The 144179-nt window shown below is 40.2% G+C and overlaps 2 protein-coding genes and 1 pseudogene across 3 annotated transcripts; 1 reads left to right on the top strand and 2 right to left on the bottom strand.

Moving 5' to 3' along the window:
- The first annotated feature begins 25819 nt into the window (after window positions 1–25819).
- Window positions 25820–26944, top strand: LOC143891776 (uncharacterized). The gene has a single exon (XM_077396306.1). It carries the CDS (start codon window positions 25820–25822, stop codon window positions 26942–26944), a length of 1125 nt encoding a protein of 374 aa, XP_077252421.1.
- Window positions 26945–58655: 31711 nt separating this feature from the next.
- LOC143891775 (uncharacterized) lies at window positions 58656–69488 on the bottom strand (annotated as a pseudogene).
- Window positions 69489–86940: 17452 nt separating this feature from the next.
- On the bottom strand, window positions 86941–137122 carry LOC143893140 (xanthine dehydrogenase 1-like). Of its 2 annotated transcripts, none has more exons than XM_077398132.1 (14): window positions 136773–137117; window positions 129107–129206; window positions 128274–128382; window positions 126108–127613; window positions 123440–123682; window positions 114223–114537; window positions 111064–111303; window positions 107339–107623; window positions 107027–107248; window positions 106504–106665; window positions 103487–103621; window positions 98942–99178; window positions 97729–97902; window positions 86941–87496 (listed from the first exon to the last, which is right to left on the bottom strand). In XM_077398132.1, exons 1-14 carry the CDS (start codon window positions 136906–136908, stop codon window positions 87254–87256), a joined length of 4107 nt encoding a protein of 1368 aa, XP_077254247.1. In that variant the 5' UTR covers window positions 136909–137117; the 3' UTR covers window positions 86941–87253. The 2 variants fall into 2 exon arrangements, 1 of the variants encoding a protein (XP_077254247.1); XR_013255727.1 differs by having other exon boundaries at window positions 87358–87496; window positions 98942–99114; window positions 136773–137122.
- Window positions 137123–144179: the final 7057 nt, after the last annotated feature.

Below are 144179 nucleotides of genomic sequence, written 5' to 3'. Positions count from 1 at the left end.
CATGGTTTGTAGTTGATGGGGCCTCTATGGGGACTTCTTCTACCCCATTTAAGGACCCATAGCACCTTATTCAATACCATGTAGAGCTCCCCTATATTGCCCTTCAAAACCCTCTTTAGGTACTAGTAACCCCACCTAGGTAGCTGAAAACCCTTTTCTGTGAACTTGGGGACCATGGTGGACAGTTGATGGGCCCTCTATGGGGACTTCTTCTACCCCATTTAAGGACCTATAACACCTCCTTCAATCCCATGTAGAGCTCCCCTATATTGCCCTTCAAAACCCTCTTTAGGTACTAGTAACTCCACCTAGGTAGCTGAAAACTTTTTTCTGTGAACTTGGGGACCATGGTGGGCGGTTGATGGGGCCTCTATGGGGACTTCTTCTACCCCATTTAAGGACCCATAACACCTTCTTCAATACCATGTAGAACTCCCCTATATTTTCCATGAGAAGCCCCCTTAGGTACTAGTAATCCCATTTATGTAGCTGAAAACCCTGAGTTTGAATGTGAGGACCATCTTCTGGATTCGATGGACTCTCCATGGATTCTTCTTGTACCCAATTTGAGGGCCCATAATCCCTTCTGTAATGCCATGCACAGCTCCCCTATATTGCCCATGAGAAGCCCCCCTTAGGTATAGTAACCCCATTTTTGTAGCTGAAAACCCCTGAGTTTGAATTTGAGGACCATCTTCTGGATTCGATGGACCCTTGTAGACACCCCCATTTTGCTACGCTTTAAAAAGTGAAAGATTCGGTAGTATCATCGAGTCTTGAGTCCGTATTCAGCATTAGATTAGGCATCTATGCATTTTAGGGTAGATTTCACCTCATTATGGGAGTTTTGAAGTTAATTCGCGATCCTGAAGGTCTCTAGGGGGTTCCTTTGGCCTCTGGAAGATGAAAGTTTAAGTTTCCAAGCAAATGAAAAAAACCTGCTATTTTTAGAATTTTCAGGGTTTCCCTCGCTTTTGCCTATTTTGAACTGCAGGGGTATGTTGGTCATTCCCGATGTGTCTCGTTTGACCTCCGAATTATATTTGAGAAATCTAGAGTGATTTTACAAATTTTGAAAAAGCTGCTATTTTTAGAAACTCATGGGGCTTCCACATTTTCATCATCTTATGAATATTTCAATCATTTCTCATATGTCCAAATCCATCTCGAGGGTACGACTGATGGATTATGAGTAATTTTGTAAGTTTTGGGAAACCTGCTAAATTTAGATCTCTCAAAATTTTCTCTTAGTCTTGCACTTCGGGGGTATTTTAGACATTTCCAAACATATCATATTTGGTCCCTAAGTTGTGTCTAAGAAATCTTGAGTCCGTTCATAAATTTTCAAAAATCTGCTATTTTTAGAATTTCTCAGGGTTTTCCCTAGTCTCGCCAAACTCTAGCACCTCGGGGTAATTTGGTCTTTTCCTGTGTATTTCCTTTGATCCCCGAAATATGTCTGAGAGATTATGAACGATTTCCTGAATTTTGGAAAACTTGCTAAATTTAGAATTTCTCAAGAGTTTCGCTTAATTTGAAAATTCTAAGTGTTGAGGGCATTTTGGGTATTTTCAGGGAGTACCAAGTGATCCTGTTTGATATTGCTCATCAAAAGGACCCAACTTTAAAAGTTTCTATTTTTGAAGTTTGATCACAAAGACTTTCCATTTTTAACATTTCCCTTTAAGGGTGAACCAATTTAAGGTTATTCTGGTCACATTTGGATATGTAATTGTCAAATAGGGGCATTTTGGTTCGAAAAATTATTTTCCTAAAAAATAATTTTTTTGTCAACGTAGTCATCATAAAATTATAGACATAGTTGAATTTATGTAAAAATCCAGGCCTAACAGCCCTGAAAGTGACCATGGGGAATGAACCAAAGAATGCGTTTTCTTAGCATTTTTCATGAATCAAAGCATTAGAGGCGCTCTAATCAAAGTTGTTTTTTCTGTATGTAGTCATCAGAAACAAAGAGATAACCATACCCACCGTATCTGACCTAACCGTGTGTTGGAAAATCAAATTCCTTTATTGCAAACAGAAAAAAAGTGGTTGCCGTATAGGGCACATTTAAGGTCGAATCCGGGGTTTTGTAAGTCAAGGAGGAATGTGCTTGGAGAACGACGTAAGTACTTTGACAATGGGTCATACAAATGTAGGCAGTTCCATAATTGACATATGAAAGAAGTTATGCTTTATTATCACCTCAGTTTCTAAACGTTAGATTAGGCTGATATCTCACCGTTGGATTCTTTTGGTGATAGATTAGGTAGTTGTTTCATTTAGGCAACTGAGTTTGATTAGAATTATATCCCAAAATCTTATCTAATCGGTTGCCGGGTTTTTTTTATTCTTGGGACTTTTTTTTTATCTTAGGGAATTTTTAATCAAAACAGTAAAGTCATTTATATAGGTTTTTTTTTTCCTACAATTCCTAAAATTTCCGCCAAAATTTAGAGGTGTTATTACCAAATATGGGAAGGGGGGAGAGAGAGGGAAGAAAGAGAAAGATAGAGGGCATCATTCCCTAGGAAAGAAAAAAAGGGGACAAGGAGTCCATGTCACCACGTAAGCAATCATTATAAGAGTGGGATTAAAAAAAATTCTAATGCTAAAAGGCAACCAAACATGGGATGGGACCAAATTTTTACTAGATTATTCCTAGGACAAAAATTTTAGTGGCAACCAAACAGATCTCCTTTTTGTTTACTGCGGGCTCCACCTGAATTGAATGATCCAAGCTTCTTGAACTATTAGGTCAAGAGAATATCATACGTCAAGGAATGTATCATTGAAGCCCATGAACTCAACGCTCCTAATACAAGAAAAAAAAAAGCTACCTGATCAGTGTTAAAATCAAACTATAAGCTTTCTTAATGTGAAATGCTAAAATGAAGGTGCGGTTGCTAAAACCCACCTGTAAGGGCGTCCCATAGGATGATGTGATCAATGGAGCCAAGATCCCTAGCTATTCCAGAAATTAAAAGGTCTTGGAAAGAAGCCACCGCTCGAAGAAACAACGGTTTATAGTAGAGGGACCTGGGACATGGTGCAAAGAACTCCAATGCGATCCAATCCCCCAACCACATTTATAACAGCACTGAAAAATGCAAAAGTAAAGGAATGATAAATGCATGCAAACATGCAGTTGTCGTATCCAATTGTTGGGAAGTTAGCCAGGCCATCTCCGTCTGTGTGTGAATCAAAGATCAAAGCAATCCACAAACATGTCTACGTTAGGGGTGTATCTTGGGTCGGGTCGGGTCGGATTGAGATTTTGCGAAAGAATGAATTGGAATCAACCTGAACCCCACCAAATTTTAAGGTAAAACCTCAACCCAAATTCCCCAAAATCGACCCGAGTTGCACCCCTAGTCTACGTATATGCCGGGAAAAATAAATCACACCACAAATAAAGTAATGCAAATTCGGAAAGCGGGAACAATAATAAGATGCAACCACAATCCAAACCACAACATTAGATTTACGGAGAAAACCCTCCAGTGTGAAGGGAAAAAGCCATGCAAAGTGAAACAAAAAATACCCACTTTCCGGGTATAAAACCTTGATGTCGGAGATGAAAACCTTATTTTAATCTGCCATTCTTCCGTTTCAAGACGCTTCAACATCGATTTAACTTTCAAACGAATAAAAAATCCTGGCCATGAAAAAACACCAAAGAAAAAAGAAAACCCAATTTTTGGTCCTTCTTCTGTCTCTTCTTACCATCCTTGATATTTGATCCAACAGCAGCCTTTTAAAAAATGGGCTGCTATTGGATCAAATATCAAGGGAGCTACCATTCACATGGTACTTGACGGTCGGGCACCATATTTAGTATTTTTTCTATTTTTTTGGGGGCTTTTCATGTCCCTCACTCACACCCAGGGCCGTTCTGATACATGGATTGTACAAGCTAAATCTTGGATTTTAGAAGCAAAAATCTAGTATTTTGCTTATAAAATCATGGTTATAGCTTGTAAAATTCAGATTTTAGCTTGTAAAATCCAGCATTATAAAATCTATATACCCAAAGTTTCTTCCTCCATGCCAATGACTTACAACTGGCCTCACTAGTATTCCATGGAATAAATTTTTCATAGTTGCCAAACATGGCCTCTCTAATATTGGTTAATGAAACGAGAGAAGAAAAATTGCAACGGTTTTGTTAAAATGTAAACAAGAAGACTTCGAGAACTGGGGGGCAACTGATGGGGTATAAAAATATAACTCACCACAGCGAGTACCCGAGTTTTAGCGAACTGGGTTTCCAAAGTACCCGAGTACAGGTTTCATAGGCCGGACAAACTCCCACCAATCAGAAATATAACTCACCACACTTCCCCAAGTCACCATAATGACTTGGAGAACTGGGGGGCAACTGATGGGGTATAAAAACAGCAGCCTATTAGCTGTCGACACGTGGCCCGAGGATGGCCCACCGCAGACCCCGCGTCAGCAGGGGTAGTTTGGTAATTACAGCAGAGTAGGTGAGCTCGAACCTATAGCTGGCCGACACCTGTCCTGGAGTAATAACTACCCCAGTTTTCCCTCTATAAAAGGGCTTCCAAAGCTCATAAAAAAGGTAAGGTAATAACTTCTCACCCACCACTCTTAAAACTCGCTCTGCACTCCTGCTCATACTGACTTGAGTGTCGAAGGGCCTGTGCGGAGTAACACTCCGGGTTGGTCATTCTGACCTTGTTTGATCTTTACGCAGGGCTCAGCTCCCTCACCTCGGTTTCTCGGGTCCTCCAGCTCGGCCCTTACATCACTGTCATATCTGTTACCGATTTTAGGCCTAACAAAAATGATAACTTGAACCAATTCTATTCAATTTTTACTTAGTGGGAAATTTCAATTTATGAAAATATCCCTCTAAATTAACCATAATCATATCATTTCCCTCAAAATTGAGGAAGGAGAAAAAACTTTCTATTAGAAATGTTTTTCTTGCAATCCAAACAGTCAACTAGGGTGTGCCAAATTTTGTCCTCAAAACAAGTCATTTAAAATCGGCCCACCAGTATAAGATTAATCTTTTTTTTTTCTTTTCGAATGGTAGCATAAGGTTAATCTTACAAATAGGAAACTACATGCATTTAAAACGTGTAGAAAGAAAAAGAAAAAAAAAAAGAGAACAAAAAATATAACGATAAAGTATTGACAACAGGGGTGGAATTTCCGCATGAAACCCACGTTTGGTTGGTGGGCCCAAAATAATCCAAGGAACCAAAATAACCCCGCACGAAACCCCAAGAAGGAAAAAATATACTCCTAGGAACCAAAATAATCCCAGGAACAAATAATAAGCTTGCAGAAGAATTTTTTTGCTTCCCAACAGTTCAAGCAACCAAACAAAGCAGTTCGGATGTAGGGAAAAAGTGTTATCTGACGTTTGGTATACTCATTTTTTCGGGTTTTTTTTTTCCGAAATTAAAAATTTCAATTCCTTTCAAGGAAAACAGCAAACATTCCATAGAATTTTACTCTCTATGGATGTAAAACAAAATTTATGCTCCTTTTATATCGTAAAAATGGGCCTAAAATTTGTTTTTACGCCCATTTTACATCTAAAGAAACGGAGCCAAAGGAAAATATTATTTTACATAATTTTTTTCCCATATAACCAAACACTTTTTTTCCCACCATAGTCTGGTCAACCAAACATGGGATTTTTATTTTACCGGGATACTTTCAGGGAGTTTTTTTTTCCCACCTATCTCCTAGGAAGTTTTTTGTTCCACAAAAATCCCAAGAACCAAAAAAAATCCGGCAACCAAACGGAGTTATGCATGCTATGCATGTCAAGAAATAAAATAAATATCCGTACGAATAAAATACAGAAAAGAATTTCTTGGAAAAGAATTGTCTCATTAATTTTCATTAGTCTGATCCCCAACCCACGTGTATTGACCCTGCAAGTGATTAGGTTCATTGATCTAGTTGGCTATTTGGGAGTTTAATCATTTGCCATAGGATTACGGTGATTCGATGATAATATACCATTGATCTAAAGGTATTGTTTGAGATTTTTGTCCCATCCCTAGGGGTGCAACTCTGGTCGGGTTGGGTCGGGTTGAGGCCAACCCGACCCAACCCGAGGAACCCATTTTCCCAACCTGACCCAACCCAACCCGATTTCTAACCCAACCCGACCCAACCCGATTTGCAATTGGGTCAACCCGACCCAACCCGATTTCCAATTCATGCACATGTTTTTTGTGGGCCCCACTGTTTTTTTTTTTTTGTCCACATTCCTACCCAGGCATCATATAAAAACTCTTTCTATCTAAACTAGAGGATAAATTTATGTTGAAATTTAAGCACATTTCTAGATTCAATGGAAATTGTGTTCAGTTAAATCGGGTTTTAAGCACATATCGGAATTGGAAATCGGGTTTCGGGTCGGGCCGGGTTGCCCGACACCCCAACCCTACCCAACCTGATTTCCAATTCGGGTTGATTTTTCCCAACCCAGCCCAACCCAATTTAAAAAAAAACCCAACCCAACCCAACCCAAAATCAGGTTCAACTCGTCGCGTTCGGGTTGAACCCAACCCAAGTTGCACCCCTACCCATCCCTGATCGGGTGGATGAGATCATTCAGGACGAGGCTTCGAACAAATCAAATTAAATTGTGATGCCCATCAAATCAACAATTTATATGGAACACGTAAGCCCCACTTGTACATTGAGCCATGTTTAGCAACCATGAATTTTTTTTCTATGAAATGTTAATTAGTTTATCAAGTATTATGAGGGGGTCACGAGTTTGGGTGAAGGAGAGATGCGAGGGCTTGAATGGGTCAAAATTTGGGGGAAAAGAAACTGAATCGTATTTTGAGTAGAGTAAATTTTTTTTTTCCTTTGTTTTTGGCCTTTGCTTGCCCTCATTTCACTTCCTCGCAGGTCTCTCTCTCTCTCTCTCTCTCTGCCGTCCTTCCTCACCCTTGTGAATATGCCATGGGAAAAAAAAATCATGGTCACTAAACACGGCCTTAATTATCCAAACTGTCCACTTAATAGCCACCCAAAAGTGAGGCCAATAATCCAATCCTAACATCCAATAATATGTACTGTTGATGAACTTATAGTACATAGTATTTTCGGTCTCCATAACATTTTCCATTATTGAATGTTATGATTACGCCGCATAACTTTTGGGCTTAAGATAATCCAAAGCAAGGGCTGCGGAAAGACGGTTCGGATCAATCAAATTTGGGACTACTATTCTGTAGTAGGTGCCGCATTATATTAAAATGAGGTAGTACATTCTTTAACCTATTTTGGCTGCACTAGGAGCTTTTTCCATGTGGAGAGGAAACAATGAAGAATGGTGTTAAGGTAAATTTGACTTGTTCCACCCGTTTTCTTTGATACCACTAAACTGTCACGACCTGAAACTAAGTGTCGCAGCCTGACGCGTGACAGCGTTTTCTTTGATACAACTAAACTGTCACGACCTGAAACTAAGTGTCACAGCCCGACGCGTGACAGCGTTTTCTTTGATACCACTAAACTGTCACGACTTGAAACTAAGTGTCACAGCCCGACGCGTGACAGCACTGTGTACCTAAAAATCCACCTCACGGCACACAAGGCTATTCAGTCAATCAAACACCTTTAACACTTATGTGCCGAGCGACTAAATTCTTCTATTAATTAAAGTATAAATTAATCTATGAAAAAATGGATAGTAAAAAATTACCACTAACCATGCTCACAATAAATAATTTAAAACCACAAATTTTCTTTATCCATGTCCACAAAAGAAAATGACAACTCAACCAAAGTCCTATCGGCCAACTCTTCACTCGCCCTTGGATCCCCTGATGCAGTCCATACCTATTCCTCGGGATCTGAAATACATAAGATAATAATAGAGTGAGCGTTAGTAGACAGGATTTCCACATTAGATGAATCAAGCATACTGCACAACATGAATAGAAGCATTTTGAAAGCAAAGGTCATGTTTATAAACATGCATCATGAAGAGTGTTTCAGCAATAACATTATCAGAATCCCATGATTCAACATGTAAACAACCATTTATGCCCATCAGTCAAAACTCGGTCATCGTCACATCCCCGGTGTAGGGTGATTTATTTCCAGTTTAACATCAACTATAGGAAGAGGTAGGCGATCAGTCATGGCCAGTTTCGCATCTCCCACTGGCGAAGTTATCCAGTTTCACATCACCTATTGAACGAGGTGATTTCCAGTTTCACATCACCTATTGGATGAGGTAGTGGACTGATGGGGTGTAAAAACTGCAGTCTCTCACAGGCCGCCACCTGTCCCAGAGTAGGTGAGCTGCAGCCTCTCACAGGCCGCCACCTGTCCCAGAGTAGGTGAGCTGCAGCCTCTCACAGGCCGCCACCTGTCCAGGACACCTCACCAGATTTTCCCTATAAATAGGGGATCAAAGCTCAGACCAATGGGTAATGCAAAAAACCCCTCTCCTCCCAAACTCTTAGACTTCTCCCCTTCACTCCTGCTCATACTGACTTGAGTGTCGAAGGGCCTGTCCGGAGTAAAACCCGGTCTGGTCTTCTGACCTCGCTTGCCTTGTGCAGGACTCAGCCCTCATAGCAGGACTCTTTCTCGACCACCTCACTCCTCGTTCACTCCGGTCCCCCAGGACTCAGCTCCCCTAGTCATCCAGCTCAGCTCTCACGCCACTGCTGTACCTGTTACCGATTTTAGGTCTAACAGATTGGCGCCATCCGTGGGACCCCAGAACTAAAAGCTGTCCTTACACATCCCACTCACAAAAATGGCAGGACGCAAGAGTACGCGGATGCCTACTGCGCGGGCGCGGACTACCCAAACCGCGCTACCCCGCAGGACCCGGAGCGAGCGAATTGCATCACTAGTAGTAGCAGCTTCTGCTACAGCAGAGCAAAGCCCGGCTCGCTCAGAACATCTGAATCCCTTGCCCACCCCGGAGCAGGTTCAAGCTCTATTTCAGCAGATGACAGCCCTCGTTGGGCAGTACCAGCAACTACTTCAACTGCCCCCTCAACCTCCCCCAGAGGCTCCGCGATCTGTCCAAGGAAGGCCAGACGTCCACAGGGGAGAGTCATCACACCATGGTGAGGGCCGAACTCATCATTCCACCGGACAAGTCCCTCACCCCGCGACGAGGCATGCCCAAACAGAGCCTCAGCACCGTGAAAGGTCGCGTTCCCCCTCCGCACAGAGGCGCCGAGCTCATGAAGATCGCGCGCCACCAGCGAAGCGCCGACCTCGTCGTATGAGTCGGGAGAGCCAATCCGGCTCTGCGGCGAGCCAATCTGTGGAAAGGATCAGGTCCTTGGACCACAGGACGGATCCGCTGCTACGGAGAATGGAGGAGATGGACCATCGGATAGGGGAACTGGCAAAGGACCAGAGCCGGCCCGTCTCCAGGGCGTTCTCAAGTAGGACGCCATTCACTGATGATGTTCTAGGTGCCCCAGCACCCAGAGGGTTTAAAATGCCCGCTGTCCCTCAGTATGACGGCACTACAGACCCCGTGGACCACTTGGAGACGTTCAGAACAATTATGCTCCTCCACGGAGCTTCCGATGGCTTTCTTTGCAGAGCGTTTCCAACGACGCTAACTGGCGCAGCAAGAGACTGGTATTCCAGGATCAAACCGAACTCCATCAACAATTTTGATGATTTTGGAGAGGATCTTGTCTGCCACTTCATGAGCAGCCGCAGGCCAAGGAAAACAACAGCTTCCCTGATGGCCTTGCGACAGGACGACAACGAGCCTCTGAAGGTGTTCGTCCGCCGATTCAACAGGGAGGCACTTCAAGTGCCAAATCTAGATCCCTCAGCAGCAATGAATGCGCTCCTCGCAGGCGCCAGGTCTAATGATTTCCGTCGAGCGGTGGCTCGACAAAATCCGCACTCACTAGCGGATCTTATGGCCGAGGCAGAAGAATACATAACGGTGGAAGAAACACTGGCAGCTCTTAATTCAAATCGGAGGATAACCTCTGAAGAGAAGAATCTCCCTAAGCAGCGCAGGGAGGATAAACCTCCCAGGAGAGAGAAGTCTCTGCCTCCTCAGAGAAGAGAAGAAAACTTCACGCCTCTCAACACCTCCAGAAAGCACATACTGGCGGCGATCAGCGAAGAGGAGTTCGTGAAGTGGCCTGCTAGAATGATCTCCAAGGGAAACAGGAGAGATCCTTCAAAGTACTGTCGGTTCCACAAGGACCACGGCCACGACACAGATGATTGTTGGCAACTCAAGGAGGAAATTGAGCAACTCATCAACCGGGGCTATTTGAAAAAGTATATCCGAACTGACAGCCGCAACCAAGAGCGCAGAGGAAAGAGCCCCCAGGGCCGCAGCCCTCGAAGATCACAGCAGCCCCCTGCTCGGGACAAAACCCCTCAGCCGGCCAATGCGCAGCCTGAGGCACCCCGATCTCAGCCAAGGGGGGTCATCGGTACAATTATGGGTGGGCCTGCCGCTGGGGGCACCTCCTCTACCGCTCGCAAAGCATATGCACGGCGAGTTAACGCCGTGCACACAACCAGCAAAAAGACGAGAACGGAGAATGAGATCTCCTTCTCAGATGCAGATATGGATAATCTTCTCCTGCCCCACGACGATGCACTGGTTCTAACCATGCTCGTTGCCAACTGGGAGGTGAAGAAAATCCTCGTAGACAATGGGAGTTCAGCGGACATTCTATACTACCACGCCTTTGAGAAAATGATGATAGGCGACGACCATCTGAAGCCGGCGAACTCAGATTTATTTGGCTTCTCCGGAGAGGTCGTGAAAGTGGTGGGGCAGATCGAGCTCCCTGTTCTTGTCGGAGACCCACCTTGTCAAGCTTTCGCCATGGTCAACTTTCTGGTAGTAAGGGCCACTTCGGTCTATAATGCTATATTAGGACGGCCTGGCCAGAAAATGATTCGTGCAGTGGCTTCGGCTTATCACCAAAAGATGAAGTTCATAACCCCCAACGGCGTGGGAGAAGTTCGAGGAGATCAACCTCAATCCAGGGAGTGCTACGCGATGGCACTCAAAGGCAAAAATGCACTGGAATCACTGCCAATTGAACTGCTTGATGTAAGGGACGAGCTCAGGGGGACTCAACCCACTGAAGACCTCATCTCCATCCCGCTATGCCCAGAAGATAGTGAGAAAGCCGCTCTGATCGGCTCCTCTTTCAGCAGCAGCACTCAGCACCAACTCACTAAGTCAAATCGTCCTGCATGAAAGGTGATTTTGTAAATTAAATTTATGTTAATATGAATAATATAATCTTTTTGCAGACTCAGTCTCCCTCTTGTATCTCGAAACCCAGTTCATAAAACTTGGGTACTCTCTGGAAACCCAGTTCATAAAACTTGGGTACTCTTTGGAAACCCAGTTCAATAAAACTCGGGTACTCTGGAAACCCAGTTCGCTAAAACTGGGTACTCGCTGCTTGGATTGCCACGGCTCGTCTCCGCAAAGATCGGGAGCTCACTCCTGGTCCGGAACCAGCCCGGACGCAAAAACCAACGCCGCTTGGAAACCCAGTTCACTAAAACTCGGGTACTCTGGAAACCCAGTTCGCTAAAACTAGGGTACTCTGAAAACCCAGTTCGCTAAAACTAGGGTACTCGCTACTTGGAAACCCAGTTCGCTAAAACTAGGGTACTCGCTGCCCGGAAACCCAAGTTCAATAAAACTTGGTCATCCTAAGCCGTTCAGAACATCTCAGGCCGAACTGGATATGACGAGTCTCCCTACAGGACAAAATTCAGTCCGGCCCCAGCCGGACTGGATATAACGCGTTTCAGCAAAACGACAAAAAGCAGTCCGGTCTGAACCGGACTGGGCGCAAGATGACAAAATTCAGTCCGGCCCCAGCCGGACTGGATATAACGTGTTTCAGCAAAACGACAAAAAGCAGTCCGGTCCGAACCGGACTGGGCGCAAGACGACAAAAATCAGTCCGGCCCCAGCCGGACTGGATATAACGCGTTTCAGCAAAACGACAAAAAGCAGTCCGGTCCGAACCGGACTGGGCGCAAGACGACAAAAATCAGTCCGGCCCCAGCCGGACTGGATATAACGCGTTTCAGCAAAACGACAAAAAGCAGTCCGGTCCGAACCGGACTGGGCGCAAGACGACAAAAATCAGTCCGGCCCCAGCCGGACTGGATATAACGCGTTTCAGCAAAACGACAAAAAGCAGTCCGGTCCGAACCGGACTAGGCGCAAGACGACAAAAAATCAGTCCTGTGCAAGCCGTACTCCGGACTCCGGACTGAATACGACGTGTCCTACAAAACGTCAGAATCAGTCCGGTCGAAGCCGAACTCCGGACTCCGAACTCCGGACTGAATACGACGCGTCCTACAAAATGTCAGAATCAGTCCGGTCGAAGCCGAACTCCGGACTGAATACGACGCGTCCTACAAAACGTCAGAATCAGTCCGGTCGAAGCCGAACTCCGGACTCCGAACTCCGTACTCCGAACTCCGGACTGAATACGACGCGTCCTACAAAACGTCAGAATCAGTCCGGTCGAAGCCGAACTCCGGACTCCGAACTCCGGACTGAACACGACGCGTCCTACAAAACGTCAGAATCAGTCCGGTAGAAGCCGAACTCCGAACTGCTCCAAGCTCCAGACTGACAAAATCCGGACTGATAAGCTCCGGACTGCTCCAAGCTCCGGACTGACAAAATCCGGACTGCTCCAAGCTCCGGACTGACAAAATCCGGACTGATAAGCTCCGGACTGCTCCAAAATCCGGACTGCTCTAAAATCCGGACTGATAAGCTCCGGACTGCTCCAAAATCCGGACTGCTCCAAGCTCCGGACTGACAAAATCCGAACTGCTCCAAGCTCCGGACTGACAAAATCCGGACTGATAAGCTCCGGACTGCTCCAAGCTCCGGACTGACAAAATCCGGACTGATAAGCTCCGGACTGCTCCAAAATCCGGACTGATAAGCTCCGGACTGCTCCAAAATCCGGACTGCTCCAAGCTCCGGACTGACAAAATCCGGACTGATAAGCTCCGAACTGCTCCAAAAGCCGTACTGACGAACTCCGGACTGGATCTCCGGACTCATCTCCAGCCGGACTGGCTCAAACTCCGGACTGGATCTCCGGACTCATTTCCAACCGGACTGCCGAACTGGATATAGCGCAAAGCGCTACAGGACAAAATCCAGTTCATCTCAAGCCGAACTGGATAGCGCTACAGGACAAAATCCAGTTCATCTCAAGCCGACCAGGACTCGGTGAGATTCGCTAGAAGACAAAATTCAATTTTGTCTTTTAGCTGATTGCGCTATATTCAGTTCATCTCAATTCGAACTGGATATAGCGCAAAGCGCTACAGGACAAAATCCAGTTCATCTCAAGCCGAACTGGATATAGCGCAAAGCGCTACAGGACAAAATCCAGTTCATCTCAAGATGAACTGGATAGCGTTACAGGACAAAATCCATTTCATCTCAAGTCGAACTGGATAGCGCTACAGGACAAAATCCAGTTCATCTCAAGCCGAACTGGATATGGCGCAAAGCGCTACAGGACAAAATCCAGTTCATCTCAAGCCGGACTGGATATGGCGCAAAGCGCTACAGGACAAAATCCAGTTCATCTCAAGCCGAACTGGATATAGCGCAAAGCGCTACAGGACAAAATCCAGTTCATCTCAAGCCGAACTGGATAGCGCTACAAGACAAAATCCAGTTCATCTCCAGCCGGACTGACGAACTCCGGACTGGATCTCCGGACTGGATTTCCGGACTCAACTTCCAGCCGGACTCCAGACTGGATTTCCGGACTCAACTTCCAGCCGGACTCCGGACTAGATCTCCGAACTGGATTTCCGAACTCAACTTCCAGCCGGACTCCGGACTGGATTTCCGGACTCAACTTCCAGCCGGACTCCGGACTGGATTTCCGGACTCAACTTCCAGCCGGACTCCGGACTGGATTTCCGGACTCAACTTCCAGCCGGACTCCGGACTGGATTTCCGAACTCAACTTCCAGCCCGACTCCGGATTGGATTTCCGGACTCAACTTCCAGCCGGACTCCGGACTGGATTTCCGAACTTAATTCTCTGACTCACTCCCAGACAATGCCTACCCATTCAGAGAAACGATTGACTACACTTTCCCAAGTCCCTCAATGACTTGGAAAACTGGGGGGCAACTGATGGGGTGTAAAAACTGCAGCCTCTCACAGGCCGCCACCTGTCCCAGAGTAGGTGAGCTGCAGCCTCTCACAGGCCGCCACCTGTCCCAGAGTAGGTGAGCTGCAGCCTCTCACAGGCCGCCACCTGTCCAGGACACCTCACCAGATTTTCCCTATAAATAGGGGATCAAAGCTCAGACCAATGGGTAATGCAAAAAACCCCTCTCCTCCCAAACTCTTAGACTTCTCCCCTTCACTCCTGCTCATACTGACTTGAGTGTCGAAGGGCCTGTCCGGAGTAAAACCCGGTCTGGTCTTCTGACCTCGCTTGCCTTGTGCAGGACTCAGCCCTCATAGCAGGACTCTTTCTCGACCACCTCACTCCTCGTTCACTCCGGTCCCCCAGGACTCAGCTCCCCTAGTCATCCAGCTCAGCTCTCACGCCACTGCTGTACCTGTTACCGATTTTAGGTCTAACATGGACCAATTTATCATGTGACCACATACCAACTTCACATTCCCTATTGGAAAAGGTAAAAGGGATACCATAGCATAGTTAGACTAAGGGCATTCGTGAGCAATTCACATAAGCACGATCCAAACGGACCTAAACTATTCCATGGAAACTTGGAGAAGTATGCCTTTCTCCAAAAGCTTGAGCTATTGGAGAAGTTGGTAAATTAACATGGTATCAAAGTATGGTTCAAACCTCCTTGATAGCAAAATCCACATGCAATGGCTAAACCCAAAAGTGGGGCCACATGTGCCACGTGTAGGCCAACCCTAGAAAGTGGGGCCACACGTGAGGGGGAGTGTTAAAGTATGCCTTTCTCCAAAAGCTTGAGCTATTGGAGAAGTTGGTAAGTTAACATTAACAACCATGCATAACAACGTGTCAATGCTTGATCCATGATTTTTCAAGAATTAGAAATGTAAAAACATGCCTGAAGATAATCATATGGGTTTTGAAACATTTTTACAACCTTCCAATTAAGGATAAATCCATAAACATGATCATCAAAACATAATTATGGGAAATGATATTTACGCCCCTTTTGATCACCAGGGACACCCAATGACAGTCAACGTTGCAATCAAAGCCCTTGAATTTTTCTGACATCAAGTACATCAGGCCTCCTTTTGTCATTGATACACTGACACAGGGTGTGCCTGGTGATCAAAAGGGGCGTAAATATCACTTCCCCATAATTATTATGAATGTGTATGAACATTTTAAAACACGAAGACAAGTTACTTGCGTCTTAGAACGTATTGATTTCACCCCATAAACGGGACCACCACCGAATAGTATATACCCCCAAAAGCAGAACCCGTATTTCTTCCAGAGAATCTCCTAATTGTTCCAGAGCAACTAGGATTTCTTCCACAAACCAAGCCTCTAATCACCCCCCTTCCTTTATCGTCTCCTAAAGATCAAGATTGTCTTAGGTTAGGGTTAATTCATTATAGGGTAATTAGGGACTAAAATAAACCCTAAAGGTCTCCCTCAGAACTCAAAATCCCACCCCGGAGAAGCCTCCCCGGATGGTCCAACCGTGCCCTGGAGGGTCAATGATACGACTCTACTTTTTAGATTCCACATGCCACTTGTAGTTAGTTTTTATTTGCCATTATCTAATTAGTATTAGGCATTATCCTATTGGTTGTTAGATAGGCTATCTTTATCTAGATAGGTTAGCTTTATTGTTATCTTATCTTTGATTGCTAATAAAAGAGAAACGGGTGTAAAGAGAAGTCAGTAAATGAATGAATGAATGAATTAAGGAGGTCCTAGCCCCTCTATTGGCTATTTCTCTTCCCCTTCTCTTCTTCAATTTTTATCTTTCTTCTACAATACGATCTAGGTCGTTTTATTTGGTATCAGAGCCGACACAATGCCCACCAACGCAGAATTGGCACAGGACATCGTCCAACTACGAGAGCAATTTGGTGAGATTCTCAAGCGATTTGATTAATTGGCAACATTCGTCCATGAAGAAATTGCTTCTTTAAAGAATCAATCACAACCGGCTTCCATGGAAGCATCCAATCATGATAACAACCCGCAATGTGGAGTTCACCAAAACGCCGATGAAATTGATGAACCACTTCGATGGCCTACATATCAACGGTCTGTTAAACTCGATTTTCCACAATTCGGTGAAACAGATCCATCTGGATGGGTTTTCAATGCCAAAAATTCAAAGATTTTAACAATACTCCAGATGATTATATGGTAGATCTAGCCACCATCTATCTTACTAGTGATGCCATCCCTTGGTATCAGTGGATGCGACGCACTATTAACGAGATGACATGGCAGCAGTTTACTCGTGCTTTATGCATACGGTTCAGGCCTAGTGAACAGGAAGATCCAAATGGAGCACTTGCGAAACTCAAGCAAACTTCGACGGTTCGAGCCTACCAATCATAGTTCGAACGAATAGCAAATTGCACCTTGCGTTTACCCGAATCATTTTCAGTAAGGTGTTTTATATCTAGTCTTCGAGAGGATATCCGTGCGGGTGTAAGAATTTCACAGCCGACTACTTTAATACAAATAATAAAAGCCTTCCAACTAGCCATGTTGCATGAAGAAGCCAACTCTACACAACATCTCTTTAATCCTTCAAGTGTACCAAAGTTTATTGGTAGCCCATCTAATTCTGCACCAAAAGAGGAGATCCCACCAGTTAAGCGAATGCCTGCTCTAACTGAGATGGACGAAAGCAAGAAAAAAAGGGCTTTGTTATAATTGCGACGAACGTTACAGGCCTGGTTACCAATGTAAGGCATATCTTGCCAGTATAGTCGGGCACGAACAAGAAGACAATGAGAGCAGTAACAATTCCGATCAAGCCATCCGGCCTCAAGATCTGGAGGTTGTCCAGCTTTTCTAACTTCAACTCTTGAGGACAAGGGTGTTTTTCAAGGACGGGGAATGATACGACTCTACTTTTTAGATTCTACATCCCACTTGTAGTTAGTTTTTATTTGTCATTATCCGATTAGTATTAAGCATTATCCTATCGGTTATTAGATAGGTTATCTTTATCTAGATAGGTTAGCTTTATCGTTGTCTTATTTTTGGTTGCTAATGAAAGAGACTCGGCTGTAGTGAAAGAATAAATGAATTAAGGAGGTCCTAGCCCCTCTATTGGCTATTTCTCTCCCCCTTCTCTTCTTCAATTTTTATCTTTTTTTTACAATATGATCTAGGGTCGTATTAGTCATCCATCTAAGGACACGGTCATCTGTCCAGTGCTCTCAACAGTCGTCCATGTTCATTCATGGTCAATTGGAGGCACGATTTGCATTTTGCCGATGCCTGATTTCTCTCGAAAAATTCCTTTTTCACATCACAAAACGTCCTAAATTACTTATTTCTAACTATATTCATATCCTTCCTTTGACGGAATGGCCCTAAACGAACTTCGTTGGAATTCGTTCGGTGAAAGGATCCCTACGAGTCAGAAAAGAGCCACCAAAACCTCACTGGGCGGTGGTTAACTAGCGGTGAGAATAGGGCCACTCTTCCGAATCAAGCCATAAGTCATCTATTCGATAAGAGATCATTAAGATTAAACTAATAGTAATGATCGGATTTGATTCCTTACCTTGAAGATCTATTTGAACGCTAGACTTCTCTTTCGGCCACTGTTCTCTCTTCCTCTAGGGTTTCCTCTGGAGAAATATGGCCACAAGGGGAAATTATGAATATTTATAGTAAACAGTTTGGGACAAAGGCTTAGTTGAGTTGAGTTAAGTTGAGTTTTAGTTTATATTAACAGGAATCCTAGGTACATATAAATTGATGAAACCAGCCCTCTATATTTCAAAATTTCCAATAGTGGCCATAGGTAAATTTGGACAAAAATACCCTTAGTTGGGATAATGTTATTGGGCGTTTCATTCTCTCCCCCTTAGCAAAATTTCATCCTCAAAATTTAATAAGGGGCCAATATATCATTTCCCTCTGTAATGTGGAAAGAACAAAAATTCGGGAATGATTTTATTCCAATCCAATCCAATCCGAGAAATAACAAAAAAAAAGAAGTCCCAATTCCCAAACCATTCGCTGTCACTTAATCTAGTGAATGGAATAGTAATCCTAATCTACTGATTTAAAAATTGGCGTTGGACCGAGTACACCGGACCAGATGAAGACTAAGACATCACGTGTAAGATGAGAATAGGCTTCTCAAACCCCAATTAATTAGAATGACAGTGCTTGTCTCCAGGCTCACAAATAATATTGGGCCGGCATCAGATGCAGTATTAAGAAAACGACATAAACTCCAGACAGAAAATGCATGTGAACCCAACAACCCCTCCATGAAAATACTTTTAAAAAACCCTATATAAGTTGGAGTGAAGAAACAATTCTCTCATTCGATCTAACAAAGATCAAGTTTACAGTCCTCCAAGAAGAAGCAATTAGAAAAAAAAAAAAAAAATGGGGAAAGATGAAAGAGAAGTGCTCAAAAATCAAGAATTGGATGATCTTGCTCTTGTTTGGAGCCACATAGTGGCATCAATGGACTCCCTAGTACTCAAATGGACACTTGATCTAAAAGTTGCAGACATAATCCACGGCCAAGGCGAACCCATGACGATTTCTCAACTGGGTTCTTCTCTTCCGGTCCAGTGTTGTAACTACGATAACCTTCGCCGGCTTTTGCGTTACTTAATACACATGGGACTCCTCGCCCGCGAAGAAAATGATATGTATAAGCTCACTTCTGCGTCTAAATTCATCCTTGTGGATGAAGAGAAGAGCTTAGTCCCATTTGCTAGGATGATACAACTAGGGGACGTCGGTCAATGGCACGCCCTCGGCTCTTTGCTAGAAGCAAAGGCATCTAAGTCGACCTTCGAGGCCGTGATTGGTGAAGATATGTGGAGCTATGCCTCTAAGCACGCCGAACATAACAAGCTCTTCAACGAGGCTATGGCTTGCGATGCCAGATTAGTGACACCCGCGTTGATAGAGGGTTGCAAGGAGATTTTCCAAGGTATCAAATCTTTGGTGGATGTAGGAGGAGGAACGGGCACGACCTCGAGGGGTATTGCCAAGGCATTACCACATATAAAGTGCAGTGTCCTAGATCTTCCTCATGTTGTCGAGACGATACCGGAGTACCCTGATGTGGAACGTGTGGCCGGCGACATGTTTTCTTTCATACCTCATAACGACGTTGTTATGATGATGGCAAGCATATTTTACTTTTCTTCATAGTCTCGGATCTTGATTTGATTTTTGAGTCCAAAACTGTTCAAAAATTCGATTCTCAAAGTCCAAAACAAGCAAAGCCTTATCCTTTTCTGTTTGGTTATTACCAAAGATACTCATAAAGTACATAGAAGTTAGAAGTTTGCAGTTCATTTTTAGTTATTTTTAGTAATGTATTTTGAATTTTAAATATGAGTAGCACTGCTACTGCCGAGAAGGGGACCAAACAAATAGATTATAGCGACAACATAAAAGTGACATAAGCCCAGCCCTTGGGAATGGGAAAATCTGCAAAAGTCAATTTTTTTTTTGCACACATGGCACATTCTCATTGTTGGGCTCTCCTATCGGTCGCACTCTCGGTGTCGTTATCATTTTCCTTTAACTATAGGTAGTTTTTGGTTGTTGTAGTAGGTTTTAGTTATTTTTAGTTACGTATTTTAAATTTCAAATATAAGTAGTTTTAGGTAATTAATTTTGCACATGCTTTTCATGACGTTCATGGAAATCAGTTAGAAAAGCCTCAATAAATAGAATGCAAAGACACCCAAAATTGCAAGAGGTTCTTATATTTTTCTTACATTTCTAAACTCTTTCATGGTACCAGAGTGTGATTCTCTTTCCAAACACCATGGGCTTTTCAACATTTCTAAACTCTTTCAAGCGCCAATTCTGAAAGCAACTTTTTTGCTAATATGTGTTGGTTGCAGAAAATACTACACGATTGGGATGACGAGGACTGTGTGAAGATTCTGAAGAGATGCAAGGAAGCCATACCAGAAGAGGGAGGCAAAGTGATTATAGTCGACATTGTAATGGATATTGATGAAGGTCATGAGATCACCCGCACCCGATATGCCTTCGATGTGATAATGATGATATCGACTGGAGGAAAGGAGAGGACGGAAAAGGAATGGAGAAAGCTTGTGTTGAATGCTGGGTTCAGTCAATGTGAGATTATTCCCATTAACGCTCTGCAATCTGCGATCGTGGCATCTCCTTAATCTCATGCCTTATTTTCTCTAATTGTGTTTTGTGTGTTTTTTTAATGGCAATGTGTTTTGTTTGTTTCTCCTGTAAGCTCTCCCAAATCATAAGAAAATGTGGTCCTTAAGCTTTCCCCAAATCATTGTAAATATTAGGTAGTAATAATATGGTGGAATTGTGTGCATGATTTGGCTTAGAGACGACCCGCATGTTATATTTTGAGAGAAATTATATGATGGAGGGCCGTATGAACACGTAAAGGTGGTACGATAAAGGTATCACTGTTGATATTTGATCCAACAACAGCTTTCTTTTTTAGGAGCTGGTGTTGGATCAAATATCAAGAGTGGGATGGTGAGTACGTGTTCATAAGGCCCTTCATCATATAATTTCTCATATTTTAAAAAATAGGTAGCCTTTTCATTGTCATTTTTTTGAAGAATGGTGAGCTAAAAAGGTAAAAATAGTTAAATAATTAAAGAAATAGAAGGTATTGAGATGGAAAAAGAGCATTCGAAGCGGTGGAAATGCAGTCATTTTTAGGAAAAGGCAAAGGGTGGTGGAATTGTGTGTGTGTGTGTGTGTGTGTGTGTGTGTGTGTGTGTGAGAGAGAGAGAGAGAGAGAGAGAGAGAGAGAGAGAGTCCTTGGATTTAGATTGTGATGGGTTCACAAATTATTAGGGTCCCGCTCTGTCTCATATCATCGGACGGCAAATATAGTGAGGATGATGCTCTTGCTCGTACTGTGGTGACTAGGCACAATCTGTAGGTGTTTGACTTCTTTCCCCCTCGAGACTGAGTGGTTATATTTTGATGTAGGAAATTTGATGTACGGGGGACAAATAATACACAAAATATCAGAGGGGTTTGTGTTTGTCGAAAATGACAGATGGGGGTCAAAACCCAGTTTACAAAAATTTGCATGACGAAATGCTCCTTTGGCAGAAACAGAGTGATTTGACTTTGACAATAAAAAATACATTTCAATTTTCCCTCTTCTCTGTTCCCTCTTCTCTTCTTTCGTCTCTGTTTTTTTTTCCTCCTCTCCTCCGGCAACAGCGATCTCGACGGTGAAGACGAAGGTGAAGCACGTATCAAACCTCCAAAACAGCAAACCCTACCTGGTATGTCGTTTCCTTCCCTTCCTTTATTCAATCTGTTTTTTATTTATTTTTTAAAAGGAAAATCAGGTTGAGAGAGATGCAAAAGGGGGGAGAAATCCTTTTTTATTCAATCTGTTTCTTATTTTTTTCATTTCATATACATGTCAGTTACTGCATTTCCTCCTACAGAGTAAAATAGTTGTAAATGCTTGTAAATGCTGTTTGTTGCTACTAGGGTTTTATGTTTTACATTAATTTGTGAAATGGAGAAATGTTATGCTGTTTTTTTATTCTAGGATTTTATTTTGTACATTAATTTGTGAAATGGAGAGATGGGATTTCATTTCATATATGCGTATGTTACTGCAAATCCACCTACAGAGTAAAATAGAGGTGCATGCTATTTGTTGATGCTAGGGTTTTATTTTTTACGTTAATTTGTGGAATGGAGAAATGCGATTTCATTTCATGTACATATCACTTACCGCATTTCCACCTACAGAGTAAAAAAAATGCAAATGCTCGTCTGAAGTAGATGTAAATGTTCATGTTAGAAGTCTCATGTGGCGATTTAAGAAGAGAAAAAGAGCAGATTCAATGTGTAGGAGAAAATCACGATTTGAAGTCTGACGGTAATTCAAGTCATTTGAGATTCAGGAAGCCAAGTCTATGGTCCGCTTTAGTCAAAATAGCCAAAGAAAATATCCAGGTGGCTCGTGGCAATGCTCCAATGAAAAATATCCAGGTCCCCCATTACTACTAGTAACCCAATGTAGGTAGTTGGAAACCCCTGAGTCTGAACTTCATGACCATGGTTTGTAGTTGATGGGCCCTCGATGGGGACTTCTTCTATCCCATTTAAGGGCCAATAATACCTTCTTCAATACCTTGTAGAGCTCCCCTATATTGCCCTTCAAAACCCTCTTTAGGTACTAGTAACCCCACCTAGGTAGCTGAAAACCCTTTTCTGTGAACTTGAGGATCATGGTGGGCAGTTGATGTGCCCTCTATGGGGACTTCTTCCACCCCATTTAAGGACCCATAACACCTTCTTCAATACCATGTGGAGACCCATGTAATGCCCTACAGAGTCCCCCTTTACCTACCAGTAACCCAATATAGGTAACTGGGAACCGTTGAGTGTGAACTTCATGACCATGGTTTGTAGTTGATGGGGCCTCTATGGGGACTTCTTCTACCCTATTTAAGGACTCATAACACCTTCTTCAATACCATGTAGAGCTCCCCTATATTGCCCTTCAAAACCCTCTTTAGGTACTAGTAACCCCACCTAGGTAGCTGAAAACTCTTTTCTGTGAACTTGGAGACCATAGTGGGCAGTTGATGGGCCCTCTATGGGGACTTCTTCTACGCCATTTAAGGACCCATAACACCTTCTTCAATACCATGTAGAGCTCCCCTATATTTTCCATGAGAAGCCCCCCTTAGGTACTAGTAACCCCATTTATGTAGCTGAAAACCCTGAGTTTGAATTTGAGGACCATCTTCTGGATTCGATGGACTCTCCATGGATTCTTCTTCTACCTAATTTGAGGGCCCATATTCCCTTCTGTAATACCATGCACAGCTCCCCTATATTGCCCATGAGAAGCCCCCCTTAGGTACTAGTAACCCCATTTTTGTAGCTGAAAAGCCCTGAGTTTGAATTTGAGGACCATCTTCTGGATTCGATGGACCCTCCATGGATTCTTCTTCTACCCCATTTGAGGGCTCATAATCGCTTCTGTAATACCATGCACAGCTCCCCTATATTGCCCATGAGAAGCCCCCCTTAGGTACTAGTAACCTCATTTTTGTAGCTGAAAACCCCTGAATTTGAATTTGAGAACCATCTTCTGGATTTGATGGACCCTCCAAGGGAACTTCTTCTACCCCATTTGAGGGCCCATAATCCCTTCTGTAATACCATGCACAGCTCCCCTCCATTTCCCATGAGAAGCCCCCCTTAGGTACTAGTAACCCCATTTATGTAGCTGAAAACTCCTGAGTTTGAATTTGAGGACCATCTTCTGGATTCGATGGACCCTCCATGGATTCTTCTTCTTCCCCATTTGAGGGCCCATAATCTCTTATGTAATACCATGCACAGCTCCCCTATATTGCCCATGAGAAGCCCCCCTTAGGTACTAGTAACCCCATTTATGTAGCTGAAAACCCCTGGGTTTGAATTTGAGGACCATCTTCTGGATTTGATGGACCCTCCAAGGGAACTTCTTCTACCCCATTTGAGGCCCCATAATCCCTTCTTTAATACCATGCACAGCTCCCCTCCATTTCCCATGAGAAGCCCCCCTTAGGTACTAGTAACCCCATTTATGAAGCTGAAAACCCCTGAATTTGAATTTGAGGACCATGTTCTGGATTTGATGGGCGCTCCTAGGGTACTTCTTCTACCCCATTTGAGGGCCCATAATCCCTTATGTAATACCATGCACAGCTCCCTTCCATTGCCCATGAGAAGCGCCCCTTAGGTACTAGTACCCCATTTATGAAGCTGAAAACTCCTGAGTTTGAATTTGAGGACCATGTTATGGATTTGATGGGCCCTCTAAGGGTACTTCTTTTACCCCATTTAAGGGCCCATAATCCCTTCTGGTGTCATTTAATTAAGAAAATATTGTATCCTTGCCAGATCTAACATGTTAAACTAATTTCTAGTAGATTTCATCTTTAAATTAGATTTGGTACTGTGACCTGTATACTTGAAATGCAATGTTCACTTATGTGCAATTATTTGCATGCTTTAGTCTGGTATTAAATGTACTCTAAATAAAAATGTTATCATCTTCTTCTCATGTTTAAGTCTTAACCATATCATATACTCCTTTTGCAGACAAGTTCTCAATCAGGAAGGTCATATTTTCTTCTTTCAGAACCACAGTTGTCTGGTTCACCTCCTCAACATGTGCCTCCCAAGGTTTTGGTTAAGCCGGCCTCTACTTATTCACCTTGAGAAGCCCCCTTTACGTAGTGGTTCTTATGATATCTTGTCCGCCCTTTGCAGGTCTTCGTAAACTGGCACGCACAATGCTTTCTCTACTGTTACACTATGATGGCATACTGAAGGATGAAGTTAATTGGGAATATGTTGGTGGGAGTAAGAAATTCTTATTGGTAAGTCCCCGAATGAATCTTAAAGAATTGGAGGCTCTAATCCACAGTCGAATTGGGAGTATTGGAAGACGGGTGTCACTATCCATCAAATGTCGATATGTTGTTGATCCATATATAAGCACTCTAATCGACGTCGATAGCGATGATATCTTCCAAACGTTGGTTAAGGTGCTTGAGAAAGATACTTTCAACTCTGTGATGCTATACATAACAAAAATTGACAATGGCCTAAACAATGTCATACCTTCTACTTCCTTTTCACCGCGAAATCCCTCTCATAACTTGGCCATACCTTTGACTTCTGTACCACCGATTCCCTCTCAAAATCCCTCTCATAATGCATGCATACCTCCTACTTCCGTTCCACCGATTCCACACCTAAGATATCCACCGGAACGAGTAACTGTCACTCCTGACTCTCATTTTGAAGTAGACTTACAAAGAGAATATGAAACATAATTGGGTAATACAAGCATAGGAGGTGACTCGGCACAATTTAGTTCAAGGTATGTCTTGTAGAATTTTATTTATATTCAAGTACTCAATCTACTATCCTGATTTTATATTGTTGAACTGTGTAGGGTTCGAGTTGACCTAAATGAAAACTTCTCGGACGATATGTATGAGAACCATATCTCCGAAGATATCATTGTCCCCGGGAAGGATGCAGATGTGCCATTGGAGCATATTAATATTTTCGAGGATGATTTTCATGTCTTCGGTTGTGATTTGGAAGAATTTAGAACTGAAGATGACAATGATGATGATCCTGCAGAGGATGATGACGAGGCTGAGGCTGAGGTTCAGGATGAGCAGGGTGATGAGGCCGTCCATGATCCTGAAAATTATAATGGAAATCAAAATCATGATGAAGATTCTGGTGAAAACCTTAGGCCAACAGAAGTGGCTCCCCCTACCGGCAATGGTCAGCCATTTCTACCTGCTGGCACAAGTCGGCCAGTCGAAGTAGACGACATGTATGTTGGGGCTGATGAGGTAGATGCAGATAATCTTGAGTTCGATGAGTTAACTGTTGGGGCTATGTATCCAAATATGAAGCAGTTCAAGAAGGCCGTTAAGGAGTATGCAATTCGGCAGCGATTCATGTTCAAGAAGTCACGGTAAACTCCCAAGAAGTATGCCGTTATATGCAAGGAACCAGGTTGCAAGTAAAGTATATGAGGCATTAACCGTATGACTTATGTGTTAGTGAAGAAGTTTGTCAGCGACCATACGTGTACATCTCACTTAAAGGGCAATGATAATCATCTAGCTACATCAGCATGGGTTGCCGAGACATGCTTACCCCTATTTGATCGTCCAGAAGATGTCGGGACAAGGATCATAAGACAGTACATCAAGTCACACTCGGGTATAACCATGACCTACCGTAGAGCACACCTTGCGATGAAGATCATCCTTGAAATAAAGTGTGGAAATGTGGAGGACTCGTACCACTTGCTACCTGCACTGATAGTTGAGATGATGAGAAGAAACCCGGGCACCTACATGCGTGTTTTTCGAGCGAGAGATCTACGTCCAGGGGGAGATGATAAATTTGCTCGCTTATTCTGGGCATTTGGTCCCAGCATACGTTCTTTCCAGCGAACACTCAGATCGATAGTTTTGGTCGATGGGACGCATCTACGTGGAAAGTATCTTGGAATCTTACTGATCGCAGTTGGGGTAGACGGGAACAATGAATTAGTTCAATTAGCTTTTGGAGTTGTCGAGACTGAGAACGAAGATAGCTGGTGCTGGTTCCTCTATTTGGTGAAGCGGCACGTATTGCCAGAGGGGATAGGCGCATTGACCCTATGCTCCGATCGACAAAAGAGGTTGATGCAAGCAGTGCCTAAAGTAATGCCTATTGCAAACCATAGCTACTGCATGCATCACCTCGCCGCCAATTTGTGCACCGACTTCAAAGACCCTTTACTTAAGAAATTGTTGTGGAGAGCTGCTAGGGCTTTGAGAGAGAGTGTTTTCATAGACACAATGGAAAAAATTAAGGCGAGGAGTGAAAATGCACACAACTGGATAGCTGCTATTCCCAAGGAAAAGTGGGCTAGTTTCTACTTCAAGGGGAATAGATATGATGTGTTGACCACCAATAGATCGAAGTGTTACAATGCAGTGCTAAAGGATGACAGAAAATTGCCGATTGCAGCTGCGGTGGAGCTGACTCGTTTTAAGAGCTCCGTTTACATACAGAAACGTCAAGTGATGGGCCATGAATGGGAAACAAAGTGCATGCATTATGCAGAAAAACATTTGGGTCTGGCCAGGGAACAGGGTCGCGGATATGATGCTTATTGAGTAGGTGTGCACGAATTTGAAATAAGGTCCCGTGATCATCATGATGTCGTAGACTTGCTGCAACAAACCTGTACATGTCGTGAGTTCCAAACGCTTGGGCTGTCGTGCGGACATGCCATGGCAGCCATTGTCATCACGGATTTTGATGAGTACGATTATTGCCATAAATGGTTTCGTATAGAGATGTATCGGGAAACGTACTCTGAGGTGCTTCACCCTACAGTAGATCACACTCAATGGGAACTGCCTCAAGAACCTATCAACACTGTATTACCTCCAATAGCAAAAAGACCACCTGGACCGTACGAGAAGATCTGACCGCGAATTGCAGAGTGGAGTGCATCGCAAATGTACGATTTGTGAAAAACTTGGCCACAACAAAAGGACTTGCAGAGAACCTCCCATGGAGAGACAACTGCCTGATGAATCTGCCATTGGACCCTCTGCCCCCGTTTTCAATAGGTACATGATACGTAATTTATGGAGATCAATAAGTAGTATAAAACATCCCCGATTCCATACTTATTCGGTGTGGTGGTGGTGTTTGTAGGTCGGGTGTACCTTGTGCAGCTCCTTTTTTCACGTAATTACTCCGCGGACAATGCATTGGAGGCTCCACTCGGATGAAGGAGGAGAAGTGGATTAATTGAAAGTGTGCACAGTAATTAGTTCCTATATTTAATTTTTTGTTACGGGAAACCCTTTTTTGGTATACTGTAATTAGTGGTGTGCATATATTTATCTTTTTTGTGTACTATAATTCAAAAAATGTACTTGAATCCTAGTTTATAATGGGTTTGAGTCTATTTGGCAGGGAAGAATCCTAAAACAAAATATTCGATGTCTTCAAACAGAGTATATACCCAGGATACCCCGTCGCTAACATATGCTTCAAGGTTTATGGGTATATCAGTATGTCACAGGCTGTCACATTTCTGCAAGACTTCAAGCTTGGTCATTACATGAAGATTCCTCGAATAACAATGTTCATGGGTCAGGTTTGTGCCTCTCCTCTTCCACATTTCCTCTTTACCCAATTGAACAAATTAATAACCAAATATGTCATCCTAACAATATCTTTTTCGTTCTAAATAATGACAATGAAGATGAATGGAATAAAAATTTTAGGTGGTGGGTACCCTGATAGCAGCACTGGTGTACTTGGGAACTGCATGGTGGCTGTTGGAGAATTTTAGCCTCAACCGGTGGGGAAATGACTTGGATGGGTGTTCCTTCGCTTCTTGTCCTACTGCGAAAGGCATCGTAGTTGAAGGCTGCCCAGTTTTATGAAGGTGGAATGAGTTTTCAAAGTTGAAGGTTACCTAGTTTTCTGAAGGTGGAATGAGTTCTCATAGTTGAAGGCTGCCCAATTTTATGAAGCTGGAATGAATTCTACCTTGCAAGCATTGTTAAAATAAGTTTTTCCCTGCTGCTAAGAAAATAGATCAACAACTGGAAAAGAAATTTGGTTGTATATATATATAATCCATTTCAACTGAATCAATTCACTTTTTAGTGTAAATAACTGAAACAATACCGTTTACTTGAAATTTTTTTGATGAGTTTCAAATGCTCTAAATTGTAGTTATGAATTCGATTTCGTTTTTCATTTTGGAGAATGGAACAAATCACAAAACAGAACTTTCTGCCAAAAATCTGGACGAATACAGAGAGAATGGGCCAAAAAAAGTTCATCATTTTGCAACATTTTTTTTGGGTTTTTCTTTTCCTTCTACCATATTTACTGACCTTTTTTCGTTCGTTTGAAGGGCATTGATGTCCCAAATAAATGGAGCATTAAAATGTATCAAATCAAAATCCTTCATTTTTACAACTGTACAAAACTTATTTCTTTCCTAAAATACGAACTCAAATACAAAAAATCAATAATCATAGTGTATATTTTTTCGAAACGGCTAGAGCATTAGAATGTTTCATTCAACTAAGCAAACGAAATACCCACGAAAATGGAATTAATAAGAAAGCTCCATATACAAGTGTAAAAAAGAATAGAGTTTGAACTCAACTTCCTCCTCTTAGATGAGACTTTCAGCTTTTGTCTGACCATCCAAAAGCACTTTTACCCTGCTCCGTTTGGATGCCAGAATACCGCAACCCAGGAGAAAACCCTACGGTGGGAAAACAACTCTTCCTATCTACTCAAATCAACTCGTCTCTCCTCAAATCAAAGAATAACCTGTCCCTTCCTATATTTTGGAAGTTTGCAGAGAATACCCTGCAAAAAATCCAAGACAAAAGGGTACCCTGCAAAAAACCTATATTGCAAAGAAAGAATGGAAGTTTGCAAAGAATAAAATCTTCTTGAAAATCCTGTGATGGTGGTAGGTGTAGGTAGGGAGGGTTCTATAAGAAGGAAGAAGAGTGCAAAGAAGGGTGGTGTATGGAAGGGAAAGGGAAGAAATCTGTGCGTGAATCTGAGGAGGAGAGCACAGCTTCTAGCCCATTCGTATCGAGGCAATCGACCCACCGAAGGGTAAAGCGAGCTCGACTAAATCTTCAACAGGTAGAACCCTTGCAAAATCGATTTGTGCTTATGTTTTATAAAATTAGGGTTTTTTTTTTTAAATAAAATGAATTTTGAAGTGGGTTTCTTCTATTCTACAAATGTATGTTGCTATATATTGCATAATGTTCCATGATGTTTCAAATCCTTCAGAAATCACAAGTAACAGATCTACAAATAATGAGTATGATCAGATTGGAGGATAATGAAATTGGTAAGGAGCTTATATTTGCCAATATCATGAGGCATATGTTTAAGGATGAGATAGTGCTCTAGGTAGTAGTGTCAAAATAGTGTTGTAGGTAGTTTTATAAAAATGAAATAGTGCACTTGTCCACTTAATTCAACAAAATGGCCCTACAATTTCGTGGAGAAGAACTCTTCCACCTGACCATACCTTCGAAGTCTTGTCTTCTTTCTGTTTTTTATAAAAAAAAATTTCAAAAATGAATCCATTAATAAAGAGAAAATATAATAGAAAAAGTGCTTCCAAGGCAGATCCCACAAAAGATGAACATGGCAGAACTTCAGTCTTTTGTCAAAGAAGTATATATTTTTTTCCCACAATCGACACATGTCTTTACTCCCCTGCTCTGTAGTGGCTTTCCAATTCAAGCAATAACCCTCCTTTCTTGCTCCACATAATACTTCTTATTCCAAAACCTTAATCCTGCCCTGGACACACATTTGTGCGTAAGTCACGTAATCAACAGTCGTTAAGACTGATTAAGTGAAACATAAGCACTGATTTTCAAAACTAGCAACTGCAGTTTTTTTTTCTCATATTTAACATATTTCCCCTTTTAGGTCCTACTCTCGGTTTCCCTAGCATTACTCTTGACAGTAATATGTAATGTACATTATCAAATAGAAGCCAGGCTCAACCCTCCAGCAATTAACCATCTCAAATCTGAGATACATAGTTTTGATAAACTACAAATCATCTTTATCAAATCATCTTTTTTGATGGATGGCTGATAGAACTTGTTAATTTTTATGAGTCAGATAAGGGACTAATATCCAATTGTGATGAATTGTTCCTGCAATTTCCATTCTTATGCAGTTGTCTTCACACGTATCTCTGTAATATTGCTTGCCTAGAATGTGAAGTCAATGTAATAATCCTTGACATTTGAATCTTCGAGTCCTAATACTTACCCATACTTCTATCCCTGTTTCTTGAATAGATACATTCATTTCCCATTTCTTCATTATAGTTATTCATTTGCAATGAGCGTACCACCAACTGAAGATGATGGTAATGGAGAAGATGATGGAATGAATATGGTTAGACAAGGGTGCGCTTTGGTTGCAGCCGGTTCCGCTTTAGCCTTGGCGGCAGTGATGGAAGAAGAGCAAGCATTCTTCGAATGTTCTCCTTATGAGAACACCTATCTCACCCCACGCACATTTCTCCCCTATGTTGTGCGAAGTGACGAGCGCTGTCATGATCTCCTTCGAATGAATGTAGACTATTTCACAAGGTTTGTCCATATTAAAGGGTACCGGGCGGCTAAATGATACGATCCACTGCTCAGTGGAAGAGCAGTTGGCGATTTTCTTACACATCATCTCACATGACCAGAGGAACCGCTGTATGAAGGCATATTTTAGAAGATCAGGGGAAACAGTTAGTCGATATTTCAGTAAGGTTCTTAATGCAATTATGAGTATGATAGACTTACTCATAAAACCTCCATCATCGGATACACCGCCACAGATTAGAGTGAATGAAAGATGGTACCCTTACTTCAAGGTATTGACTTTCTAGCCTTGTAATTATTCCTTTCTTATAAACAACGTCAGCAACATTTTTCCTTCCTATGATAGCATTGCATTGGGGCGGTCGATGGGACACATATTCAAGCTAAGGTGCCATTGCCTATGAAAGGTCGATTTCTATGTCGTAAGGGGTGGACTAGCCAGAATGTACTAGCTGCATATGATTTTAACTTAAAATTCACATTCGCCCAAGCTGGTTGGGAAGGATCTGCGTCTAACTCTAGACTATTGGGGGAACTGCTTGCTGATGAGAGGAGAATTATCTGCCACCCTGGGAAGTATTATCTTGTGGATGGTGGATTTCCCTTGCTGAGTCATTTCATCACCCCGTTCCGTAAGATGAGGTATCATCTGAATGAATTTCAAACTAACAGGCCACAAACCCATGAGGAACTATTCAATCATAGGCATTCTTCAGCTTGAAATATAATTGAACGTGCATTTGGTGTGCTTAAGAAAAGTTTCCCCATCCTCAATGGCGAACCAATGTACCCTTCCCCAAACAGGTTGATCTAGTCATAGCCTGTTGTTATATTCACAACTTCATTAGAGGCGTAATGCCTCGGGACCGGGTTGTTGCTGCTGTCGATCGTGAATTACCCTCGACAAGTACTGGAGGTGGAGACGATGATCAGGAGGAGGAAGTTGATGAGGAAGAAATGCAGAGGGAGCCATGGCCAAGTAGAGCTCAGGATGGGATAGAAGGGAATAGAATTAGGACTGAAATATGTTCAGCTATGTGGAGAGATTATAGACCCTCTGCTTGATATGGTTCTTGTTAATAATTTGTAAGCTTCATGTATGGTGCATTAGTATGGATTGTATGGCACATCTTTTCGTATCCCACTTATAAGGTATACTAATTTTGGAGTGTATGTCACTGGTGCTTTATATTAAGACCCTTCTATGTAACTTCTTTCACTTCTTTGAATTATATATCATTTCTATGTCATTCTTTTATTGTAGAATTAGAGGGCTCCTTGATGATTGTCATGTAATTTTCTCCTTGAAATTCCTATACTATTGGGTTATGGGAGAAATCATTGCTTTCATTATCTAGTATCATTCCTCTTGAGTGAACTTAGTCGTAAACCTCTTATGTGTGTGACTCTACGCAGCTTCTATTTGCAAGGTTTCAACCTTTCAGAAAACACAGAACCTCTGCATCACTGTCATCTCCCAACATCTCTACTGCTGTGTCACCCAACAGGGCAGCTAAACAATATTTTTGCTCACTGTCATCTGCCAACATCTCTTCTGCCATATGAATACAGTTCAATTTCACCATTCAAATTCATAATGTTATGATATTAAGCAAGGTTTCAAAGCTAATCTGAGATTATGGTAGTGGTAACTGTTTATAAACCCACGGATATTTGTTCTTGCATTTTTCCCAACTGAAATATTTTCAGGTGATGGATGACGACCCCGACACCAGGAAAGCTAAGAATGCGAAATGGTCTATGGACATGGATAGGGTATTAGTTGCATCATTGCGCCATCAATGTGCGGAGGGGCAGACATGCCTCAACGGATTCAAAGAGACTGCTTATGTGTACTGTACGACGGTCGTGAATGAGACTTTCAACCTCCAACTGAAACGCACACAAATCGAGAATCGTGTGAAGGGGATGAAGAAGGTATATAAGATCTTGCATGGGTTAGTTAACAAAAGTGGGTTCGGCTGGGACTGCGAGTTGAAGAGGCTCACGGTTACAAATGACGTTGGTGAAAATTTTGTTCAGGTAAGAAGTGGCTACCTACACTACTTAAAGAATTATTGTCCCACCAGTCAATATATTTTTTCACTGATATACTCTTCTTTATTGTGTAGGATAACCCCGATACAGGTAAATTCTTTAAGAAACGTTATGATTTCTATGATGATTGGGTTGAAATATTTGGGAAGGACATCGCAGATGGGGGATTTCGGAGAAGTAACAGGGATCCGCCACGACCAGTTGTAGAGGAATTCTATAGTCCCCAAATGCCATCTATCGAAGATGATTGCTTCACAAAGTTCCTCTCCCATGATGACTATATGGGTCAGGGTTCTCCCAATTTCAGTGCTCCCCAGATGCCGACCCCGATGACACACACTTCATCGACTATGCCAAATATTGGTAGGTCAATCCCGCTTCAGTCACCAAGTCCAATGGAAACGAGTTTGGGCGGTGAGGGAAGTAGGTCAGGTGGACGCAAGAGGCGAGGTTCTAGTGATTTGAAGTCAACTTTAAACACTTTCGCTGCCAGTGTCTTATAGATTGCGGTTGCTATTCAAGAGAATACGGTTGTTGTTAAAGAGAATAATCAGAAGGAGATTATTCTGTGTGACCAGATCATGGCCGCACTAGAAGAAATTGATGGTCTTGATCGTGCAGCGCTCGCTGACATATATGAGTATCTAAGCACACACCTGACAGAAGGGCGATCGCTTATTCGCCGTGCGAAGGACCTCCGAGAAATGTATGTCGCTTGATTCATTCAGAGCCGGTTAGTTGGGAGGGAGTGATAGATGGAGTTGCCTACTTCTAACGTCAGTGGTGTTTTGGTTGATTTGTTGTTGTGGTTGCTTCTATCTTCTTGTTGTATGCTTCTATCTTGTTGTTGTACGCTTCTCTGTGTTTGACTTCTACCTTGTTGTTGTACGCTTCTTTATGGTATGAGGACTACCCCTTCCCCCCTATTACTGATATTAATGTAATGCTTGGATGCTTTTTTTTTCAATGGTATAATGCCTGAATGATCTTCTTTCAATAATTGCTATAGGTCCACTATTTATTAGTTGATTAGTCTTGAATTGGAGAAGAGAATATATTGTGACAATTGGGTTTTCTGTTGGCTGAACTTCACTTTCAATAGCTCTTGGCTAAAAAATGCCTTATTCCAATTCGGTTTTATGTTTCTCTTTTCTGGGTCTTCTCTATATTGCATTCGCTTCCTTTTTATCCATATAGCTATCGTTTGGATTTGCGTTTGTGCAGGTGAATGGCAAAACAAAAGTTCTACGTGGTTTTTAAGGGAAGGCAGGTTGGCATATTTGACAATTGGCAGGACTGCCATCTTCAGGTGAACAAGTTTAGTGGAGCTTGTTACCAATCATATGGGACCAGGCAGGAGGCAGATGTTGCCCTTCATGCCTATTTACATGACAGTAGTGGGTGCATACAAAATGAGAAACAGGAGAGCAGCGTTCAAGGGTATTCACTAGCGTCAACAAGTTCTGCCTCGTCAACTTCCTCTTCTACTTAGATATGGTTGTTATGTTTGGTGCTATTCTTTTCATTTTACTGGACATCTGTAGTGGCTGTAAATATGCTTGGGATTGTAAATATGGATCAAAACCAATTCTTTTTTTCGCTTCACTCTATTTATATATAAACAACGTTCTTATGGCGTGATAAAATGTTTACCCTTTACATGTTGCAAATAATGCATAGCCAACGCTTTTTATTACGATATGCGAATGTTTTGTTCGAAGCAATCAGTGGCAGAATGTGAACCATATTTGGTATGAGGTTTAGATCGAAGTCACCACAAATAATGCATGGCCTACCAATTTAATTTTCCGTTCTTGCAATTGATCTCATGCTTCCAAAATGGACTAAAAATACCGCACGATAGGATGATCCACAACCGTCCATTGATGGACCACAATGTAAAGAGGTTGTGCCCAAACTATCATTTACGTGGGTTGATCCTAACCTGGGCACTCAATTTTTAGTTTTTTATTATGGAGTTCATCTACGGTGGAGGGCTAGGATCAATCTATGGAATTGTCTTTTGCCACACAACCTATTTAAATTGTGGCCATCAAATGGACGTTTTGGATCATCCTATGGTGTGGGGTGGACAGTCCATTTAGAAAGAAGGGGGTGGCTGTTGTCATAAATGGTGTTCAATTTATCAACAAGTTTGAAGAAGAATTTTTTTCTTCCCAACAGTTCAAGCAACCAAACAAAGCACCGGATTTTTTTTTTACCGGGATTTCTTTTTTCCCACCATAGTCCGCTCAACCAAACATGGGATTTTTATTTTACCAGGTTACTTCCAGGGAGTTTTTTTTGCCACCAATCTCCCAGGAAGATTTTGTTCCACAAAAGTCCCAAGAACCAACAAAATTCCACCAACCAAACGGAGCATGTTTTCAAAGACTTGGGGGCAATTTGGGGCTCTTTCAGACAAAGTCCTAACATTTTCACCTACAATAAAAATATAAATACCCGGAAAAGCACAAAAAACAGGGATCCCATTGCCAACTCTGAGGATGAAAATAAAAACTAGAGAGAATAACCACAATTAAATACAAATAAATCATATTTCCATCCAATAGAAATATAAATTCCCCCAAAACTTTTTGAACAAATATTTGATGATTTTCAAAGTCCTGTACCATATTTCGCAATGAACCCAATGCCACAGCCACCATCACTTGACAGAACTTGATTTTTAATTACAAATACATAATTGTCAGTATGCTGAGATACAAACAAACCCTCCCTCTGTGTCTCTACAGCCTGGTTTCTGTCCTATACATATGCGCCCAACAATTACAAATAAATTTACCCTATTTTACCCCATTTTGCTTACAAATACACACAAAACTTCACTGGAAAAACCATCAATGTCCATCCTGTTTACACCATCCATGAGAACTTGACATAATTTACCCAAGGTGGATGAATAAATATAAACCCAATATGCGAAAGACATAAGTCTCTCTGACCAAGAATCTTTCGCACAGCTGCAGCTGATAAGCGGGAATGTCACACTTGCTAAAAGTGAATGGATCCTTTGCATACAGATGCTCGATCGCTTTAAGCACGAACAAACCACAGTCGAACCTGCATAACAACGGTTGTATTGAGCGAATCAAATTCATACCCTAGAAAAATAAACATTTAAATATACTGACCCATTGGCCTGTTGTGGGAAATTGTCCATATGAGCATATTGAAAATGGTCTATATCACAGCCCCTTTCCTTGAAGTACTCCTTCAACAACGCTACCTGCAAGTGGTTAACATTGACAGGTTTAGGAAACATAAGTGTTATACGTATAGATTTATAAGTAGGAAAACATTGAAGATGCTAAGCCACTTACGGTCAATCCTGCTCGTTCCTGGAAGTCCATTCCTTTACACGAATTGCATTCGTGGAAGATTTTGGTCACCATATCGACAATGAGAAGAACCCAGTGGCTGTCTTCACATAATGGTAATAGTACCATTTTTACTGCTTCTAGCTGGTGGTCTATAAGTCTACCGTGCAGAGCGTCCTTCGCCGTCTTCCACTTTTCTACCCTCTGCTCCTCAGTCACTTCGCTCCCCACTGCAGTCAGAGTTCCCTATAAGAATTCAATGGGATACTACAGATATAATCTTATGTAAACTGAAATGTGGGATGATAGAAATTACACTTACATGTACCACCGAAGGAACGAAGACAATTCCACCCCTAGGATCTGCTAACCCATCCTCGTTGGAGGCCTGTACGTGCTTCCCATATATATCCACGATCTTCAAGGAAGAGAAGTAAATGTGAGATGTAGATTATTACCTATGGTAATGTAGAATTTATTGATAAAAAATGACACTTACAGTGCCAGTGAGGTATTGTCTGACATTCCAAAGGTGTTGTAAGTCTTTGGCTATTAGGTGTACATCATCCTTTTCCATGAGAATATCACTGCAAAATTGTATTAAATTGTTAGTTAATAATTTTCATTTATGATCACTTTAAATCATGGTCTAATATAATTCACATCTACTTGCCTTTTTTCATGCTTTAGAAGTCTCTCTATCAGAGCTGTTCTCCTTCCCTTAGGCAACTTCCCGTCATCCCCTTTCTTCTTGGGGGGTGGTTTAGGTATGTTGGGGTCCTCCCCCTCTTTCTTCCCTTCCTTCTGCCTCCTCTTTCGGATCTTCCCTGATAAGTAGGGGCTTTTTCTAGCTCTCCCAGGTTTCCTACTCCTTCCATCCATCTTCACAGCCCTTACAATGCTCCCTAATTCGGAATCCACCATCTCATCCCTTGGACCCCTCACTTTCAGCTCAACTTCAGTAGATGGTGCCACTTCCTTGCTCACCTCCATTTCGAACAATCGTTGCAAAGGTTTAACGATCACCCCGTGTGTGGTGCCGAATCTTTCTTCATGTGACTTAGGGTACTGAGACGATACATCTATTAGGGTGGCGGCTGCATCCATGTCACATCCAAGGTCAGCTAAATCCGTCCAATCCTCGTACAGCTGCGAAGATAATCGTGCACCTTGAGATTCATTTTCGCCCTTCCTCTCCTCCTCAACCCCCTCCATTCTTCCCTCTGTCCCTTCATTTGTTCTCCGCATACGCTCCCATCCTTTTTTCAATTCCTCCTCTATCTTTCCGACATCTTCCTCTCTTTTTCCAACATCTTCCTCTCTTTTTCTTATTTCTTCCCATGCTGCTCTAATCATCTGTCACTGTCTATCCACTACATCTATCTCTCTCGCCAAAATTTTTATATGCTTCCAGTCATCTTCACTACTTCCTTTCTTTAATTCAATTTCTACTCTCAAAACTATCCCCTCGGATTCCAACTGTTCCTTATCGGCTTCCATTGTCTCCTCAACATCCTAATGTTTAAACATGACAGTCAATGATCAAATTTAAAATATCAACAAGTACAATAAAATAACGTAGGCAACATAGTCCTGCTCGACTGCATTACCTCATCCTTTAGGTACTGTGACTTCTCTAACAGAGATACTTTCAATGTCACCAGCACCTGAATTTTTTGAAAAGATAGTCAGTTAACAAGATAGTAGTATTGATATATACGTTAACAAATTTTTAATATCTCACCTCCGATTTCTTTATCTTCTTCTGCTCCACTAATCGATATGTCTTTGATTCATTTGCTTTCCAGTCCCATTTAAGCACACGTGGACGAGCACTTGGTTTGGTGGGAATCCAAAATGTGGTATGCTCGTATAACCATACCCGCATACATATGAAACAACATGTTAATCATACTATAAACAGCGCAGTTAGAATATTAAATGTCATGAGTCCAAATTACCTGAATTACCAACGAGCAGCCACCAAGGTACCTGCCACCCTTGCTGACTCTGTCTAGGTAATCTACGAGCCAGTCATACACTCCCATCACCCAATTATACTTGCCAATCTTTCCTATGTCGTCGATGTAGGGCCAGAACAGCTCGTCAGCTCGATGTGCGCTTTTTGTGAAAAGGACAAACGTAAAAAGATACAGGAGAACATATTTGAGGGTGTTCTCTATCGAAGCTTGATTTCGTTCTCTAACTATTGCTGTAATCTCATTCTCGATAACCGATGCCTTCACGTTGGCCTCTGGAAATGGCCAGCCAGGCACTTTAGGTTGGAGTTTTGTCCTGTCGAATGACAGAACCCTCACCACCTCCATTCTCTCTCCACTAAGTGGCAGTCCTAATGCCAATGCAACATCTCTTGGAAGGAAGGGGACATTTATACTCCCTAACGTGAACGTCTTAGTGGCAGGAGTCCACTTATCGTGGATAGCTCTTATCAGAGGCTTGTGCATGATAATGTCCTCCATGCCAAACAGATGTCGAAAAGGAGTCTTTTCTATGGCATCAAAATGGACTGGCTTGAACTTTATCCTATCCATTGCCGATTTGAAAGAAGCTGGAGAACATCGTGCTGGGACGTATGGAGCCTGCAAAACAAATTACATCGCCAAAATATATGTGGTAAATGAATTAACTTACTATGATTGATACAATTAACAACATACACACTTACATGTGTTCGTCTCTTCTTCACAGCTCCCGTTTTCCTCTCCTCCCCTTTTAAACTCCTTTCTGACATTCTTGGAGGCTTTCTTACGTTCAGTCTATCACTCTTTCGCATCAACATCTTTTAAGGCTTTGCAATGGCTCCTGACCAGATAAAAACTGTATGGTAATGATCAACCAAATCAAAATCACCGAGATCAATTCATAACCCAAAAACTCAGTTATATTGACCATCATTAAAATTCTGATCATCATCATCTCTAAAAGAAATTACCAAGAAAATCAATAAAATCCAACCCATAGCATAAACTCATATTCCCAATCACTACTATTATGATGAAAAGCTAGCAAGCAAACCAACAATTATTACAATTCTCATACTAAGCTGAAAATATGTATCGTGTCTGTAACCTCTAAGGTCTGGCTTCTTAGATATCAAGCAAAGCAAACAAGAAACAAAAGAGCTGACCAATAAGTGCAAAGATCAGTGTTCTATATGAATTTTCTCAAAGCACAACAACAAGGACAAACCCCCAAAACAGATTAGGAGGTCTGTTAAAATTCTGATCCACATGGGCATCAGGCGAGTATTAGCTCACATGACTTTAAAAAAAAACTAATAGCATCAGACCTTTTGAGAAAGAAAGCAGATAAGCACTAGCTATTGGAATTCAATGACCACCATTGGACCAATAATTTAATAAATGAAATCCAAGATAAAACAAGTGAACCATGACTGCTTCAACAATGAACATGGGTCTCCACATGGTATTAAAGAAGGCCCATCAACTACAAACTGTGGTCTTGAAATTCACACTCAAGGGTTCCCAGCTACCTATATTGGGTTACTGGTAGGTAAAGGGGGACTCTGAAGGGAAATATAGGGGAGCTCTACATGGTATTGAATAAGGTGTTATGGGTCCTTAAATGGGGTAGAAGAAGTCCCCATAGAGGGCCCATCAACTACCCACCATGGTCCCCAAGTTCACAGAAAAGGGTTTTCCGCTACCTAGGTGGGGTTACTAGTACCTAAGGAGGGTTTTGAAGGGCAATATAGGGGACCTCTACATGGTATTGAAGAAGGTGTTATGGGTCCTTAAATGGGGTAGAAGAAGTCCCCATAGAGGGCCCATCAACAGCCCACCATGGTCCCCAAGTTCACAGAAAAGGGTTTTCAGCTACCTAAAAGGGTTTTCAGCTACCTAGGTGGGGTTACTAGTACCTAAAGAGGGTTTTGAAGGGCAATATAGGGGAGCTCTACATGGTATTGAAGAAGGTGTTATGGGTCCTTAAATGGGGTAGAAGAAGTCCCCATAGAGGGCCCATCAACTGCCCACCATGGTCCCCAAGTTCACAGAAAAGGATTTTCAGCTACCTAGGTGGGGTTACTAGTACCTAAGAGGGTTTTGAAGGGCAATATATGGGAGCTCTACATGGTATTGAAGAAGGTATGGGTCCTTAAATGGGGTAGAATAAGTCCCCATAGAGGCCCCATCAACTACAAACCATGGTCATGAAGTTCACACTCAACGGTTCCCAGCTACCTATATTGGGTTACTCGTAGGTAAAGGGGGACTCTGTAGGGCATTACATGGGTCTCCACATGGTATTGAAGAAGGTGTTATGGGTCCTTAAATGGGGTGGAAGAAGTCCTCATAGAGGGCACATCAACTGCCCACCATGGTCCTCAAGTTCACAGAAAAGGGTTTTCAGCTACCTAGGTGGGGTTACTAGTACCTAAAGAGGGTTTTGAAGGGCAATATAGAAGAGCTATACATGGTATTGAAGAAGGTGTTATGGGTCCTTAAATGGGGTGGAAGAAGTCCCCATAGAGGGCCCTTCAACTGCCCACCATGGTCCTCAAGTTCACAGAAATGGGTTTTCAGCTACATAAATGGGGTTACTAGTTCCTACGGGGGCTTCTCATGGGCAATATAGGAGAGCTCTACATGGTATTGAATTAGGTGTTATGGGTCCTTAAATGGGGTAGAAGAACTCCCCATAGAGGGCCCATCAACTGCCCACCATGGTCCCCAACTTCACAAAAAAGGGTTTTCAGCTACCTAGGTGGGGTTACTAGTACCTAAAGAGGGTTTTGAAGGGCAATATAGGGGAGCTCTATATGTTATTGAAGAAGGTGTTATGGATCCTTAAATGGGATGGAAGAAGTCCCCATAGAGGGCACATCAACTGCCAATGTAAATCCGATGTAGGGGGTCCCAAGTTATACTAGAATGGCAACACAATGAGGAGGGAGAATATGGTTGTTTTAAGAAATAGAATCTACCAATTTTAAAACCTTTAAACCTATTTTAAGATTAAGAGATCAAGAATCAATATTCAAGTTAAATCTAATGGTGCAATGCAAATAAAAGAGCAAAGAGATAGAAAGAGTGCACCCGAGATTTAAAGTGGTTCGGTCCTCAAATCCGAGGCCTACTCCACTCCACCAACCAAACCCGTTGATGGCTTCACTATTTGATCTTCTTAACCTTGGCGAAGATCGAATGCCAATTACAATAGCTTTAACTTTGGTGGCTATCCTCACCCCAATAGCTTTAACCTTGGTGGCTATCCTCACCACGGAGAATGGGCTCTGCTTCTCCGAATACTCGCCCGAATACAACACTCGAAGGTTGAAAGAAAGAAATGAAAAATCCCTCACAAGGGTTACAAAATGGATGTACAAATTTGAGCCTATGATCCAAATCCTAAAGATGGTGATGAGAGGCACAATTGAAGTTTGATTCACTCTTGGATATTCAAATGAAGTTTTAGAGTGTTAGGATTGATGGTTTGTATGTTTAGAAAACCCATATTTATAGGAAAACCAAAATATGACCGTTCAATGGCATTGAGGTAATTCCAGCAAAATTCCAAACGGCTCTTTTTCAGACCGTTGGAGTGTTCTCGGAGTTCCGAGAATAATTCTCGGAGTTCCGAGAATTCTCGGAGTTCCGAGAAAAAATCTCGGAGTTCCGAGAAGCCACACAGAAGTTGGAAAAAGTCTACTGGACCATTTCTCGGAGTTCCGAGAATTCTCGGAGTTCCGAGAAAAACTCTCGGAGTTCCGAGAAGCCTATGCAGAGCAGATTTTCAATTCTGTTTTGGGCTTCCAGTTCTCAACCAAGATGGGATTGCTATGAGGGTTCCAAGGTGTTGGAACTCCACAAATACAATCACTTGTTTATTTAGGGTGTGTGAGATTACCTTAATTGTGCCTCTAAAAAACCTAATCTAGGTTTGGATCAATTACATTCTAAAAGACAAAAAATGGTCTTCAATATGAATTTCTTCATGTCTTCAAGTCTTCATGACTTCTTGCTTGATGACTTTGGCCTTCCAATTAGTGGTCCAATGTGGGCTTCCTGGCCTTCAATCCAAGCATCCTTGATCTTACTTTATCATGATCTACAACTTTAGACAATCAAACACATTAGTGATAAATGATCACTTGTGTATTGGAATCATCAAAACAAGATGGGAATGCCAAGGTAAAAACCATTGGGCTTACAACTGCCCACCATGGTCCTCAAGTTCACAGAAAAGGGTTTTCAGCTATATAAATGGAGTTACTAGTACTTAAGGGGGGCTTCTCATGGGAAATATAGGGGATCTCTACATGGTATTAAAGAAGGTGTTATGGGTCCTTAAATGGGGTGGAATAAGTCCCCAAAGAGGGCCCATCAAATACCCACCATGGTCCCCAAGTTCACAGAAAAGGGTTTTTAGCTACCTAGGAGGGGTTACTAGTACCTAAAGAGGGTTTTGAAGGGAAATATAGGGGATCTCTACATGGTATTGAAGAAGGTGTTATGGGTCCTTAAATGGGGTAGAAGAAGTCCCCATAGAGGGCCCATCAACTGCCCACCATGGTCTCCAAGTTCACAGAAAAGGGTTTTCAGCTACCTAAGTGGGGTTACTAGTACCTAAAGAGGGTTTTGAAGGGCAATAGGGGAGCTCTACATGGTATTGAAGAAGGTATTATAGGTCCTTAAATGGGGTAGAAGAAGTCCACATAGAGGCCCCATCAACTACAAATCATGGTCATGAAGTTCACACTCAACGGTTCCCAGCTACCTATATTGGATTACTGGTAGGTAAAGGGGGACTCTGTACAGCATTACATGGGTCTCCACATGGTATTGAAGAAGGTGTTATGGGTCCTTAAATGGGGTTGAAGAAGTCCCCATAGAGGGCACATCAACTGCTCACCATGGTCGTCAAGTTCACAGAAAAGGGTTTTCAGCTACCTAGGTGGGGTTACTAGTACCTAAAGAGGGTTTTGAAGGGCAATAGGGGAGCTCTACATGGTATTGAAGAAGGTATTATAGGTCCTTAAATGGGGTAGAAGAAGTCCACATAGAGGCCCCATCAACTACAAATCATGGTCATGAAGTTCACACTCAACGGTTCCCAGCTACCTATATTGGGTTACTGGTAGGTAAGGGGGACTCTGTACGGCATTACATGGGTCTCCACATGGTATTGAAGAAGGTGTCATGGGTCCTTAAATGGGGTGGAAGAAGTCCCGATAGAGGGCACATCAACTGCCCACCATGGTCTTCAAGTTCACAGAAAAGGATTTTCAGCTACATAAATGGGGTTATTAGTACCTAAGGGGAGCTTCTCATGGACAATATAGGGGAGCTCTACATGGTATTGAAGAAGGTGTTATGGGTCCTTAAATGGGGTAGAAGAAATCCCCATAGAGGGCCCATCAACTTCCCACCATAGTCCCCAAGTACACAGAAAAGGGTTTTCAGCTATCTAGGTGGGGTTACTAGTGCCTAAAGAGGGTTTTGAAGGGAAATATAGGGGAGCTCTACATGGTATTGAAGAAGGTGTTTTGGGTTCTTAAATGGGGTGTAAGAAGTCCCCATAGAGGGCACATCAACTGCCCACCATGGTCCTCAAGTTCACAGAAAAGGGTTTTCAGCTACATAAATGGAGTTACTAGTACCTAAGGGGGCTTCTCATGGGCAATATAGGGGAGCTCTACATGGTATTGAAGAAGGTGTTATGGGTCCTTAAATGGGGTAGAAGAAGTCCCCATAGAGAGCCCATCAACTGCCCACCATGGTCCCGAAGTTCACAGAAAAGGATTTTCAGCTACCTAGGTGGGGTTACTAGTACCTAAAGAGGGTTTTGAAGGACAATATAGACGAGCTCTAGAAGGTATTGAAGAAGGTATCATTGGCCCTAAAATGGGGTAGAAGAAGTCCCCATAGAGGGCCCATCAACTTCAAACCATGGTCATGAAGTTCAGACTCAGGGGTTTCCAACTACCTACATTGGGTTACTAGTAGTAAAGGAGGACCTGGATATTTTTCATTGGAGCATTGCTACGAGCCACCTGGATATTTTCTTTGGCTATTTTGACTAAAGCGAACCATAGACTTGGCTTCCTGAATCTCAAATGACTTGAATTACCATCAGACTTTAAATCGTGATTTTCTCCTACACATTGAATCTGCTCTTTTTCTCTTTTTAAATCGCCACATGAGACTTCTAACATGAACATTTACATCTACTTCACGCCATTTATATAAATTACCATTCCTTCCAAAGCATACAAAAAAAAATAATAGCAAGATTTCTTCTGTCCACATCCTATATGAAATGAAATCCCATTTCTCCATTCCACAAATTGTAAAAATAAAACCCTAGCATAAACAAATAGCAAACGAGCATTTGTATTTATTTTACTCTGTAGGTGGAAATGCGATAAGTGATATGTACATGAAATGAAATCGCATTTCTCCATTCCACAAATTAACGTAAAAAATAAAATCCTAGCATCAACAAATAGTGTGCACCTCTATTTTACTCTGTATGTGGATTTGCAGTAACATACGCATATATAAAATGAAATCCCATCTCTCCATTTCACAAATTCATGTACAAAATAAAACCCTAGAATCAAAAAACAGCATAACATTTCTCCATTTCACAAATTAATGTGAAACATAAAATCCTAGCAGCAACAAACAGCATTTACAAGCATTTACAACTATTTTACTCTGTAGGAGGAAATACAGTAACTGACATGTATATGAAATGAAAAAAATAAAAAACAGATTGAATAAAAAAGGATTTCCCCCCCCCCCTTTTGCATCTCTCTTAACCTGATTTTCCTTTAAAAAAAAAAAGATTGAATAAAGGAAGGGAAGGAAACGACGTACCAGGTAGGGTTTGCTGTTTTGGAGGTTTGATACGTGCTTCACCTTCGTCCTCACCGTCGAGATCGCCGATGAGATCGCTGTTGCCGGAGGAGAGGAGGAAAAAAAACAGAGACGAAAGAAGAGAAGAGGGAAAACTGAAATGTATTTTTTATAGTCAAAGTCAAATCACTCTGTTTCTGCCAGAGGGGCATTTTCGTCATGCAAATTTTCGTAAACCGGGTTTTGACCCCCATCTGTCATTTTCGACAAACCCAGACCCCTCTGATATTTTGTGTATTATTTGTCCCCCGTACGTCAAATTTCCTTTGATGTATCTGGTCCTTCCTTTATCTGATTTCCACTCTTGATTTGACAATCTCGGTCATGGCGTATGCTTCTTTTCTTCTTAGGAAAAATTGCCAAGGGGGGACATCAAAATAGGAGAATTGCCAAGGGGGACAAACTTTTAAAAAAATGTTAAAGAGGGTTGATAACCCCCTTTTTGAGAGTTTGATAACCCAATTTAGAGGGTTGGTAATGTTAGAGATTTTCAAAATGGTATTCAAAATTAAAATGGTTTTTTTTTCACAAGTTTTGATTTTAACTATAAAAACAATTTTCAGACAGGGCCGGTTGCCCGGGAACCGCGGATTGGTTACTGGAAACTTGAATGATTTCCACAAAGGTATCGGAGGTCGACCGCAGAAGGTCCGGTCAACCACGGTTCTTTGTATTGAGAAAAATTAAAGAAACAGAAGAATGTCGGCGGGCGACCGTGAAGACTGTCGAGCGCGGATGTTTGAAAAACTATCCGTTGGGAGAAAATAGACATGGATTTTCACTTATGTTTTTCAACTTTTCTTTATGCCTTTTGCTTCCCAACAATCATGGACGTTTTTCAAACACAAGGGACACTTTGTGAATGATCCAAAACACTTAAATCACAAAGAGTTATGATTAAATGGTCATTATTCAAACCAATCCAAGGGATGCAATAAATAGAATTTTAAAAGGGACTATAGACTATGGGTTGTCTTATAGTGGGTATCCAGTTGTGTTACAAAGACACACAGATGTCAGTTGGTTAATTGAGCATGTTGATCATTCATCAACGAGTGGATGGATATTCACTCTTGGTGTGGGAGCTATCTCCTGGGCTTCAAAAAAGCAGACAAGCATAACAACTTCCACAATGGAAGCAGAGTTCATTGCATTGGCTTTTTGTTGTAAAAAAGAAGAGTGGCTGAGGAATTAGTTGATAGAAATTTCTATTTGGCATAAACCAATGCCGTCGATATATATACATTGTGATAGTCAGGCCACACTATCAAGAGCATATAACCATGTGTACAATGGTAAGTACAGGCATATTAGACTTAGGCATAGTGTTATTAGGCAGTTACTTATTGATGGAGTAGTAACTATAGATTATGTGAGATCAAGCTAGAATTTGGCTGATCCATTAACGAAAGGTCTTGTAAGAGATTTGGTGTTAAAAACATCATTGAGGATGGGTCTAAAGCCAATAACCAATGATCACCAATGATGGAAACTCAACTCAACGTTTGAAGAAACATCAAGTCTTTAGTTCAATGAGCCCAAGTACATCATATGGAGTGATTGCAAGCAGTATAATATATGTTATTTTCATCCCAAGGAAAAGTGCTTGGTACCTGTAATGAGTAACAGAGGAGGATGAGCAAATTGCTCTTAATAGGCTTGTAACAAGATGTTAGGGTGTTATAGTTACAGGGGCACTCGTAAGCCTACCTATGTGAGTGTGGAAGTGGTGTCGCTTCCTATGAGACCTGGCTAGTCTCTAGAGCACTTATGAAATCGAGATACAGACACAAGGCCAATACACGTGTCGGCTCTTAAAAACTACCTATAAAGACAAAATCTTATGTGTGAAGATGTGTCCGGTTAGCCTAATAGAATAGCTAATCCGAAGTTACGTCTACTAAGTAATTTTGGCTAGCTTTGACGTGGCTTCACTTAGTGAAGGTTCAAATCGTAAGATACATTCATTTATGTATAAAATTTCCAAGCCGATGAGAAAGCTATTTTCATTTTGAAAATGGTGGGGGATTGTTAGAGATTTTCAAAATGGTATTAAAACTTAAAATGGTTTTTTCACAAGTTTTGATTTTAACCATAAAAACAATTTTCAGACAGGGCTGGTCGACCGGGGTATCCCGGGTGACCGCAGATTGGTTACTGGAATCTTAATTAAATTCCAGGAAGGTGTCAGAGGTCGACCGCGGAAGGTCGGTCAACCGTGGTTCTTTGGATCAGATAAAATAAAATGGACAGAAGCATGCCGGCGGGCGACCGCGGTAGCCCGGTCGACCGCGGCTGTTCGAAAAACTATCCGTTGGGAGAAAATAGACATGGCTTTTCACTTTCGTTTTTCATCCTTTCTTCATGTCTTTTCTTTCCCAAGAGTCATGGATGTTTTTCAAACACAAAGGACACTTTGTGGGTGATCCAAGACACTTAAATCACAAAGAGTTGTGATTAAATGGTCATTATTCAAATCAATCCAAGGGAAGTCTTGAAGAGATGCTTCTCTTAGTGAATAGACATCTAGTGTTCTATAAAAAGAGCAAAAACATGTCTTTTCAGATAATGAGAAAACAGTTATTGCTGTACTTTCTTCTCTCTCTCTCTCTAGCAATCTCTCTCTCATTTGTTTTTCTAGTTATTTGTTCATAAAACAGTGCACTAAAAATTGTTTTCTGCAGAAACAGTTTTAGTGATTTTCTCTAAGGCTTGAAGTTCTAGAAAGGTGTTTTGGGTTTGATTCCGCTTGTGCAAAGCGTCATCAAACAATTGTAGGATTGTCCTACAAGGCTTCATTGTATCTTGGAGGCAATTCGCGGATCCCCTTTGTACACAACTCGTGGGGGCGAACATTCTCTTAAGGAAAGAGATTACGCGCCTTGAAGCATCTTATTCTTCTTTTTCTCATAACCACCACAGAGGAAATTTCTCCAACAATCTTAAGACAAACAGTGCCCTATTTTCTGCAGAAACAGTTTTAGTGATTTTCTCTAAGGCTTGAAGTTCTAGAAAGGTGTTTTGGGTTTTATTTCGCTTGTTCAAAGCATCATCAAACAATTGTAGGATTGTCCTACAAGGCTTCATTGTATCTTGGTGGCAATTCGCGGATCCCCTTTGCACACAACTGGTGGGGGCGAATATTGTCTTAAGGAAAGCGATTACATGCCTTGAAGCTTCTCATTCTTCTTACTCATATCCTTGACTGAAGGACATTCCCACCAACAATCTTAAGACAATATCCGAAAAGATCTTCATGGTGCAATCAATGAAAGCAAATGGCACAAGACTTTGTGAAGTTGGAACGATTCAACAAAGGAAACTTCAAAAGATGGCAGAAAAAGGTCTCAAAGTAGTATATGTACGTACTACACCAAAACCGAAGATTGTTGAAGATGAGACGACTGTTCAAGCACGTAAAAGAAGGAAGTGTGATCAAGATGACTACTTGTGTAAGGGCCACATCCTTAATGCCATGACCGATGAACTGTTTGACATTTACCAAAACATGGAGTCGGCGGGAGCACTTTGGACGGCTTTAGAAGCAAAGTATCTATCGGAAAATGCCGGAGCCAAAAAGTTTATAGTAAGTCATTTTTTTAAATTTTAAGATAACTGATGATAAGTTGGTAGTGGATCAAATCCATGAGATCCAACATATCATTAGTCAAGTTCACCAACAATGGGTAAATCTTGATGATACCGTCATCATACCTTCAATTATTGACAAGTTACCACCATCTTGGAAAGATTTTAGAAAAAGTCTTAAACATAAAAAAGATGAGATGTCTCTTGAAGATTTGATTCAAACCATCTAAGTTGAGGAAGAATCAAGGCTTCGAGATAATAGAGAAGATCTTGAACCAGTATCCTCAAAAGTTCATGTGGTGGAGAATGTCAATATGACGGATACAAACACACCTAATCAACCTTGGAAAGGAAATCAGAAGATAAAGCATCAAAATGGCAAGGGTTCTGATAAGAACAAGAAGCGCAAAGGCGCGTATTTCCAATGTAGCAAAATGGGCCACTATAAGGAGGAGTGTCGATCTAAAGAGTCGAACACTCAAGGAAACAAAGAAAAGTTTGTTGCTATGATATCCGAGGTTAATTTCCTTGAAGGAGAAGATGCTTGGTAGATCGATTCCGGCGCTACAAAACATGTTTGCAAAGACAGAAACACATTTTTTACTTATACACCAGTCAAAGATGGAAAAGTTCTATACATGGGGAACTCTTCAACAGCAGAAGTCAAAGGTAAAGGCAAAGTGGAACTTGAATTCACTTCTGGAAAGATCCTCACTCTTACTGATGTATACCATGTACTAGATGTTAGAAAAAATCTTATTTCTGGTAGCCTTCTTAATAAGAATGGCTTTAAACTTGTATTTGAATCTAACAAGTTTGAATTTTCCAAGGGTGGGTCATTTGTAGGAAAGGGTTATATGTATGAGGGCATGTTCAAGATGAATATCAATAAAGTTAATATTTTTGTTTACATGGTTGATTCTATTTCTTTATGGCATAATAGATTAGGACATGTAAATCTTAGAAAAATGCATGATATGGTAAAGTTGGAACTAATACCTAAATGTGATGAAAACATGCTAGATAAATGTAAGATATGCATGCAAACTAAGATAACTACAAAACCTTTTCCTAGTGTAGAAAGATCTACTTCTTTATTACAATTGATACATAGTGATGTATGTGATTTTAATGGCACTCCAATTAGAGGAGGCAAAAGGTATTTTGTGACATTTATTGATGATTACTCAAAATAATGTTATGTATATCTATTAGGCCATAAAGATGAAGTATTAGATAAGTTTAAAACTTATAAGATAGAAGTAGAAAACCAATGTGAATCAAAAATCAAATGTATTAGATCTGATAGAGGAGGGGAATACCAATTCCCTGAATTTTGTGAAAATGAGAGAATAATACATGAGTTTTCTGCGCCTTATACACCACAACAGAATGGTGTTGCAGAAAGAAAGAATATGGCTATAATGGAAATGGTTAATTCCATGTTAGTCAATTCTGGTTTAAATAAAGGGTTTTGGGGTGAAGCCTTACTAACGACTTGTCACATCCTAAACAGAATTCCTAATAAGAAAACTCATGTTACACCCTATGAACTTTAAAAAAAGAGAAAATCCAACTTAAATTATCTTAGAGTTTGGGGTTGTAGAGCCATAGTTCAAGTACTAAAACCTAAGAAAAGAAAGTTAGGTGAAAGAGGCATTGAATGCATATTCCTTGGATATGCAAATCATAGTAAAGCCTATAGGTTTTTAGTTATAGAACCTAATGATTTATTAGAAATGAATATTGTTGTTGAATCTAGGGATGCAACCTTCTTTGAAAACAGCTTATCTTCCATTCCTAGACTAATGGATTCAAACCCACCTATAGAATCTTCATTAGAACCTCAAGAAGAAACTAATGAGGTACCTAATGAGATCAGAAGAAGTAAAAGAGATAGAAGAGATAAAAGCTTTGATCCTGACTTTGTAGTCTTTCTTATAGAAGGCTCAAGAGATAAGGTCAAAACTTCTACTATGATAGATTTAAAAGTAGAACCTGATCCTAAGACCTATGAATAAGCCATTAAATCTCAAGATACAGCTTTTTGGAAAGAGGCAATCAATGATGAGATGGATTTTATTATGGGTAATAAAACATGGAAATTAGTTGATTTACCTCCTGGATCAAAACCCATAGGTTGTAAATGGATCTTCAAGAAAAAGATAAAAGTAGATGAGACCATAGAAAAGTTTAAAGCAAGATTAGTTGTTAAAGGCTTTACTCAAAAAGCCGAAATAAATTACTTTGATACATATGCTCCTGTTGCTAGGATCTCAACCATTAGAATCATAATTGCTCTTGCATCTATATATAGTCTTCACATTCACCAAATGGATGTTAAAACAACATTTTTGATTGGTGAACTTGATGACGAAGAGTATATGGATCAACCTGAAGGTTTTATTATACCTGGTCAAGAGCGTAAAGTATGTAAGTTAATTAAGTCATTGTATGGGCTTAAACAAGCCCCTAAACAATGGCATGAAAGATTTGACAAGGTTTTAGTGTCAAATGGTTTTAAGATACATGAATTAGACATATGTGTATATAACAAGTATAAAGGTAGAAAATGTGTCATCATATGTTTACACGTAGATGACATGTTGATCTTTGGTAGTGATATGGATAGTATCACAAGAACCAAAGAGTTTTTATCTTTAAACTTTGATATAAAAGACATGGGTGTGGTAGATGTGATACTGGGTATTATAATCATAAGGGAATGTAGTAATTTTATACTTACCCAATCTCATTATATTTAAAAAGTACGTAGAAAATTTGATCACTTTAATTGCACACCAGTTTCTACACCTTTTGATTCAAGTTTAAGGTTATATCCTAATACTGGTAGGTATATATCTCAACTAAAGTATGCTAGTGTCATAGGAAGTCTGATGTATGCCATGACATGTACTAGACCCGACATAGCATACGCAGTTGAAAAATTAAGTAAATTTACTAGTAATCCTAGTAATGCTCACTGGAATGCTATAAATAGGATATTAAAGTATCTAAAAGGCACTATATACTATGGATTGTCATATAGTGAGTATCTTTTAGTGTTAGAAGGATACACAGATGGGAGTCAGTTAACTGAGCGTGTTGATCATTCATCAACGAGTGGTTGGATATTCACTCTTGGTGGGTGAGCTATCTCCTGGGCTTCTAAGAAGTAGACATGTATAACTACTTCCACCATGGAAGCAGAATTTATAACGTTAGCTTCTTGTTGTAAAGAAGTGAACTGGCTGAGGAATTTGCTAATAGAAATTCATTTGGCCTAAACCTATGTCATCGATATATGTGCATTGTGATAGTCAGGCCACATTATCAAGAGCATATAACCATGTGTACAATGATAAGTCCAGGCATATTGGACGTAGGCATAGTGTTATTAGGCAGTTCCTTACTGAAGGAGTAGTAACTATAGATTATGTGAGATCAAGCCAGAATTTGGCTGATCCATTAACGAAAGGTCTTGCAAGAGATTTGGTGTTAAAACATCAATGGGGATGGGTCTAAAGCCAATAACCAGTGATCACCAATGCTAAAAACTCAACTCAACGCTTGAAGAGACATCAAGTCTTGAGTTCAACGAGCCCAAGTACATCATATGGACTGATTGCAAGCACTATAATATACATTATTTTCATCCCAATAGAAAGTGCTTGGTACCTATAATGTGTAACGGATGAGGATAAGCAATTGGCTCTTAATATGCTTATAACAGGATGTTAGCGTGCTATAGTTACATGGGCACTCTTAAGCCTATCTATGTGAGTGTGGAAGTGGTGCCGCTTCCTATGAGACTCGGCTAGTCTCTAGAGCACTCATGAAACTGAGATACAGACACAAGGTCAATACACGTGTCGGCTCTTAAAAACTACCTATAAAGACAAAATCTTATGTGTGAAGATGTGTCCGGTTAGCCAAATAGAATAAGCTAGTTCAAAGATACGTCTACTATGCAATTCTGGCTAACTTTGACGTGGCTTCACTAAGTGAAGGTTCAAATCGTAAGATACCTTCATTTATGCATAAATTTTTCATGCCAGATGAGAATGAAATTTTCATTTTGAAAATGGTGGGGGATTGTTAGAGATTTTTAAAATGGTATTGAAAATTAAAATGGATTTTTTTTTTCACAAGTTTTGATTTTAACTATAAAAATAATTTTCAGACATGGCCGGTCGACCAGGGTATCCCGGGCGACCACGGATTGGTTACTGGAAACTTAAATGATTTCCAGAAAGGTATCGAAGGTTGACCGAGGAAGCTCCGATTGACCGTTGTTCTTTGGATCGAGAAAAATTAAAGAAACATAAGCATGTTGGCGGGCGACGGCGAAGGCTCGGTCGACCGCGGATGTTCGAAAAACTATCCGTTGGGAGAAAATAGACATTGCTTTTCACTTACGTTTTCCAACTTTTCTTCATGTCTTTTGCTTCCCAACAGTCATGAACGTTTTTCAAACACAAGGGACACTTTGTAAATGATTCAAAACACTAATTAAATCACAAAGAGTTGTGATTGAATGGTCATTATTCAAACCAATCCAAGGGATGTCTTGAAGAGATGCTTCTCTTAGTGAATAGACATCTAGTGTTCTATAAAAAGAGCAAAAACCTGTCTTTTTAGATAATGAGAAAACAGTTATTGCTGTACTTTCTTCTCTCTCTAGCCATCTCTCTCTCACTTGTTTTCTAGTTATTTTATAAAACAGTGCACTAAAAACTGTTTTCTGCATAAACAGTTTTTGTGAATTTCTCTAAGGCTTGAAGTTCTAGAAAGGTGTTTTAGGTTTGATTCCGCTTGTGTAAAGCGACATCAAACAATTGTAGGATTGTCCTACAAGGCTTCATTGTATTTTGGAGGCAATTCGCGGATCCCCTTTGCACACAACTGATGGGGGCAAATATTGTCTTAAGGAAAGCGATCACACGCCTTGAAGCATCTTATTCTTCTTTTTCTCATGACCACCATAGAGGAAATTTCTCTAACAGATAATACCCTTTTAGAGACTTGATAACCTCCATTTCGCCCCTCTCTAACAATTTTTCAAAACTGTGTCCCCCCCCCCCCCCCGTTGGCAGTTATCGTATTTTTATGTCCCCCATTGGCAATTTTTCCTTCTTCTTAATAGAATTTCTTGATCATTCAATAAAAAAAATGCATAAGACACAATTTCAGTGGTTAATTATTTCAAGGACTCACATGAAAAAGTCTCTTTTCACTGAAAATTTTTTAATAAAAATAATGGGCCAAAGACACAATTTCATGGGTTAATTATTGATTTATTTCGACCACTCTTATAAAAAAAGCCGTTTAATAAAAATGATGGATCAAAACACAAAAGATAAAATTTTAATAGTTATTATTTTGAAACCCTTATTATTTGCAACCAAGAAAATCAAGAATCATCACTACATATTGAGGCCACCCTTTAGATTAGGCATGAGACTACCACATAATTTTGCACTATCTATAAGAAAAAATAAATTTAATAAAAAGCAATCATCTCAAATATACCTAATTTTATGGGTTTGAGTACCATGGAAATGCGAATTTCCAATATGGTAGTTTTGATATTCAATTTAGGAGACTTGCTAGGGACTTTCCCTGTTGGCATTTTGCATCCCGCCTTTTGCGTGACAGAATAACCGTGTCATCTATAGGCAATTTGGTGAGCGGCTAAGCCTTTAGGGAAGGTTATAATGTGATTTTAATAGGTATTAATTACTGTTGCCGTGAAGTGATAAAAGGTACTACTAATATTAGCAACGACTTTTAAGGCAAATAGAAAGCCTTTTTTGGGACTTGCTGGTACCAAATGCACTCTTATTTTAAAATTGGTCTCCTAATTGAGATTCAATTACTCCTAATCAAGAGGAAAACCTAGGATTCATGAGGAAACATAATTAAAGGTGGAGGTTAAATTTTACCCCGTTGAGCAATCCAAAATCATGAAATTTCTTAATTTGAGTTTACTGGTTAATTGTATACTTTTTTTAATTCTTCATAATAAGTGGGCTCAAACTTAGGCCATGTGTTGGCAACCTTGAATTTTTTTTTCATAGAATTTTAGATTATCAAGTGTTGTTAGAGGCGTAGGTGTTACGTGTCATGCAATCTAACAAGTGTTGGTCTCTTGAATAAATTACTTGGATTGGGATTATCCTGCTAGCAGATAGATTATACTTATCTATTGCTGTTGCAGCTCCCTATTTAATTAGTCTTGGAGTTTATTTGATTAGTCTTTGAGTCTTGGTAGCTATTTTATCTTGGTTGTTCTTATTTTCATGGTGCTATGAGGTACATGTAGATCTTTATTTAAACTATTGAATGAGAAGGAAAAATCAGGCTAATTTTATCGCAAACTTGCTATGCATTGAAGGCTTAAGTTCCCTCGAAGTAACTCTCTTTTTGCTTGTTTATCACCATTAGTTCGAAAGGGTAAGAACACCCTCGCCATACCGAAGTGGTATCAAAGCTCAGGCATGCACCAGCATGTGGAGCAATTAGAGCAAACTATGGAGTCGCTTTCTAGCAAGAGATGATGAACCGAATGGCAGATATGTTTGAAAAATTGAATAAATTGAATGCTCGTGTGGAGTAAGTCTCCAGTCAATCTGCTAAGGAGCTTGGAGAGAATTCTCATAAGTACTCCAGCTCGAGTTAATGGAGGGAGGAACACTAGCAGTAGTGTTTCTCATCCAATCGGCTCAACGGGTTTGTATACACAAGCTTGTGAAAGTTGGACTTCCCACATTTCAATAGGGGAGAAGACCAAACCAGTTGGCTTTGCATAGTCGAACAATTCTTTCTATTTCATGGGATCCTAGAAGAAGAACACATATCCCTAGCATCCTTCCACCTTGAGGACGACGCACAGTTATGGTACCAATTGCTAAAACAAGAGATGACTACAATCACTAGGGATGAAGTCAAAAATGGACTCTACTCACGATTTGGTCCAAGCTAATTTACGATTTTATGGAGAACTCACCAAGTTACAGCAAATTGGATCGGTTCAAGATTACCAAACCCAGTTCAAAAAATTACTTATGAAGGTCGGACACCTCCCCGAAACTCGTCAAGTCAGTTGTTTTGTTAGTGGATTGTGAGATTTTATTAGAACTGACATGCAGGCCAATAGACCTACAACCTTCTATGCTGCTTTCTGACTAGCCTGTCTGTATGGGACCAGCAATTTATCACAACGCACTATTCCAACATCAGACATGACCAACCTCATCACAACCAACAGTAGACCTACACTTGACACCCGCTGAGTTGCAAGAGAGACGAGCGCCAGGTAATCGGTCTTCTTGTTTATTTGAATAGTCTTGGTAGTTTTTTTTTTTGGCCTTGGAGTCTTGTTAGTCTAGGATGCTGATTTGGAGTATCTGGGTTGTTCCTATTTTTATGGTGTTATGCGGTACATGTAAATCTTTATTTTATTTAAACTATTGAATGAGAAGGAAAAGCCAGGCTGATTTTATCTGAAACTTGTCAAGTATTGGAGGCTTGAGTTCCCTCAAAATAACTCTACTTTTCTACTTTTTCTTGTTTATCACCACTGGAAAGGGTAAGAACACCCTGGCTGTGCTAGTAGGGAAGAGTGGGAGTGGGAGGCTTGAGATGGCAGGAGTGAGGAGATGGTGCTATCTGACTGAAAAATAAGAAAAAAAAAACTGTATTTTGATAGAGATTTTTTTTGCCCTTGTTTTTAAGCCAGTTCTTACCCTCTTTCCAATCATGCGCTCTATATTTTCTCCCCCTCCCACCCACCCACATTTCCCTTCTCCCACAGCGTGTGATAAACTTATATTCTATGGAAAAATAATTCATGGCACCCAAACATGGCTTAAGTGTATTGCTCCTCAGGAGTGAGGACAAAGACTTCTAAACTTTCAGTACAAAATACATTTTTTGTGGGGCAAAAAGTATTTTATTATGAAAATGAATGGTAACTTGGGGGGTGTTCAGATCTAGGGAAAAGGAAATTATGGAAAATAAAAAATTTCTTGAAAATAAAATTCCAGGTATTTTAGTAGTTTTGCAATTATCTTGAAAACAACGAAAATTTTTCAATTTTGGAAACAATCGATGGAAAATTAAATTTACCAAACACTAGAAAATTCATTTTCCATGGAAAAAATTTCTCTGCAGTAAAACAGCCCCTTGTAGAAAAGATTCACAGCTAAGCAAGGCTACAATTTTTTTAAGGAACGCAGAAAAAAAAAAATTCATCCTCAAAATCATTTCCGTGGAAAATACTTAAAAACTCATTTTTCGGGCAAATTTTTACTGCAGATCCGAAAGGACCCTAAGATATGAGCCACCCACCTTTTGGGGGGAAAAACAAGGACAAAAGATTCTAAGAATAAGAACAATATGAATTGACTCCATATGTACTAATGTTTCAACATGAGATAATAAGAATTTCTCGTACACAAACATGGCTTAATTATACATAGATCATTCCTTAGAATCATTTAGTTATTGAAAAGGATCCCATGGGATTGCAATGGCCTAGGCTTGGACCTTAATTTCTCAATGAATGAATGGGCCTGACCCTCCATTACAGGGTAAATATAAAGCCTGGTCAACGTATTGGAGTTCTTGTCCACGGGAATAACAAGCCGGGATAATTCTATCCTAGGATAAGCTTGCTATCCTCCATGGGGTAATGGGCCGGATCTACATGCCAATCCGATCCAACCATTGGGTGCTATTGTGCTAATCATTCCAAGAGTGATTGCCACTTCGAACATGCATTGCATCTCTTGATCATTGTTTTTCTTGGGGGCCCAACTAAAATGTAGGATGTAACTATGTAAGTGTTTGTGGTGTTTAGGCCCACTAATCTTTTGTGTTACAGAGCGAGACCGTGGAGAGCCCATGAGACCGTGAAGTGTTCATTGATCCCACGGCGGGGGAGGATTCTAACTGGTCGACCATGGCCTGCAAATGGAGCAGTCAAATCCCCATCTGATTAGGGGCCCAATTAAGGTCCTTTTCATTTTGGATTTTGAATCGATTTTGAGTCCAAAACTGATTAGTGCACTCAAAATTAAATAGAATCTTGAGTGCCATAATTGGTTTTGAACTCAAAATTAAACACAATTTTGGGTCCAATAATAGGCTTTGGACTCAAAATAGATTATCAAAATCCAAACAGTGAACTAGACTGTCCAAGAGTCTAGACCATAATACGGTATTACGGTGCAGAAGAGTCACATAGGATTGTTTCTTTTAGTTTGTGCCTTTGATTTTATTTCCAAATTCTCTTATTTACTTTCTATGCCCCCAAAAATTTTGAAAACCATTCTGTATAGACCCAGTCAAGGTTTCCATGACTGTATATACTATGATTTTGATCTGAAATTTTGTTAGTTTGCTACAATCAATGCAAGAAAAGAGAACCATCATCAAAATACAAAGATATCCAAGTCCTTTTCAATCTGCATTCGGCGCAAGACAAAAAAAATCATTTATACTTAGATATCAAACAAAAGAGTGTCCACGAGCACCCTTCTATATCATATCAAGTAGAAAATGCCTGTGAACTTGTACGAAGAAAGAACAGATACCAAAATAGGAAACAAGAGTGACCTAAATAGGTCGCTTTATTCACACAATGACAACCGGACAAATTATGTCCCAACAAATTAAACAAAACCAATTGCACCATGTATGTTACATATGGTAAGCAGCAGTAGAATCAATGCTTGAAGGAGAATCTCCTAACTCATGATTTTCCTTTATTTTTAAGGCCCTTCTATGTGCTGGGGGAGAAAGGACCTCTTATGGCCAATAGCCTTTGGGAGGTGGGGGAGAAGTGTAGTAGTAAGGGAGAGGTGGGGATGGAGATGGAGGGGGAGGAGACATGTAGTAGTATGGAGGAGGAGGAGATGGTGATGGGGGTGGGGGAGATTTGTAGTAGTATGGAGGGGGAGGTGATGGGGAAGGTGGAGGGGGTGATTTGTAGTAGTATGGAGGAGGTGGTGATGGTGAAGGTGGAGGTGGGGACTTGTAGTAGTAGGGAGGAGGAGGTGATGGTGATGGCGGTGGTGGTGATTTGTAGATGTATGGAGGTGGCGGTGATGGTGAAGGTGGAGGGGGTGATTTATAAATGTATGGAGGTGGTGGTGATGGTGAAGGGGGAGGTGGTGATTTGTAAATGTATGGGGGTGGTGGTGACGGCGAAGGGGGAGGTGGTGATTTATAAATGTAAGGAGGTGGTGGTGACGGTGAAGGAGGAGGTGGTGATTTGTAAATGTACGGAGGTGGTGGAGACGGAGAAGGAGGAGGTGGTGATTTGTAAATGTACGGAGGTGGTGGAGACGGAGATGGGGGAGGTGGGGACTTGTAGTAGTATGGAGGAGGAGGTGATGGCGATGGCGGTGGTGGTGATTTGTAGTAGTAGGGAGGTGGAGGTGATGGCGATGGGGGTGGAGGAGACTTATAGTAGTATGGAGGGGGAGGTGATGGGGATGGTGGAGGAGGCGATTTGTACATGTAAGGAGGTGGTGGAGATGGCGATGGAGGAGGTGGCGACTTGTAGTAGTAAGGAGGAGGAGGAGAGGGAGAGGGAGGAGGTGGTGATTTGTAAATGTATGGAGGAGGTGGTGATGGCGAAGGCGGAGGTGGTGATTTATAAATGTATGGAGGGGGCGGTGATGGTGAAGGAAGAGGTGGTGATTTGTACACGTAAGGAGGAGGTGGGGACGGAGATGGAGGTGGCGGCGACTTGTAGTAGTAAGGAGGAGGAGGTGAGGGAGAAGGTGGAGGTGGTGATTTGTACATGTATGGAGGTGGTGGTGATGGTGAAGGTGGAGGTGGTGATTTATAAATGTATGGAGTGGGCGGTGAGGGTGAAGGAGGAGGTGGTGATTTGTAAATGTAAGGAGGTGGTGGAGATGGCGATGGAGGAGGTGGGGACTTGTAGTAGTATGGAGGAGGAGGTGATGCCGATGGTGGTGGTGGTGATTTATAGTAGTAGGGAGGTGGTGGTGATGTTGATGGGGGTGGAGGAGACTTATAGTAGTATGGTGGGGGTGGAGATGGTGATGGGGGTGGTGGAGATTTATAGTAGTATGGAGGGGGAGGTGATGGGGAAGGTAGAGCTGGTGATTTATAGTAGTAAGGAGGCGGAGGTGATGGGGACGGCGGTGGAGGGGACTTGTAGTAGTATGGAGGAGGCGGTGAAGGAGAAGGTGGCGGTGGAGATTTGTAGACGTATGGAGGAGGAGGCGAAGGTGATGGTGGGGGTGGTGACTTGTAGTAGTAGGGAGGAGGGGGTGATGGTGATGGTGGTGGTGGTGATTTGTAAATGTATGGCGGTGGCGGTGATGGCGAAGGGGGCGGTGGTGGTGATGGGGAAGGGGGAGGTGGTGATTTGTAATAGTATGGAGGAGGAGGAGAAGGAGATGGTGGTGGCGGTGACTTATAAATGTATGGAGGTGGTGGTGACGGGGAAGGGGGAGGGGGTGACTTATAAATGTATGGAGGTGGCGGTGATGGGGAAGGAGGAGGTGGTTACTTATAAATGTATGGAGGTGGTGGTGACGGGGACGGGGGAGGTGGTGACTTATAAACATATGGAGGTGGGGGTGACGGGGAAGGGGGAGGTGGTGATTTGTAATAGTATGGAGGAGGAGGAGAAGGCGATGGTGGTGGCGGTGGCGGTGATTTGTAGTAGTACGGAGGAGGGGGTGACGATGATGGTGGTGGTGGTGATTTGTAAATGTATGGTGGTGGCGGTGATGGCGAAGGGGGCGGTGGTGATGGGGAAGGGGGAGGTGGTGATTTGTAATAGTATGGAGGAGGAGATGGAGATGGTGGTGGCGGTGACTTATAAACGTATGGAGGTGGTGGTGACGGGGAAGGGGGAGGTGGTGATTTGTAATAGTATGGAGGAGGAGGAGATGGAGATGGTGGTGGCGGTGACTTATAAATGTATGGAGGTGGTGGTGACGGGGAAGGGGGAGGGGGTGACTTATAAATGTATGGAGGTGGCGGTGATGGGGAAGGAGGAGGTGGTGACTTATAAATGTATGGAGGTGGTGGTGACGGGGACGGGGGAGGTGGTGACTTATAAACATATGGAGGTGGGGGTGACGGGGAAGGGGGAGGTGGTGATTTGTAATAATATGGAGGAGGAGAAGGCGATGGTGGTGGCGGTGATTTGTAGTAGTACGGAGGTGGCGGGGATGGGGATGGGGGTGGAGGAGACTTGTAGTAGTATGGAGGTGGCGGTGAAGGTGATGGTGGAGGTGGTGACTTATAGTAATATGGAGGGGGAGGGGATGGTGATGGTGGAGGCGGAGACTTATAGTAGTATGGAGATGGAGGCGGGGGTGATTTGTAGTAGTAGGGAGGGGGCGAAGATGGTGATGGTGGGGGTGGGGACGTGTAGTAATAAGGTTGCGGCCAAGAAGAGTAACCATAAGGCTTCTCTTGCGCTGCAGCACTAGTGGCTAGCAAGCACAATGCCACCACAAAAAGAAGGCGAGGCCCATGCCACACCTTCTCTATACTCGCCATGCCCGGCGCAATCAGAGATCCCCCGGCCAATTCGCTCCCAAATCTATTACAATTCAGGTACAATTAGTCCTCCTCGACTAAGAGATCCTATGGTGTTCTAGTTGATGAATAGCATTGTAAGGAGCTAACCCTTTATATAGTAAGTCCTTGAATCATTTAATACAAAAAAAAATACTTATATAATGAGGTCTACAACCTGTATAAAACCATATATTTTAATCTTGTGTTAGATGTTTGGCAAGATCTTTTATCGGGTTCCCACTAACTCTCTAGTTTTTTTTTTTTTTTTTTTTGTCTTTCTGTGATTGAGTTGGGGTAAGATAAGTCAAGAAGAGAAAGGAGAAAATAATAAGAGATTTGGAGACTAGAGAGTTGGTGGGGTGGCGTGGTTGGCAAAGCATTTTTGAATGTGAGCGGTGGGTCTCATCGGACCAACGCCTCCTTCAATTAATTGGGATATGGCCGTGGGTTTTTTTCTAAGTCAGTCCCCCTCAAACTTTTATTGTAACAACCTAATCTTAAGTTAAAACTTATAACTAAGCTCATATTTTTTACATGCAAATACAGTTGTTAGTGCCACCATTTACTTTGCCTTTTGCAACACAAACATCTTTGTTAAGGCACTGTTTGGATTACTGGAATTTTCAGAAATGTTTGGGAAGGAAAAATATTTCTAAAATTTCCTACTTTCTTGGCACACGACGAAAAAGATAAATTGAACAACTCTTTTCAATTTTTACTTGAGACCTTCAATTTATGATAATATCGCTCTAAATTAACCATAATCATATCCTTTCCCTCTAAATTGTAGAAAGAAAAAATTCTCGCAGGAAAATTTTTCATTCATAAATTTTTTTTGTTGCAATCCAAACAGGGCCTAAGGGTGTCAATGGATCCTGACAGTGAGCTATTTTCATGATCCGGTCCGATTAAAATAGAATTGGATATTAATTTTAGAGATGATATCCCCCCGGTACGCATGTGCCCCCCTTATAACGTGATTTGACGAGAACAATGGGCAACTTTAATGGTTTTTGACGTCAAATCATGTTATAAGGGGGGTGCATGCGTACTGCAAGGGGGTGAAAATATCATCGCCCTAATTTTAATGTATCAGATACTCTACATATGCATATCTCAGGATCCGATTAGGGTCCAAAATTATGGATTCATAATCAAGATTTATAGACATCCAGTTCTGGTTAGGGTTCAATGAACTAAAGAAAGTCCTTCATTTTTTGTAAGTTTTAGGATAAATTTTTAATAAAATTCCATCATTTCAAAATAAAATATTATATAGGTATTTAAATAGTTTTCTATAACATGGTTTGGTATAAATTATGCTTGTAGTTTAGTGATTTTTATAATAAATATGTAAATATTCACTCATTGCATTATAGGTAGTAACATGCTTTGAGAAATTATTGCAATGGTATTAAAAAAATTCTATTTTGGTGTTGCACTACAGACAATCGGTCGAACATTTGAATCTTAATGCACTTGAAGACAGGAATCAAGGAATTCTTCAATCAGGATCTGAGCATATCGTGACATGGGCATGGGTGGATCCGATCCAACTCTAGCCCGATGACCCCATAATTTTTGTAGATTAAGGGTTTAATTTCTTTCTTAAGTTAGTGATTCTCAAAATTAGGGATTTTATACAATTTTGAGGCCTAAAAAGATGTTTTTCCAATACAGAAGGTTCAAAGGGATACATCCTTATAAACACCCAAATACAAAATGCATGTAATATAGCAGGACCGATTGAGATAGAGGTCGACCTGAATGGAAAAGTATTGAATTATAAAATGATTAAATAATACCAACTCTAACTGGTTAAGCTTTCGTAGTAATTGATTGTTTCTGTAGTATCTAAGCTATTGTGGGCAGACTGGGTCCTGGGTTCAAAAACCAACAACTCCTTGATATTAAAAGTCCATGGTGCACAGCTAACCCCAAAAAAAAGGGGACACACTTGAGGAGGGATAGCTTAAGCTTTTGGGGTAATTGGTCTCCTCTACTCTTATATTTATCTTGTAATCAGCTCAAATTTTCTTTGAAAATTGATAGTGGCACCTCCATTTCAAAAAAGTAAAAAAAAAAAAAAAGAAAGAAAGAAAGAAAATATATAGTGGCACCTTTGGAGGCTAGGATCATCCATCACATTGGGACCAGCGACTATGGGTGGATATCTGGTCCTCTACCAGATCAGTGGACCAGATCACACACATGGAACAAGTGGGCCCATGGTTGATACCAATTTGACTAATGTACTCCACTCACTCACCATAGTCTCTCTCGTTTGTGTTTAAGATTAACATTTTTTCTAAGAGAAAAAGGATGAAAATAATTGATGTGATTTCACACGTAAATTTGCATTAATTACATGAAAATTAAGATATAATAAATTAATATCTTCGATATATCAACAATGTAGGATGATTTGATCGGCTATGAGTTCACAGCGGTGCAACACTCTTATCATGGCCCACGGAATAAATGACAACCATTACACTTATGTGTAGAGTGGGCTTGAGCTGGGGGAGGAGAAGGATAGTTGCAGGGCAAATGGTACTTAGAAAAACCTGTCTAAGTTTATACTAGATAATTAGTTAATAACCTCTATATCTTAATACAAAATCACCATCCGGACTATGGAGTTAAGACTAATTTAATAACCTAATAAGTTATTATTTAATAATATTTGACAAAGATTCGCTCGCTCCCTCCCTGTCTTTATATAATAGTAAAAAAATTTACTTAAAACATGTAGCTAGGAGGATTAATATTTCAAGAACCCATATGCAGTCGGTTAAAACGATCATTTTACCATAGTTCCTCTTTTGGATAAGTTAATAACCTGTATATTAAGTAAAATTATATGGTGCTCTCGCGTGCAATGGGGGTACGATATAGGTGCCGCTTTTCATATATATTTGATATATATTTGATCGAACAACGGCCACACTCTTCTAGTGTATTTGTGATTACTCTTTTGACACTACAATGGGGTGGCCCGGGAAATTGAGGGGCAAATATATCATTTCCCTATAAAAATTCCTATATTAATATCCTCCAACTGGTCTTTAAACTGTTATAAGTTATACCATTTCAAAAAAAAAAAAAAAGAGAGAATTTTATAACTTATTTGACCAATGATAGATAGATACAAGGGAGCTCTTGCATAAAGAGCCAAAAAGGGCTCTCGATTGGATCCACGTCATTTTCAGTTGCAATTTAAAATGGGAGCTGATATTTTTCCGTTCCAGTTATAGACTAATCCAATCCAACTTGGAGTGGATTGGTCTAAAAGTGGAGTGGAAATATCCAAAGCATAGGGGAGTTGATAGTTCCGCTCAGTTGGAGTGGATTGGTCTAAAGGGGAGCGGAAATATCAATTCCCTTTAAAATTGGTTGAAAAAGTAAAATCAGTTACATTTGATGACGTGGATCCAATCCAGAGCCCTTTTTTGGCTCTTTATGCAAGGGCTCCCTTGTATCTATCATTGCTCAACTTTTTATAAATGTACTCTCTTATAAGCACCTTAATAGAAAATTATAATAATGGCCTTAAATGCAATTTACAGAGAGCCAGAATTATTTTACAGGGAAAGGTAAGAAGAAGAAATTCAGGCCAATAGGTGGAAGTAGAAAACTTCCAAAACTTACTTATTAGCTGTTAATGTAGTTTTCACTTTTAATGAGTCAAAGAAGCGTTTCTTTAGGGCTTCTATACGTGTATATAAAATATAAAGTAATTGAGAATTTCAACGAGTTAGCAATGCATAATTATGAAAGATTATTATTTTCTAATTTTTAATGTTAGGTAACACTTCCAACAATATTGATAATCGTGGTGGGTCCCATGAATTTATATTTTTTTACTAAATAAATTCAAATTCATCTGATCTGTACTAGGAGGTCAATATGTTTTTTTTTTCCCACACGTTAAGCCCTTCTCTTTATTATTGTTTAACTTGATGTGGAGAATTCAAAACAAATTAATAAATTATCCTTCAAATTACTTTAAGTAAGCATGCTAATTGAATTTCCATGTTTTCAAGAGAACCCTCATATCTCACTAATGCAAATATAATTTTCACCCTATCAGAACCATCTTTATGGATTTTTTGGCCGGATACCTCTAAAAATTATTTACAATATATGATGTTGCATGCAAATGTGGTTTTAAAGTAAAATATTATTCTCTGTAAATAATGGTGATAATATCTTTAGAAATGAGATTAAATTAAAATAATCTTAGGGCAACTAGAAAGATTAAATTTGTATAGCAAATAAGGACCAATTAAGGCGACATTCAAAGCGGCTCTTAGTTTAGGCCTGTTCGTTTTAGATTTTGACAACCGGTTGTGAGTCCAAAACCGATCATTGGACTCAAAATCACATTTGGCCCTGTTCGTTTAAGATTATGACAACCGATTGTGAGTGCCAAAGCTATTATTGGACTCAAAATTACGTTTAAATCTGAGTCCAATAATAGCTTTGGCACTCACAATCCATTGGCATAATGTTAAACGAACAGGGCCTAAATCTTGAGTCCAATAATCGGTTTTGGATTCACAATCAGTTTTCAAAATATAAAACAGACAGAGCCTTATATTATTTAATTTTCATTACCCAATCCGATTGCAATCTTTTGTCGAAACCCAATTAAAATCTTATGTTGATATTCAAAAGAAAAATATTTGCTAGTGACATCCTTTCATTAACTAAAAAACCATATTAAGATTACTCTGATCATTTTCCTTCAAAAAAATCAGTAGCTGTATTATTTTCTTCTTTTGGATTATAAACAAGCATTCAGACCCTTATGCACCCCTTATCCTTTTGTATTTTTTTAATCTATTTTTCCAATTTTTTTGCCTGTACAAAAATACGACTTTAGTTCCTTCAAACCCCTTGTCATTTTCAAATTCCAACAAGGCTGCAGTCTAAAAAACTAAATCTTAGCTGCAAATTACTGGCAGAAGGATATGAAAAAACACCTAACCTGCATTTTTATTAGACAGAAATAAAGAACTCCTTTCTAAGAGAAGCTTCTGACAACACGACAAAGTTGGGAAATCATTTATATATAAAAAAATAAGGTCAACTGACAGTAGTCTTTTTCGGGCCTAACAAACCCATGATAAAATATTCCCAAATGCCAAAGAACAATATCTTCTTTCTCTATTGACAATAATACTTAATATCTAATGAGATATATAGATATACTCGCCGACACGAGTTCGAGTGCCCTCGGAGTCAAGGTGGCACGGCACGGCATGAAAATTCTAGGCCCAGCGTGGCCCGTGGGCCATGCCGGCACGGCACGATTTGGTCACGGGCCGTGCCGTGCCAGCACGCCAAAGGGTGGGGGTTAGGCACGGCACGGCCCGCAGCCTACTCGTGGCGTGCCTTGGCATGCCGGCTCATTTCGGCACGTAACGGTTATTTTTTTTCAAACAAGTACATTCTCGGAATTCCGAGAATATGTTTTTTTCTACTAGAATTTTTCTCGGAATTCCGATAATATGTTTTTTTCTACTGGAATTTTTTTCGGAGTTCCAAGAAAAGTTCTAGTAGAAAAAAACATATTCTCGGAATTCAAAGAATTTTCACGGAATTCCGAGAGACTTGTTGGAAAAATTTGCAAGTCATTTATGAAAAATTTGCAAGTCAAATTTGAAGTAATTTAAAAACAAAGATCGATTGTACCCGGAATATTTATCCAGGAACCCGGGCGGCCCCTTAAAATTTTGTTAATATAGAAAATTACTAGAGGAGGACATAGAACCTTGCCTCTAACCCACCAACATACAAGAAAAAAAGAAAAAAAAAAGGAAGTACGAATACATTGTGAAGTACAAGTAGAAATTTACGATTTAAAAATTCGAATCTTCATATTTCTGCAGGTGAGTCGGTTGAGTCATCTTCTCTTCTGTCTTGTACTCTATCAACTGCATCCAACCAGTCCTTGAGGCACAAGCATACCTCTACTGTTTTTGGTGACATTCTGCTCCGTGTGTCATCTAAGACCCTGTTACCTGCACTAAAGCAGACACCGATGCTTCTATGGACACCGGGGGGGGTTAGTAGATCACGTGCCATGGTGGATAGTACTTGATAACTTTTTTTCATGTTCTTTCCACCATGTCAAAACATCAAAACTCTTCCACTCATCAGGATTAAGGTAGCTTGAATAATCATTTTCCAGATATAATGATAGCTCATCAGAAGATGTACTAGCACTATTGCTGGGTCTTTTTTGGTTTATTAGTGACCAAAGTGGGTTATTTTTAGGTTGGTAGTTTTGTGAAGAACTCGGTCTTCCATGTCCATGTTCTGTCTCATACAATGCATACATAGAATGTAATAAATTTGTAATCTCATCTATACTATGCTCAGATCCAATACTTGCGTTTTCATTGCATGCATCTGTAGACACCCCATTTTGACCGGACCCTAAAGCCCCCAAAATCAAATAAGAACTTCAAAAATCGAATGAAATTCCCAAATTCCGAGTCCTAAAATATCCTGAAATTAATCTCAAAAATTCCTGAAGGACTGGGCCAAAAATGAGAAGAAGGCTTGAGTTTTGAGCATCTTCTTGTGCGTATTCCTGGGTACAACTTCCCTAGGAGATTGTTAGTATTCTCACGGATACCCCTGCAAAATTTCATGGCAATCAGGCGAAAAATGTAAAGAAAGACAGGCGAAGTTTGTGCAATAATCAAAACTGGGTTGTGGTAGGGTATGAATTATCAAAGCTTGGTTGTGTAGATATCGCCCTCCTTTTTTATAAAAGGCAAGATATTTTTTGTTTGGTAAAATGGTGATTTGCCATCTTTAGAAGGGTGATATTGTAATTCTGATATTACTTAAGGTGTAAGAAATCTCTAAGAGCCATTGGATCAAATCAAAATGCTAGGATTGAGTAGGGAGAAGAGAATCTTTCTCTTTATTTTTACCTTGTTTTCTACTCGGACCACCCCCCTGTTCACCAAATGAATAAACATAAATGCATTAGGAGGGGCTGTCCAAGTAAAGAAGAGTGAGGGCGAATTCATCATTTCCCTTTAAATAAGCCATCAGGCTAGGGCAAAAAAAAAAAAAAAAAAAAACAGAAAACAAAGGGAAGAGGGGGTCTTCATTTTCGTAGCAAGAGAGGAGCAGAGAGAGGGAGAGAGAGAGAGAGAGGAGAAAACCTTCCTTCTCCGACAAGTTGTGCCGGAATCCGGCACCAATCCCACCACCATCCGCCACCACAACCCTTATCTTCTCTTTCCATTTAACCTCTATCTTTCACCCCATCTTCTCCACCTCTGCAACTTCCACCCCATCTCTGCAACTTCCTACCTCCGACCCCATCTCCAGCCAGCCGCCCACCAGAATCCGAGCCACCATCTCCCCCCATTCTATCCCCTCTATTTTCCACCTCCAAACCCCTCTCCACCCCCATCCGAACCCCATCTCTACCCAAAACCCGTTTCAAGACCCACATCTGTGGAACCCTTTTTCAAAACCTCCGGCCACTCCTCCTGCCGGTCTTTGCCCTCCATTGTCGTTCGACCTAACCTTCATTCCACTCAAAACCACCACCATCAGCCACCGTAACCCATATTCACCTCGCCATCGTCATCTCCAACCTCCTCTGTTGCTATCACATTCAAACCCATCTCATCATCTCCCTACTTCATCCTCCCCAAAACCCACAAATCCACCCAATCAAACCCACTTCGAATCCTCATCGTCAGACCCTCTCCATTTCTTTTCCTAGCTGCTGTTAGAACCCATTTCTTTCTACGGCAACTCCGATTACCGTCGGCCACCGCATGCTTCTTCACCGGATGAGCCACCCCCAAACCCATTCCTCCATCTCCACTTAGATCCACCATTCAGACCCCTTTCTCTGCAACTTTTGATCTCAACCCTAACCTCCATTACATCCATCACAAAACCCACCACCACTACCTTCCCATTTTTCATCTCCATCTCCTCCGGCACATTTTGCCGGAATCCGGCACCCATTCCGGCCAAGCCTCCACCATAAACCCACTTCATCTCTTCTTTCAATTTCAAACCCATTTTCATCTACAGACCACCACCTCTGCAGATTTTCTTCACGCCCATACCTCCACAACCATCTTCCATCTCAATCTTCTTTGTCTCTCTACCGCCTAGATCCAGCACAACCAATCTCATCTGCGCGGTCCAAAAAGCAAAAAAAAAAATATCTGAAAGCTATTGGAGTGGAACTTGGCCATTTTCTTCGTCGATTTTATCAACATCAAGATCGGCTCTCTAATCATCTTCTCGGTAAATTCTGCTACTCGGGTAACATCTCTTACCCCTCTTATCTTGCTGAAATTCATATGGTTATTTGCCTAGCTTTCTGATTATAGAATTAATTCATGGGTTTTGGATGTTAATTCGATCCTTGAGTGCAAAGTGACAATCGAATTTTCTCTGACGAATGGATGGTGGAGTTGTGTATGTTTAACTGATGTAGGAAATCAGATGATTACTCTGCTCCATGTCGTGGGCACGAGTATCATCTGATTTCACAGGAGACCCCATGTCGAGGGTTTGATCGTGTGAATTGCTTGATCTCATTTCCTTTGAATATTTCCAAAGTACCTGTGGTTTTCTCAAAATTGGTGTTGCCATGTATCTATTGGTTATCTTCTTTGAAGGTTACTCATCGGTCTTCATTATTTTTCTTGAAAAATATGAGTTCATTGTCTCGATTTTGGAATGATATTGGTTTCCTATATTAAAAAAAATTGAGATGAGGGAGGTATGTTCATAAGAGATGGGATTTGACCCCCGCTTAGTTTTGGTTTTGGCTTGCCTTTGATCTTCAAGTTGTGTATGGGAACCATTGTTATTAACCCTTTTGCATTAGCTTTATGACTATGGTCAAGACAAAAATCAGAGATGGGACAATGATTGAAATCCTAATTTAATATCATTTTCTTCTAAGCTTTGGTTTGTATGTCCTGGTAGAACATTTTGTTTACTTTCAAAATATATCTCGGCGAAGGCAAATCTACAATCTAGGCTTACTTAGAAATTATCCCATTGTTCATAGTGAGACAAACTCTCAACTGAAAGACGAGACAGATTCTCGGCAGGATAATGAGACAGACTCTCAACTGAAAGACGAGACAGATTCTCGATAGGATAATGAGACAGACTCTCAAAATGATAGCGAGACAGACTCTCAACTGAAAGATGGGACAGATTCTCGGCAGGATAATGAGACAGACTCTCAAGGGATAGTGAGACAGACTCTCACAAATTGCAGAATGGAATGATTAGACAGCCTCTAGTTAAGCCACTCAGGGATTTAGAGGTTACAAAGTGGAATGATTAGACAATCTTAATCAAGCCACTCGAGGATCTGACAAGACACCTTCTGACAGATAACAAGCGGAATGATTAGACTATTATCAATGGGATAATTTCTAAGTAAGCCCTCGCTTAGTGAGTCTATCTCGGCGAAGGCAAATCTGAAGCTGAGGGTGACTCACGTTGAACACCTCCGCTTAGTTTTGGTCTAGGGTGACTCACGTTGAACAGTGCCAAGGCACGCTTCCGGTTTATCCTCATAGGACCAAGCGACACTTCCTTGAACCCTCTAAATAGGTTTATCGATTCTTTGCGCTCTTCGGGAGATTTTGCCAATCCTTATTTCCTGAGTTTCGGATTTGGATACCACTATCCACGGTATCGATTTCATCTTCAAGTGGCTTTGCTCGACGCTCTTCCTCTCGTTTGATCATCTTTCAAATCTCGAGGAGAATTTCATAGGCATCCCCGTCCGAGGAGGGTGTCTTAATTTGTTTATTAACATTAGATCCAAGAGTGAACATATACAAGAGTATTGACGACACTGGAATCAAATGTTCATTGCATTGAATGTTTGAAGTACATACAATGATTTTTGACGCGCCACGATAGGCTCTCCATCAAATTCAACAAAAGATTAGACATTGGCTCACAATGAGAGAGACCAATAAACACAACATACTTAGAATTGATATTGACATTGTTAGACTTACCAACTTTGACAGGAGGGTTGGTATACACACTTCAAAACAAATTTCAAAGATGAGACACTTCATCGGAGGCAACGGATTGGCGCTGAAAGTTCAAGGGCAATGTGCCTTCCTTAATGATGATAATGGTTGGAGAGATCGACCCTGGAGTTAGAATCTCAGAAGGGCCAATCCTATAATGTCCTATCAACTAGGCTCAAACTGATCCATTAGCATTGGTGGGATTTTCTCTGGGATGGTGATATCTCCTGAATTTCAAGCTCTGACATCTTTCCTTTTCCCTATGCAATCAATCTACTTCCTAGCCCCAGGGTGGTACAGGTAAAGGTGGTAAGATATATGAAGGGTTGAATGGGTGAAATGGTTCCCATGGTGGGTGAAAGAGGTGCAACACGGTTAGGTGTAGGGTTCTTGGAAGCACTTGAGTTCAAGAATAATGAGAGGATCTATGTCTATCAGGTCATGGATATCATCATCATCTCTCTCATTTCTGTCAAGACGAGATTTTCAGTATACTCAGTCAGCTGGGCAATGTGAGAGGAAATAGGTACAACGGACTAGCTAGACCAAGCGAGTTCAGAGATGAAAGCTCTTTTGGGGTTGATGGTAGACGAGTGACTAAGACTCCTGTCATGGACACCATAAACACTAGGCTCAATGAGGATTAATCGCATGACAATGTAATGTGCAAGTTGAAACAAAAGGTAGCACAAACACATCCTTCCCTTGGATAAAATCCAACAGCATAACAACTGTACATGAAGATGTGGTACGGCAAGTACATGGTTTGTCAACAAGCCTAAAAGGATGATGACCACACTCAAGGTATTTGGAGAAAATTCGGCAGCATAATGGCTATACTAGGAGATGTGGTAAGGTAAGCACATGGTTTGTCAACGAACCCAAAAGGATAATGATTACGCTCAAGGGTTCTGAAAAAAATCGACAGCATGACAACTATACTAGGAGGGTCTCAACAACTAAACATGAAGAGGATGACGTCATGGTCAAGATAAAACAGGGCTCTCAGCAAGAACACACACTCCGGTAATGATAATGGCAAGATAGACTCATAATCGACATGCGGAGTACATCTGATCAGGATCAATCAAATGATCAAGCTCATGGGAGATAGATCATGGCTAAAAGAGCCAAGCATCTGATGATAATCCACAGAATGGATAGAGAGGAATAATTGATTAGATTATAAAGGAAAACTTAACTAGGAAGTAAACCCTAATCTAATAACAAATATGTATACATATAAATATATAAATATATACATATATACAGATATACATAGATCCTAACCAAGGGCACCATCATCCCTAGTCTAACCTAGCGGAGTCAAGGATGTCTTGACTCAAAATTGTCTGTGAGTGTACTAGACAGCGCGGCGGGTAATCACGGTGTGATTTACCCTTCTACACTACAAGGGTAGACTGACTTCTATCCTTGGCTCACACATGCCAGTCGCACATGTTCGTCCTATATGAGTACATATATATAGTGTCCTAGCAAGCGTTCCTTAATTTTGGTTCTAAAGGGACAACTAATATATACATACATAATATAATGAAATGAAAGTAGGGCCCAGGCATATCTGTAGGGTACTATGCATATGACCATACCCTTGATGTATAACGCCAGCACACCCAGCATTATACAGAGTATGTTCACCGCTCATCGGCTGCTATAGAACACCAGCACACCCAGTGTCTACAGCTGCAGCTCCAACGCATAGCTTGGAAATAGATACAACGGTTCCCTCAAGGTCACAATTTCCCATTTGCTACGCGTCATATCTATTCCCTGGGGCCAATAATGAAAACAATGAAAGAAATAAAGCATATGACAATGTATGCTGTGCAGTGTGTGAATCCCTCATTTTATTTACGCACCTACTTGGTGCCCCTAGATTTCTAACGATAAAGTTCCCATTTAACTTGGTTTAGACCCAAATTTCTTCAAAATTAATTAAAATGGCATTTTTACAGAGTTAGGCAATGTTTCAAGAAATCCCCAGCAGAGTCGCCAGCCTGTGGACTCCGATCCGAGAGAGGCGGGGGGACGAGCCCCCAGAAAATCTCTAGATCATCCACGTGAAGGAGAGCTCCACCAAGGAACTCTCGAAAGAGTGCCCCTCACAGCATGAGTGGCGATGTAAAGTGAGATACCTCTCGATTCGGGGACTAGCCCGGATTCGAGGCGTACCTTAAACAAAGAAAGAGTCGTCATCCAAGGAAGTAGGCCATGGATCCCATGATGTGCTCTGTCGCAACAGATAACCAGAGATACAAAAGGTCCGTGCCTGATGACGAATGGGGAAGGGGTTAGGCGCCCCCAATTCGCCCAAGTGCAAGCACCTGGTCTCTTATGCCATTTATTATTAACTTTGAAGAGTTTTGGACGAAAATCATGTGAAATGGGAACGAATATCCCCGAGATAACGTCTAGCTAATCATGCATGTATCGGAGATGAATAAGAAGCACACACAAAAGAAAATGAAAGACATGCCACCTAAGAATAGCTAGGTTATGAGTGTCATGCCTAATTAGTGTCTAAGTTCCGATGGGCAAACACATGCACACTACAACTAAAGGTATAAGGTCTGCACAGGAAAGTGAGAAAACATAGCAAAACATACAATATGACAAACCCTAGACTCTAATGCGATACTTGACTCGGACCAAGATGGCCATCCATCCTGGCTGCACTATGTATTCCGGCCTCGGAAAGAATCAGAGTCATCGTATTTCGGTGACCTATGATAAACTACAATGCCTAACCATCTAGGACCGCTATCCTAGACTCGATCAACTAGACCTGACTAGTTTTTAAAGCCTCTTGCGCCATTACTTAAGTTCAAGTGAATGGTAATTTTTAGGACTCCCTATATGCCCTAACTAATGCAAGTGGACCCTACACCCTATGTGTGACTAAGCTGTGCGTCCTAAGGAAAACCATGGGCTATCTAAGTGCGTTCTAGTCTAGCCATCGGATCGACTAAGTGTCTAGCCGACCACGACTCGAGGCCTCCTAACTCTAGAGACACTCACATGACCAAACACGGCAAAGCAACATAATCAGGACAGACTCCTAACTCTATGACACCCCCAAACGTCTAGGACAGACTCCTAACTCTATGAGAAGATCTTTTGAAAATGATTTGCAAGATTATTTTTTGTATTTTTGTATTTTTGGAAGGTTTGAAAGGTTTTGAAGCTTATGGAAGTTTTTGAAGTTGTGACTGAACTCAGGATGCCAGCTGCTAGCCTGAGCTGCCTACGTACCCCTCAGCTAGGGATCAAGCCATCCGTAGTTCGGACCAGATTTTCCTAACTACACTCTTAATGACTCAAGACTTTTGAGTTTTTTTATGTTTTGAAGTATTTTTGTTATTTTTGACACAAGATGACAGAATCCTATCATCATAAGGGTAGGATAGACTCCTGATATCCCGTAAACGTTGGACAGCATCCTATGCTTTGCGGGGGAATTGGACAGAATCACGATTCTGTAAGGGTTGGACAACATCATATACCTTGCAAGAGCGGATAAGAATCACATGACTTGATGAGAGGATGGACAGAATCCTAACCCCTATGATGATAGGACAGACTCCTGAAAGATTGACTCTCTAAGCAAGGAATGACTCCTATGCTAAAGGACTGACTCTCAAACTGGTGACTCTAAGAGATGTGCTAATGAGACATGGCATGTCTCCTAGGGATGGGCTCACTAATGAGACAAAGCTTGTCTCTAAAGGATATAACTTTCTCTGCATAAGACATAGCCTGTCTCCTTGAGGGTAAGCTTTTCTACGAGACAAATCATGTCTCTCTAAAAGGGTGCGACTTTCTATGAGACAAAGCATGTCTCCTAACAGGGTAAGACATTTCTGCACGAGACATAGCTTGTCTCCTAATAGGGTAAGACATTCATGCTGAGACATGGCTTGTCTCCCTAAAAGGGCTCTAGATAACTCTTTCATTGCCCTTGCAATGAAGAACTAAAGGTTTCAGGGTATCTAAAAGACTGATGATTCTTTACCTAAATAAGAGGAAAGAAAAGGGAAGAGGGTACTACCATGATCCCATAAATCCCTCTTAGGATTGGCTTGGGCTATCGCCTTCATCGCCCTCTTTTTTAACATAAGCTTATTCGAATATGTGAAAGAAGTAGAAGAAGACCCCTAATTTACTTTATTTGCTAAGATGGTTTTCTAACAATTTAATGGCCAAAGTGTCTTCTCCAATGAAACAGTTGCCTAAGGACTAGGTGATCTTAAACTTTAAATTTTTCATATGCAAGATAAAGTTGACTCAAAATTCACCCAACAATTAAAGCCATGAAAAACCAGAACAACAACATGGTTCTCGAATCCTTAAGGATTAATCTAGGCTAAGCTCTCACATAAATAGAACCCCAAAGCCAAGGATAAATTCATGAATTATTTCAAAGCTTTAGAAAAATCGTTGACCAACATGGGGACAAATTGGCAAAATTTTCATCATGTTGAGACTGATAACAATGGGATAATTTCTAAGCAAGCCTAGATTGCAGATTTGCCTTCGCCGAGATATATTTTGAAAGTAAACAAAATGTTCTACCAGGACATACAAACCAAAGCTTAGAAGAAAATGATATTAAATTGGGATTTCAATCACTGTCCCATCTCTGATTTTTGTCTTGACCATAATCATAAAGCTAATGCAAAAGGGTTAATAACAATAGTTCCAGTACACAACTTGAAGATCAAAGGCAAGCCAAAATCAAAACTAAGCGGGGGTCAGATCCCATCTCTTATGAACATACCTCCCTCATCTCAATTTTTTTTAATATAGGAAACCAATATCATTCCAAAATCGAGACAATGAACTCATATTTTTCAAGAGAAATAATGAAGACTGATGAGTAACCTTCAAAGAAGATAACCAATAGATACATGGCAACACCAATTTTGAGAAAACTACAGGTACTTTGGAAATATTCAAAGGAAATGAGATCAAGCAATTCACACGATCAAACCCTCGACATGGGGTCTCCTGTGAAATCAGATGATACTCGTGCCCATGTCATGGAGCAGAGTAATCATCTGATTTCCTACATCAGTTAAACATACACAACTCCACCATCCATTCGTCAGAGAAAATTCGATCGCCACTTTGCACTCAAGGATCGAATTAACATCCAAAACCCATGAATTAATTCTACAATCAGAAAGCTAGGCAAATAACCATATGAATTTCAGCAAGATAAGAGGGGTCAGAGATGTTACCCGGGTAGCAGAATTTACCGAGAAGATGATTAGAGAGCCGATCTTGATGTTGATAAAATCGACGAAGAAAATGGCCAAGCTCCACTCCAATAGCTTTCAGATTTTTTTTTTGCTTTTTGGACCGCGCAGATGAGATTGGTTGTGCCGGATCTAGGCGGTAGAGAGACAAAGAAGATTGAGATGGAAGATGGTTGTGGAGGTATGGGGGTGAAGAAAATCTGCAGAGGTGGTGGTCTGTAGATGAAAATGGGTTTGAAATTGAAAGAAGAGATGAAGTGGGTTTATGGTGGAGGCTTGGCCGGAATGGGTGCCGGATTCCGGCAAAATCTGTCGGAGGAGATGGAGATGAAAAATGGGAAGGTAGTGGTGGTGGGTTTTGTGATGGATGTAATGGAGGTTAGGGTTGAGATCAAAAGTTGCAGAGAAAGGGGTCTGAATGGTGGATCTAAGTGGAGATGGAGGAATGGGTTTGGGGGTGGCTCATCCGGTGAAGAAGACTGCGGTGGCCGATGGTAATCGGAGTTGCCGTAGAAAGAGATGGGTTCTAACAGCAGCTAGGAAAAGAAATGGAGAGGGTCTGACGATGAGGATTCGAAGTGGGTTTGATTGGGTGGATTTGTGGGTTTTGGGGAGGATGAAGTAGGGAGATGATGAAATGGGTTTGAATGTGATAGCAGCAGAGGAGGTTGGAGATGACGGTGGCGAGGTGAATATGGGTTACGGTGGCTGATGGTGGTGGTTTTGAGTGGAATGAAGGTTAGGTCGAACGACAATGGAGGGCAAAGACCGGCAGGAGGAGGAGTGGCCGGAGGTTTTGAAAAAGGATTCCACAGATGTGGGTCTTGAAACGGGTTTTGGGTAGAGATGGGGTTCGGATGGGGGTGGAGAGGGATTTGGAGGTGGAAAATAGAGGGGATAGAATGGGGGAGATGGTGGATCGGATTCCGGTGGGCGGCTGGCCGGAGATGGGGTCGGAGGTAGGAAGTTGCAGAGATGGGGTGGAAGTTGCAGAGGTGGAGAAGATGGCAGTGTAGATGGGGTGAAAGATAGAGGTTAAATGGAAGGAGAAGATGAGGGTTGTGATGGCGGATGGTGGTGGGATAGGTGCCGGATTCCGGCACAACTTGCCGGAGAAGGAAGGTTTTCTCCTCTCTCTCTCTCTCTCTCTCTCTCTCTCTCTCTCTCTCTCTCTCTCTCTCTGCTCCTCTCTTGCTACAAAAATGAAGACCCCCTCTTCCCTTTGTTTTTTGTTTTTTTTTTTTTGCCCTAGCTCGATGGCTTATTTAAAGGAAAATGATGAATTCGCCCCCACTCTTCTTTACTTGGACAGCCCCTCCTAATGCATTTATGTTTATTCATTTGGTGAACAAGGGGGTGGTCCGAGTAGAAAACAAGGTAAAAATAAAGAGAAAGATTCTCTTCTCCCGACTCAATCCTAGCCTTTTGATTTGATCCAATGGCTCTTAGAGATTTCTTACACCTTAAGTAATATCAGAATTACAACATCACCCTTCTAAAGATGGCAAATCACCATTTAACCAAACAAAAAATATCTTGCCTTTTATAAAAAAAGGAGGGCGATATCTACACAACCAAGCTTTGATAATTCATACCCTATCACAACCCAATTTTGATTATTGCACAAACTTCGCCTGTCTTTCTTTAAATTTTTCGTCCGATTGCCATGAAATTTTGCAGTGGTATCCCTGAGAATACTAACAACCTCCTAGGGAATTTGTACCCAAGAATACGCACAATAAGATGCTCAAAACTCAAGCCTTCTTCTCATTTTGGGCCCAGTCCTTCAGGAATTTTTGAGATTAATTTCGGGATATTTTGGGACTTGGAATTTGGGAATTTCGTTCGATTTTTGAAGTTCTTATTTGATTTTGGGGGCTTTAGGGTCCGGTCAAAATGGGGTGTCTACAGCATCTAAAATGACCTCTGAACCTTGTAACTTGATCATTTGGTCTATTATTGTACTTAAAAAATATAGAGGAGGAATTTCTTAAAAATATTTTCTAAATTTATCCTCCATTCTATGAAGTAGACTTCCATTTCCCAATCTCGATCTATTTTTTTATCACAAATAGTAATTTTATATATTTTACCCAAAATTAATTGTGAAGTTGGATAGTAAACACCGGAAAGAAGATTAGTTGTATTTAAAAATACTTCTAATAAATCTGCAATAATTTCACAATTGTTCCAATATTCTAAAGATATAGTATGATTGCAAGGTAGAGGCATATGTTCTTGGCAAAATATTGTAATTACAGTTTTGAACTCAAATGATGCTTTTAACATTTTATAAGTTGAATTCCACCTAGTTTTAATATTTAAGGAGATTTTTTTGTAGTTTTTTCCAAAAAATTTACATAAAGCTTTAAATTCTTGTCTTCTATGCCCTGAAGACTGAATAAATTGAAGACAATTCTTAATAACCTCTATCTGTGGTGCAATTTCTGATAAACCATCTTGTACAGTTAAATTTAAAATATGGCATGCACATCTAATATGAAATAGTTGTCCATCTAAACTAGATTTCAATTGAGATTTTAATAATCCTATTGATGCAGTATTATTACTAGCATTATCGAAGCTAATATAAAAAAATTTATTTTGAATTTTAAGATCGTGAACAGTAGATAATATAGATTTTGATAAAGAATGACCATTATGCAGGAATTCTAATTGAGTAAAACTAAGTATTCTTTTTTCTAACATACAGTTCGAATTAATATAATGTCATGTTACACAAATATAGCCTTCATTTTGTTTGTTAGTCCAAATATCAGAAGTAAGTGCAATTTTTCCATTAAAATTTTCAGTACTTGAAATCAATTGTTCTTTGCTTTCAATAAATAATTTAAAGGAATCTAATTTTATAGTGTTTCTAGTAACTTTTTTAAAAGCAGGATTTAGAGCTTTTTGAATATATTTTTCAAATCTTTTACTTTCGGCCATAATAAATGGTTGCTCATCTTGTATGATGTATGATGCTAGTTCTCTCCTATTCCTATCTTGAGAATAAGAAAAAGTTCCTAACGAACTAGAAGTGAGGCTTAATTGGGTTTGTTTAGGGTCTAATGACCCATGCTTTGCACTACAAACAGTGGAATGCCTTGCCAAGTGCCCTGTTCCACCTTTACTCTTACAACTAAAATCTTTTTTACATAATTTACAAATAGCCCTTTCTTCTAAAACTCCCTTAGAATCCTTCTTTTCTTCAATGGTAAAGAACTTCCATACTTGTGAAATCCTACCTCTAGACATTTTAGTAGGAGCTTGACTCCCACTAGTCCTACAAGGTCCTTTGGTAGGTTCAGGAGCAATTGGATATTCGGATTCTGGAGTATATGTATCATCATTCCAAGGTTTTACACAAGCCTCCAGTAATTCATCATTTCTCATAATATCATTTGGTTGAAAATAGTGGTCACTTGAACCGGTCATTTTAAAAAAAATTACAAAGATGGGCTATAAGTAAATTTTAAAAAATAAATTCTAAATACCACAACTTTTCTTGAATCGCCCACGGAGTTGTTAAGCGCCTTCTTGAATACTAATTACCGCAAGTTGTTAAGTACCTCCATAATCCTCCATAATCCCTTCTTCTTAATCGCTAATCAAAGTGTGTAACGGAGAGAAGAATTAGAGAATTGGATGTAATAAGAGAATTTGATGTACTAAGAGAATTTGATGTAATTAGAGAGAAGATTAGAGAGAGTAATATGAAAGAGAGAGCAATAAGAGTGAAAGTAATAAGAGAGTAATTGAGGGTGAGAAATGAAGTGAGAGGAAGGGATATTTATAAGACTTGTAATATAATGAGTTACCAAAATACCCCCAAAATATAGTTGTTGGGGGGTTATTTTGGTAAAAACATGTGTAATCCCTAAAGTACCTCCAAATATAGTTGTTGGGGGGTTTTTTGGGTAAAAACAATCACTAATGTACCCCCCAAATATGTTGGGGGGGTTATTTTGGTAAAACAAGTGTAATCCCTAAAGTACGCCCAAATATAGTTGTTAGGGGGTTATTTTAGTAAAAACATGTCCAATCCCTAAAGTACCCATAAATATAGCTGGGAAGGGTATTTTTGGAACACAAGAAATTACACAATGTAATTTCCGAAATTACCCCCCTCACTAGCCGTTTTTTCTAACTTTAAGGGGTATTTTTGAGAAAACACAAAAAATTTCAAAATAACACAAGAAAACGAAGGCAAAATTGCCAGTGGGCCGTGACGTGTTGTGCCGCAGGCTGTGCCAGTTCGTGCCGGAGGGCCGGCAAGCCTAGCCCGGCACGGCCCACGCCTTCGTGCCGTGCCGACACGGCCCACGTCATTGTAGCAATCGTGCCGTGCCGGCACAGCCTACGACGTGCAGTGCCGGTCGTGCCGCGGGCCGGCACGGCCCAATTGCCACCTTGACCTCGGAGTTACCCAATGCACGTAGTTTACAGGTGATTGAGTGCATTCATAGTGATTAGTCACACTCTAAAATGGGGTGGGGATACCCTCTGTCATCAAACTATAGACTATCTATGAGGGTCTACTCTTAAAATAAAAATATTTAAAAAGAAAAAAAAGTCTTTTTTATTTTTTTTGCATTGCCTGCTCTAACTTATTGTTGACCTAGCCCACCTCAACTTGCCACGACGTGCCATGTGGCACATCATCTTTGCTGTATGTGTAGAAATATGCAAGAGGTAATCAAGACTATAGCTATTTATTTATGTACATTAATACCTGTTTATAAGAATAAAGGGGATATTGATAGTTGCACCAATTACCGAGGAATTAAGCTAATGAGTTACACCATAAAGCTTTTGGAGAGGGTAATTAAGCATATACTAAGAAAAGACACTAAAGTGTCAAAGAATCAGTTTCGCTTCATGCCCGGACGATCAATTATAGAAGCTATCTTCTTCATTAGGCGGTTAATGGAGAGATTTAGAGAAAATAAAAATGACCTTCTTATGGTTTTCATTGATTTGGAGAAAGCGTATGATAAGGTTCCCATGAGTGTTATGTGGTAGGTCCTTGAAAGGAAAAAGAGCCTACTAAATATGTTGATGTGATTAAGGATATGAATGATTGTGCAGTAACTTCTGTCAAAACCACGGATGGCACGTCTAGTGTGTTTCCAATTACAATAGGATTGCACAAAGGATCAGCTCTAAGCCCTTATCTTTTTATACTAGTTATGGATGAGCTTACAGAGGGTATCCAGGATGAGGTGCCGTGGTTAGTGTTTGTAATTTTGTCAAATACAAACTTATTTAAGTGAATGTGTTTGTTAGAATAGGATTTGGGTTTGGTTTTCAGTGCAATGACTTTTTTCAATTATTTTGAATTTTTCATGAGATATACAAATAATGCATGAGAATTTGATGAATTATTCATCAAATTGGTGCATAATTCAAATAAAAAACAAATCAAATTCCAAATTGTATTATTGGAAACTACAGGTTTGGTAATTACACGGTTGGCATATGCCAATATTGGAAACGCAAGTATTGGGAAGCTTTCTATTGAACCACGTGACATTGGCAGCAACATTGTGGAAAGTTCAACCACATTGGAAACAATCACAATGGAAGACTTTGGTATAAGAAAGTTGTCTTGTACCATATAAGAAAGATATCCTGTGTGCCATATATATTTAGAAGTTGATATATTTTCATTTATTTGTTTCTTTATTAATCCCATGATTTAGGGATTTGATTTACTCATGTAATTTGTATATATACACTTCTTATGTGAATGGAAAACACACACGTTTCATACTCCTTCTCTTCCTTACAGTAGTTTCAAGTCATACTTTTCTACATGGTATCAGAGCAATAGGAAGATCAACGATCCTTTTCTCTTAGCCCTTTGTGCTTCAAGTCTTCCTTGTTTCCCCCTTTTCTTCGTAGCATTCATCATGGCCGAAAACAACACTACTCTTTCAACCATCACCGAAGATCCCATGGTGGAAACTCTGATTCCATCGTTGACTCTGTTTCTACCATTAACTTTAATGATCCCTTCTACCTCCACCCCTCTGATAATCCTGGAAATGTTCTTGTTTCGAACCTTCTCAATGGTGAAAATTACTCTACTTGGCGCCGTGCCATGTCTATTGCACTTATGGCAAAGAACAAGATTGGTTTTGTCGATGGCACCTTTACAAAACCAACATCTTCAGATTCCTCCTTTACATCCTGGACACGATGCAACACCATGGTTCTCTCTTGGATTATCAATGCCATTACTCGTGATCTAGCTGATACCGAATTGTTGTAAAAAGTTGAGGATACTGTTGTTGATAGAAAACAGAAACTTGTTGCTTCAAGGCGTGATATCACTTTCCTTAAGACAAGATTCGCCCCCACTAGAAGTGTGCAAAGGGGATCCGCGAATTGCCTCCAAGATACAATGAAGCCTAGTAGGGAAGCCCTACTAATGTTTGATGACGCGTAGCACTAGCGGAATCAAACCCGAAATGCCCTTCCGAAATTTCAAGCCTTAGAGAAATTTCTAGATAATGTTTCTGCAGAAAAACAGTATCTAGAACAGTAAACAAAAGAAAAAAGTATGTAGAAATACTTGGGGTTTTGTAGGAGTGTAGAAGAGAGTGTAAAGTCTGTCAGAATTGCCAATTCGTTTTTCTATTTTGAAATGACTGAATTCTGCACATTTTGTAGACCACCTGGTGTCTTTTCAGTGTGAAAAACACCTCTACAGGGCACCTTTCCAGAATATTTGAAATCTGACCGTTAGATTGCACCCATTGATATTAAACGGTCCTGATCGATCATAGAGGTGACTGTTGGTTTGAGTAAAACCTCTCTCCAACCCAGTCATCGTTAGATCAACCATCTATAGTGTGGATCGCACCCCCTTGGCACTTGACCGTTGGGGGAAGGGACACAGCCCATTTGATCACACTCTTTGACCGTTGGAGTTATGGGCCCGTTGGGCCGACCATTAGGTCCGAACCGAATCCCAACCGCCCAACCCAACCGAACCATTCGGCTTGATGGGCCTACGAACCATTTGTCCCATCCATCCAACCGGTCCACCTTCATCTTGATCCAACGGTGCAGATCAAATCTGGAAAAATTAAAACCTCCAAGTGCAAAGTGCGCCTAAAAAAGCACCAATAAAGCGCCACTATGCGCCCTATTGCCCATTGGCCACGCCGCGCGCGCTCGTGCGCATGTGCGAACGGTGCGTTGCACCGTCCCGCGGGTCCAACCATGGGTTCAACCCAATGTGCAATCAAACAAGTAATAGAAAAGGGTAGTGCTTTATAAGCTCTTCTCTTTCTTTTCTCTCATCCGGTACGGGACTATCTTTTCAACTACACTTCTACATCCTTTTGTAAAAGCAAATCTTTCCAAGAAAACATTTTCTTTTTCCCAAACGCTTTTGATAAAACATTTTCCAAAACACTAAAACATGCAAAATACATGATTTTGAAAATCCAAAATCACTAACATTATCTACTCTGACGTCGCTTCCGACGTTTGGCAAGAACTCCATGACCGATTTTCTTAAGGAAATGCTGCGAAAATCTTCCAGCTGCGGCGCGCTCTCATTACCCTGCAGCAAGACCAACAATCCATTCTCTCATATTTTAACCAGCTGAAAGCCTTATGGGACGAGCTCTCCTCCTACACCACCCTTCCTACAAGTTCATGTGGTGCAATGAAAGTTATCACTGATCTATATCAACAAGAACGCCTTATGCAATTTCTGAAGGGATTAAATGATTCCTTTGCTTCCACAAGAAGTCAAATTCTCATGATGGATCCCCTCCCTACAGTTGCAAAGGCCTACTCTCTGCTCCTTCAAGAAGAGCACCGACGTGCTCTACTGATTCCTCCCCATCCTCACACTATTGCAGCTGCTATTGAACGTGTGCGGGTTGCGCCTCCTCCCAGTGTACCTGCTATTCGAGACCAGTCTCCCTCATTGCCACGCAATCCCCCACGCACAAGCACCACCACGAATGTACGCCGCAATCGTCCACATTGTCGCCACTGTGGTAAACTTGGCCACACGATTGACACATGTTATGGTTTACATGGATTTCCAGCACCAGCAGCCAATTCGTCATCCTCCACTCCTTTGGAAGCAGCATCGTCTTCTCTCATAAACAATGGTACCCACTCCGCAAACTTGGCTGGTAAGGCTTCCAGTTCGTCCTTTTTTTCACTTCCTTGGATTGTGGATACTGGAGCTACTGATCACATGACTTGCCTCCCACTGCTTTTTCCAAATCGCGTAGTTCTCCTTCTTTGAAACCCGTTCGTCTACCCAATGGTATTTTGTTACCCATTTCACATGTTGCTGATATTGATTTTCCTAATGGTTTTCATCTTCAAAATGTTCATAGTGTTCCCACTTTTACCCATAATTTATTATCTGTAAGTGCTCTCACATCTTCTCATAACTGCGATGTTATCTTCTCATCTGATCATTGTATTTTCCAGGACCGACACACGAAGTGGACGATTGGAGTGGCTAAACAGGCTGGGCATGATTGACATCCATGCACCACCTTGAGGGGGAGTATTATTGGAAACTACAGGTTTGGTAATTACACGGTTGGCATATGCCAATATTGGAAGCGCAAGTATTGGGAAGCTTTCTATTGAACCGTGTGACATTGGCAGCAACATTGTGGAAAGTTCAACCACATTGGAAACAATCACAATGGAAGGCTTTGGTATAAGATAGCTGTCTTGTACCAATTAAGAAAGATATCCTGTGTGCCATATATATTTAGAAGTTGATATATTTTCATTTATTTGTTTCTTTATTAATCCCACGATTTAGGGATTTGATTTACTCATGTAATTTGTATTTATACACTTCTTATGTGAAAGGAAAACACACAAGTTTCATACTCCTTCTCTTCCTTACAGTAGTTTCAATTCATAGTTTTCTACAAATTGCTAGAATTATTGAATTACTCGCTATATTTTTGAAGTTCAAAATGGGGGCATCTAAACTTTGGGATTTTGTCAAGAAATTTCTATTTGCAGGACCAACCAATGGCGTATTCGTCCCACTTGTACAATGGTTGAGATGGTAAGCCATAAATGGAGATTATTTGCATGATTTAATCCAAAGTGTTGAAAGCGTGGCCCACTGCCTCCATCTCAATGTGTGAAATCTTTATGGCCGAAAACACCATTGATCTACAGATCAATCACTTGGACGGGCCACCGTGAAAAGATCAAGAAATGATCGTATGGTCATGCTGATGCAATTGATGGGGTAGTTAATATTGTTTGGTTGGCAATGTGGAGCCCATCCACTTGCCTTTATAATGTACACCTCTCGAGCAGCTTACATATATTTCTCTTTCAGTAGATATGGTAAACAATTGAGAAAATTGAGAAAACCATCTTCTGACCCTGAATTCTTCAGTTTTTATTGTTTGTCAACAAACCCCTGTTCTCAACTTTGGAGGGTCGAGCTGATAAGTTATTTGATCGGTCCTCCAAAAAACAGTGGAGCCTTTTATTGTTTGGGTGATGCCAACCAGACATAGATAGAAAAAATCAGCTCCATAGGATCATCCCTCCACAATCACTTTCCCCTGTATGTATAATTCGGGGTTGCACTTTTGCAGCCCCTCTTTTGAAGAGAGAAATGCCACATCATAAGAATTAAATGAAGAAGACAAATTCAACTATGAGGTGGCTCTTCTCTCTTGAAAAGTTCAAGGGATTGCTAGGCCGTTAGCCCATTCGCAGATCGTTGTTGTACGACCACCTAGAATAGGACACTCCAGTGGACAGTCCGATTTGAAATAGATGTGACCTAAAAACCGAAAGTTGGACCCTAGGAATTCTCTAATTAGGATCCAAATAGATCGTGACCAGACAAGTGGATTCAATCCAAATTGGATCAAAGTCGCATGAAATAATCCCTAAAATTCCATGAAAATGAATATTTTTACCAACCTCTTGCAACTTCACTGTACAATCTGTAGTATAGTGTTGCAAGAAAAATCCAATTAAGAACAAGAGTATGCAATGTGTAATTATGCATGTATTCTCTAAACAATCAATGAAAACCTCTATATTGCTTTTCTGGATCAATTGCTGTTTAAACTTTCATAACATCATCCAATAAATTCCCACACCGAATAGGTTTTTTTTTTTTTAATGGCCCCACACAGAATAAGCTTTTGCTATCTTTTCCAAATTAAATATAAAAAATTTAAGTCTGTATTTCAATAATAGTCATAGCAGCATACATTTTTTTGTCACAGTTGGCATATGTTTATTGATATTCTGTCACAGTTGGCATATGTTTATTGATAGATAGGGAATGGGGGTCCCACCTACTGGATCACTTGATCATGAACACCCACTATCTTAGTCTTTACATTTGGGTGTTCTTATAAAGAAGAGCAGAGGCCATATCAGAGCCCAATGCATTTTATATTTATTATATACAAATACTTAAGAACAAGTAATGGTGGTAAATAATATCTTACACACTCAGCTTGGGGCGGAAATTCACACTGGCAAGTGGCTTGGTGAACTCATCTGCACAGGCCATCCGAATCCGTTCAGGAGTTGCAGGGTTATCAAGAGGAAACCATTCATTAAGGCCTGCGTCTTGTCTTGCAGCTAAGATGGCATCCTTGATGGCGAAAAATGCTGCAGAAGCAAGGAAAAATGGTGGCTCACCTACAGCTTTAGATGAGTGAATTGTCCTCGGATTTGGAACACCCTGTGGATAAACAAGAAACCCAAAAAAGGTCAGGGGGGTGAGCTAGTTCAAGTACTAGGGATGCAATTTGGGTCAGGTTGGGTTGAGACTTTGCTAAAAAAGTATATTGGAATCAACCCGAACCCAGCCCGATTTTAAGGTAAAGGATCAACCCGAATTCTAAAAAAAATGAGCCGAGTTGCACCACTAACAAGTACAACACCATGTAAATGGATTTGCTAGGCAATTTCGTGGAAAGCCATTTCGCAGGTCACTTTTGCAGGAGAGAACAACCACCTCAGATGAATTAAATGAATAAGACAAAATCTGCTTAAAAAGTGTGCTGTTCTCTCCTACAAAAAGTGAGAAACAAAATGGCGTTTCACAAAATTGCCCAGCAAAGCCCTAATGTAAATAAACAAAAAAATCGAAAAGAAGTATCTGATGTTCTAGAAGTTGGGACCCAGGTAGAACCCACCCTTAAGAGCTAGCTATTAAGGGGAGGGCGCCCATTCCCTTACAAGCCCATCCACACCCCTTTACATTTCCGACGTGGGATATTTGCTTTAGCGTGGACCCGGGTAGAACCCACGCCCTTAAAAGCTAGCTGTTAAGGGGAGGACGCCCATTCCCTCATAAGCCCATCCACATTCATTTACATTTCCGATGTGGGATATTTGCTTTAGCATGGAACCCCAACAATCTCCACCTCCACGCGAGAGCAACGTGGGTCTCCATCCCGAGGGATTTCTTCCGTCCTCGAGGCTACACAGGGGTTACCGAGATCTTCCCCGAGGGATTTTTCCGTCTTCGTAGGCACACAGGGTTACCACGCCCCGGCTGTGATACCACTTGCTGGGAACCGGGTGGAACTCACCCTTAAAAGCTAGCTAGAGGGTGCCCATTCCCTTATAAGCCCATCACATCCTTTTACATATCCGATGTGGGATATTTGCTTTAGCGTAGAACCCCAACACTAGAGTCCTCTGATTACTAGAACAAGTATCCTTTTATGGATTAAAGACTGTAGAAGTTCCTTGGGAATATGAAGAATAGTGGGGACGATGAGGAAAACCTCATTCATGAATATGGGTATTACATATCATATATAATAAGAGATCGACTAGTAGACCCGCGGAAAATGTGCTTGGTTATTGGGACAGTTGATCTGATGGGCCATGAGAAGAGACCCAGTTGGCTAGGTCAGATGCAGAATGGAGATTTGATTCGCAAGATTGAGGTGTGTAAAATTCAACGGATTAAAGACATCTTAAAGGACGTCTATTTCATCATGCATTAAGAATCAGCCAGATGAAGACCGAGGGCAACAGAGCAGACTTGTGGTGTCTAACAATATTCATGAACCAGATTACCGTACACTCGGCAATGGGTACATGCTGTGCAATCATTGTTTTCCTTAACTAAAACAAAGATGGTTCAAAAAGATTTTCACACACTAAAAATGACAATAAAGGAGTGGGAAAAGAAGTTTCCAAAGATTCAAAAAGATAGAAAAGGGAAAACTATAAGGCGACTAGATGACATTGATAAGATTTGTTACTTGATAGGAAACTCAACCAAAAGGTAAATCTAACGAATGAATACCAATATATCCTACAAAGGGAGGAGATACGTAGACATCAGAAATCTAGAGATATATGGCCTAAAGAATGGTGTAAGAACACAGTTCTTTCAGAGTTATTTCAGAGAATGGCCGGTGTCAAAAGAATAATCAACTGCATCAACTCCATTATTTATGATGGCAGAATGATAGATCATTATTTATGATGGCAGAATGATAGATCGAAGGAGGAAATTGAGGGAGTCATCACTCGGTATTGTAGAAACCTTTATTCAAAGCAAATGTCGAGGATCTAATTTCAAAACACTTTCATCAGGAACAAAGAATTGGTTAGAAAGAAGCTTTGAGGATGAAGAAGAAATAGAAGTGGCAGTTTTCGAGATGACAAAAGATAAAATCCCTGGCCCAAATTGCTTTCTATGGCATTTTAGCATAGCTTTTGGGATGAAATTAAAGAAGGCCTGCCAATAGTTTTTAAGGATTTTAGCCCAGATTGCCAGCACTTTTTCATTTGTCGATGGACATTATCCGATCATACAAGCCTTGGACCAAGATCCGGTCCTCCTTGGCCCCACCAAGAGTGTCAACATTCTTGTGGACAGATGTGAACAAAAAGATAAGTCTTGTGGATTCTGCTCCATTTCGGCCAGAACGGATGAAATATTTCGTTCCCGTACGGAAAATGGAACAAAATACATATATATTTCGTTTCCCCTCAGATACATTTTAGTTTTTTACTGTTTTACACTTATTTTATAACCTTTTTACCATTTTATAGCTGTTTGAATTACTATTTTGCCATCATTTTCTTCACTTTCTACAAACTATCTCTCCCTCTTAATTCCTTCTAAGTTCTACTCATCCCTACTCATCTCCCTCCTTATGCTCGAGTCCTTCTACTCATCTCTACTCATCTCAATGGGTATTTCAAAATCCAATGTTTCTAAGTGTACTTTCAACATCCAAAAGGAGACTTGGAAGTGGAGGAGTCCTTTCTTCACATCGGTATATAAACTATATAATATAAATGTACATATTCAAAAGAGGCACCCAGCATACTTTAGTTGCATCTATAATACATTTAGTTTTTACTTGTGTCCTATGTCACAAATATCTCCGATATTTTCAAAATATAGCGTTTTTATCGCGAGATTTTGATAAAACAACAAAATCCCGAATTAATCCTGAGATTTAAAAATATAGCGATATTTTCGTTTTTATCATAAAATATCCCGATATGTTTACGATATTTTTCTTTTATATTTTTTTTCTTAAATTTAATATTTTTATATATTTTTAAATAATTTTATTTTTACCGTTTATTTCCCAATACAAACCCGAAAAAAAAATTTAATATATCCCAAGATTTTCCCTTGCCGAGAAATTCCCGAGAACAACATTTGTGACATAGCTTGTGTCTTGTATTCTTGATTCTTTGAATTTCTTTTAGTTTTATACCAAGTTTATGATAAAAACGAAAATATCGCTATATTTTTATACTGAGATGGTCCACCAAAAAATACATTAGAAAAAAAAAATATACAAGGGATTAAAGCTAAACAAAATCAAGGTGGTAGATAATCAAACCACTCCAACTCCAATTTCCTACCCCATGCCTAGCTAATCTATCCACTTCACTATTAGCGGATCTTCTAATGTGCCTGAAGACAATGGAGGAGCCAAGAATGCGATCTGAAATCTCATAAAAAAAGGGGGCAAATCTCAATGGTGGAATCGCCGAACCAGAAAGCCACCTCACCACATTTTTTGAATCACCCTCTACAATCACCTTATCCATATGATCTTTGACTAAGTTCTTGATACCCTGGCAAGCAGCCCTAATCTCTGCCTCATTGGCATCAGAAGTCCCAATATGACAAGAAAAAGCCTACAGAATAGATCCAGAGGAGTCTCAACATAGTCCACCAATACCAGCAGGACCCGGGTTGCCCAAACTTGACCCATCAAAGTTAAGCTTAAGCAAACCACTAGGAGGGGCCTCCCAAACTTGAACGATCTGTGGACACCTCTCCACACTAGAGCAAATCTCCTTCCAGCCCTCCCAAAGATCGAAGGCCGACACAAAGCAGAATGCTGGGAGGCTTCTCACCCAGGCTATAGACAGCGCAATCACCTTAATAAATAAACAATACGGACATTTAGCTCGACCATCAAACACTTCCAGATGATCCACAAGGTAGCGAGAAGACAGAGCTTCCAAAGCAACTTACCTTGACTTTTCCATGGAACCGCCTCTCAACAAAGAAACAGATCGGGAAAAGTTGACGGAAATACCCAATGGATGCCAAACCTTGAGAGAATACATGAAATCCCAATGGGCAACACAAGAGGGGGTGAATTGGGTGTTTTTAAAAAATTTCTTAAACTACAAGTGATTGTTAAATTAATCTAAGTAGTTTTAAGTTCTAACCCTGGTTCAAAATATTTTGCAAGTAAAAGGAAAGAGATTACCAATACACCATGAGAGAGGAGAAGAAGAGTAAGGAGACTACACAACGGTGTATAGTGATTCGGTCACAAATGGAACTACTCCACTACCCAAGTACTTGGTCTTTCCTTGGGATTTTTCTCCATTATTGTGAGACTCCAACACGCCGTCTCTCCAAGCGTTACAAACAACATCACCTCCAAAGGGAACAAACTCTTGTTGTACAATCCGCCTCCGAGGACGTTATCCTTCGTTGCACACCGCCTTGAAGGATATAACTCCTCTTTGCAATACAATAAATGAAAAGGAAGAAGAAAAACTCTCAAGCCTCTTAAAGGCAAATATATAACTCTCAATGTTCAATAACTCTCCCAATGATTACAACTAAATGCTCTTTGGAGATCCTCTTGACAAGAAGTAAATGTACAAGTTAACGCTCAAGAGGTTGAAGAAGAATCCTTTTGATTTTGAATGTTTAAAGCTCTAGAGTTTCATAAATGATGTTTCAAAAGGTTGTTTTGAAAGCCTTTAATAGTATACTTATAGCCCTAGCAAGGATATTACCTTTTGGGGGCAAAACCGTAATAAACGGGCTAAGAAAAAGTAAGTCGTGCAAGCCCCAACGGCTATATTGCCAGACGGGGGCGGTCGACCAGGGTATGGCGGTCGCCCGCCCTTATCGGGCACTCATTTTTATTTTCAAATTTTGAACCGCCGCGGTCACCCGTCGTGAGCTTTCTCTTCAATTAAAAGTTTTGCTCAAAAACTATGAGTGGTCAACCGGGGTAGCCGCGGTCGCCCGCCGTGGGCTTTCTGTTCAATTAAATGTTTTGCTCAAAAACTACGTGCGGTCGACCGGGACATCCGCGGTCGCCCGCCAAGACCTTTCTGGATGACTTCTGGATTTCCAGAAGCCTATCCTCGGTCGACCGGCCCTGCTTTGAAACCTTGATTTTAAAAGTTTGATCATAGGGCTTTTGGGCCAAGGTCTTTGGGCTTTAGACTTATGTTTTCAAAAACCTTTTGGGGTTTATCAAAATGATTTTCAAGGAGTTTTGAAAACACGAAATCATGCAAATACTAAATGCCAAGAGGACTAATGCATTCTAAAACATAAGGGACCTTGAGTCTTCTCGAACTTTAATCTTCTTGGGCGCTTGCATGAGTTGTTTCTTGTCTTGGGATAGTCTTCACTCTTGCTCTTGCGCTTGTGGTTCCCTTGATTCTTTGATGGACTTTAAGATTTGTAGGAGGACCACCAAGTCTTGACTTTTTCCAAGATGAGCCCTTGTTCTTCTTGCTTCAAGTGTTGATATTGATGTATCCTGTCTAAATCACAACACTAGAGAAGCCATTAGCAAACTACCATCAATTTGGGTTTGTTGATCATCAAAACATTAGTGGGATGTACCCTTGGGCTTACAATACTGCACCAAATCTCCCTGGCTACCTTGCAATGAATGAACAAGTGATCAATGGACTCCCTAGCTTTAAGGCAAAGTGAACAATGATCCACTAGCCACATCCCACATTTGCGAAGAAAATTTATCGTTTGGATCCGCCCACGACAGGCTGCCCAACCGAAAAAGCAAACTCTAGGAGCAGTATGGAATTTCCACGCTTTAACTACAGACTGCAAATAGAGCGTACATCACAAGGCACAAGATGAGTGGAAGGATTTGACAAAAAATACTCCCGAAGAATCCCAAATCCATACCCTTTTGTCCTCCCCAGACAACTTAATGTAGCACCCTTCTAGCAGCTCCAGAAATCTGGACACCGAATCTAATTCCCTATCGAAAAAGTTTCTTCTAAAGACAGGCATCCAAATCACACAATCCCCACTTCGCACAAAGCAATCTTTCACAAGAGCCTCCATTTGAGAAGCAACAACAAATAAATTGGGGAAGAGATCCTTAAGGGAAGCTGAAGAGCACCATGCTTCACTCTAAAAACTAATACAATTCCCATAGTACATCCTCTATCTAATGCCTTGCTTGAATACATGGCGCAACCACATTATATCTTGCCACACTGTAACACCTTGCTTGGAGTAGATATCATCTGATTCCCAATGCCCCATTTTAGAACCATATTTACTCTCTATCACTTTAACCAAAAGTTGAGATTGCTCCTCACCAAATCTCCGAAGCAATTTTCCTAGGAGTGCACGACTAACCTCTCTCATTTTTCTGATACCCAATCTTCCATTATTCATAGGCAAACAAACCTTCTCCCATTTAACCAAAGGAATACCTTTTTTATCATCCGAGCCTTCCCATAGAAATCTGAGCTGAATTTGTTCAATGCGGCTGACAATCCTAATGGGTCATTTAAACAAAGAGATGAATGGATTTGGACGGGGGTACAGGTGCAACCTTTATTGCGTTGATTCCCAAGGTGAATGGTGCTTCCAAGGTTTCGGACTTCCGTCCTATTAGCCTTGTTGGGTGCCTTTACAAAATTCTGGCGAAGGTTTTGGCGGAACGGCTTAAACCGGTCCTCCCTTTTATTATCGCTGATTGCCAAAGTGCCTTTGATAGGCATAAACAGATTCTGGATTGTTCGTTGATTGCTAATAAAGCTGTTGAATCCTTTTGGAGAACCGGTAAGGGGGGTATTATGTGTAAATTAGATATGGAGAAGGCTTATGATAGAGTGGAGTGGGCTTGCCTTGATTGTTTGGTCAGAAGGATGGGATTCGACAACCGGTGGAGAGGGTGGATTAGAAGTTGTGTTTCATTGGCTTGGTTCTCAATCCTCATTAACAGATCTCCAAAGGGGTTTTTCAAATCTTCTCGGAGGTTTTCTTTCTCCTTTTTTTTATTTGTCGTTGTTGCTGAGACCATAAGTCGTATTTTGGTAAAAAGCAGAAAGTCCGGTTTGTTTGAAGGTTTTAAGTGGGTCTTAATGAGATTGAGGTGTCTCATCTTCAATTTGCAGACGATTCCCTTCTCTTTTTTGCTCCTCAGCTTACTCTGATTCTAAATTTGAAGGCTTCTCTTAGGTGCTATGAATTGATCACGGGTCAACGATCTAATTTCCACAAATCCAGGATGTATGCGTCAAATACTCCTCCTCATGTGGCCTCATGCTTAGTCAATATTATGGGGTGTCAGTTGGATCAATTACCCTCTTCCTGTTTAGGTCTTCCCTTGGGGGTGGGTAGACCTAAAAAACCCTCCTGGGATCTTATTGTGGAAAAAATTGAGAAAAGGCTATATACATGAAAAAGAAATCGAGTATCGAAGGGAGGAAGGCTTACTCTTGTTAAGGCTGTTTTGGCCAATGTTCCTATTTATTTCCTCTCTTTATTTCAAGTTTATTTCTATATTAATTAAATTTAAAAAAGAGATGATTTCGGGACCTTCCATATAGGAGCCTCATCTATTGGTTTTGCTACTGCTAGATCCAATGGCCAGGCATGGGCTTATGGTACAGTGGTGTCAAGTCAACAAAATAGAGAAATTTGCATCTTTTGTGATAAAGTTATATCAGGTGGAGGTATTACCCGATTCAAAGAACATCTAGCAGGTGTTCCGGGCAAATTGACGGCATGTAAGGTCTTGCCAAATGTAAAATAGAGAACAGAAAAACTTTTAGAAGAATGCAAAAGCAAAAACGGTAGAAAAATTGTAATTAGGGTGGAGGATGGTAATCCATATGAAACACCACAAGAAGAAGATGAAGATGAAGAGGACGATGACTAGGATGATGTTGGTATAAGTAGCACACGAGTAGCTACGTCAAGGCATAAAAGAAAAGAAGTTGCAGAAGAGAGTGAGAGTGGAAAGAGGAAAAAGAAAACTAGCATTGGGGAGTTGAAACAATTTTTTACACCACAAACGACTCTTGGAGCCCAGCCAAGCATAAAAAGTGCTTTGCCAATGAAAGAAACCATTGATCGGGGTGACATGGAAGTTGAAATTTATTGTTATGATGTCAACCTCCCATTCTTTGTCATGATGTCAACCTCCCTTTCAATGTTGCCAATTCCCCATATTATAAACCTATGTTTGACGCAGTAAGAGTTGTGGGATCAGGTTATAGGGCATTTTTTATGATGACTTAAGAGGGTCATTATTAAAGAAAATTGTGCATAAGATACCGCACCATTGAGTATGATGATCCAGCTTATGACAGACCCTAAAAGGAGATGACTTATGCTTGAGCGATGAGATCTAATTTGTAATATTCTTAGCATTTTATAAAATTAATTTTTCTTACTTTTATTGAAATATTGTAATAAATTTAGGGAAATGATATTTTCACCCCCTTTTCTTCCTCGGGCCACCCCCTTCTAGTGTATTTAGGAGTTAGGACTACTCTTTTTACACTAGAAGGGGGTGGCCCGGAGAAGAAAAGGGGGTGAATAAATCACTTCCCTAAATTTAATGTTTTTTTGTTAGATTTGGTTGATATAATGATTTCTTATATTATTCTAACAATTTTTTATTTTTTATTTTTTTAAGAAATATTTAATTATAAAAACAATTCTCCACTCACAGCATCATTTCCAAAACACCGAAACATTTTTTTCCATTGACCAAGACGAAACACGGAGCGAAACGAAATTAAAAACTAAGAGCTAAATACATGTAATTGTCTCAAGAAGCAAAAATTTTGTCTGTCCTACAAATGTATCCTCTACAAGAAGGCAGAGGAATCATTAAATCACCTTATAATTCATTGCCCTTTTTTCTGTCGAATATGGGGAGCTATTTTATCACAATTTCACATGACGTGAGCATTTTAAAAATCCATCGCATCCATCATATTTGATATTTTGATTGGGATCCCGGGGGCCCTTCGATCAGAATGGAAAGGCACTCTGGAGACTCATCCCTCATGCATTTTCGAGACATTTATGATCTGAGCGTAATAAGCACATCTTCAATGGCAGAAGCAAGTTAATAGGAAAGATTATCATGGAAATCAAAACTGATTTACTAGCTTGGAGAAAAATCAATATGACCATCAAGAGTGATTCCATTGTCCATTATGGTAAACAATTGGAACACAATCATAGGGGAGAAAAAACCAAAGCAAATAGCCTCCCCCATTTGACTACCCCTGCTGTGAATGTAATTAAATTCAACTTTGATGGCAGTTTCGAAGGTAACCCTAGCCCATTCGTAATTGGAGGTATCTTTTTCCTTTGAATGGCAGTGAAAATTATAGTAAAAGCTAAGAAAGGGGATGACCCCCAAAGACCAAGGTGGTCAAAGAACAATATAACTGAAGGAGCAAGGAAAATGGCACTAAGGAAAAGACCCAAGACAAGAATGATCCTATGTGTGGAGTATCTTTAGAAAATATAAAGCTTCAAACGAAGGCTATCGACTCCTGATCGGGCAAACCCGTCAGCGTCGCTATTGGCAGACCTCCACACATGCTGGAAGAGAACACTATGCCACATGATGCGCTCCTGAATTTCTTCAATCGCATTGGCAAATTTCCATGGATAAGGGGTTTTGTTGTTAATCAATCCGACTATGGAGTATCTTTAGAAACCATTCTAGAGAGGTCCTCAAATGCTTCACCGGACCGCGTGGAGTGACGGATTATAAATTTTTGAGGTTACTTTGGCGGCACATGCCAAATTGAAGGCGATTCAAACACGTGATTTTCTGGGCTCAAAACAAATCCTCAAAGGGCCCTCGGCGACTTGCACCAATTATTCTCGAAATTGTAGATATATGCAAGTCAATCAATTCTTCTCTGTGTCATTGATTGAGATTGGCAAATGGAGAGGCGGAGGATCTTCATATTGAACTGGTAAGGGATAATGATCTTGGTGTCCTAACTATCAGCCACTGTTTTCCTATTGTCTAAGTTTTCTTTCTATTTCTATTTATATCTTTTGTTTGTATTTTTTGGACATCTCGTCTTGCTTTTGTTTCGTTTTCTTGAATCCAAACTACCTTTATAAAAAAAACTCTAGTTATGAGACTTACAAGTATGCCACTAGAAGAGAATTAGTAATTACAAATATCCCATCCCGCACTTGAATATTTTAAGATCGACAAAAAGATGAATACAATCAACCAATTATTTCAAATATAAAACAGAGGAAAGAGATTTATTTCAAATATAGAAAAAAGGGATTTATTTCAAATATAAAACCGCAGTCAGAAAATCAGTAAGCAACAGGTATTCAACTACCAGAATTGAGAAGGAAATGCACACATTATTTGTGCAGAATTATTAACCATGATTTACCTTCAGAAGTGAAACCTTGAATTTCAGAGGGATATCATTCAATGAAGGAATTTTGTAGCTTCCAGGTCCACAGGTGTATAGAGAACCAGGTTTAATCCACTTATGATTGTCATCTCCCCATTTTAACTCTTCCAAGGCAACCCAACCCAGACCTTGTACAAAGGCTCCTTCAATCTGTGGACAAAAAGATCATGTCACTGTATCGTCAGAAGAAACTTCTCCCTATTTATTAAATATTCACCAAAGAAACAACCATCGTGCAATTGCAGGTCACTTGTGTTAATGTGTCTCTAATTTCAATTTCATTACATGCATTTGATTTGGATTTAATAGCTTAGACTTCTCTTTGGTTAAGAAATTGCAGCTTTCCAAATAGGAACCGGCCAATCCATAGGTATACCATGGAGTTACAAAAGTTGAGTGTGCATTCTGCTCAATATTTCAGACTACGAGGAGAGATGAAGCAACTGATGTACAAGATTGAAATAATATGCTTCTCCAGTTATATTAGGGCCAGACAAAATTATAGTGATATTTCTATTCATTCTTCACGGTGATTCAGTTATTCTCGGATGCCAACTTAAAATTGTTTTAACTCATGTTAATAATCAAGTAGGCCATGTTATGAGATGCAACTGAACTTTAACAGTCAAACGATTTTAAAAAATGAGAATGAAAAAAAAGTAAAATCAACAACTGCATACCAAGAGAATACATCTCTCTCTATGGGCTGTATTTATCTGGTCCTTTGGTCTGAAACACAGTGGGCCCACATTGTTTGGGTTATCCAAACCATTCATTGGATGAGCCCTAACATAGATAGGGCGTGCCCAAAAAATCAGCTTCATAGGATCATCCTAACCCTTCAATTTGTGGAGTTAAAAAATGGCAAGATTTGTGGAGGTTTATACCCGTCCATTTTAACCTCCACAAATCAAGGGTTAGGATGATTCTATAAAGGTAACTTTTTTGGCACACCCTATCTATGTCAGGGCCCATCAAATGAATGGTTTGCATCACCCAAACAGTGTGGGACCCACTTTGTTTCTAGTCGACAGACCGGATAAGTTATCCGGAACACTTTTCCCATATCATTCATTGTTAAAGTTGTGAAAAGATGCATAAGTCTGATGTCCTGTATGAAATTATTTAATACAAAATAGCTTCAATTATGGCACATTAAATCTGAGAATGATGATGTGAAAGGGACTACCTGCCCAACATCAATGGCTGGATTAAGGGAATGCCCAAGATCCAAGACAATATCGGCCACCCTAGTGTGAAAGTCTCCAGTAAGTGTATCGATTTCAACCTCAGAAAATGCAGCTCCATAAGTGTAGTAGCTGAATGGACTCCCAGTACCAGTTTCAAAATCAAAGTGAATATCTGGTGTTATGAAAAATCCATGAGCAGATAGGTCTATTCGCTCCATGTAGCATGCTAGTGCTAGCTGGTGATTGCAGAGAGCAGAGCAAAACTCAACACTATGAGAATTGAGAATCAAATACAGCTTCCCTTACAGGTCAAAAACATATAATAATCAAGTTTTCAACAATAAACATTATAAGAATTGAGAATCAAATACAGTTTCTCTTGCTGGTTGAAAACATAATTAAATGAGTTGTCATGGAACCATCAAAATCTTATTTTACATGAACATGGTAATTTGTAATTTTAATGAAAGCTGGATATGGATGTTACAAGTTAAAATATAAGAAAGTTGAAGTATTATAAATAGTCTTGGACAAAAAAAAAAGAACCATGGTTTCAGCCTCTTCAGTGGTAAAAGCCCACATAAAACATGAAGAGATAAAAGCTAGAAGAAATGATGCATGATTCCTCCCAGGATCAAGAGTAGGACCAGTCTTTGTAATGAGTGGCCTTTGCAAAAAGATCATGCTTTTTCTGGCAGTGAATCGAGAGCTATGGGTCACTTCTCAATTCGAAGTAGTTCTCTGAACCATTTATAGGTTCCGTTTCCAGCTCTCAAGGAACCCTGTCTGGTCATGGATTTACAGAGATCATTGATAGCAGTGGCTGTTCACTAAAGCCCGGTGTCTTGGGAACGATTTCTTAGCATCCAACTATACGATGGATACCAATGAATGGAACAATCAGATCATTAACCACTTACCAACGTCTCTTTCAGGTATTATCTGTTAGAGAGAATGCTATTATATGAATTAAACAGTAGTTGATGGTGCTTTCCAAGCTTACAACTAGGACAGACATGATGCACGGAAGCCTTATTACAACCAACAAAAATAAAAGACTGAAACCAAAAACTGAATCATATGATCCATTCGATGATGCCATATGCAAGGATTGAAATTTCTGGTTTTGGTTTCAATTTCGGCCGAAATGCAGTAAAAAATTCAGAAATTTCGGCAAAATTTTGGAATTTCAGGAAAAAAAATATTGGCCGAAATTACCGAAAATTCAGAATTTTGGCCGAAATTCGGAACTGACATCGAAAGTACCGACGCCGAATCAAGGTACTTTCAGTGTCGGTCCCGGCCGAAATTTCAAACCATGGTCATATGAACAATGATGGACTCAAAAAAAGTGAAAAATGCAACAACTTCATAATCTCTATTGAAGGATATGACACTAGGAGCAGCAAGAAAGTATAAATCACCATGGCATATTCCTCTAGTGAGGAGCTTCCCCAAGCACAGATCCTTCACAAGACGGCATTGTGGTAAATAAATCAAGTAGCAAGAAAATTAAGAACTTTAGACTTATCTAATAGTTTCACTGAAGACTAGGAACAAAAATACATCAGACATGGGAAATGGGAAATGGACCAAAAGAAGAGAAAATGGAGTATGAGTAGTGGGAACGAACAAGGCATCACCTAATGCAATGCTAGACAAAATAAGAATAAGGAACAAGGAAAGACATGTTACTTGAGAAATCAGAAAGGTTGTGTATAGCCCTTGAGTCAACCCCCCATGAAACTTCAAATGGAGACAAAAAAGTGAGATCCCTCATTTGATGTTCTAGAGCATTCGGAGGGAACTGTTGGCACTCAGAGTCGTAGCAATAGTAGTATGTGGGTATATTGCAGTTGTGACAGCCACATATGACATATCTAACAGCCCACAATAGTTGGTGCACTAGAGCAGTGAAGTAGTGGATCCCCGAGCACATGGATAATAGTGCGGCTGATGGGGATAGCTGCCGTGTGGCTTAGCCAAAGGACCACACTAAGGTGGGCCCTCAGAGGGTCGTGGATGAATGGACCCAGGAAAAGGATACTGAAATCCAGACTGATTTTTTGGGAAATCCCCTCTCTACCCTAATCATGACCTCATCCGGTGCCATGAGGGTTAGACAATCAAGCTAAATAGAATACCTCAAATTAGTGGTGAGGATGATGAGTTGGAGAATTTTTAGAGTTGGAGGATGGTGTCATATGTCCATAATATTGGAGGAGAAGCCTCAAGTTGGAAAAGGTAGCAAACTTCGCTCGAGTGAGAAGAGAAGCAGTGAATATCTTAGAATGTTCTTGTCACATTCATCATGTAGTTGACAGATGGCCGCAAAATGATCATGTGGAACATAGGGGACTTGCATATTTCATAACGTGATGTATATAAGTCACAAGGTGTGCATTAGATTTATAAATCTCGTAAGTGTACATAATTTAATAGGATTTTACTTTTATACCCTCCTTTATGCACCTCATACCTTATATTGTAATGGGGGTACTTTTGCAAATGTCATACATCACACTTATTATATAATACATCAAGAGACTTGGACTTGAATATTTCATTCATTCATCAAGTTCGTGGGGTTTTACCCTCCCTTCCATACCTTAAGCAAGGTTGCTAAATTTGTTATGGTACCAGGGCCAGGTATAAAAGTTGCCTATGTTCCACTAATCAAAGATATTTTTCATTTTCAAAAGATAATCATCTGTAGACACGGCTGTGTTTTAAAACGCAGAGTCAACTCAGTTGCTGTTTCTAGACCTGGGGAAGCTGAAAGATTATGTCCCGAGATGCTTGCAATTGAGAACATTGAAGCCGGGGAGTTCGATGCAAAGATGGCCAGGCTTATGCACTTCACTCGCTAGGGTCCCGTTCATGTTAATATAAATCCATAAATAGCCTCTCTTTTGTTATCCTACCTTCAGAGCAACCTACCCTATCTTCTCTCAAGAATTAGAAATTGCTAATTTGAAAGAACTCTTCGTTTTCGATTGATTGAACAAAAAAACTAGTCAGCCAAAGAGAGAGATGGGCTTCCATCGCGGTCGAATACTAGGGCTACGTGGCTGAGTACTCGGTTGATGCAATCAAAACTCGGGAGAGTCAATAGAATTTTGATGGACTTCGTAGGGCAAAATGTAGAATTAGGCAAGAACACGACCAAAGTAAAAGGGATTCGACTCGGGGGAGTCCACGATGACGCGAGGGAGTTTTGAAACTATGAGACACGTTCAAAGTGGTTGCCCTCTCAATCTCATGGGTGAAGATAGTGCCTTGCTTCAGATTTGTGTCTGCTTTGAGTTATGGCATGATTGGAGGGGGTTTTGTCTTTGTTCGGAAACAAATCCAAAGATAGTGCATGATTGGGCCCCACCAGATTCTGGATTCTTAGGGGTTTTGTCATTGTTCGGAAAAGAATCCAAAGATAGTGCATGATTGGGCCCCGCCAGATTCCGGATTCTTAAAACTCAATTTTGACAGATCGAGTTTTGGAAATCTCGGCCCCTCAGGTATTGGGGGTCTTCTTAGAGACGATATGGGGTCGGTAAGGTGGGCTTTTTCTGGTCATATAGAGGTGGCTGAAGCCAGTGAAGCTGATGTGCAAGCCGTCTTTCAAGGGATCAAGTTTTTGGATCAAGAAACCTTGGACAAGGTTGTTGTGGAAGACGACTCCCTTGATGTGATTCAATTGGCTTAATGGAGCATCTAAAATCCCTTGGAGAGTTGCTCCCTTTTTTGACGAGATCCAAGACATAGTAAGGGGCCACAATACTTCTTTTAGGCATGTGAGAAGGACCACTAATAGAGATGCTGACAAGCTTGCTAGGGAAGGTGTTTCCAAAGAGGGGCTGGAGATTTTTGATTTCCTATCGCCTTGATAGATTTTTCTTTAGAGTCGGCGATGTTATCTCTCATTTGTACTTTTATTTTTCTTCTTATGTATTTGTTTTGACTGTCTCGTTCTCTTATCAATGAAATTTTTAGTCATTCAATGAAAAAAAAGGTTATGCATATTCCTGTTTATTAAGGATTAACGACACTTGGCATTTTGGTGACTTGGTCAACCCTGAATAGAAGGGAATTGACAATCAGTGCCTTGTGAATTTATGTTCTTCATAGTTCTTACAGTCATAAAATTACTTTGCTATCTTGTGCATTACAAAATTACACCAAAAGTTTAACATATGGATTTCTTCACAATTGAGTTAGTTGTGAATATGATGGCAACATGAAAATTAGTCTTGTGAACCATGATGAAGCATATTCCTGTTTATTAAGGATTAATGACACTTTTGGCAGTTCGTTCAACCATGAATAGAAGGGACTAGAAAATCAGTGAAAATCAGTGCCTTGTGAATTTATGATCTTCGTAGTTCATGCAGTCATAAAAATACTTTGCTCCAATTCTTTCAGAAGATAAAAGAAAGTGATCTATCAAGAACTTGACATTTATTTGTATAAAACAAATAATTTTGATATTTGGGAGAATATCATGATAGCAAGAGATTATTTCTACATAAATATAATGGCAGAATTACCTCAGCAAAAGAATTGTGTACATGTTTCAAAGCAATTGGTTCCATACGTGACTTTATTTGAGTACACGCATCTAAAACAGCTGCTCCATACATATCTGAGCTCGCAGAAGCTGCTGTCGGTGATGAATTCGGAACCTATATTAGAAAAGAGGATGTTTAATACATAATAAGAGCGGTAAACATGAAAGAAGAAACAATAAACTCTCATATGAGTCAATTTCCTTATAATGAAATGTAACACCCCAAACCATTAATGAGGTCATTGTGGGCCCTATTGGAGATTAACTGAGCTCGGGATGGATGATTAGTGTACCACCTAGACCCATTTAGTAGACCATTTTGTTTATTACATTGCATTAGTAGGGTATTTCAATTAGTATGGTTTAGTTTTGGTAGGAGGTTATTTACAGTATATGCCACTGGGTGCAAGTTGTTTCCTTATTTGATGGAGATTATGGTAGGCAGTATGTTATTAGAGAAGTTTACGTAAAGTTGGTAGGGTTTAATTTGATGTTTTATTTAAATGCAAACACAAACCAAAATGATGAAAGCTTTTGATGAAATTTTCTATGGAATAAAATTTTGATTCCTGTAAAGAGAGGTAGTATCTCCTTTGATCATAGGTTGGGCACATCACATGGTTTTAAATTTCCACCGAAACCGACACGAAATGACCGAAATTTCCCATTTCCATCCCCCACCGAAACCGAAACCGAAACCGAAATGACCGAATGCATAAACCAAAGTCGTTAGTGTCAGTACTATGCTATATTACTATGTATTACATAATTATATGTATATGAATTACATGTGAAATTTTTTATGTACTGAATTACCAGACATGACATGCGCGGCACTGCATGTTACTAGGTGTTCGATATTGTTAAGCCATTATGGATGGTAGTTTTGCTTATGTGACGTTTGTGCTTATTCAACCATATGTCTCCTTGATTTTAAAGGCAAAATTTCCAGCCGAAACCGAAATGTTTCCATTTCCATAGTGACCAAAACTGAAATTTAAAACCTTGGTTGGGCAGAGAGTGCATTCCCTCAGACCTCCTTTGGCAGTGCCGCAATGTTGAGGTAATTCAAGCTCTATTAAGATTGTTTTGATAGACCTGCTTTATCGTAGTTTTCTTCATGATTATCTACTATTTATCTTGTTAGATCAATCTTTGGTTTAGATTTCTTTGAATTCTTCATTCTTAGAAGCCATTGCAAATGATCCCTCTTGGATATCATATTTTTCACGTGCATACCTCGTTTATACCCTACCACTGTTAAATATAGCAAGCAGCAGTTACAAGTGAAATTTCAGGTTTGTTTTGGGTTTTGATTCATGGCTATATTCTTAGCAATAGTTACATGATGGGAAGGATTGGATTTCCCTCTCTATTCGCATTCAAATCAAGAAGGAAAATAGAAAACATCAAGCCTTTCAATTGGTCGAGCAATAATTCGATCTACAGACATCTTGTTCAGTTTGGAATTCCATGTTCAAACGGGGGATCCACGATCAGCAAACAAACATGCATTTATGAGTTGTGTGATCTTGGACCTCATCAAATAGAACTCGATTTACAGGATGAGATTTGTAGATCTGTAGAAGTGTTTTTCCTGAGACTATCACCACAAATACAGAGCTTAGTTCCTGCTATCAACCATATTGAACGATTCTTTGATCTCAGGTTTAACAAGCAGCTGACTATTGTCGGTAACCTGGAATTTAACAAAACTTGGCCGTGACTGTCAACAAGATCGCGTCTTTGGGTCTTTGAATTGTGGGAGTTAGAGCAGGGTACAGTGAAAAACTAGTTGGAAACTTGCCTATCCTTGTGATCTCTGGCACTCCCTGGTAGAAGGAAGTTAGATTATGTCACTTGTTTTAGAAACATATTGGGTGAAAAGTTAAACTTGGACTAGTCGATTGTCATCTCCATCTGCACTTACTTCCTCTTAAATTTGGGTGGTTGATTACTACAACTTTGAACTTGTGGAAATTGGACTTAATCCTTGTTTAATGAGATAAGAAAAGGGAGACTCCCAGGAATTTTACAAAAAAGATGCTATCCCTATGTGCCAACCATGTCGATGAACTCCAACATAGTATGCTCCAGCAACATCATTATGAGAATGATAGTGTGCTACTCCTGACATGCAGAGCCAAAGTCTGGGTTTTAGGATTGGTCCCAAACTCCCAATCTCATCATTTGGATTTTCATCAGACTCAAATGAACCACAGATTGCTAAAGAAGGGAAGGATAATTTACAAATTTGTTTCCATGGAGCCACACCCTTGCCCTTCTCTCTTCTATAATTTCCAAAGTGTTTTCCAGATTTTCTTCTCTTCTCTGAGCAGAGTCGGGATCATATAACCGGTGACAAATATGCAAAGCCAAATTTAATAACTAGTTTGTCTCTCTACCAATTAAAGACCAAAGAAAATTACATTTTCCAACTGAACTTTCATGGTACAAATAGGAGGATAATGATTTCCAAAAATAAATAGCTTTGATTACTCTTTCATGATTACTCACGGAATGAAAACAACTCTGTTATTGGAACTGACCGATTATAACGTACTCTATTTTTCTTTGACAAATAAGCCAGAAGCTGTTGACGTTTTCCCAGAATTATTTAACTATAGGCATGTCATGGTTCGTTCTAGAAGGTTGTTTTGAGATAACTTTCATGATGTCTCACGGAATGAACAAATGTACTCTATTTTTCTTTGACAAATAAACCAGAAGTTGTTGACGTTTTCCCAGAATTATTTAACTATAGATTTGTCATGGTTTGTTCTAGAAGGTTGTTATGAGATAAATTATATAAGGTGTCATCCATTGTCAGTATAAACTACAGACTCAACTTGATTCAGTAACACATAGCCCACTTGTTCCAAGTTGTAATCTGCAACATATTTCTTTGACAATAATATTCATCATTTATTTAAAACCACAAAAAAAAATCCATATACTTCCAATGTCATACCATCTAGTTTGGGAGGAGAAACTCACCTTATCAGTACTAGTCTCTGATATAAACACAGAACTAAGAGGAATATTGAAGGCTGAGGCAGCAATCTGAGCAACCTTGGTGTGTAGGCCTTGGCCCATTTCCACGCCACCATGATTTACCAAAACTGTACCATCCGTGTAGACGTGCACAAGGGCACCTGCCTATAGAAAAATCATCAGTCATATGACTGCAATTAAAGGCAACAATATAATATCCATCAAATAACTGAAAACATAAAAGAAGCATTAGAATCTCATATTAACATGAAATAAATAGGTCATGGTAAAATGCAGTAGCATAAACCATGTTTGGGACTTCAAGCACTTCAGAAATACATCTTTGTTACCCAGCTACTAATCGCAACACACTTTCTTTTTTATCTCAAATTTTTCATTGCCAATAAAAAAGAATAGTTAAATTATAAAATTAATAATATGAGGCAGTACCATCTATAACTTCAAGATTTGAAAAAACCAGAAATAAAGTACCTCTTTTAGTACAGTGTATTCATCTTAAAAGTACCTGGTTCATGAACTTCGCCGTAAAGGAAATACCAAATTTCGTCGGGACCATAGCAACGCCACGCTTCCTCCACCGATTTTGCATATTAAACTTGTTTGCTTCCTCACGAGCCTTAAAGAAGTCACAAGATGCATTTAGTTCATCCCAGACTTGCCTCAGCGTACAGTGTTGAAGTTTATGGCCGTAATGGAGCACAGATCCATCACTTTGAAAATTAAATTCCTGGCAGTCAACTTTAGCATATGAGACAAAAAAAATGATGAGCACAATATTTACTTACTCCAGAAAATTTTGTGAATAAGAACAGTTTACCCTTATCTCTTCGGGGCTTTTACTAAGCTCCATTGCAACTCTTTGAATCCAATTCTCAGCAATAAGCATTCCCTGAGGCCCACCAAATCCCCTAAATGCTGTGTTGCTTGGGAAATTGGTATAGCAAACTCTTCCCCGGATCCTGACATTTGGTATCTCATAGACATTATCCGAATGAAACATTGCACGTTCAAGGATCGCAAGGGACAGGTCCAGTGAGTTGCCAGCATTATTGTAGAGTTCAAGATCCAAAGCCAGAAACTTCCCTTGATTATTGAATCCCAACTGGAACAAACCACAAATTTGATTGCAACAAAAAACTGTAGGATAGATAGGCAACGGAGCAACTAAACCATAGCATTGCACTAATTTGAACAGTTATTCTAATAGCATCAATGTGGATTGAAAGGTAACCTAGAAATAAATAGCACAGAGTGCCTACTTCCTGCACCAACAAAAAGGCATTTCAAGGATAGAGATATATTTCTGATGCCACATGGAGAGTAAATGCACACATAAACACATAGGTCTGCTACAAAAAATGCACCAGAAATAATGAGCATTAAAATAGACCCCTGGCCCCAAATGATACAAAATATCCCTGTTCTTATGAAAATACATGGCAAATTGAATGCGCAAGTTCACAACAAGAGAGTAGTTCAGTGATATGTAGGTAATTTTGCGAAGACGGAGATATCATGGTCCATTTAGCACTTCTCAAGACTGGTAGGTTTTCAGATTTGGAATGCTGGAGGGGGAGAAATTTGCAAAATAATGACTACAGTCCTAAATTTTCTGTAAAGATATTCCATATCCCACACTTATTTGTCATTTTTTAGAGTTGTTTAAATCATCTCAGCTACTTTCATGTTTTTTTATTACTCTTGGACAAATGCATACTTGTTGGGGATAAATATGCATCTTGCAAACAAGATTGCGCATAATATTGAGTTATCATGATAACCAATGTGATCATTCAGACACAATTCAGAGATGTCTTGGGTCCGCTACAGGTAATATGACGTAACATCTCCCCACAAGGTTTCTAAGTAAACGACATGGTTATTAATATCTTTTCGTTTTTCCCAGAATGGATGAAATGTTTCATTCCATTTTATAAAACTAAACTAAAACAGAAGTGAAACATTCTGTTCACAAATCATCCAGCTCCAGATATTTCATTGTGTTTCGTTCTGTTTCGTATGTATCAGATGAAAAGGCAAAACATCCTATTCTGAATGAAATAGCACGAAAATCTAGAAAAGTTTCAGATTCATAATTTCTAGGCAAATTTTTCATATTTTCTATTTTCAACTTAGTGAGTATTGAACCCACATTGTCAATGCAAATCTTTCCTCTCAAGGTGCAACTCATTCAGAAGATGTTGGATCCCAACCATGCCTCAACATCAATCATTTTGGGAGGGGTTCCAAGTTCCTTTTGTTAAGGTGTTGTGTTTCGTCAAGTTATCTCCCCATTATCAAACCCAAATGATTGTGCCGTCCAATGCAAAGATTTTACGCTAGAAAATATAGCCAAGGAGGAAGCATTTCCATCTATTGCAAACACGGTAGAGAGAGATCAAAAGGAAACTTGATTTGTCTATAACAATGGAGGTTTGTTGCACTTGATGAGGAATAATTTTACAAATGGGAAAGGTTTGTGTCGTCCTGCTTGGACGAGGCTTGCAATAAATTTATTGATCATACAGAGTTTTACGGTGCATAGGAAATCTCTGCAATAGACAAGCATCTGACAACTATTCCTCCAATAATTATGCCAGACATATGTTTATCTGACATTATTAGTATACTGCTGGACAATGCTTTCTGGTGGAGCTGCAGTTTCATTCTCAATGTTTGTGAGCCCTTGGTGAGATTACTTCGATTGCTAAATCTCTAAGAAAAACCTATCATGGGTTATTTTTATGAGGCCATCGATAAGGCCAATTAAGGAACAAGGAAAAGATTGAAGAATAGGTCAAAGATATGCCAATCTGGAGAGTTATTGATAGAAGATAGGAAAATCAGCTTCATAAATCACCTTCATGTAGTGGGTTACTTCCTTAACTCGATTTTATTTCTCAGACCTACCTTCTCCAGGTATAATGAGGTCAGCAAAGGCTTGGTGGATTGATTAGCAGATTGATACTTGATGAAGATAAGCAGGATATACTCACTGATTGGGTTGAGTAATTTAAAATTTAATGTCACTTCGTTATAGCTATGGGCTTATGGCAATTTGCATAAAAGCAAGAAGGGCCCAAGTAAAATAATTTATCTATATTTTGAAGTTCATTTCATTTGAAAATTTAATGGTGCAATGCTAACTATGAGAATCTTTTCATTACAATTGCATGGTGGCCGCAGTTCAGTAATGGCACAATAACTGCAAAGCTTTGCAACTCCGACAGAAGTTATTGGCAAGATCATGTGGGGCATGATGAGCGAAAAAGCAAAAAAGGGCTCCTTCCTGAAGCAACATTAGATGAAATCAAATTATACCGAAATTGGTTGAACCGCGCATTCAATGGTTAAAATTGGGATGGGATCGTCTGTCCTAAACCTCATGAGCGTTCAAAAACGGGCTTTTGTCCACCACAAGTTGAAGTTTCGAGAAAGGTATGTTTCTTTTAATTGATGTTCACTTCTCAAGACTCACACATTAATGTTGAACTAATTATAATTTCTAATATTTTGTAATGGGAATTTATTGAGGAAGACATTAACCATTAGTGACCCTATTAGCCCAGAAAACCTTGATCTCTTGATGGAATAGGTAGCAGAGGATGATCCAATTGCTTTCACCAAGCAGGATTTAGGTCGAAAAGTAAACAATCTCCTTCTGATGAGGAAGAGGGAGACGAGAACATCGATGCTAGTGGAGGTATTGGTGTTGATGACGAGGGGTACCAATTGAATGAGTGTAATGATCCAGCCTAAGAAAGCAACGAAAGCATTAGGAGATGAGACATGAAAAGAGAGATTTGAAAAAGTTCAAACATGAATTATATTTGTAAATAATACTGATAGTTGGCATTCAGTATGAAGAATGGTAAGTTTTATTGATGTTTTGCAGTGAATTTGAAATTAATTAAGCTCATCAAGAGCCAATTTCATGCATATGGTAGATGTTTTAAGTAGTAAACTTTGTATTTTTGTTAAATTTGGTTGATTTAATGGTTTCTTATATTTTAAATATTTGAATTTTTGAATGTTATAACTATTTAACAAAATACCAGTCATAGTGTCTTTTTCCAAAATGGAACATCGAAACGTAAGAAACATTTCCATTCCAGTGAGCAAAATAAAACGCTCACCGAAACGGAATTAAGAACTAAGGTACAGCCGTACAGGATCGCTTCTTAATGAAGAACAATTTTTGGACAATTCCATAGGTGGCTATCCAAAAGTTTAGGTTGCTCAGTACAAGTCCTGCTTAATGAAGACCAATTTTTGCACAGTTCCATAAAGTTTAATTTAAACATATAACAAACCTCCAACATTTTACGTCAAAAAATGATAAAGGTGGGTGCAATATGCCAGCACTCGCTGTTTTGGAAGTTCCCATCTTAGAGAAACCAAATCACCCATCGGTCTTGTTACTACCCCACATAGATGCCAAAGCAATAACTAAAAAAAAAAAACTGCCAAAGTAACAGGATGTTAACTACACATCACAATACAACATCCTCCAGTGATTACCAAAAGAACAAAACATGTTACCTTGTATCTTCCAAGAAAACTATGCCGTTGCCCAGATATCATCATGTCTATATCCCGGTCTAACGTGATTTTCACTGGTTGCTTCAAAAGATATGATGGTACACAAGCCGCAGCAGCAATGAAGGCTGACCTTGTCTCCTTTCCACCAAATCCACCACCAAGGCGCTTGGTCTTGCAAACAACTTTAGACAATGGAAGATCAAGAACATGAGCAACGTATTTCTGGTGCTTTTGTGGGGCCTACATTTCAAAAAGATAACAAGTATTAAGTAGCATCAGGCAAGAAATATACATACATGCACATACATAGCATGACGTATGTGTGTGAACATATCCACAGAGCATGCATGTTCACACACATTTATATAATAAATAATATTAGCATGCGGGCAAAATCACAGACAAGCTCATGCATGTGCACATGCACCAGCAAATGGATATTTTATCATTTGGAAGTTGAAATACCAGCACACTTGCAGGTATCGTACACTCATACATGGGTTTATGTATAAATATATGCATATCTTATATATGCAAATATCAATTCATTGGTACGTATAACTAACAAATACCAATAAATCTAATGGTATCTTATCAATTTTCAAAAATAGTTGACTGCAAAAAAATCGACAAATATGAGAAGAATAAACAAGTCTCGAAGCTACACATTCAACATTTAACATTTTTTGGCTGTTAAGCTAAACCCCCCAAAGAATGAGGGTTACATCCGTGGTTTCAATTACCAGATGATACAAAACGAATTGTTCAACACATACCGAATTTCATTTTTATTTTATTTTTTTTGGTAAGTTACTGAATTTCATATTGATAATATGCTAGAAGCACTTCTCCAATGGGCATAGGTGTTTTTGGTGTTTTTCTTCGTTGATCTTTAATTTATCAATAATCTCTTTTGCCACAGCATTGTCAAAGGTGCAACTCATTCGGAAGATGTTGGATCTCAACCATGCCTCAACATCAATCATTTTGGGAGGGGTTCCAAACTCCTTTTGTTAAGTTATCTCCCCGTTATCAAACCCAAATGAACTATCATCTTCACTCTCAAACTTGGGTTTTTCTTCATCCTCTCCATCCATCTCTTCATCATTTTGATCATTAGCCTCGGCTGAAGGAGTTGTAACTGACTATAGGCACTCGTTGATCGATGCTCAAGTTGATTATGACAGTAGCACACAATTGACTGATCGATGCAACTTGAACTTATTCCATTAACCTTTGATCTCATCCCCCTACCCCCCAAACCTCCCCCCCTCCCCCCCACCCCCCCCCCCCCCCCCCCCCCCCCCCGGTGTTACGGTTTGATTGGTTAGTGGGTTTCGCCGTGATTGGTGAAAGTGGATTCACTGTTTAGGTGTATCATATACACCCAATACGCTACGGTATGCCATTAAATGGACAAGATCTCTTGTTGTGTCTGAAAGAGAAAGCATGGGATTTATAAAATCCCTCCTGTCACAATTTTCGAACATTTACACCTCCTGGAGCCTCTCCGACCAATTCTGGGGACTCCTTTTACAGATTAACAGAAAAAATCAAGGACTGAAGCTTCGACCAACGAAGATAAGCATCAAAATCTCAAATTTAGGGGTTTCTTGCTTTCAGGTATGCATTTCAAATTTAAAAATTTTTATTTAGTTTTACACTGGCTACTAGTAAATACATGTAGATCTATGTTTCATGGTGTTTTTTAAGGCAGACCTATGCATGTATCTGCTAGGTCTATCACTTTTTCCATTTCTCTTTTTGGGAATTTTTTTATTTTATAATCATTTTCTGTTCTTTTCAAATGAGTTGGTTCATTGCTAGCAAGATACAACTATAGTAAGCTTTCTGATAAATTGGTAAATAAAACAGATAAAACATTTTTTAGATGAGAATAAAACCGATGCATAATACATAATTACATGTAGAAATTAAGATAAAGAGGTGATTTTTGAATAGTTGTTATTTTTTACTAATTTTAATGTTTCATTTTCTGAATTCTCTAATGATTTTCCCAATCATTTTTAATGGAAAATTGGGCGTATCATCTGATAGGTCATTTATAGGCAACATGTATCGAATTTCCACCTGTTCAATACATCATGGAAATTCGAGACTTCAAAAGTTGGTTACTTCGAGACTAACTACTTTTCTAAGAAGATTATAAATAATCAGGATGGTTCATAACTGCTTTCAAAGATATCTCCTCTTGTAATCCGAAACATTTTATCAGTGTTTTAAAAGGGTATTTTGATAATTCAAGCCGATGTTTAAAAACTCCCCAAGTCAATTTCGTACTCGTCCAAGTCCACAAAGTTTTACCATGGTCGAGTTCACTTCCAACCATGGTTTTAAATTTCAACCGAAATCGAAATATTGCTACCGAAACGAAATCCACTTGGATTCGGAAAAATACAAGATTTCGCAAAAAATCCCAGGATTTCATTAATTTTTCAGTTGAAATATGCGAAACATGCAACTTTTCAGATTAAAAAAACAAAGACATTTCGACAAAAACCCTGATAAAATAAACTCCGCTCTCAAAAAAAGAGAACCATGAGATTTCTTTAAAATATTGCTAAAAGAGGACAAAAATAAAAAGAAAAACCAGTGGTGAAGAATTTTGCTTGAATTTCGGCCGTGATTTCTTACTGAAATGTTCCCGTGATTTTACAAGATTTCGGCCAAAATTTCGTACTGAATGTTTCGGCTTCACTGATGACCGAACCCAAAACCGAAATTTAAAACCTTGCATCCAACTCCAAGTTGTTTGCCCTACCAATTCAAGCAAAAATTCATGATATATTGATATTCTAGTAGCAAGATATCATTGTGCAAAACAAGATGGTTAGATAGGCTGATGAAAGAAAATAATCATAAGTTATATTAACTACCAAAGATATAACAAAAACAACTTATTCAAAAGTAACCCGTGAGACCTGTAAATTTTATATCAGTAAGACGGTAGCAAGCTTTAATTTCAAATATCAGGTCCACAAATGCATAACTGTCATAGGCAAATTGAAAGGACAAACCCAACAATCATCCATAAATGAAAACCTTTGACACAAACAAGCTTAAAGAGGTCTAGGACACACCATATTGATATAAAACATGTACTAAATAAATGTCGAAGTCCAGGGAATTTTAACATACTTGAGTAGAGGAAATCATATGAACTTCATTGCCACCATCCATTGTCCAAACTAGAGTGCTATGAGGCTCTAAGTAGAAATGCTCTTGACCTCCAACCTGAACCTCCCCTTCTATAATTTTGTCACATGCACCTGATTGGAAACAGTACTCCACATCCCCCTTTCTCATAAATCTCTCCGTTTTGGGATGGAAACTGTTGAATTTAAGGGCATCCCTTATAGAAAGAACTGCAGGCAACTCTTCATACTCAACGTGTACTTTTAGGGCAGCTATCCTTGCATTTTCATGTGTATCAGCCACGACCACCCCTATTACCTGCATAAGAAGCAGGTAAAGTGCATTATTAAAAGGAACAAGCAAGTAAAGGATTGAAATTTCAATGGAAATTTTGGTTTCAGTGGAAATTTCAGGGAAAATCTTATAATTTCGGCCAAAATTTTTTAATTTCAGTCGAAATTTCGGTTTTTTGGCTGAAATTTAAAACCATGCAAACAACCAACACTTCATGAGTGATATTGTGCAAGACCTAGGTCGAGTCAAGCCTGGACATCCAGACCTTCTGGACTCTAGAGTGCATAACTTTGTGCACAAGTATCAGTTTTAAGTAATCTAAACTGCGTATTCTTAATCTATCTTAGACCTATAATTACTATTTCAATGGACATTTTTAGATTGTATGGTTTTGGCTCAAGTTTTAATTGGGGATTAATGGCAGAGAAAAGAAAAACTTGAGCTTTGGTTGTTTTAATTGCTATTTCTGATTTAGGAATCCCGAGTCATATGAGAACCCTGCCACACTTTTTGTTTTTGAAAATTGACTAATTGTATTTAGATTTCAAGCATATATACAACAAGACGTAGGGGTGGGCAGAACCGAACCAGAACTGAAGAACCAACCCATAACCGAATAAAAAACCCGAACCGAATTGCTTAGAAAAAAATTTGGGTTTGGGTCGGTTCCACTTATGAAGAACCGAACATTTTCGGTTCGGGTACATGTAAATTGTATTTGGTTCGGTTCTGGAACCGAAGAACCGAACTCTTCTGGAATTGTTTATGGTGGGCCCAACATAACTTATCAGTTATCACGAATTCACAATTCACGAATGAAAATTTTCAAAAACCCAAAACGCACTCTATTTTCTAGGGTTTTTTCACTTTTCTATTTTCGCCTCTTCGACTTCTCCTCTCAAAAAGACAAAAACCCAAAAACCTTTTCTAGGGTTTGTAACATTTGTTGGCTTCCCCCCTTCTCCGATCGTCCCAGCATCGCTCCGGCCCTCTTGCGCCCCCTATTGTGTGACTGCTTTATGCCTTTATCCATTCCAGGTAATATCTCTTCTTTCTTTCTGAGTTTATGATGTTCTTGTTTTTTTTTTTTTCCTTTGAATGCCTAAATGGTAAAGGGAACGCACGGCTGAGATTAAAAAAAAAAAAAACATGTGTTTTAGTAAGATAAATCAGAAAAGATTCGCTATTTACAATAGTTTTTTTATTTTTTCATGTTTTCCAGCCTCACATCTCATGTTCTCCTCCCTCACCGGCCCTTCAAATCTCTCCATCTGCTCCAATCTTACATTAGGAATCCAAACTATTCCATGAATTTTTTTAATGCTTGCCAAACGTGCCCTGAAAGAATAATAAATGAGATTGATTTCTAGATTAACAAATAATTAATCCTATAATTATCAAACATTTAATTTATTAATTAAGGGTCTCTTTTGATACCACTAATATTTGTTCTTATTTACAAATGAGATTGACTTACAAGATGTTCTCGTGTTAGAAATTAGAATATGTGAGATGGTTTCTAGATTTACCGTTGGATCATATGGTGTTAGATTAGGTAAGTTGGTCGATTGAGGTAAACCCACTAGATTAGGCAGCTAGATTGAATTAGTAAGTAGGGTAGATTAGAATATTCTATAGTTATATCTTTCCATTGTAATCTTGATTTCATTCTATGTAATCTGGGTATTTTACTGATTGAATTCTTTGTTATGGGTTTCTTGTTCTGATTTTGGTTTATTACTTTTTCTCTTTCTGGGTCTTTGCTCTGATTGAATATTCTTTATGGATCTTTCTTTTCTTTCTTTTTAATTTCAATTAGGGTTATTGTTCTATTTTGGGTCTTCCTCTGTTTCGAATGTTGAATGATTTTTTTTTCATTTGAATGATGGTTTTCTTTTTTCTTCTTCTTGGGTCTTGTTTTAATAATTTAATAGAATTCTTCCTTCTAGTTTCTGTCTTTTCCCTTTCTCTGTCTTTTCTATGACTGAATATATTCTTTTCCCTTTCCCAGGCCAGCTAAAGAATGTCAAGGAGTTCTTCTTTTAATACACTCCCATCGTTGGTGGTCGACGACATCAACAACAATGATGCTGATATTGACATCAACGATGAAGAAACTGAAAATGTAAGTGTCGCTACTACTACTTCAACAAAGAGAAGCAGAAAATTGCAGCAGCCGCCGAGATCCGCTATTTGGACTCATTTTCACCGAAAACTGAAGCCCAACGTAGATGATGTTGCTAGTGGTGGTGAATCTTCACTTTATGGTTTGGATATATGCAAGTGTAATTATTGTGAGAAGGAGTATAAGTGCAACAGTCGCGTTAACGGGACTACATCTTTGTGGAAGCACTTGAAGGTTTGTAAAAAGAATTGACCTTTTCCATGGATCAATCTGGTGAATCTTCACTAACGACATGGAAGTTTGATCACGCAGCTATTAAGAGGGAAATGGCTTTGATGATTATGGAAGGTTCGTATCCATTCAATTCAAGGTTATTTTTTAATTTAATTATGCTGATTGAATATTGACAATTGGTTGTTTGCTTTATTATGGATAGGTGAACTTCCATTCAAGTTTGTCGAACAACCGCGCTTCCGGAGCTTATGCAAATTACTACAACCGCGCTTCATCCCAATATCGAGGCAAACATGCAGGGGGGAGGTGATAAATTTATACGAGGGTGAGAAATGCAAGTTGAAAAGCTACTTGAGGAGTAGTAGCCAAGGCATTTGCATTACCACAGATACATGGACTAGTAATTGAGGTACGAGTTTCATGTCTATCACGGCGCATTTTGTTGATGATCAATGGAAGTTGAATAAAAAAATTCTCAACTTTTGTCCTATAATCGATCACAAGGGTGAAGCTATGGGGAGAGCCATAGAAAAGTGTTTGAAAGAATGGGGGATCCGAAAAATTTTGACTTGTACCGTGGATAATGCTAGTGCTAACGATAACCTTGTGAGGTGGTTGAAAAGTTCATTTTCTAGCATATTAGGAGAGTTTATGCAAATGAGATGTGTTGCGCATATTGTAAATCTTATTGTTTGTGACGGTTTGAAAGAGTATAATGTCTCAATTGCTAGAATTCGTGAGGCGATTAAATTTGTGAGAGGTTCATCTAGTAGTACACACAAATTCCGGGAATGTGTCCAAATGGAAGGAATACAAAGTAAGAATCTATTGTGTCTGGATGTGTGTACTAGGTGGAACTCCACTTATTTTATGTTGGATGCTGCAGAAAAGTTTAAACTTGCATTTGCTAGATTTGAGTGTATAGAGCCTCAGATTAAGATTGATTTAGAGGCGAATAATGGAGTAGGCACGCCTACTTCATCTGATTGGGTTGCAGTGAGAAGATTAATGGTTTTTCTACAACATTTTTATGAGCTCACAAACAATGTTTCGGGCACTAGTTGACTGTGTTGTTTGATTGGAAGAATGGAAATGACCGTGATATTTCTTCGATGGCAAGCAAAATGATAGAAAAATGTGACAAGTATTGGGGTGGGTATTCGAGTAAGATGAACAAGCTACTTTTTGTAGCTGTTGTAATTGATCCACGGTACAAGTTGAAATATGTTGAGCTTGCGATCAAAGAAATGTACCAAGAAGCAGTTGGAGAGGTAGTTGCAGAGGTAGTGAAGGGTTTGACATATAGATTGTTTGATGAATACAAAAATACTATCTCACCAGCTAGCAGTGTGGGTCAAAGTTCTAGTTTGCTTGAAAGAGTGGTTTCGGTTGAACTTTCAGCGAAAGATAGATCAAGAGCCAAGTTTAGAAGATTACAATCTCAGGTTGGAGGTGGTGCAAATTTAACCGACCTAGAAAAATATTTATCTGAAGGAATTGAAGAGGCGGATGAGAACTTCGATATACTGAGATGGTGGAGTTTTCACAGTGCTCGATTTCCTGTTTTATCGGTGATGGCTCGAGATCTCCTATCTATACCAGTTTCCACAGTGGCTTCTGAATCTGCTTTTAGCACTGGTGGACGAGTGCTAAACCCCTTTAGGAGTTCTCTAACTCCTAAGATAGCTGAGGCACTCATCTGTGGATCGGATTGGGTTCAACCTTCCTCTAGTTCGACCATGAACATGGAAGAGGAAGAGTTAGAAGAACAAGAAATGTTCGAAAAAGGTGAGATGATATGGACCTTGCTTTACTGCTTTGTTAATATATCTATCAATTGCTTGTTGTTGTCACTAGTGCTAACTAACAATTGCTTTATTAATTTCAAAAATTGCAAAGAATAACAAATTATGATCTTCTCTTTTCATTCTATGTTGCTGCTTGCCTGGAATAGGTACTTAATCATGTTTCTGTCCATTAATAACTCTTTATGATTTAACTTCTATTGTTTGATGTTGCTGCCTGCTTGAAACCTTACTTAGGAACTTTTTTACTGCAGGAGGAGGAGCTTGCTTTTTTGTGGTTTGGAACTTGGTTTGGAAGTTTGAATTTGATATCATGACTGTAATATTTTGGTTTGAGATGATTATTATGGATGCAATCATGCAATGCAATGAAGTAATTATAGATATATAAATGAAATTTTTTAGGATTAATTATATATGCAGGTACATGATCAGATCTTCTCTTTTGTTTTTTTGTTGTTGTTGTATTATCGAAGATATATGGTGTTGTATTATTGTTGGTGTTGTATTATTGAAGATATATGGTGTTGTATTATTGTTGGTGTTGTATTATTAATAATTGCACAAACCCTGCTTGACTTTCATTATTTAAACAGTTGTCAAAGGTTACTAGTCTACTACGGTTCCCAAAAATCTCTCATAAGCAATTTAAAGATAAAAGATAAGCAGAGTTAGTGCAATTTTCAAAATATAGTAGTGACAACATCAGTAGCCTTTTTAAAACATTATTCCAAACCGATTATGTTCGGTTCGGTCCTACTATGTAGTCCGATTCGGTTCGGTCTTACGGTTCACAGAACCAGGAACCGAGAACCGAACTAAAAGTTACCAAGGACCAAGAACCGAACCGGTTGGCCACCCCTAACAAGACAGACCAGAAGTCCCAGAAAATACAACATAAGATGACCTGGGAAGTGACACCAGGTTCCCAAAAAAATCCTCTATTCCATACCGATCCCCATTCCGACCACACCTTCTTCATTATCTACCCCTTACGCGATTCGTAAGGAGACCACTAAAAAGCTTCTTCATTCTAGAATATCCGGAAAGTTATCAAGGCCACCCTTCCACAAAAAATTCTAGGGAACACCTACAAGAAGTTTCTCCCCTAGGAGGAGCACTTCTCCAACTCCCCCAGAAGGTGCTAGATTTGATAGTCTGGCATGTCTGTGAGGGGGTCCTCCGGATTCATTTCCAAAAATTCAAGACTCTTTCTACTGCAATCCTTTCTTCCACCAGCCGGATACCCACCGCCTTGTTAGCTTCCCATCATCGCTTCCTTGAAATCCTTTCATCGTTCAGGATTAAATTGAAGAAAGGGTGTTTATGCAAAGGCGAATGGGTGTCCTTAACCATAGTTGACCCACACAGACTATGGAATGTCCAAGGACAGTCTTGGGCCTCCTTCTTAAATAATTTCCACTGCTTCCTAAGGAGGTCTCTCGAAACCTCTTTATGGGTCGGGTCATTTATAGAAGCCCTCTCTTCATCATATATCATCGATTTCATGAATACCTTTTTCAAGACCAAAATTTCCATGAATACCTTCCCCCGGAACATGAGGGAAGGGTAGGTGAGTGATGTTGCGTGTTGCTTTGTTTTTCCATTCCTGCTTATCTGAAGATGAGAGCAGATGATCAAAAGCAAGCCTAAATCCAAATCTCCAAAGGGATTCCAATGGTCTCCCCTAGCCCCTTTATATAAGGCTCACCGCCTAATTGTGGTGAATGACCAATGACCGATCTCCTTATCCACTGTCGCGTATGAAAACTTCCCTTCAAAATACAGTATTTATATAGCCATGAGTTCATACCCTCTAACCCAAAACCAAAATCTCTACAACTTCCCTCTCCTTGGTAATAGAGCTATAAAAAGTATTATACTCCACACGCAAAGGCAAATCGAGTTGTATTATCCTATTCCTGGCAGGATGCTACTTTTCCACACCAAAAGCGAATGATAGATATTTAATGATTACCGCGCCATCTCCCCAAAACTCAAAAAAACAATGATACCAAGGAAACTTCTGTGGTACGCTTAAAACATATTTAATCCGAATCCTACTTAGAATACTATCAATTGGGACCCCCGCTCCCCCAAACCCACTAGCGTCATCTTGGACAGAAGCTAGGGGGAGACCACTGATTACTTGTCTGTAGGCAGTACATAGTACATACCCTGGGCAGATGGGAAAATGGATTATGAAATTTTGAAATCGGGCCAAAAAGTTTCTCCTTCATCCCTACTGGAATAGATTCTATGGAATTCTCCAACTTCCTTTTAAAAAAGTTTCCTTTAGATCTAGACTTCCAGGCCTTGATTTTCAATCCAAAAGGGCCCAAACGAGAAGCCCTAGGTTTAAGAGTTTCCAGTATATTCCTAGATTTTGGAATATGACCAACTGAGGTCCTCTTCTTGGGAGGAGGATCCATCCGTCCAGGAATTCTTTTAGGAGCAAAAAGGTCATTCCTCTTAGAACCGGACCCAACAGGTAACGGGCAAGTTTGACAAAAACTCTTGTTCACAGATCCCAAAGCGCCTACCACAGGCCCAAATGAATTCTTGGGGAGTGCGCCTTTTGAATTTGGTTGGTCAAAATCAAAATTTGAATTCAGAAGAGTGGGCCCCAAGGGTTCACCGGAAAGACAGCCTTGAAACTCCAGGAGGCGTTCAACAGGTGGCACTGCCGAACTTCCCAAACCAGCGAGATCCGGAGTAGCTTCGACTGATGAAAGCAGCGGCCCCTTCTAACTTAAGGTAGTGGAGGGCTCGTAATTAGTTGAAGACTCCCCGATTTTCTCTTAAATTTCGATTCCGATGGTATAGTAACGGTCTGAGATCCGGATTTTAACAGAATTGCCAGATAATTTCCATCAGGGGGCTAGGATTTTGGGCGATACAAAACTCATACAGTGTTGGTGGCTGCCTTCCATCTTCGTCTCCAGGACCTTACCAAAGAGGCTCCCTAAAGCTTCCACTGTTGAAATGGCCCATGCATGTAATGGAATACCATAGAAGTTGACCCAGAGGGCTTCCGCACCTTGAATAAAATCCCTACTCCAAGTAGAGAGAGGGAGAGAGAGAGCAATTGATTTCCCCACGCCTCGGGTCCCTTGGTGAGGATCTTTAAGGCCTGCTTCTCTGATTCGAACATAAAGAGGAACTCGTTCTTCGCCATGATGCAGGGGCAATGGAGGGATGGGATGTCCCAGAATTTTTGTGCCCAAAGCCAAAGGTCCTCTAGGGTCCCATTGTTATCTCTCTTTATCCCTATCAGCCAAGCCTTTAGGGTATCCATTCGCACTTCCATTTCCTTACCCGAGATAGATAGTGTTGAAAACCCTCCCTCCAAATGTGAAGAGATTTCCCCGGAGTCAGGCCATCGGTCGCCCTCACTACTATCAAACGCCAGTGAGGTTGTTGGATTAACAAGGGTTACCATATTTGGGGAATTTTTGTCATGCCGACACCAACGGCATTTATCCCGCCACTTGAAATTGAGGTGATCACAGGAGGGGCAAAACCAGTCCCCAAGTCGCCTTCCTATTCCTTTCTTAGCTCTCCATTTAAGATCTCTCCCTCCCTCCCCCCCCCACATATGGTTCTGAATGGCTTCTATCATGTAAGGAACTGGTTGGAGGGGGTGGTTTCATTTTCTTTTGCTGGCACCGTCAGCATCTATTCCGCCATTTGCAGCTACAGTAATTGCAGAAAAGGCAAAACCTGTCCCCCGACCACCTTTTCGTTTTAGCCCCTACCATTCCCTCTCGATCGAGAACCTTGTCACACTTTTTAACTGCAAGAATGCTGGAAAGAAGGATTTATCCATTTTCTACATGAATCCAAGAAAGAAATTTGTAACTTGATGTTAAATTGATGCCCTATCTCAGAGAATTTCAACACCTGTGATTTTTATTTCTACAGGTCATACAACAATTTTCAACTTTGGGCATCAAGACATGCCTTAATGTTCATTAATGGGATAGTGACGAATATTTGGTGAAAATTAGTGTTTTCATTATTTAGTTACTGTTTAGCTTTTAGTAGTCCTAAGTCATTGGAAAGTCTTTTAGGATAGTTCCTAAGGGCTAAGATCAGTTTAGGATGGATGGGAATCTAAAGCAGCCTTAAGAGTTGTTTCCAGAGTATTTATTATGTTTCTACAGATTTCGGCTATTCGATTGATATGTTTTGAGAATCAAGGAACTGAGTTGTTGCTCCATAAAAGTAATTGTGCTATAGCTTGTTTAGTCTTTTCTGCTGCTATAGAAACAGAAGAAATGAATACAAATTGAATAAATTAATATAATCAAAGGTTCGGGGATAAGGCCTTTTCTGCTGCATTAGAAACTAGAGGTGCAACTTGGGTCGGGTTGAGGTCAACCCGAACCCGACCCGAGGAACCATTTACTCAACCCGACCCAGCCCGAGTTCCAATCTGATTAGGTTCAACACGACCTAACCTGAGGAACCATTTTTTTTAACCCGAACCCGACCCAACCAGAGTTCAACCCGACCCGACCAGAGTTTTTAAGCTTACAAACAAAACAAAAAATGATAAAAAATTTAAAAAAGAATGCCAGGTTTCACTTGGGTCAGGTTGCCCAAGCCCTCAACCCGAACCCGACCCGAACTCAACACAACCCGACCCTACTTTTTTTTGGGTTGAACCCGACCCGAAATGCACCCCAATTAGAAACATAGAATAATAACACATTACATTAATTAATATAATCAAAGCTTCAGGGATAAGGCCCCATACCTGACCCACACAAGTTACAGTTGTTGAAGCAAAAACCTCTTCATCATAAATGATGGCTCCAATACTATTACTACCAGGCACATCTTTAGACAGAAATATTCCTTTGAACCCAGGGAAAGACCTGGCAGCTGAATCATCTATTGAGAGTATACGAGCATGAGCCTTCCTACTCAATATTAAGCCAGCATGTAAAGTATTTAGAGGTGTGGGTGTGTCATCAGTATATTCTGCCTCCCCGGTAACCTGGATATAGTTACTATATCAAGAAATAAGCCAAGAAAATACGAACTAAATGATACCTTATTATAAAAATTATGATAGCCAAGATGAACCAAGAAAAGAACAAGGGACTTCGGGTACAACATACACTAATGTCTATCAATAATTAGTACAGTGGAATAAGTGGTTACTGTACTCACATATTTCATATTAAAATCAAGTTAAAGACCATTGAACCCAGCATATATCCATGTTACGAATGTTGAAGGTGCATCATGCAATGAAATAATTCCAAAGGACAAGTTTCAGTCCAGTGTTTAGTAGCCATTGCTTATCTGAAGAAAGTAATATTTATTTGCGCAGCAGAGATGATACTACACGGAAAGCAATGGACTAAACACTTAAAAGTTACCGAACTATATTGAATGACAAACTATGTGGTCTTTGTGAAACTACTCCAAAAGCTTAAGCTGTTCAAGATGGCGTTATTTAATCTTTTACACTTTGATACTCCCCCTCACATGTGGCCCCTCTTTTTTAGGTTGTCCTACACGTGGCACATGTGGCCCCTCTTTTGTGTTGGTTATTACATGTGGTTATTACATGTGGTTTTTTAATATCAAGAAGTTTTGAAACCAGGAGCTTTGCTCTGATACCATGTGAAACTACCAATTACTCCAAAATCTTGAGCTGTTCGAGATGGCGTTATTTTTTTTTATTTTTATTTTTAGGACATAGGGTATACCCACCCCATTTTAGGGCAGGACTAATCCCTATGGATGAATGCAATCACCCGTAAACCACGTGCATCGGGTGACTCCGAGGGGACTCGAACTCACGTCTATGGGGAGCAACCCCACAACGCTAGCCAACGTGCCAACCCCGTCCGGGTTCGAGATGGTGTTATTAAATCTTTTATACTTTAATAGTCTTCAAAGAAAATCATGAGAAAGAGGTATTTCCTGGCTCAATACTGGTATTGAGAAAGAAACTTATAAATCATTCATTCAAATTCACGAAGCAGAGCATGATGCCTTTCACACAGAAATAACATAATTAAAAAAACAAAGAAAAATAAGTGACAGAGCAACAATATGCTACAAACATGATCAGTAATCTCTAATACCACTGAAGTAAAAAAGTTACAATGGTTACAGGATGCATCACACATAAAAAAAATCAATTATATCGTGCCAAAATTAAATATATTGATGTCGATTTCTGTGAAATGTTTCTGACAAAAGAAACAAACCGTTCCGACTCTTCCACAGAACCGATGATACATAATTTTCATTACAGGACTCTTTAGAGATCTTTATGCTAAATACTAATCCATGACAAGGCTGTGATGCACTTCAGTCCCACCTTGATGGGAAAGTATCAGAGATAGGTTAATAAATTCAATACATATTATATAAGTTAATACTTTATTCGTTTGCTAAGTAAATTAATGGAAATACAATTGCCTTCACTCTCGTGAATTTATTAATTTCAACCACTTCCCTTCACACTAGACCACAATCCAGCCAAACTCTCTCAAAGAAAAAAAGAGCGCAATGAAGAAGCAATACATCTCTTAATAGCCAAAATGAAAACCAATGGTCGTTTTCCAGCATTGAATGTATAATCCAATCAAATTGATTGTCCCTAGGAAAAGACTGCCGGAGAATATGGGAAAACACTAGTGGGCATTGGGCGCAATAACTGGACACACCATCACTACGAATACAGAAATATTAATCTCAAAATGTTTTTACACCCATACTCCAATTTTAAATGGTTATTGAGTAAACTCAAACCCAGGTCCCATTTTTAGCATTTGAAGAATAATCCAAGCTAATACAGTGAACCAAGGCAAGTACTGTATAGAACCCAAAGAGAAACGAAAACAGGTGGGGCAATAAATTGGATACACTACCACTCATACAGAAAATAACAAATTTAATATGCTTTTACTCATTTTTTAGGAAATTAACTAAGTATCGGTATTGGCAAGGAACAGCATGGTCATAAAAATAAAAGAAAGCATACGTATTTTAATGAATTATCTGTTCGGCAAGAAAAAAATCCCGCTTGTGTTTTGCGTTTCACCCTACTTTGATTGGGTTTTGATCAAATTTATTCTTGTTTCATCTTTTTCTATAGCATAATTTGTGAAGATCTTTTTTGTGTGGGTGTTCAATTTCCTAATAAGTTTTCTACATCTGCTGGATTCCTTGTAGTTTACATGCATCATTTTCATGTATGTGCGCATTTATAATGCACATATGCATCCATGAATTGCACATGCATGCTTGCTCATTTACAAGATGACCCATTACCAGATCTATTTTTAAGTCAAAGTTTATTTATGTTATCTTAAGCGAACCTCAGGAAAAATACATATAAATCAATGCATGAGAAATAGAAAATTGGTGGATCCCGGAAATGATCAAGGATGGAAAGATGCCTGAAGTCTTGATGAAAGATGAACCGCAGGAATCCCCACAGCTGTCCCACTTTTTTCCACTTCATAATTCTGACTTCCACTGGAGGGCGGCCTGTGGTAAGACTGTGTGGCTGACAGATGGGACAATGGAAGGCCTTTGAGAAGAGATACTTTCCCCTCCATCTGATGAGCAACCCACATGAAAAATTTGAAAAAGAAACTTAGTGTCAAAGATGTGCGGAATTCCACCATCCCACCTGGTGCATCTTCTCGAAGAGATATATCCTTTCTTAGTGTCTCCAAAGCCCCCTCCAACAGTTCTTGATCCCAACTTTTTCCAATAAGAAAACGTTCAGTTCCTGGTGCAGAAAGAGAAACAGGAGCCACTCCACCATAAACAATAGATGCATCAGAAACTGCCCACTCCCCTCCTTTTTCTTCAAGAAAAATGCGCATTCCAGCATTTACAATTGCAATATCATCCTCCCTCCGGTGAGCCTGCTTGAATTCTTTTACAAACTCAAAAGGCCTAGTCCATGGTAAGAAAATAGAGAGTAAAATTTCATTATGTCCCAGATCCACCTTGCGGTAACCCAAAAAGAAATCCTTCGCCAAAGTAGTTCTGAGGTTCCCTTTGCAATCCACAATACAAAATTTTGCTCCTGAGGCCATCCAAAGAGGATTTAAGTCTGATATTGGACTGGCAGTACAAATATTTCCACCAACAGAAGCAACATTTCTTATCTGTTTCCCAGCAAACCATTTTAGCTGTTCAACAAACGCCTTACAGGATGAAATCGCATGAGAATCACACTCTGCTACAACCTTCTTAAGAACTTGTAGGAGCACTGTAAGTCTTACACCAGCACCAATCTCCAGCCCGTTGTCCTTCACACTTAAAGCATTAAGTTCAGGTACATTTGTAATGCAAATTAGGACCCGATATTGAAGATTTTTCAGTTTCATTTCAATCCCTACCTCAGTATTACCAATCACTAATTTTGCATCTGGATATCTTAATTTAAGATCCAACACATGTTGAAGTCTAAGAGGGCGATACCACTTAAGTCCACCAAATCCACTCAAACTCAAAGGCACAATCTTTCTCAACAAAAGCTCTGGAGGAAAAATAAGCTCCTTTTCACTATATGAGCTTCCATCTATGTCACTGTAAGAAACACGTTGGTAAATGTTGGAACAGGTTACAAGTTCAGTGGATGTTCCATTATGGTTTACAGCATTTTCTCCACAGGAACATGGTTTCCCAGTTGAGGGGCAAACAAAACCACCACCCGAAATGCTAGCAGAAGATTTAGTATACATGGCATCATCTGTTTTAGCAAAAACACGGAATGCATCAATAATTGGTCTGTATCCTGTGCAACGACACAAATTTCCACCAAGGCTTTCTTCTATTTGCTCTTCACTAGGTGGCATTTCACTTGATCTCAATAATGCATACATGGACATGATAAACCCAGGAGTACAAAATCCACATTGTGAGCCGTGAGCTTCGGCCAAAGATTCCTGTATAGTAATTCAAAATGCCAAGTATAAGCACTACAAAAATCAGAAACTGGTTACGAAAATCAAATCAAGAAAAATGGAAACTAATCTAATGGGATGTTCCAACAAAACAGCTACATCATAAAAGAATAACCTTCGTTAGGTTTACTAAATATGAACAAAAATATGCCAATAGAGAAACTGAGTGATTAGAGTATGTGCAAGTAGAAACTAGACACATTGTACCGCATCCAACAAGAGAACGGCCGCTTTTTCCAAGTGTGGGTTAGAGAACAAAAAGGTGAAAAATTCAATCCTGAAAAGAAATTAACAGATTGGTTGATGTTTAAGCTTTAAAGCACTTTACTGTCCCATAGAAAAACTACCCACATCACAAGTTTTCCTTGCAAAAACCATTACAAGTACACTGTTGAAAATCTAAGCGCATGTCGTAGTCATGGAAGTTGCTGGAAATTCTAGCAGAGGTAATAGCCTACTCAAAACTCAGTTTATATTATTGGGTACATAATAACCTATTGTGCTGAGAACCAGAAACAATACTAAGTCAAAGAAGCACATAGAGTGAGAGAAAGGGAGAGAGAAAGATATCCCTCATAATAATTCCAGGTTAGTTGACAATAATCATTAAGTGAAGCAAACACGACAAGTAGTTTATGGTACCTGGACTGGGTGCAAGCCATGGCGCCGATTCCCAATGCCCTCCACTGTTATTATGTGCATCCCTTCTACAGAATACAATGGAGCCAAGCATGCATTGATTGCATAATGCCTGCACCATATTTTCATCGTTACAATAATTGTAAGTTGTAACATTGGAAAAATGCCCCAATTAATTGACATTGCACGGTTTCAAGTATCTTAAAGCACAGACCTGAATCCCATATAATATATACAAGATAAAATATAAAGCATAGCATCACAACACACATGGAAACAATGGAACTTCAGTCTGTGGTGGTGAGGGAAGAAAACGAATGCAACTAGTACATGAAGAATTAAGAATGCTTATGAAGATCCCTAGTTCCAGTCCTAATCATATTTGCTCATGAAGGAAAATGCGTAAAATTTTGACTAAAGAAAACTTAATAAAACGGCTCCGTGGGGACGTTGGAAGACTGCAATTAGATACAGATCAATGACTGAAGCTTCGCTGCATTTGATAAGCAACATTCTCCATTTAGAAGGTAATTTTGGCCGAAAAAAAATGAATTTCATTTTTAATCCGAAATTTCGGCCAAAATTACCAAAATTCCGGATTAAAAGTACAATTTTTAAAAAAAAAAAATTTCCAAAATTTCGGCCGAAATTTCAACAAAATCTGAAATTTCAAGTTTTGTGCATTTCGGTTTCAATCCCAACCGAAATCCAAAATTTCTTTATTTCGGCTGAAATTTCAAACCATGCTCCAGGATAATGTATCGAATCTATGGATGGATAATACATTTCAAAATTAAAAGTCTTTTAAAAAATAAATGGAGGAATGAGAAACTCACGCAGTTTTCTTCAAATGTGGATCATAATAAGAAACCATAACAGTGCAAGCCCCACAACCACCTTCACCGCAGCCTAGTTTTGTTCCTGTGAGACCTATATCTGTGTTCCCAAGTGAAGAGCACTGTTAGCACCTTTTTTGACAATGGCAAACAACTTGAAATCAAGAACATCAGTTTCATACTACTGTGTGAGTGAAGTAGCATCATGAAAAAGCACTACAAACAATAGAACCTGAGGAAGGAACAATGCATTTAAAACAGAAAACATAAACTGGAAATGCGTAACAAAAGAAAGTTTAGAGACTAGATGTATCTAAGAAAATAAATATAATAGTGAATGTGTTACCATCAGCTTAATCATCAAATTTAGACTAAAAGAAATGTCCTCTACCTACTAAAGATGCAGAGTTCGGCAAAAACAATACGATGAGCATTGATACAAGTATTCAAGCAATTCCCACAATACTACGGGCATATGGCCTTGCTTTGCCATTTGAGTTCTCTTCACTTGTAAATAGGAATGCCCAGTGACAACCTCTCAATTGTCACCATCTGGCCTCTATTGCTACCATAGTAGCACCTAGTGTGGTCAACACCTAGTATGTTCAGGCAACGAAGCTGGCACTCAATCACACTTTCATCCTACAAGCAGTAAAAGGATTAGCCTATCATGTTGGATCATGGAATATCCATCTTGATAAGAGATTCTCTCGATGTTAATATATCCAAGACAAGAGCTATAGCTCAGAGCCATTTGGGAAAAAAAAAGAGCTATAGCTCATACACCTAGTTAACAAGTGCGTCAATGCTTTTTCAGGGGACTGCATCATGCAATCAACAGAGTTGATCTTATTGGAAAAGATTTACAGGCCTCATAGGATTCTTCACTCACATCCTCATAGAATATTTTTCATCTTTTAATGGATCTAGAATAAGTGGAATGACTTGATTGCGCAGAACTTGAGCACATGCAGTGTTGAGTTGTGTGAAGCCGTGTTTCAAAATGCGGGTGGGGGTCGACGACCAAGGCAAATCTTAGTCAACTTGGCGCAGCACAGTCGAGTACTCGGTAGACGCAGTTGAGTACTTGGTTGACGTGGCCGAGTGCTCAGTGGACACAGTTCTGATTGACTTTGCGAGGCAAAACACGGACACGATCAAGAATGCGGCCAAGGTAAAAGGGAGTTGACTCGGGTGAGTCGCCGACGATGCAGGTGAGTATTGAAACTAAGGTGTGAAGTGCTCCCTTATCTCTTTCATCTCTGGATCATGCTTCACCCCTTGTTGTTGAAGTAATACTCCAACCTCCACAAGATTCTTTCTTTCTTGCGCATCTTCACTGGAATCAGGATCGGAAGCCTTTTCATGAGGGATCTTGGTTCTTATACTAAATTATGTAGGACCAGTAAGGAAGGAAATCTAACTCTTGGTAGAAATTAATATCCAATATTGATTATCGTTGCTCTGATATCAATTGATGATGCAACTAACAAAAATATGAACCGAAAGTCAATAGGTAGCTCTTAATTATAACTATTAAAAATATACGTCAAATCTGAAAGCAACTAGAAAAAAAATTAATGCATAAATTTTTAGCAACTAAACTTCAATTGATAAATAATCACAAAGATTGAAAATGCTACAAAAATCTAATCCAGGTTGATTACCACTGTGGGTCACATCCCACAAAAATACTACAAAGATCATTGCAACCTGGAAGTTTTTTCTCCAAGAAAATCCCACAAACAGGAAACAGGTAGCAAAACCTTAACTCCTTTCTTATTCCAAAAGATGCAAAAAATGATCTCAATAACCCAAAACAAATACATACATAAATTCATAAAAAGAGAGAGGGGGAGACAGAAAAGATAAAAACCAAGAAAGCTCAAAAACCTTAAACTAAAAGCTCTCCACTTTTCACAAAAATACCCTTAATTAAAGCTCCCTGTACAACCATGGAATAATGACATGATTAGTGTTGTAAACAATGACGCGAATAGTGCCATAACAGTGACATGAATAGTGTTGTCAATAGAACATGAATTTTGCCGTGAAGAGTAGCTTTTCCCTTCTTTGGCACATGCCATTGGTTCAATCAGGATCACAAATAATCCCTATCTCGGCATTACATACATAGGTTTTAGCAACCCTTGGATATTCCATCCTTCGCCAAAGATTTAAATTTTGGTCACTACAGAAATGGAAATGTTCCGGTTTCGGTCGGAAATTTCAGTAAAAATCCTGTAAAATCAAAGAAATGTGTGAAAACATATGCAAATGATGGAATTTAAAAATGAAACTTTAGGAAATGCTAGAATAAGCACAAAATACACACTAACAAACCATCACATAAGCAAGACAATTATCCATAATGGTTTAAAAACAACGACGCCGGGTGACATGCGCGATACGCCGGGTGACATGCACTATCGCGCATGTCTGGTAATTCATATTGTTACTGTATGTATATGCCTATGGACATATCCGTCTTTTCTACATTTCTCATTATATATAAATACATAAGTGAGGGGGAGACTCCCTAACTCACAATTTCTTTCTCATTCTCTTCCTCAACATGGTATCAGAGCCATAGGGTTTTGATTCCCTAGGGACCCCCATAGCAGCCACTCACCCTCCCTCTTCTTTTCTCCCTTCTCCTCTAACCCTAACCCTAACCCAACATCCCCGCCCCCCCCCCCCCCCCCACCCTCTTCCTTTCCCTTCCCTTCCCTTCTCCTCCTCCTCCCACTGCCCCTCTTCCCTTTCCCCTAACTCCTCCACTCTCTGCTACAGTAACCTGCCCCACCGCCTCCCGTCCCCGCTACAGTACCCTAAAAAAAACCATTTCTATACCCTAGAAATCTGCTCCCGCAGCCTCACTTTCTCTGTCTTTCTTCTCCTAATGGCTTAAATCTCTTTTACCTACTTTCGTCTTCTTTTCGCGGCTCCGATCTTATATCCCTAGATCTGTGTGTCTTCATCATGTCAGCAAGGGTTTCTTTCATGCCCTATTCATCATTTGTCTCTCTTCGGAGCCGCGAACTCCATTATTGATTTCTCTGCTCTCCGCCCCGGCATCGTTTCTTCTCTTCAGTTGATTTTCTCTTTGATCATTTACTCATGGATAGCCCCGTTATTGAGGATCCCTCTCTCGGGGGGGGGCGCCTTGTGGCTATTGTTCCTACGGCTTGCCCATCCTCCTCCTCTTATAACCCTCCGTCTTCTTCGATGGATGGTTCTTTTCCTCCCATGACCACAATCAGGCTTGATGGTTCCAATTACTTGAATTGGAAAGTGGTTGTGGAGACCTATCTCATTGCTAGGGGGAAGATTTCTATTCTTCGTTGTGACCCCCCTTCTTCTAGTGATCCCACTTATGATAAGTGAAAGCAGGATGATGCCCTTATCCGTACACTCATCTGGCAGACTATGTCCCCTAAGATTTCCGAGACCATGATACACCTTCCCACTGCTCGCAAGGTTTGGGATCATACTGCTACTACCTTCTCCGGGAAAGGCAACCTCTCTCGAATCTGTTCCACATATTCTCAGTGGATGAACCTTCGCCGCGGAGACACTCCTCTCTCGACCTACTACAGTCAGTTTGTTTCTCATTGCCAGCAGTTAGATGTTCTTATGCCTCTTACCACTGATTTGACTACGGCCGCGCAGCAGCATGATCAGATACTTGTCGTTCAGTTTTTCGAGACTTTGGGTCCTGAGTAGATGGATCTCCGTCAGCAAATATTTGGATATGGCGCGATGTCCTCTCTTCAGGAGGTTTACTTGCGTGCCCAGCAGTGTACTCTTGGTGACTCTGTGTCGGCTCCTTCGTTGATATTACTGCCACTGCTGCCTATGGCGTAGGTGACCGTGCTAATCGAGGTGGAGGCACCTTTGGTCGTGGCCGTGGCCGTGGCCGTGACTCTGGCCGTGATGGTCGTGGTCGTTGCCGTGACTCTGACCGTGGTGGTCGTGGCGGTGGACGTGATCTTCCTGCAGGGCGTGGTGGCCGACCGCGTCCATATTGCTCGCATTGTCGTCGTGAGGGACACTATATGGAGGCTTGCTATGTTTTGCACCCTGAGCTTCGTCCTTCCTCTGAGGCTCGTTTTGGCCGCTCCGCACACCTCGCTGCACCAGATTCTTCTGAGCCCTCCTCTGCTTCCGTTCCGCCCAGCACTGGGCCTCAGGCTGATGGTGCTTTTATGTCTCGTGCTGACTATAATGAGTTACAGCGTCTCAGGTCTTCCAGCCAACCCCCGACTGTGACTTTTACTCAGCCAGATAGCTCCCCTGCATCTCTTCTTACTAGCTCCAGCTCCTGGATCATTGATTCTAGAGCCTCCAATCATATGACAGGTACTTCTTCCACACTTCGTTCATTTCGTCCACTTTCTTATCAGTCCATCACACTAGCTGATGGGAGCTCCACTCCTATCTCTAGTGTTGGTGATGTTTCTCCTCGTGTTGGACTTACGTTGTCCTCTGTTCTATGTGTACCTAAGTCACCCTTTAATTTACTCTCAGTTAGTCAGCTCACTAAAAATCTCAACTGTTATGTCTCATTGTATCCCTCTTACTGCTTGTTTCAGGATCTCTTGACTGGGAGGACAATTAGCTCCGGCCGTGAGATAGATGGGCTTTATCGTCTAGACTGTAGCCCTTCTCGTACCATTTTGCACAGCTCCAACGACGCATATCAGTGGCACTGCCATCTTGGACATCCCAGCCTTGATCGTTTGCGACGGACATCTAAAGTTTCTTCTTCTACTACCCCATTTACGTGCGAGACCTGTGAACTTGGGAAACACCATAGTGTCCTTCCCGTCTAGGCCTGTTAGTCGGGCCTCGCACTCTTTTGACTTAGTGCATTCCGATGTATGGGGTCCCGCACGAACTACCTCTGTTTTTGGACATCGTTATTTTGTCATTTGTATTAATGATTATTCAAGTATGTGTTGGCTTTATTTACTGAAAGATCGCTCAGAAGTATTCTCTGTTTTTCGTACTTTTCATTCAGAAATTACTAACCAATTTAATTGCACTCTCAAATGCCTTCGCACTGATAATGCCAGGTAATATTTCTCAAAGTCCAATGGTTTTGAGGGATTTCTTTCCACTCGTGGTATACTACATCAATCTTCATGTGCTCACACCTCTCAACAGAATGGTGTCGATGAACGGAAAATGCGATCATTATTGGATGGAACTCGCACTCTTCTCTGCCAGATGCGAGTTCCCAAATCTTATTGGGGCGATGCAGTTCTCACTGCTAACTATCTGGCCAATCGGCTTCCATCCTCGGTTCTAGGCGGCTCATCCCCTTTCTCAATTTTACATCCTCATCATGAGTCATTTTCTCTTCCTCCTCGGGTATTCGGGTGTGTTTGATTTGTCCACAATCTTGGACCTGGTTTGGATAGATTAGATCTTAAATCTGAAGGATGCATTTTCCTCGGCTACTCACGCACCCAGAAAGGTTATCGTTGTTATAGCCCTCGGTTGCGTCGATCCTATGCATCGGCGGATGTTTCATTCTTCGAGACTGAGCTCTTCTTTCTGAGCTCTCCGGATACAACCCCCCTCTCTCTCTCTCTCTCATTCTTCAGATCTTCCTCTACCGATTCCCGTTCTTCCTGATCCGGTAGTCTGTCCATCTCCATCGTCTCTCTTACCTTCTCCTTCTGTGGTTCCTATTCCAGATACCTCTCCACCCTTACAGATACCTTCTCAGCCCCCGGCTCCATTAATTAAGAAGACCTATCAGCACCGCCGTACCTCTGCAGCTCATCCATCTCCGGCAGCGCCATCGCCAGCCCATCAGGAGCTCCCTCCTTCCACATCTGAGGTATCTATCGATTCTCCTATTGCCTCCCGCACTCGGTCTCATAGTACTCTACATCATATTTCGTCTTTTGTTTCATATGATGCTCTCACGCCTGTTTTCCGCAGCTTTGTGTCCTCTCTATCTTCTATTTCTTTGCCAGAGTCCTTGGTTGCAGCACTTGATCACCCAGGGTGGCGCGCTGCTATGGACCTTAAGATGGATGCCCTTCAGGCAAATCAGACTCGGGATTTAGTTCCACTGCCTCCTTGTACATGCCCCGTTGGGTGTCGTTGGGTATATACTGTGAAATATTTGCCTGATGGCTCTGTTGAGCGCCTTAAGGCGCGCTTGGTTGCCAAAGGGTACACTCAGACGTTTGGGGTGGACTATGGCAAGACATTTTCTGCTGTGGCGGAGATTCCTTCAGTGTGTGTTCTACTTTCTCTTGGGTTTTTTTTTTAGGTTTTCTTGGGATACTCTCTTGTACGGTCTTGGGTTGAAAAGCAAGGAAAGGGTCTTCTCGTTGGGTATATACTGTGAAATATTTGCCTGATGGCTCTGTTGAGCGCCTTAAGGCGCGCTTGGTTGCCAAAGGGTACACTCAGACGTTTGGGGTGGACTATGGCAAGACATTTTCTGCTGTGGCGGAGATTCCTTCAGTGCGTGTTCTACTTTCTCTTGGGTTTTTTTTTTTGGGTTTTCTTGGGATACTCTCTTGTACGGTCTTGGGTTGAAAAGCAAGGAAAAGGCTTTCTCTTGGGTTTTCTTTTTGGGATTTTCTTAGGATACTCTCTTCTACGGTCTTGGGTTGAGAAGCAAAGAAAGGGTTGCGGGTCTTGGGTTTAATTCATTGTAATCTATTGGTTTTTCTCATAGTGAAAGATCGTGTTTCTCGCCCTTGGACGTTGGCTTTGCCGAACCACGTAAAATATTTGTGTTCATGTCATGCCTTGTTTTATTGTTTTGCTTTTCCGTTTAATTTGTGCACAATCGGATCGGATTAGCCCTGTGGATTTTCTGAACAAAGTGATGATCCACTCAACGATGAATTAAAATCTAGTCAATATTGCAAGAAAAGAGAAGTCTTGGCACATCCAAGCATTCAAGGTTCCAAAAGGACACTAATTCAAAAAAAAAAAAGCATCATAACTCTCCCATATTATTATTCACACCAATACTTCACAGTCCTTCAAAGGGTCATAATGCAACAATTACAATGCAAGTAGTGTCCATCTGAAACTATTTGAGTCAAAATGAAAATGTGTCATGATCACTTGTTCTCTCTAGTTCCAAATTATGAAATTACAATTCATTCAAATTAAAATGAAAGTGGAATAGAGTCAATAGACTAACAATTAGGAATTAAAAAACTCAAACTCTAAAATCTCCATTTCTGTCTACTTTCACTCAACAGAATCAGTGGGCGCAAAATTAAAATTAAAATATTACGTATTTTACTAATCAAAATAAAAATCGTTAAAGATTATTAGAGCAGATGAGATTGGGTGAGATCTGACCGTTGGATCGACAAGTATTAGATGAGAGATTGTTAGAGAAGATTAGGCAGATAATTTAGATTAGGTTTATCACATTGCATGTGTATCTGTAAGTGCTTATATAAGCACATGTTACTGATTAATGAAATCTTTTGAGATTAGTGGAAAATCAAAACTGTTCAAAGATTATTGCTATTTCCATCAATTTTCATCCAACGATTATCATGATTTTAAACCACATAACCTAGAACAGAGAAAAAAGAATTCAAATCAAGTGTTTGATAGATTCAAACACGAGAAAAAAGAAATGAAAAGAACAAACAAAGTAATGAAAAATTACCTCGAAGATATTGAAGAAGAGTCAAGTGAGCCAATCCATCTGGTAAAACGCGACGAACGCCATTAACATACAAAATGATTTCAGTCGATTTCCAATCATCGACGCTGAATTCCTGCTCACTTTGAATCGATCCCATCTCTCGAAAAACCCTAACACGAATTTTTCCAGGACAACAAAACGCTAAGTCCTATGCAGATATAGATTTGAAAGATTTAAGAGAGAGATCTTCGCGGAAAGATAACATGCAGAACTTGCCAAAATAAGACAAGTGTTCGTAGTCAAGGAACAGAGTTACTGTTTGGATTGTCATGACTCATAAGTATAAGCTAGATACCAAGTTTCCCAACTTTTTACCTCTCTCTCTCCGACCGGAACCGTTGGTAGGTCCATCTTTTGAACCCTACCCATACTTTTTTAAATTAACGCAACACCATAGGATGATCCAAACCGTCCATTTGATGGGGCGACAAAGGTTGCATCCCAAACTATCATTTCCACCGGTGGGCCTACAATTGGGCCTTAATGTTACTGTACGACCCCTCACCATAGGATGATCCAAATCATCCATTTGTTGGGCCACAATGTAAATAGGTTGCGCTCTAAAATATCATTTTCATAGGATGATCGCACCCCCCAAATCTATAGAGGTTTCCATAATATGCAGTTCCTCTTTAGAACGGAGGGTTAGGATCATCCTATGGAAATGATATTTTGGGGCACAGCCTATTTACATTGGGCCCATCAAATGCACGGTTTGGAACTTTGGATCATTCTACGTTGTGGCCCACCGTACGACTCAGAATTTACAAAATAAATTGGTATTTATAAAACTGGGGACTAGATAACAGCTCTCTCTCTCTCTCTCTCTCTCTCTCTCTCTCTCTCTCTCTCTCTCTCTCTCTCTCTCTCTCTCTCTCTCTCTCTCTCTCTCTCCAGTTTTTTCAAAATGAACTATGGCCCACACCATAGGATGATCCAAGCCGTCCATTTGATAGGCCACATCATAAATAGGTTGTGTCCCAAAAAGCCATTTCCATGTTATGATCCTAACCCTCTAATATAAAGGGAAACTGCTTAATATGGAATCCTCGATAGATTGGAGGGTTGCGATCATCCTATGCAAATGATATTTTGGGGCGCAATCTATTTACATTGTGGCCCATCAAATGGATGGTTTGGATCATCCTATGGTCTGGACCATACACTTCATTTTCAAAAATATGGGTGGGGCCTACAATTGGGCCTTAATGTTACTGTACGAACCACACTATAGGATGATCCAAACCATGGACGGGTTGAATCATCCAATGGTGTAAACATACACTTCGTTTTGAAAAATATGGGTGGGGCCTACGATTGGGTCGTAATGTTACTGTACGACCAACTCCATAGGATGATCCAAACCATTCATTTGATGGGCCACAATGTAAATAGGTTGTGCCCCAAAAATCATTTCCATAGGATGATTGCAACCCTCCAATCTATAGAGGTTACATAATATGTAGTTTCTATTTAGATCGGAGGGCTAGAATCAGCCTATGGAAACTATATCTTGGGACGCAACCTATTTACGGTGTAGCCTTGATGGGCCACAATGTAAATAGGTTGTGCCCCAAAAATCATTTCCATAGGATGATCGCAACCCTCCAATCTATAGAGGTTGCATAATATGTAGTTTCTATTTAGATCGGAGGGCTAGAATCAGCCTATGGAAACTATATCTTGGGACGCAACCTATTTACGGTGTAGCCCATCAAATGGACGGTTTGGATCATCCTATGGTGTGGCGTCCATGTTGAAAAGTATGGGGGTTCTTGTTGGGCCCACCAACTGTTCCTGTTGGTGAGAAAGAGAGACCGGTCAAAGGTTGGGAAACACGCTAGATACGTTAAGTCTAACGTTTAGCCTTCAAGAGGAGGAGGGGTGGGGGGAATATCAGCTCCGCATAATTTCCATGAAGTTTTCCAAAGGGCAGTGGTAAATTCAGTCCCCTTCTAGGATATATTCACCCCTTTAACGGCCCCTTTGAAGGAAAAACATCAAAGTTGATAAATTCTAGAGATTTTACTAAACTTGGATGCATTTACAAGAGGATCAATGTGTGCTTATATAGAGCACTTACATGATAAACATGGAATGGAATCAAGATAATTCTAGAAGGAAATAATCATAATCAAATCTACTTTCCTAATCTCTATTGCTTGCCTCTTCTAATCCACTTGCCTAATTTATCTAGTTGTCTCATTTACCCAACTTACCTAATCTACCTCCAAGATGATCCAACGGTGAGATCTTAACCCAATCTAACCGTTGGATCCCACATATTCTAACATGCCTCCTCAAACGTATATGGATTGAAAATCGATATACGTTTGACAACAATTAAAAAAAAAATCCCAATACAATAGAATTCCCCAAATTACAAATGTAATCAAAATCAACCGATTTGATGCACACTTCCAAAAGTTTATGATGAAGATCCTCTAATGAAAACTGATGTTGCCGCCAATGAACATTGATGGTTGCGAAGAAGATGCCGCTTGTTGATATGTCACGAAGAGGGCATAAAAGCCAATAGATCATAGCCTCAATGGGCTAGATGATACTCAAGCCGCAATGGGCGAGTAGAAATGTGACCTATGGACCAATGCCGAAATGGGTCACAATGGACCAATGCCAGAATGGGCAAAAATGAGCCTCGATGGGTCGGATTTGAATACCGACCCTCATGGAATTAAAAATCCTCCTTCAGGCACGCACTTCAAAATGAATGAAGCACCTCAACTGAAATGAGTCAATGTTTCAAGCACACACCTAAAGAAAGGTACCTCAACTAAAATAGGAGAAGATTTGAGAGATAAGGGTTTGAAAGAAAAAGAAAATAAGATGAGCGACAACGAACAATAGATGATGGCGGCAAAAATTAGTACCATTCTAACAAGCCTGGGAATGTTACGGATTTAGAAACTGCGGGTGTAAGCATCAAATCTAGGGGTCTTAGATAAGGCGAGGTGGTGGTTTCCAAGAGAATAATGGGGTGATAATATCAAATATGGGAGTGTTTTTTAGGCATGAATGAAAATGTGTGCCGTTATCAAATTTGAGGCATAAGAAAAGACACAGATAAAGGCAAGGAATAAGACTACCCTGCTTTTCTATTCTCAACAACAATTCACCAAAGAAGACCTTTGCATTAAAGAGGCAAGAAATATGACTAAAATCTCTCATTGGATGTGATGATAACTGGCAGAAAAAGGTGTAAGAAAGAAGGGCATAGACAAGCATGGTGAATGGCAAATAGTGATAGACCATCCATCAGTACAGACGGATTTGGCCGGATTCATGGGTAGGCTTGCCGAGGTTATCGTGACGGGGAGTGATGGCCGTCGGCGGACGGTTAGAACACCCGCCCGCCGGAGAACGGGGACTCATGTATGTTGTGCTCAGGCCCTAGTAGGATCTAATGCTCTGATACCATGATAAATTCTAGAGATTTCACTAAACTTGGATGCATTTACAAGAGGATCAATGTGTGCTTATATAGAGCACTTACATGATAAACATGGAATGGAATCAAGATAATTCTAGAAGGAAATAATCCTAATCAAATCTACTTTCCTAATCTCTATTGCTTGTCTCTTCTAATCCACTTGCCAAATTTATCTAGTTGCCTCGTTTACCCAACTTACCTAATCAACCTCCAAGATGATCCAACGGTGAGATCTTAACCCAATCTAACCGTTGGATCCTACATATTCTAACAAAAGTAACTGTCTCTCTCATTAAAGTTACCTTCTCTCTCTCTCCTCTCTCAGCTCAAAATGAGCTTGAGACATGAACTCGAATCGAAAGCCCTCTTCCTCTTCTACTTCCTCTTTTTCTTCCTCTTCTTCTTCAACAGAAGTTGGTTCGCAAAATGATCCTTCTCTATGGAACCAATTGCTTAATGAGGTGCATAGCAGCCTCATTGGAGGCCATTTATGTGTCCACAAAATTATTCACCAAATGCGGCGTTCATTCTATTGGAAGGGTCTAAGGAAGGATGTGCAAAATTTCATTGCGGAGTGTGACACTTGTCAGCACAATAAGACTGAAAATGTGGTGTATTCGGGCCTATTAGAGCCTCTCCCTGTTCCTACAAGACTTTGAATGATATCTCAATTGATTTCATTGAGGGGCTGCTGCCATCACATGGGAAAGACGTGCTTTTTGTTGTAGTTGGCAGGCTCTCCAAGGCAGCACATCTTATACCAATAGCACATCCATATACGGCCAAGGATGTAGCGCACGTCTCTTTTGACAATATTTATAAACTACATGGGATGTTGTTACGTGTCCACTCTTGAATAAAGTAGTTGGGGGTAGCGTTAGAGTTGTGTGGGTTCTAGATAAGTATGAGAGATTTGATTTGGTCGATGTTAGTTGAATATTTATCTTCTTAGAGTTTATCTTTTAAGAATTTTAGTGGGACTCTTCCTATATTGTTGGGGATTAACACTGGTTGTAATCTTTTATATGAGAGGAGAAATAAAGAAATGTAGGCTGATTTTTCTATCTTACACTAACGTGTAAAATTCCTTTTTTTTCTTCTGTTTCATCTCCTTCCCTTGATTTCTCAAGATAGGGAAGACTAAAAGTGACCTACCGTACCAAATGCCTTCTTCAACCGTTAGTGACCGCGATGTGGTTTTCACAAGCCGTTTTTGGACTGAATTATTCTGTTTGCAAGGGACCCGACTGAAGATGAGTTTAGCTTTCCACCCGCAAACTGATGGGTAGACAGTTGTTAGTATAATAGGTGCATGACAGGTGCAAATCAATGCCTCGAGAACTACCTATGGTGCATGACAGGTGATCAGCTGAAGCAGTGGACCCAATGGCTTTCCCCCGCCGAGTAGTAGTATAATACCAACTTCCACATCTCCACAAAAACAACCCCTTACGAGGCTCTCTATGGTCAACCACCTCCATCTCACATCATATATAACACGGGCAATTCATGTGTAGCCGCAGTGGATCAGCAACTCAAGGATCGTGAGCCCGTCATCAGGCTTTTGAGGGATAATTTACAGCAGGCTGAAGTGCAAATGAAGAAGAACGCAGACTTGCATCGTGGCGACTGTGAATTTGAAGAAGGGGATTGGGTCTACTTGCGCTCGCAACCATACAACAGTTGTTAGTGGCCCTTCAACCCATTTTCAAGCTGCCTCCCAAGTATTTCAGCCCATATCGAGTTCTGCAAAAGATTGGCAAGGCTGTATACAAACTTGAACCGCCCTGTTCATGTCATATTCACCCTATTTTTTATATTTCCTTCTTAAAGAAAAAGCCCGGGCAGTAGGTGATGGCCCAATCGCAGCTCTCCATAGTGGACGACGAAGGCCGTATTCGGTTGGAACCGGTAGCCATTCTAAACAGGCGGTTCATCAAAAGAAATAATCAGGCGGTTACACAAATTCTCGAAGAATGGTCCAATTCATTCACGGAAGATGCCACTTGGGAGGATTGGAAAGCTTTCACAGCAAGATATCCAATCTTCTGACCTTGAGGATAAGGTCCAATTCATGGGGAATGGAATGGAATGTGCATGGCTGGGGAGGATATCTTTTGAATCTTTGGATATCTTTGAATCCTTAATAGTTACATTTTGTAGGAGATTGCATATTGCTTATATTTAGTAGTTTGCACGAGATTGCATATTGCTTACCTATAGTAGTTTCCATTTCATCGGAGACTGCATTCGGCTACTTGGAAATTGGCTTTAGCTAATTTATAGGATTCTAATTTGTAAGATTCTATTGTTAGTAGTTTCATGTTAAGAGGCCGAGAATAAGAAAGAAATTGTATTCGTTGGAAAGGTAGGAAGATTAAATGAAGGCTTCCCCCTAGACAAGGGAATTTTCTTTTGCTCATTGTTTCTCTTCTTCCTCTTGAACTCGGCATTTGTGCTTATGCTTCGAGATAGGCTAGATAAGGTCACTAAGATCGTTTTTAGAAAGGTCCATCATCATCTTTTTTTATGAAATTGCAAAGGTTTCACCTCTAGAGGAGGAAGAATTCGATGAAGCCACTAATGAAATGGAAGTGGAGAGGTATTTGATCGATTGGGTTTTCTACAAAGGAGGAAGCTTATTGGGCTCTGGAGAGGGTTTCATCCAGACAGAAACCCACGAATCCAGGATTCAAGTCGAAGAACTTTGGAGAAACATTTTGAAGAGAAATACCAGTTCTTAGTACAACTACCAAAACCCACAATCGCTACTCTTCTGATAACCGATCTTCTAAAACCCAATTAATTAAAAACCCCCAATAGAGTTTCAAATATTAATTTATCCTTAAGGAATTCTGAACAAAATCTCCATACCCTAACCCACGTCTAGCACCACCATCATTTAAATAAAAAGTATACACCGTGAAAAATCATGCCCTGCTGTGGGTTCATCTAAATTGCCACCATGAAGTCCCCAATTCACAATCTTCTAGCATGTGCATAAGGAAGCCCAAACCAAAATTCACCTTCCCATTCTTCATACAGTCAAAGCCAGAATTGACGAACAGAGTGCTAGAGATAAAAGGGAGAAAGTGATATATTCACCCCTTTTATTCCATGGATCACCCTCTTTAATCCTTTTGAGTTTTGACTATATTTTTACATTAAGAGGGGGTGGCATAGGAAATAAATAGGGCACAAAATATATCATTAAGAACCTGTTATCAACACAACACAGTTTTGATAATTTCACACACTTAGCTTGTCTTATTTGATTTATTATGAGTATAAGCCTATCATGTTTAAATAATTTCATTCCCCACCACAGCCCTAGTTCAATTGATATGGCAACCCTAGTTTTATAATTGATGTTTCCACTCCCTTACAGTTTTAAACCCCAACAGCCCCTAATCCAGCAGCCCGAATCCTCTTTCATCTCCAATCTTCACTATCAAATCATGCCCAAAATGCCCAAAAACCCTTGCAACTACACACCCCTATCTTCCTTGGTCAGTGTCTTCATCTCCCATGCTTAAAAACCCATATGATTGTTTTGAAACCCACTTTCTACAAACCTGTAAAACAAAAGAGATGAAAGTTATAAATAGGAAGGCCTTTTGGGCATTCTCTCTATCAATACGATTGTAGGGAAAGAGTAAATATAAGAAAAAAGAAGAAATATATATATGCCTCTCTTTTCCCTCGGGCCATCCCGTTTCTACTAAACTTATTAATACTCTTTTTATTTCAAGATGGTGGCTCGATCAGTAAAAGGGAAGTGATATATTCAACCCCTTTTCTTTCTTTGAGTAGCCCCATTCAGTGTAATTAAATTACTCGTTTTCTTCTAAAGAGTCCCGTCTAGGGAAAAGAGTAGGGGCGAATATATCATCTAAGGCATGAATTCAGCACTATTT

Source organism: Tasmannia lanceolata, unplaced genomic scaffold (genome assembly GCF_043159265.1).
Source record: "Tasmannia lanceolata isolate RefF3 unplaced genomic scaffold, GAP_Taslan_0.1 ptg000015l, whole genome shotgun sequence".
NCBI classification, from domain to species: domain Eukaryota; kingdom Viridiplantae; phylum Streptophyta; class Magnoliopsida; order Canellales; family Winteraceae; genus Tasmannia; species Tasmannia lanceolata.
Note: the sequence above shows the minus strand (reverse complement) of the source record. Positions and strands in the feature narration are given on the sequence as shown.

Coding starts and splice junctions, on each gene's coding strand:
- LOC143891776 (XM_077396306.1), top strand. CDS start 25,820: ATGACTTATGTGTTAGTGAAGAAGTTTGTCAGCGACCATACGTGTACA.
- LOC143893140 (XM_077398132.1), bottom strand. CDS start 136,908: ATGGGATCGATTCAAAGTGAGCAGGAATTCAGCGTCGATGATTGGAAA. Junction 127,614..128,273: donor ATGGCTTGCACCCAGTCCAG/GTACCATAAACT, acceptor ATTACTATACAG/GAATCTTTGGCCGAAGCTCA. Junction 103,622..106,503: donor CAGAGACTAGTACTGATAAG/GTGAGTTTCTCC, acceptor TTTCTAATATAG/GTTCCGAATTCATCACCGAC.